The sequence below is a fragment of the Molothrus ater genome, chromosome 2 (genome assembly GCF_012460135.2).
Source record: "Molothrus ater isolate BHLD 08-10-18 breed brown headed cowbird chromosome 2, BPBGC_Mater_1.1, whole genome shotgun sequence".
In the NCBI taxonomy this organism is placed as follows: Eukaryota; Metazoa; Chordata; class Aves; order Passeriformes; family Icteridae; genus Molothrus; species Molothrus ater.
The window spans coordinates 72,962,109-73,106,287 of record NC_050479.2 but is presented as its reverse complement, the minus strand read 5'-3'; the positions used below and the strand labels follow the sequence as shown (position 1 = coordinate 73,106,287).

The window sequence follows — 144,179 nt, the reverse complement described above, 5'->3', positions numbered from 1 at the left end:
CAGTGGCCTTACTGTTCTCCCTGGACTGCATTACTACACAGGAAACCTCTGAGCAAACATCTGTCTTTGGTGGGTCTTCAGTGTCAATTCACTAAAATTACATTTACCAAGGAAACAAAAACAATCACAGGAAGAGTAAATATTGGAAAAGACAAGCTAATTCCAGCATTACCTGAAATAACTGGAGCAACAGCAGTAATGGTGGCAAATCTTGGATGGGGCAGGTAAAACCCTTTTCTTGGGGAAATTGTCAGAAAACAGAAAGAGGGATGAACTTGATCCAGCAGCACAGCTGCTGCATTGTTTTATTTTAAAGACAATGTTTATTTTAACAATTTGTGATTAGCACCATCACAGTTACAATGGGACATTTTCTCTAAGAGCTGTAGCAGAAATCTGGGAAACAAAGGAAACATGGGTAGAGAAAAGGAGCTCCTGAAGTTGAAGTTTGTTTCCCGTTACGAACGTCTAAAATATTGTACACTAGCATATTGTTATTCTAATTTTTGCAGACTATTTTGTCTCTTCTCTGACTTCTCTAAGTGTTCTTCTTTGCCACTGCAGGGAATATTGTGCTAATAAAAGAGATTGCCATTCTTGGTGGAGTCCTTGAGTGGGAGATTTCTGTTTCTAATTGTTTTCTTATTGTTGGCTTTGAACTTCACATCTTTTGTGCTGATGTGTGCCTTGAAAGCCCTTCTTGGGGAATATAGTATTACTAATGTGAGATGTTGATCAGCCCCCATGGCAGGATGTTTATATACAGAGGAATGTTTTGATCTGTGGCTATAGCTTGGGTCTGGATCTTGCTTGGGTTAATTTGGATGCTGTTTTCTTTGATTCTGGCAGACTTCCTTCACTGTTTCTTGGGTTTACTCCATAGGTTTCATGTCTTTGATTTATCAATGGCCAGAGAATCATATTTGCCCCCATTTTTACAGATTTTATGGTAAGTGCTATGTTGTCAGCAGTTCCTGTTTAATATGTAGAGAGTTTTAAATTTATGAGCAGCATATTACTGTTGCTCTGTTGAATTATTAGCAGATTCCCCCGAATTTGGTGTGTTTATATAGAATTTGTAACTTTTGATTAAATACAGTGCAGTCCTTGGGACATGTACAGTACTTATATTTGAGTGTTACTAAGCAACCGCACATGATTTTTGTATCTGTGATTGTCACAAGGGACTGTGAGGTGCTGGCTCAAAAGCAAACTTGCTGCTGCTCTACTTGGGGGGAAAAAGGAAAAAAAGAAAAAAGATAACTTATTCCAGATTTGCCATGCTGGCTGAAATCCATGGTTGGGCTGGTCTAATCCAGTCTCCCTTGTCCAGCACCAGCTGAGAGCTGCAGAGGAAAACTGAAACAAATAAACTAACAAAATCTGAGAGATGTGTAAGCAATTTACAGTGTGATTTACAAGATCAGAGCACTCTTTGCTGACCTACAGGGATGGCCTGGGGCGGACAAGTGTCATTACCTTTATTACACCCCCAGGGCAGCAGATTGAAAGGAGTTCAAGCGAGGTGTGTGGTGGTTTGAGGGGGGTTGACACAACACTGGCAGGGGATGTGGCATTCCCCTCCTTGGAAGAGGAGGGGAGGAAGGGCTGGGAAAGGACACGTGGGCAGCACTTCCACCACTGGAAGATGTAAGGGGAGCTGGTGGATGCTGATCCTCCTGTGGCTTGGCATGTACCTGGACATGCTGTCCTCAGAGAGGTGATTCTCCCAGCTGGGGTTAATCATCACTTTGATGGAGAAGAATGTACCATAAGAACTGCTACTACTGCTGGTCTCAGAAAAGGACCAGGTGAAACCTGTTCAGAGTATTCATCTTGCTCAACCTAGACATGCAAGAGGACAAAGGATGAGATTCAGGAAAGTGCTTTAGAACCTTCTCCTCAAGCAAGGCTGTAAAGAGTGATCAGGAAAACCTGGCCTATGTCCCTGGGACCTGCCCCTCTGCCAGGTGCCCTAATGACAACCTTATTTCTCATGGGCCCCTGGCTGTGGAGGATGGCCCACTAAGGTGATTACTGCCCAGCAATCTGACCTCTCTTGAGAAGAATTCTCAATTCACCTTCCCTCTTAAGCTTAGGAGGACCTAGAATTCACATCCTTTTCACCTCACTGTCCTGTTTCCCCATGTCCTGCCCCCATCTCTTACAAAATCTCCCCCCATATATGCTGCAGCAGCAAAACCACAACTATTTCAGGGGCATGTATAAGATCCTTCCTGTAAGATCTTTGGGGTGGGGGATGCCCAAAGAAGGGTACACTGTCTTAGTCCAGAAAGAGGTCTGATTGTGGGTTTAAACAGTTGAGTAATTTTGCTAAAGGAACCAGTTCTGTCCTTACTCCACACTGCTGGAGTAACCACAACCATTCATTTCTGACTCCCTCCAGAATGTTCAGTGCCTGGCAAGATCAGCTCTACACACTCGTCACAATTATCTCAGCAACCCAAAGTCAGAGTCTGCCTCCAGACATCTAAGAAGAGAGTTTGAGCCATCAGGGACTTGTCATGGTCCCCTGAGTTGCTCTGAAATGATATGGAACAAGCAGGATGCAGAGATCTTCTTCAGTGAGTACTTCTGGAGCATCTATAAGAATCAGCAGGCTCTCATAAAACCCTCGTGAAGACGAAGACATGGTCCCAGAAAGTTCTTCATCACAATTCCCATCCCAAAGACAGATTCCATCCTTTATACCAGCAGTGGAGCAACTCCTTTTGCATATGAATTAATGGTGGGGTTTTTTTCACAGAATATTTGGAGCCCTTCTAAGTTGTCTTTATGCTAGTGCTGATAGTGTGATTTTACAAATGGCCTCTGCTGCTGTGAAGATAAGCCAGGCTCTGCATTAATGCTGTTGCTGCACATTCTAATCCAGCAAACCACCCCCAGCTCTCTCAGCTTCCAAAATAGGAACTGTCAAACAGTTTTCTGTTCTGTCAAGATTTTCGGAGTCTTCTGGACAAGAAGAGTGTCTTCTAAATACATTCCAACATTTTCTAAGTTTCTACTGGTTTTCTACAAATTTTGTCCAGGTCTCCCAACAGTATATGGAGGTTTATAGCAGCTAAACACCTAATTTTGACAGAATGTCTTCATTCCATTTTCTTTCTTCTTCTCAATCATTAAGGCATCCTGGACAAAGAGCCATAAAGATAACATTTGCAATGTAGTGTTTTCTAATATCAATTTAATAATCCTCAGATCAAGATATGAAAAGAAAAAAAATACAACATATATATAAGTTTAGCAGATTGAAAGGCACACATTTATCTGCTGTAAATCCATCTGACCCCACATCTGGCCCAGCAAATATCTATGTGCAACAATTTACACTCAGAAACAGACACGAAAGTCACAGTGGAAGAACTTAGATCAAGCCACTAGTGCCTGCATTTTTCTCTAGAGGAAAATCACCTAAAGCCTCCAGTTAGAGGTTTCCAGAAGAGCTGAATTACACAATCCATGCTGAGTTGGGAAGACTGGGAAGTGTCTCTGTTAAGAACTTTCATACATTAGTGCTGCACATACAGCAATGAAGTGCAAATAACATCTGGTTCTCAACACTGTTACATCAAGGGCATCCCCCAGCCATTAGTCCAGGTGTTAATCCTTCTTCCAGTAGAAATCAGAGAACACCTGGAATGGGAGAAATCCTTTGGGAACAACAAATCGGAAAAACAGCTTTAACTTCAAAATGTGTTTTAAGGCAAGATTTTCAAATGTACCTAATGTCAGAAGCAAGTACCAACCATGAAATTTAAAACACTCAGCAGGTACATTTGTGGGAGGTGAGTGCCAGGTCAGCTTTGGGATTTGTACAGATGAAGACAAATGATGCCTTGAAGAGTACCCATTGAGGTGGATAGGATGGAAGGAGAGAGAGGGAGTCAAACAGGCTGCTAAGGCAGGAGTTCCAGGTGGTGAAAGCAGCTCTCTGTGTTACACCTGGACAAAATGGTTTCCACTCACAAGCCTGATCTCCACAGGTACTCCCACATGCTGCCTGGAAGCAATCTGCCCCAGGGCATTCCTGGGATAGAAGAGTAGCAGGATGGATTAGAGCACAGGCTTCACAGGACACAGCAGAGATGAAGCCAAGACAGGGAAGGAAGGGACATAGTGGGATAAAGCCAAACATCCTTTTCTGCTGCATTTCCTTTTTTTGTGAAGACAAAGTCCTGGTAGAGAAAAGTTTTGTTCAACACAAAAGACTGAAGGATATTTCACTCTGTTGGCTGTGTGCTATCTGTAATCCCAGCTGATGTTTTATGATGCCAGCATGGGGTCTACAATGATGTTTTCATTGAGGGCTTCAGGTGTCAGACATGTACCTGAGGAGTAGTTAGATTTACTCCAGATTTCCCCCATTTTCACTTGTTTTCATTTATATATGATTGGCATGCCTCCTTTCATTAAAAACATAAACTCCTCTCCTCATAGCCCACTCAGTTCTTGCGTGAGATTAGGTACGCAAGTATTTTTCACAAGCTATATTTCTTTCTCAGAATTCTGACTTTTTCTAGGGAAAGACCACAACAACAGCAATAGAAGCTATTTCAAGAGCACTGACACCTGAACACTTTCTATGGTCCTCTCCCATCCTACTTCCCCATTATCTGCTATCAATTCCTAATCTAGATAAGGGATGTCAAAGGGTAAATACCTGTCTTTTCCCTTTAGTACTTGTTTTGAACCCATTGTCTATAAATCTGCTTCATTTCTATTTGAATCTCTAGTTAAGCAGCTCTGCAACCTACTGGGACAACTAAGTAATAAAAAAGAAAAATGACTACTCACTTAGAATCATAAAATCATATAAGTTGGATAAGACATTCAAGATCATTGCATCTGGCCATTAATCCAGCACTGCCACTAAACCATATCCCCCAGTGCCACACCTCCGTGTCTTTTAAATACTTCCAGGGATGGTGACTCCACCACTTCCCTGGGCAGCCTTTTCCAGGGCTCAACAACCCTTTCCATTAAGAAATTTTTCCTACCTTGTAAAGAAATACTTTCTGTTTTGAAAAATCCTGGTATTTAGAATTTGGAAAGCTACCATTAGGAATTATGGTTTGTTTCCGATCCTTCAACCAGCTCTCAGTCCAAAAAGGACCTATTTCTAGTCCCATAGCAACATAACTTCTTTCACAACCTTCAGTGTGGAACTCTGTCACAAGCTTTTTGCAAATCTACACTTGCTGTATACAACTAAGAATGCACCCTTTATCAGCATGGTCCCTTTACCACCCTCCCAGAGCACCACTGGGTGTTCCTCTCCTCACAGAGGCTCCATTGAGTTTCCTCAAAAATTAATGCTCTCCCATGTGGTGAAACAATCCTGTTCTGCATCAGGGCTTGCCATCTTACCATGGCTGGAAGTCAGAGGCACTGACTGATAGTGCCCTTTTGGAGCCCTTTTGTGGATAGAAGTTCCACTGAAAATCCACAAGGTCTCTAGCAAGCAGCACAGTTTGTAATGACAACAGATACACCTTGGCCCACAGCCCCCTAATTGTGCATAGGGCTCTTCAGGACTCCCAAATCAGTGCTATCCCAATCTCACTATTGGATAGGATGTGGTTTTCTTGTTTAGACTGCTATACCCTGTCTCTTCATCTCAACCTGATCTAGCTTTGCTCACCTATTTGCAAAGAATCTGCTCATTGTCTTCTGTGTTAAGACTGATGCAAAAAATTCACTGATCTTTGTCACTCTGGCTTCATCATCTGTAAATGACCTTTTGACATGTTGGTCACCAAGTGCCCCTACTAGTTTCCTGACTGTATTCTTGCTTTTCAGCTTTTTGTTATCCCCTTTTCCAGGCACACGTATTTCTTCTGTAGCTCTCTTATTTTTTCTGTTTGCATTTGAACTGCCATGTTTTATGGCTGCTCTGCTCCCTCTTTTGGGTAATCTTTTCTAGTCTTTTCCCTTTCTGATTCTGTTGGGCCACACACAGTTTTCATTGCATGACTTTCTTATGTTTTTGCTAGCAGGTTTAGGAGTACAGACCACATGCAGGATGGGCTGGCCATTTGCTTTTTAATAATCAAGTTATTTTCTTGAGGCCCCACACCTTTTATATTGTTGTGCTGTATCCTCAGTGAACAGTGTGTTACAAATCCACATCCTCAGCCCTGCTCCTTGGCTCACTGGGGCTTGTGCAGAGGAACACATTCACCTGGCAGTGGTGCTGCACAGAAAACTGAGACAGGCACATGGGCTTGAATACCTCCATCTGAAACCTGTGCAATTCTGATCATTTTTGATGGTTTTCTTTCCTAAAATGAGCTTTTGTGTCTGTTTCAGGTACATGTACAATAAAAACAATTACAAATCTTACAAACCAGACCACTGAAAAATTAGGAAGACTACAAGATGAGTTATTCCATCATTCCTTGGCCCTCCTCAGCACTTTGTTCTAGGAAGGTGACATCATCGGTCAAAAGAAAAATTGGTTTTCCATATGTATGAATGATAGTGAGGACTTTTTTCTTCTCTTATTACTATTCCCTGGCTGTGTGGCTTTTCCTATTGCAGATATATGCAGGTATTAAAAGAGGTGTGTCAATGTATGCTCATAGTTTTAACATTCTAAGGATTTTTTTTTTAAACTGCACTTTAGAAACTCAGTTACGGTGCTTGATTTGCTGCTGCGTCTGTACAATTGGAAAAGAATTGCTGGAAAAGGTTGGTATGTTGAGGAAACTGAACTCAAAAAATACATGTGGTTTACAGGCAAAATTCAATGAAGAGTCTGATTAGTTCATGATTTATTTTATGCTTTTAAAGGCAAATGAATTCAAAGTATTTAGAGTGTTTTGTGTCCCAGAGGTCCTGTTAGGACTTAATATGGTCTTCTACTTGCTGGAATGGTCTTAAAGAAATAAGTGATATGTCACAACTGTAAGTGAAGGAATGCTGTGTAATATAAACAAATTATCAGCAAAACTGAACCAGCATTACTTGCCTAATAAATTAATTTTTGGCATATATTTCACAACATTAATTTTAATGTCTACATCCTCTGTTTTTATTTCCTAGTGATATAGTTTTATGATTATGACCTCAACAAGGATCTATATTGATTGTTACCCACAATTGTTTGGCTCCAGTCTCTAACCTGTCAAAACTAAGCCTGTGCTTGGATGTGGGAAGAATAAAGGAATAAGCCAGACCACTTAGTGAAAAGTTGTACAAAGAAACAGCCATGGCTTTTTACCTGGACAGAATTTTAAGAGAATTTTTAATGTTATTTCAGTTCAAACCCCAGAAGTGAGGTCTAGTGGACCCAACTTCAGATTAGATATTGAAGAATTTTTTAAAAAAAACCTCAAAAGAACCCCAACAAACAGGTTCAGGTTTAGATTAAACATTAGAAAAACATTTTCACTGTAAGGGTGGTTACACACTGGAATAAATTGTTCGAGGAGATGGTGGGGTGGAGGGAAAGTGGTCTCTGGATATGGCTTGGGCATGATAATGATGGTGCTGGATTGGTGGCTGGACTAAATGATCCTGAAGGTCCCTTGCAACCTTGATGCTTCTGTGATAACATAACTTGAGCCCTGTCATTCAGCTGTCAGCCTCAGAGAGCTAGAGAGCTCCCTGTGAGTCAGTCAGGAGCAACAGGCAAAACAGGGCGGGTGATTCATCCTCCAAAGGTGCCCATTTCTGCCCCAGGACTACGAAAGGGAGTTAACATCATGAACTTCAGATACAGCCAGCTCTCAGACTTCCAGCTTTACTTGACATGGATTCCCCCCAGCAGTTATCTGCAGTGCACATATATATGCTGGCACATTTTACATCATGAGGAAAGAATCTGATGCCACAGAGATGACAAAACTACCCAGACCCCACAAATCACATGGTGTAGTGCAGGACTGGGGTTTTGTACCCACAGTAGTGTCCTGGCAGGTGAAAAGATGGATATATGCAGGTGGGCTGCTGGAAAAGTACAGAGCTGCCCTTGGTCACATCTGGCCACAACCACAGGAATTGGTATGAATAGTCCACGGAGTGTGCAACAGAGCTGAGGGAGAAGTCAGCATCCTCCTAATAAAACCCATAAGCAAAGGCCAGACATGGTGTCAGATCCCTCAGTTTTCCTTTCCCATTTCAGTTTTTTTCCTCAGATGTTGTAAAGTTTCTCAGAGCTGCCAGCTAGAGTATGCCAGAAAATCCTAATTTTGTTAAAAGAAAATGTCTTTATTTGTGCCAAGAAAACTGCATTTACAGCAGCACTGAAGAACTTGGCCTTGGGACCAAATGATGGAAATACCTTCTTCTTATTCTTACCACATCTGTCCAAGTTCTAGCAAATCATTTCAGGGCTCCACAGGTTTCAATGTTCACGGATGAGTGATACAGAAAAACTAATTAACACACATATTTTAAACAATTCTTTTCAGTCCTCTTTGAAATTGCAGCAGGATTATATTTTTTTGAAAGACAGGTCTTTTGTGACAGGGTCACAATTTATTATTTTTTTTAATAGCATACAGCATAAAGAAACAATACATTTAAGAAACTAATCAGGCTTAGCTGCGCAAAACTTAGAGACTTTTAAAAGGATTGCCATAAAAATATTATTTAGTGCTTGAATGAAAGAAATCTGTTGGTCTGCCTATCTTTTTGCAGAAAAGGCAATCTTAAAACTTTTGCTCATCAGTGGAGTTCACAGTAATGCAGCCAGCTCATGTATGTCAGCTGTAATCTACAACCAATGCATTTCTTTAACTGGGCTCCTTTCCCATTCTCCAGGATGTTCCAGATGCATCTGTTGAGACTGTGCTTCAGCACCATCCTAACCTTCAAGGCCCTGAGCAGTATCTGCCTGATGCACAACCAATGTGCATGTGTACAGAATGCTTCTACATTGCAAACACCTCAAAATTTTGTGGCGTTGGTGATGCCTGAGAACTCATACCAGAATCTGGGGCATCAATAAATCCTCTGCAGTAAACAAGATTAGACTTGTTGCACTTTTGAACCAATTTTGTAGCCCCAGTTAAAGAAAGATATTGCAAAACTGCCGCCAAGATGATCAAGGAGCCAGAACTTACGAGATGCAGAGAAAGTTGAGCATTTTGGGCTGGCTTTGTCTGGTAAAGGGGAGGCTAAGAGGGGTCTAACAGCCCCCTTTGAAAAGGCCAGGTGCAAAGAACAAACAGTTTTTGGTAGTGGCAAATGACTAAAAGAGATAAGGGCCCAGATCGTGGCTTAGCAACCTCAGGCTGAACATCAGGAAAAATTTATCCCCCTTGAGGGTAGTGCAAAACTGGAACCAGATAACGGGAGACAGGGGATCCCCATCTTTGGAGTTGTAGCAGACTTTGCTAGACAAAGCTACAGGCAAATTGAGCTGGTGTTGTTGATGGCACCACTTTGAGTGGGAGGCTTGGAGTGGAAGCCTCCTGGAGTCCCTTCCCACCAGTATGTCTATGAAATAAGCTGCACAGGGTAGATCCTGGTAGATCTTCTTTTAGCCTGGGGCTCAGGGTCAAGGCTGCAGGATATCATTGCTCTGCTCACACCTGGGGCTGTCTTCAGCCCTGGTTTAAGCCTCTTTGGCTTGCAAGGGCCACCACTCAAATCACTCCTGAGACTGGCACTCAGTCCTTACCTCCTGTAAATGTCCTTGGCAGCCTAGGAAAGTTCTGCATGAGTTTACACATGGGTACATTCATGGTAAGGATCTGCTGCAATCTCCTGGCAGCTCCTGGCTTGGCTGCCACAGAGATCTGACTGTCCCCATTGCTCTTCTTATGACTGGCTCACAAAGAATACATTTGGGATGAGGTGTCAGGTTGGGATTTTAGCTTTTCTTTGGAGAGGGCTAGAAATCTGGATCTTCAACCATGCACAGAAACCACCTGCCATCCATATTTTATAATCTGGTTATATTTACCAAAGCATTTTCAGCTCAGACAAGCTTCTCCAGGGAACCTCAATCCCCAAGCAAATTAAGAAAAAAAAAAGTATATCTCTCAATATTTTCTAGCCAGGTCTGCCAGTTAGTAAGCATGCTGGCATCTGCAAGCTTGCAGGATCTATGAGGGCAGATTATCTCCACATGCTCCAGTGGGAACAGTGGCCATAAATCCCTTCACACCATTAATACACCACACTGTGCTATCTGCAGTTCAGCACGCCCAGCAGAGCACTGGGGGAAGATGAACATTAGAAGCATTGCTTTCCACTCATCACTGGCAAATTACCATAAAGAACTACCCTTACAGCAACAACAGCCAAAGTAGATGATTAAGTATTCGCCTGGAGACATATATACAGTCTGATTATTTACCTTAATTATCTCAGAAAAGTGGTAAGTAAAAAGTATTTTCTCAGCAACAGCTGCTATGAGATTTCCCTTTCTTATTATAAAGATTTTTACAAGTTTGAATTATTTTCTCTAATATGTTTTAATAATTTTGAACAAAATATGCAAAGAGAAAAAAGCTCTTTTACCTTTTAAAGTTGATTGTATTTGTTTTACACAGGGGGCTGGAATCCTGACTACATTCCAGTTAAATATTTAACTTCTGTCTACTTAAAATTTACCCTAAAGACAGACTTGATGAATGTATCCATCTTCCTTTCCTGATCTGTTCCCCCATGCTGCAACCATCTTGGAGGCAGCTGCATTTCCCTCGGACTGCAAAGCTGGTCCAAGAACACCTCACACAGAGCTTGTCAGAAACACAGAGGGCATGAAACAGACTCTTGTTTTGACAGGCAGCACAGATAGCAACAGATGCAGTTAAAAATACCTTGAGATTTGCTGCTTCAAGGTTTTATTTTCAGTTGTTGATGATTTTGTCCAACTGTACAACTATTTTTTCACCCTTGAGTCTTTCTATCCTTGGTTGATTTTCATTGGAAACTCCCAGCCAAAACATGCTGTTCAAAAAGAGGCTAAAAGGCTAAATATTAATATATTTCACATTGCAGCTTTAGCAGTCTCCCATGCTGCAGCGTACCCCTGATGTTTGGAAAGGTGGTCACCCTGTGCTGTGACTAAAAAAACCTCCCATAGCTGATGGCGTCAGGGGCCTCTGAAAAACACCATCCACTCTGGCAGAATTTAGCAGCTAAATTCCCCAAAGCTCCAAAATTACTGTAATTGTAAATGATGCTGGCAGAGCAGGACCTCTGGTCACCTCAGCCCCCACAAGAGGCCAGTTTGCCATGGCAGCCACTCCAAACAGGGAATGAAATGCACCCTTTCTACCACAGCTGGAGTACAGCTCGGGCACCCAGCTCCCCACACTGGGGTCCTGGTGTCAAACCTGGGGCGACATCTGGGGCTTCTCTCCTTCCAGGGCCGGGCTCCTCCTGCAGATTCCCGTTTCCAACCTTACCTTAGAGGTAACTCACTGGTAAACTGTGCCCAACACTGCACCACTCAGATGCCGTTAGAAAAAAATGTACAAATCCATTTGATTTGAATGATGTATTTTGTTCAACCTGAAATATGTTTCTTTGGTTTAGTTTGGGTAATTTTTAATGAATGTAGAGGTACAGACCCTGTAGGGCAGTGAGGAGATGGAGGGGGCCAGGGTGTAAGCACTAGCCTCAAATCAAACCTCATCCCTAGTGCTGTGCTCCAAGCTGAGTCTGACTTACTGCCTACCACTTTCCCTGGGGACCTTGAGAAACTCTGCCAGGGTATTTTCTTCCTCTACTCTTGCAAGTTTTTTGTGTACAAAATAGTCAATTTGTTGGATAAGCCAAGTGGGTACTCTGAACATGAGACTGTCTCTCCCACAGTGGATATTCAGTATTCTAGTACAATAGTGACTAAACTCCAAAAGGGGTGGCAAAGGGTCTTGCAGTGTGTAAAAGGCCAAAGGGTAGCTAAAGGCCAATGAGCAGAACCTCCTGAGTGGTTTGTACACGGAGGCTGGATGTCCTTACAAGACCTGCACTAGCTGAACATCTCCTGGAGAGAATTTAGCAGCACTTGTCTGGGCATCCCCCACACAGCAGGCAAAGGCAGTCTAAAGGCTCTAAACCCCTCTTCCTGCCAGTAAAGGTCTGGATGGACTCGTATCCCATAAAACTGAAATAACACCAGACTAAATGAGATACAAAGACTATGTGCAGAGTCAAAACAAGCAGAGTATTGGATACCTGTCCCATGAGGCAGGCCCTCAAGGCCCCCAAAGATTCTAGATGCTGCAGGGAAGCCTTTTGACCTCTGGACATGGGTCTTTGCTGGCTGAAGGACATTGCTGCTCACAGTAAGGAGGGTGACACAGCTTGTGGTCCTAGCTGGGATACTGTTGTCCTCAGCTTGACATGCTGGTCCTGAAGGGGCTGGGTTGCCATGTCATGCCAGAGGTGTAGACACAGGGAGCAAGTGCCATTTCCACAAGAGGGGCTGGAAACACCAGCAAAACAGCAGGGTACAGAGTGTGAAGCATCTAACTTTAGATGCAAAGGTAAATCTCCCAGGGCCAGTGACTTAAGCTATGGGAGAGTTATGCTAACAGTGACAGATGGTTTGGTCAAGGCACTTCAGCATCACAAGGTTCCCTGTTGGGCACAGTCATTCACCAGGACCTGTCAAATACTACTGCTACTAGAGAGCTCCATCATATAATGAAATGGCCCTGCCTTTGTTTCTGCCTTGCCTTCAACCACCAAACCCTCTCAGTCATCATTAGCTGAGGCAGCTCTGCACAGTATTTTGCTGATCCCTGGAGATGTACCTTGAATTCCATTAAAGTCCAACTGTAGATTCCTAACTGCTTTATTACTGAGTTCACCTTAAATCTTTAGGCAGCCTTCAGACACTAAGGCAGCCAGGCAGTAACAGTTAAACAAGCTTTTAAATATATAAATAAAAATTACTCCAAAGACTGCATATGCTTGTTATTTTGCTGAGACTAAACTAAATTTTCAGCTCCAGGATAATGGATTTGTTTAAATTAAAGAACTCTGGTCTTTCCGGTTTGTGATTGTTTTCTTCTAAGATACAAGCCAAGTGAGTATTAAATGAGCCCAGAGCAGAGAGGAGAGGACAAAGTGAAAATATAATTTATTTACATAGTGAATGCTCCACACAAGGTTCATAAAAACAAACGATATTATGAAAAGTGAATTAAAGCCCAATTGCTTCCAGGTCCAAAGAGTTTGATGAGCTAATTAAGCCATGCTTTCTCAAATCCAACCTCTGAAGTCTCCAGGGAAGGTGAATAGCTGAGGGACACACTTTGAGACCACCTGTTCATTAATTCATTCCCTTTCACAGCATGGCTCTGCAGCCTGAAGCAGAGCAGTGAGAGCCACGTTCCCTCCTTGAGCTCCTCCCAGGAAAGGTGATCTGCCTTGCAATGGTCTGGCGTGTCTTGCAGCGATCTGCTGCCATCACTGTCCACAGCATGAGGCCAGGGCTGTGTCACAGGCTGAGCAGCAGATTAAATTCTCAGTGTCCTATGTACAATCTGTAAATGTCTGCTGGGTGATATTTGATGTCTCCTTACTAAAAACATTATTTTAAAATCCTGCTGACTTCCAACAATGACTGCCACAGGAACAAGGTCCTCTGGCAGCACAAACTGGGACAATTCCCAGACAAACTTGATTCCAGGACTTCAGAAGTGACAAGTTTTGGATGCTACATGTCGTTATCTGAGACTGTCCCTACTGTACCCAGTTCTGTAAATTTCTTTATAATATGTGTTTATCCAGCCTCATGTTTTGCAAATCCACATGTCAGACCTTGAGCTACTTAGATTTTTTGCTTCACTCTTTTACTCTGTCAATTTCACACCAAGAAAAGTCCAGAGTGTATACAAATTGTATGTTCAGCTTAGTCCTCTTCCATTGGTTTTTCCAAGTATTTTATTATAAAAGCTTCCAATTTTGGTGGATCAAACTATTTAAGTCCTAATTTCATCATTTCTTCAAAATACAGGTTTGATTTCAACCATAAACCCTTTGCATGAGAGGATGCACTGTATTTCATGATGTTGGTCAAATTCCCACCTGATTTTCAAACCCTGTTACAGGAAACAAAATGTCTAAATTCATTGAAGTAGAATCTGTTATGGGGTGACTTCAGACTGAGGGTACATATTGGGATTTGGTCCATTTTTAAGTGACCTTTGGCAATAATTCAGGAAACAATTATCAGTAAATGAAAGTAGATTATGCACTTCCCAGAACTGTAATTCTGAGATTTTTGACGTACTAAACAGTTTTGATCATTCTACAGCAATATGCAGGAGTGGCTTTAGCCTGAAAACTCTGGAAAGCCACATTTTCTTTGTACACATAAAGTATCCACAGTCAGAGGGAAGCTGGTGACCTATGGTCCTCTGAAACAAAACAAACCACACTGGCTGTGTCACAATCTGAAATGTTTATAAAGGTCAAGGGACTCTGACTTTTTGTCTGTGTGCCTTTGTTAGGCCACTGTCAAGACAAATACAATCATTGTTTCAAAGCTCTGTAATTCATATTTGTACTTTGAAAGCAAGAAATATTCCTTAAATGGTAGGGGTAATATAACCTCACATAACACATACTGGTATTTCCACAAATTATGGGCCAAGTATGCTTCCACACAGAGAATGATTTTATATTCCAATGGGTACACTTTTCATTCTGTTGTATGTCGAAAGTTGTTGGTCTCTAAGGTCCAAAGCCCTCTAACACACTCTCTCCAACCATGTGCAAAATGGAATATCAGAAACTATTGTGAAATTAACTGTTTCAAGAAAAATTAGTCTCCAGTTACCCAAACTTTTCAGATTGCAAATAAATCCAGCCTCGTTCTAATACAATTAAATTGATTTCCTTTTATAAAGGCTTCTAGGAAAGGATCTGGTATGTCAGTGGTTGGATATACTCAATTCAATAAATGTAAATATGAAAAGAATTTTTATGGAAAGCTTTTGTTGGCTTGTCGCACTGGTGCATTAAAAATTGGCAGTAGCACCACTTTCCTCTTTGAGAGCTATTTTCTCAATTTAGATGTGATTTTACAGTCCTGTAAGATGCTAGAAAATAAAAGGAATCATACATCCTTTTCTATCCTAACATGGAACTCCTGGTGGAAAATAATCTCTTGCCTATACTTAGGTATTAGGAAAAAACAGGCTGAATTCAGATATGAGAAAAAATCTTCAAAAGCTACAAATTCTCTCCTAAACACTTCTGGTTTTATTAATTCCCAGTGTTGTCACAGAAACACCACCAAACTGCTTTTTTCATGAGCTTTCTTGTAATTTCTGCTCTTGGACTGAAAATAGAGGTGGGGGGAGAAATCTGTTCTAATTCTCTACTAAAACTCCTTATACAGAACTTCAGCTGTCTTGGTAATATGCCATAAGAGAAAACATTTGAGCTTTCTTGTATCTATCCCAAAAGCACCCAGGAAATGAAAAGAAATGAGAGGATGTAATGAAGATGGACACAGTGTTTCCCACAGTAGTGCCCAGTGAGAGGACAGGAGGCAATAGGCCCAAACTAAAATATTGGACACTACACTTACAAAAGCATTTTTTACCATGAAGATGGGAAACAAAAGATGGCATAAGTTGCCCAAGAAGTTTATTTAGTCTCTGGACTGGACACAGTCCTGGGGAACTTGCTTTCAGCAACAGACTGGACTAGGCAATCTCCTAAGGTGCCTTCCAGGCTCAGCCACCCTGTGATTCTCCTGTATGTTGATTTCCTCCCAGAGAGTACGAATCCATTACTCCAGGAAATGTTCTCAGGGACAACTCAACATGCTTTTGGACAAACAGAAGAGCACAGCTCTGGACAAACCACAAAGAGAGTCTGCTGATGGTGTACATGTACCATAATTGAAATCCATATAAAGCATAGGCCACAGTCCAACGAAGCCCAGCACATTGATCTCTGCACCTTAGACTGCAAAGAAATTAGGAATAAATAAATTTAAAAGGGTCCTGGAGGCATTTAATCTTCTGTTTTGTAGAGCTGCACACCCTCTATGCTCAAGTGCAATTTCTTGGCATGTACTAGGAGAGCATCTATCTCCTACCAAAGCTCCTCTACAAATCAGATGCAAGGCAGAGGCACCTTATTCCAATCTGATCTCCAGGGCAGTTCACTCCCTCAGGAAGTCCTCAGAAAAGTCTATTGTGTCTACACTGACTGTCCTGAGAGCAGAGAATCCTGAGAGCTCTGATAGAGGTGCCCACACAGGTGGTGTCTGCACAGATGAACTTCACCTGTACTGACAATAACCTGAGACCTCACTCCTCAAGGAAGTTCCTGCCTAGACATCTCCCAGCACAGCTTTGAGCATTCATGCAGGTTTGTGCCACAGAACAGCTTTGAACTCCAGAAGGAAGCAAGGACCATACAAGAGATGTTCATCTAGAAATTCCCCTTAGGAAGGGTGTCAGTGTGTCTAGTAGGTAGACAAACATATTCTGGTAATAAGGGGGAAGATTTCAAGTTAAATTTCCACTTACATACTGACCTAACTTTTGATCCACAAAAAAGTCTACTTCAGTTTCACAACATGCTGAATCTCCTTCAATTAAAACAATTACTGAAGCATATGGGCTCTCCAAGCTTACAAACATTAGATCCTAGTAATTAAATCCAACAAGATCCATAGGCCAACAAGGCTATACTAAGACTGTAAAGACAACAAAACCATCAAAATCTGGAAAAGGCTGAGCAAAATGCAAAACTTTCCCAGCTGTCATGATCTTTAAAATATCTCCATTCTGTAACACTTGGTTGGCTTTTCATTTTCAGGGGAGAGTCAGCATGAAATCACATTTCATACTGAGCCTAGCAAGTGACAGTGCCTCCTATATTCCTGTCAACAAGGAATAAATTGGATTAGTCTCAGACAGCGTATGGTGTTCTGAAGATGTAAACATATGCCAATAAGAAGTAACATAACTCTCCAATTTAAACAAAGTAATGCACAAAGGAAGCCAGCAAGAGCCATACCAAACTTGTGTTAGTCATAATAGGCAGCTGCAGAACATGGGATGCCAGAAGATTTACCCAACCCCTAGTGACCATTAAAAGTGGTGTAAATAAGAAGAGCAAACTTGTTTTGCTGAACTTATAAATGACATAAAATATCATATGCTGGAACATGGAAGGAAGATTCTGGGGAGGAAAATATGAATTCACATCACCACTTTGAATCTGATCTGCAGTGACTGCAACTTGTGTTACTGTCTGGTCATGACGCAGTGCCCAGGCAGTAACCCAGGAGTAACTGTCTTCACTTTGTTTTTCAGCTGCTACAGGCATGCAGAAGAGAAACAGCCATCCTGGTTAGTGTGGTTAGTGGTAGCTGTTATTGTGAACTGGGAAAAGGGGATGACACTGGAAAACTGATCTGCACTCTCACCTCTCACCAGCCCCCCAAGGTCAAAATTGGTCAAAATTGGTCAAAATTGGATTACACTGGACAAGGAGGGGAGGACTAAGATAATCTATTCCTGCTGCTCACAGTGGACTAAGGAGCCTGTTTTTCAGCAACAAACACACAACTCTTCCTGCCATCCATAATCAGGTGAAAGGTAAAAATAGATGCTACAGAATCAACAGTTTCTCCACATTCACACCAGGGTAAACAGGCAGTCCTGACATGCAACTACTTGTATGCTCCTTTACAAAGATTTAATTTATTTTAATCTTGTTACCTACTGCAAATGGACAGGTTTTTCACCCCTTATGGGTGAGCTTTATGGAAAATTGACTCTGAAGAGTCTGAAGAATCTGTTGGAGCAGTCCTGGAGGATACAACAGCTGGGTGATGTGATCTGCTGCTAGCTGTGGACCATATGCTGAGCAGAGTCTGTGCACACAAACACAGTTCCCTCCTCCCATTAACAGCTGGGAAGAAACTGAATTATATAGAAATGAACCAAACCTTCATTAATCTGCATGAAATATACAATATTTACGTGCCTAGATGACATTCAAGGGAAACTATTTTGCACAAAGGCAAAAAAATCTGTCAGAGAACAGATGCATAAAACTTAGTATTTGATTCTATTCTCACTTGCTGCAATCAATTTTTTAATGTTCTGTAATGATAATGCAGGTCTAACACATTTGAGTTTGGTTACCTTTACCAATTAAGCAGTTTTTGGACTATTAAAGAGACAGTGCTGTTCCTGTGTGAGCCAGCACAACAGATGTTACAATCTCTGGAATGGCCTGTACCTCACATTTTACATTAGAGCCTCTGAAGCACAGAAAATGCTGCCCAGGACATCAGCAGCATCCTTAGACCTTCAGAACAAAAAGCTCCATAGAACAAGCTGCTAAATAAAAGAGCCACTAACCTGAAATATACATTTAGAGCAAGAGCAATATTACCAGGTAGGAGGCTGTGTCTACAGCACAGCCAAATAAATCAATACCCAAGTCTTTCCTAACCTTTCTTCTCCATCTCTCCTAGTGTTCCTCTGAATAGTGCATCTTTTGAAGTAGGAGTCTTATAGCAAAATGGATGTGGAGTAATGGTCCCCACAGATCTCTGTCAGATGTTGCAATGCACTTTTCTTTAGCAAACCTGGCCTTTTTCAGCAAGCATCTTTCCCTGGCAGCCCAATGATGTTTTAAGACACTGTATTCAACTCTGCTTGAGGTGGTAAACAATAGTCCGCATCAATAAGAGCACCTGATTAACATATATTGTAATCTTAAAAAAAAAACCTATCCATATATGTATATGATAAAGAGGGTATAACAGAGTCAAAGAGAAGGATGTATCACAAGCAGTCTTCCCCAGGCTCAACACTGGAGCCAGTTCTCTTTAATATCTTGAAATGACATCTTCCCAGCATGTCAAGAGCATCTTCAGACATTGCAAACAAAAAGCTCCATGAAACAAGCTGCTGAATAGAAGAGTTTCTGGTTTTGTCCACCAACGATCTGGACAAGGGGTTCGAGAGCCCCTCAGCCTCAGTTTGCTGGTGACACCAAGTTGGGCGGGAATGTTGATCAGCTGGAGGGCAGGAAGGCTCTGCAGAGGGATCTGGACAGGCTGGATCACAGGACAGAGGTGCCAGTCACATGAGGTTCAGCAAGGCCAAGTGCCAGGTCCTGCCCTTGGGGTCACAACAACCACATGTAGCGCTACAGGCTCGGGGAAAGCTGTCTGGGAAGCTGCCTGGTGGAAAAGGACCTGGGGCTGCTGGTCAGCAGCAGCTGAACACGATCCAGAGTGTGCCCAGGTGGCCAAGAAGGCCGATGGCATCCTGGCCTGGATCAGCCAGGTGTGGCCAGCAGGAGCAGGGCAGTGACCGTCCCCCTGTAGCCAGCACTGCTGAGGCCACAGCTCCAATGCTGTGCTCAGTTCTGGGCCCCTCAGTGCAAGAGAGACATTGAGGGGCTGGAGCGTGTCCAGGGAAGGGCAGCGGAGCTGGGGAAGGCTCTGGAGCACAAGTGCTGTGAGGAGCAGCTGAGGGAGCTGGGGGTGTTCAGCCTGGAGAAAAGGAGGCTCAGGGGGACCTCATCACTCTCTGCAGCTGCCTGACAGGAGGGTGCAGCCAGGTGGGGTCAGCCTCTTCTGCCAGGCAACAAGTGACAGGATGAGAGGAAACAGCCTCAAGTTGCACCAGGCGAAGCCTAGATTAGGTATTAGGGAAATTTTCTACACCCGAAGGGTTGACAAGCACTGGAACAGGTTGTCCAGGGAAGTGGTGGAGTCACCATCCCAAGAGATATTTAAAAGATATTTAGGTGTGGCACTGAGGACATGGTTCAGTGGTGGACTTGGCAGTGCTGGGCTAATGCTGGGCTTAATGATCTTAAAGGTCTTTTCTAACCAATGTGTTTTTATGATTCTGTGATACTGTGTTTGGAGATAGGGGCAGGGGGAGGAGAGAGGGAGAGAAGAAAAACTTATCTGTGGACCCCCAGACTAAAGAGCAAACAGCAGCAGCCGTATCCCTGCTGAGAACAAATGAGGAGTTGTCAGCAGTTAGTAGACACCCACGGTATGTTTTTCAGCTGCTGCTCTGGATAGAATCATACATCAAGGAAAGACATTCCAGTGCTGGCTGATGGAAACTGACAACAGAAATCTCAGTGTACCAGCTCTGGCACAGCTATGTTTTGAACTGTTCAGGTAGGATTCAGCTCAAAGACAAGCATGGCTAAATTTAGCAGTGTGCATGCGCAGTCGGTATCTCTGCTCCCTTTGTTGTCAGTGGAGATACAATCAAGTCTCTCACAGAACTTAGAGAGATTTTCAACTCACCATAAAACAGACAGGGACAGGTATAGCTATCTGAACTGCACTGACTCTATTGTCAGGGTGTGACTCCACAGAAAAGCATCTTCAGCTGCCCTAATTATCCCATCTCCAGCAGCAAAACCAGCAGAGAAGTGTTTTTCACAGGTCCTCTCTAATATCTACCAGGCCCATGAAACTCTCTTAGATATAGGCACACTAACATAATAGACTGAATTCCATGCTAAAGCTCCACTGCTGAGATTTAAGGGTCAGATCCAGAATCCTGCAGACAGAAAGGCAAATAATCCTTTACAAATTGTGAAAAACAAGTGTTTTCCTACTCTTACTCTGCCTTCTCTGTTTCTGCATTCTACCTTTGTGTTTTTCAAGCATTCCACACAGCTTTAATTCTAAGAGCCATATTAAAAACAACTCAATGTTTAGTAAAGCCTCAAGTATCTCCTATAGAAGAGGTTAATAACCAACAAGGCATTTCTATTTCTGCTTCATATATAGTTATATTTGTTCTGTAAATAAGAAAATGCAAATGTACTTTCATGCAAATGTAACCTTTCTACTTGTAAAAGCTGAATGAAAAAGGTGTCAGCATCAGTTGGCTTTATAATAAATTTTACAACATCTAGAAGTTGGGCAGAAGGAAAGCTGAAGAGTTTTGTTCCAAAATTACTATGGAGAGAAAAAAAAAAACAAAATATATTTCTACCTCTCATCATGCAAGTTTTTAGTAAGTGCTGGTAGGCTTCATAGTGGTGGTATAGAAACATTTTCAAGGACCTACAAAAAATAGCAGATATGACAAAGATAGTGACATCTTTCTTCTGTTCCACTCAGACAAGAAAAAGATTGACAATTGGCACCTTCTTAATGTCATTTGGTATGCCAACACTTAAACCGTAACCTATATTCCATCAAAAGCTCCAGCTATTTTGAAAGATCTCTGGAACTAGCCCCAAGAATATAAATGAACCAAAACTAATAGATAAATTCAGTATGATTAAATCAATACAATTTTTTATTGCAACATCATAGCAGTTTATTGTGCTTGACACAGTACTGCCCTGCAAACCTTCATGTCAGTGAGTAGGTAAGCAGGGTCCCCAGGCATTTTCCCCAGATAAGTAAAAGAGCAGCTGTGGATAGCTTGGCTGTAGCTCAGCTGCAGGTGGAAGCTGAGGAGAAAGAGAGGCCTAGGCTTTTAGCATCTGGTCAAAGTACAGAGTTACAGAACAATACTCTGAGCTAGAAGGGACCCACAAGGATCATTGAGTCCAACTCTTAAGTGAATGGCTCATACTGGGATAAAACACACAGCCCTGGTGTTATTAGCACTATCCTTTGAGGAAGAAACACTGCAAAAAGAATGCCCAAGTGAAGCAAAATTAAAGGAAACCTGCATAAGGGTATTGGTCACTTACTGGAGTTGGTAAGTCCTGGTTGGATTTAATGCAGGGCTCACCTTAGGGAAATGGCCCACAAATTCACTTCAGACCTTTGGCTGATTTGGTATCCCATCAGAGGTGGTGAAGAGTACTGAGAGAGATCCACAGTCATTCTATTTTAAGCCTACATTTGAGTGGCAGCAGAAATCCAGAACAGCTCAATCAGAGTTTGAGCTACAAGAGCCTGCACGGAGAACAGAAGGTCAGCAATAGCTGATGAAATGCCAGCTACATGTGAGGTGCGTCATTGATTTTAAGGTCAGAAATAAATTTATAGTCCCTACTGATTCAGAATTTTAACAAACAACTTCCACTGGGAACAATTATTTACAAGTGTACTGAATTCAATTTATGTGGCCACGGAAAGGATATGTGAGTCACCAAAAAAAGAGGTAATAACTGAAGTTGTGTGTGCAAATTATGTCATCTAGGATTAGTTGGAACATAAGAAAGAATGGACTGGAAATACAGACCAGATATGATTGATAGAAAGTATAAATAAACATTAAAATAATTAAGCAACTTCTTTATCATAGATCTGTTCTACCAGGGACACTAACAAAGACAGAATTGCTAGCATTTGTACACTTATAATTTGGCAAAAAAACACTCTTTGAACAGAATGCAGAAATACATAATGAACAGCAAATTATTTCATTTACTAGGGAGCCTTGAAGACACAACACATTGTTTTTCAAATCACACGCTTACATGTAAATTGATGTACCAAAAGAGAGCAGGGGTTCCTCAGGTTCAGCTGCTTTCCTCTGGCATCAGGAGGCATAAAGACACACCTCACAGTGCACCTGGACTTCTGTGCCAAGCTGTGTCACAGGGAGAAAATCTCAGCCCCGGCCTGAGCTGGCAAATGCATTTTCCCTTCAAGTAGGAGTCCAGTTCCATTTCTCCAGCACTCTTTATTTCACTTGTTGCCTTACATTTAATTAAGTACAAACTGGAATCTCTTAAAATCTGAAATCTCTTCTCACCTAATTTCAGTCTGTCCATGGAGGGTTTCCAGTTGCCTCTGGGACACAGCAGGACAAACAAAGCCATTGTTTGTCACTGTGCACAGCATTTCACCTCCATTTCACTGCCTGACTTGGAAGGCCATTTCCCATCATGGAATTAGACAAACCTATATCTGTTAGGACAGTGTATGTGGTCTCTTATTTCAGTTCTATATAAGGCCAGACCTTTTCAATGGTGGCTAGCACCTGGGTTTTTAACCCAGGTTCCACTGTACATGTCAGCAAGGGCCTCTAATATTTCATGAGAACCTGCTCAAACCATTTTTGATTGGTTTTAGATTGTGCTCTTTTGAAAGCAGCACCTGGAAGTGAGGCATTACAATAAAATATGTCTATTCCCATGAGATCCTTCAACAGAAAAATGGCCTGCAGGTTTTGTTTAGACAAAGGCTGCAGGATTTTTCTGCCACATGAGTTTTGATACATTTCAGTATTTGAGTTTGATTATTTTCTGTTACATATCAGTGAGCTAACAGTGGGCTCTACAGTAGATGGTGTTTAATGCTAAATAAGCTGCACTGTGTTTAATATTGAAAAGCAATAATAAGGTCAAACCATAGCATCATAGAATCATTAATGTTGGAAGAGACCTCTAAGACCATCAAGTTCAACCATTAACCTAACACTTCCATGTCCACCAATAAACCATGTCCCTAAGAACCACATCCACATATCTTTTGAATACTTCCAAGGACAGTGATTCTACCACTTCCCTGAGCAGCCTGTTCCAATGCTTGACCAACCTCTCAGTGAAGAAATTTTTCCTAATATCCAATCTAAACCCACCCTGATGAAACTTGAGGCTATTTCCTCTTGTCCTAAAATGTGTACAGATATGAGATTACATTCCGAGTTACAGAAGCATAAATAGTAATGGTAAATAGTTTAAGACATTGGAGCAAAATGTGCTTGGCTGGGCTCCATAGAAAACAGAACAAAGCAAAGAGCCAAAGATATTAGAGTTGTTGTTGTGCAGGGCTCATCCATCCATGGGGTAGGACTTGGCACTATTTCCTGTTGAATTTCATGAAGTATCTGTCATTCCATTCCTCCAGCCTGGCTAGGTCTTTCTGAGTTACATGCTAATTTGCCAATGAACCAACAGGTCCCCCAATTGTTGTCATCGGGAAATGTGAAAAAAAGGCACATCCAAGCAGCCTCTGCAGGCATGGCTACCTGCTTTTTCAAGAGACAGGTATTATTTTATAGATGTTTTTTATTTAGGAGCCTATTCATCCAAAATCCTCTTTCTGACTGGACTGTGGCTGCACTCTGACATGCTGATTTCATATCTGTTTTGTCCCAGATGTGTTTATTCTGATGCTCCCTCCATGTGGTGTTTTCTGCCATATGTTGCTGTGCAGTGTGAGCCGTGCCTGCTCTGTGGATGCCAGTGGTGCCAGAGGCACACTTCCACACTTCCACATTCATGCCCCAGGAGAAGCTCACGCACCACAAGTTGTGGCCACATTTCTCTTCACAGAGAAAAGCAAGGCACAACTTGCCAAGGATATTTTCTGGGAATCACAGCGAAGAACCTCAGAGAAAGAAGAAACAATTCTTATCTCATTTGCTGTGCCTGTGTTTGTGCAAAAGTAGAATGCAATACGGAGATTGTTTACCCAAAGTTTTGGTGTTTTGTTTCCTTGGCCTATCAGGGCCAAGTGCATGTGCTTGTGCAGTCAGCAGACAGTCACAGAGATTCTCTTCAGTTGAGTTGAGTGCTTGTGCAGGTTCAGTTTAGATGGAGTGTAATATAATATAGAATTATATAGTATAATAAAGTCATTAATTAGCCTTCTGATATCAATGGAGTCAGATGCATCATTTCTCCCAGACGCTGGGGTCGCTTGCTTTTACTGTAACAAGTGTCAGAGGCAGCTGCCTGTCACTGTCATATTTTCTGGAAAAATCCCTTTGCCAGGATTTCTTCTCCTGGGAAGCTGAGAAGCCTCAGAGAGAAATGAAAACAATAATTATCTGATTGCTTCTCCTGTGTCTGCTGCTTTGGAATGTGGTCTGGATATTGTTTACCAACTGGTCATTGTTTGATTGGTTTCATGTGAATTGGAGGTGCCAGAGATCATACTCCTGGAAGCACAATGCAAATGGAACCCCTCTCCAGGACCACCCTCTCCAGCCAGGCTGAGCATAGGAGCACCATGTGTGCAGACAGCGAACAGAGAATCAACAATACAAGGGGTGTGTGCTGGGATGGGATCTGCTGGCCATTCCCAACAGGATCACTTCTAGCCTCTGCTTCAGAGTCATTTAAACACACACAGCAGCAACTGGACTGAGCAAGAGGATCCTGCTCACAGGATGAGGTTTCAGGGTAGGGCTTGTTTCATCCAGTGTCAGCCATATGAAAGTTGGGAGTTTAATTTAAGCCATTAGGATCCTGCCATGCTAATGGGGAGAGAAGACGACAGAAGGAACCTGAACTTACCCTTCCTGCCCTTCTTCAGGATAGGATGGATCATCCCTTGCAAGTGCCTGTCTCTCTCTGGTAATTAGAGGAGACCAAACATCCTTAGGTTTTCATTCAAGTGACTAAATTTCGATGAGGATGAGAATTCTTCAGCCTGTGTAGGGGTAGTATATTTTCAATGAATGAGATCTTTTATTAGCACTGCAAAATCCAGAACTCTGATGGGATCAAGGGAAACTCTTTGTCTCAACAGCACTGGTCCCTTTCATTCCCCTTCCTCCCCCTTAGTGCTCAAGCAGTCTATTCAGTTTGCAAACTTTTTGAAGCCAGGACCTGGCTCCTCTCTGCTGGTAAAGCAGCTGGCACATGGTTAGTCCTGTACAAACAAACAATAATAATACTCTCTAGAAGCAGATGTTTGGAACCTGTTCTCAGATGGAAGTGGCTCTGTCTAATTTGATGGAACACAAGTAATGTGTTACATGCAATTACCTCCATATGAATGCTGAACTCATTAATTAAAAGGGGACTTGGAGAATTTATTGCACACTATGTCAGCCTGGCCTTGCAGGTAGATGTTTTCCATACAAATGACTACGGTAGTCAATCCTGGTCTTACTAACATCCATTGAGAAAATGTCACTGAATGCTGTGGGGGACAGACTTGGTTCTCTCCTCAGAGGAATGACTGTGAGTATTCCCTTTTCCCTTCATATGAGCATAACTACAGAAATATTTTTAGGCCAGTGAGGTTATCAAGGATACTGATAATTTTCTTTGAAATTTTAAAAATCTTAGAAGATAGTGTACCATACTTGAACTCTGATACTGCTTCTCTGATTTCATAGACAGATTATGCAGCTTCTGGGCTGCTACACCGACCATCAGTGGGTAGCTCTCAGACAACAGAAAAGCAAAGGTGTGAGATAGGTGATATTCATTCTGCTCATCCCATATTTCGTTGTGGATTTTAGAATGCTCACTAATCTGCTAGGTGCTGAGCTGGAAATGATTCTCCCTTTGGTCACCCATCTGGACCAATCAGGCTTTTACTGTAATCAGACACTCTAGAGACAATGTTAGCAGATAGTTTAACCTACTGGAATTTAGTGAAAAGGTATGAACTATGTGCTTTCAAGATATCAGAAGATACCTGAGAAAAAAAGACAGTATATCTTTATGTACACACTAGAACATATAAACACAGAATTTCAATGTAACAGTGTTTTCCTTTCAGCTGAAATTGACAGGCTTCCATCAACCCCAGCAGTCTTTCACAGATGCAGATATCAGACCTCTGTGTCCTTAACTTGGCTTCTGGCTTTCAGAACCCAGACCTCACTTCACCAATCGCTTCTGTTTATAACTGTATCAATTCAGGTTATTACTCATTATCAGCAGCATGAGCCAGAGAGGGATCACAGCTAGTTTCAATTTTCTGCTATGACTACTGACAGATTCAGAGCTACAGACAGAAAAATAAGTGCAGAATGAGTGCTTCTGAGGTGTCTTCAAATTCACAATTTCTGGTGAAGAAACATGGAAAATGGTTCTTTAGCCTCGCAGGTTACACTCACTTTGCTTAGTGGAGAGATCTGAATTCTAATTCTGACCGTGATAAGTTCTGATCAAAACCTCATGGGACAAACTTCTCCCAGAAAAAAAACATGCTTTGAAGCAACAAAATTTGTTAGCAATCACATTCATTTAGCACCACACTAGGATCAAATGTTTTCAACATAAAGGAAAATGCTGGTAGAAATCGTTACTGTAAACAGCTGCACCTTTTGATATTACACAGTCCTTGTCTTTTTTTTTTTTTCATTCAGGATATAGCACCATTTCATTAAAACATGAAGGGAAAATCATGTGATTTACAGAAAAAAAAAAAGAGATGTTTCAAAATGGTGCAGAATTATTTTAATATATTATGTTCCGTATAATAGGGAATGTTCAAAATTTCTGCAGTTCCAAGCTGAGAACAAAAACAAGCACTACAGTGAGAAAAAGCCCCATGGGAGGTAATTGTGCATTTTGACCAGCTCTATTAATAGCCCAGAAATTCTGATTAAGTTTGGGCTGCAGGCCATAAAGTTAGGATTATCTTCATATGGAATTTGAAAGAAAAATGGAGCCTGAAAATTAGTAACTATTAACTAATTAGAAAGCTCATTACACTGGAACAGCATGTCAGAGGAATTCATGGAAGAGCTTTCTCTTGTAGCACTGAATACACAGACAAAAACACTTAGAAAGTTCTGCTATGGACAAGAAAAGAACCTGATAGATTGATCCATCCCAGCAAAATATTTCCATCTCTGCTATCTGTCCCTGTCAGTGAACAGTAGTTGCTGAGTTTATCAAGAAGACTGAGTTTGATCTAACTGCTGCTGAGCCTTTTGGAGTTTCATCATTTCAGCTTTCAAAAATACTTTAGCTAATTCAAGAAATTTCTCAAACCTGAACGTTTTCTTTCATCTTTCAGAGGAAATGATTCTGAGCACTGTATGAGGAGTATTTTCAGCTCTGAGATTTGAACTCACTGTAGTAATTGGAAATGTGAAATTTTTTAAGTAAGCTAAGTTTGCTCCTTGAAACTTCACTCTCTGAGGCATATTTCCAGATATGCTCTTTCACAGACACAGCATGTTCCAAATTGTCCAGTCCTCCCATGCACTGGAAATGTAGCACTTGTACCAGCAAGAACAGCATGACTGCTTTTCTGGATTTTTGCTTTCTAACATTTCTTTAAGCGATTGTTTACCTCCATCCAAGTAGCAAAGTTATTTGATACACATAAAGTACTTTCATGATGAAATTTTAAGGATAATCATTCATTGTTTTGTTCCATCCAGTTCATTTTTTCCAGTTTCTATGGTGAAAACCATATGATATCCATAGTAAATTCCTTGCTAGTTAAAATATATTCCACTCTCAATTTTCCAGGAACTCAATATGATCACATTGTACTTCAAGAAATGAAAAATTGACTTTCTGAAAACAAGAAAGTGTCCAAGGCCCCAAATAGCTTAATTTTCTGTGGTTGGTTAGAAGTTTCCATTCCCTGAAATCTGTGGTCTGGTCATTGCCTCCCACAGCTTTGTTATTTCCTTGTTGCACTGTGAGGTAATACAAATAATGTCAGCAACATTGCTAATAAGCAGGTTAAATAAATAATGCACTTGATGTGGCCCTTTCAGGACCTGGAAGATTCCAATTAGCACACAATCTACACATCCAAGATATCTTCAGCCATGCTAGCTCTAAGAAACAAATCCAAATTACTTCATTCTTACACAGTACCTCTGCCAGTGTTCCCCAGCAATAAATCATAAATCAAGATCCCACACAGGTCACGAAGGCACACTGCAGCCTGCACCTACTTCTACATGAAGTCCTCAGCTGACAATTCATGTCTTCAACACAATAAAACTCATTAAGGCAAGAATAAAAACTTCTCTCTACAGGGGAGAAAGGCTCCCAGACCTTCTGGGAAGGCAGCATTGAACATTGAGGTGTGCTTGCATTGAAAGCAGAGACAGTCCCCAGCCTCCCTGCCTGCTGCTCCCAGGGCAGAGCACACTTCTTTGACCCTGTCTCCTCTAAAAAGAGCCACACCTATGCATATTGATACATCTTCTTCAGGCTTTCAAAATTAAAAAAACACCTGGAAAATCTTCAACAGAAAGGAACAAAAAAAAAAAGCATACTACATATTAGTCACATTAAAGGTTTCACTGCCATAAGGTTTTGGGATGTTGAGAAATAAGCACAGCAAGCATTGCATAGCATAGCAAAGAAGGCAAAGCAAGTTAGTTTGGCCAATTTCCACTCAAATCAGGGAAATTATCCAGCTCAAACCCTCCCTACATATATTTTCTTCCTTATTTTCACTTCTTATCTTAAACTGTGATTCACTAGTTGCAACAGGAGAGTTCTACCTGAAAAGTGACTTCACTAAGGAGAGAACATGCTTTTCTTACTATGCCTTGCCTATGCCAGGGGCAATGCATGAGTTTAATGCTTTATTAATGAAGTACTGACCATTTTTAAAAATCCAAGAGCTGGTAAAATACAAATACACCTACAGTAAGAACTTATTCCTTGCTTATATGAGGGAAAGTTTTCATTTTATCTGTCCAACTGCATCAACCTTGAGTTCTAGGAAAATTAAGGCTTTCAGATGAAATCTGAAACCAGTTATCACTGCAGCTACTACATTTGTAAAATGTCATTTTGCACTGGCCAGGTTAGTTTCATGCCAGCTGAGATATTTGCTTTAAGCAGCAATACTCTTAGAGAAATCACAGCACTGAGCATTTCCCTGTATGTTGGCTGGTGTAAGAAGCCTGTTACCATAGACAGCTCAGTGGTGCTCCTGACATTTTTCAATAGCTGCTAAGAAAAGGACATCTAAAGCCATTTCCTCCAGTTCCCTATCTCAGAATGCAGAAAAGTGATAACAATTATCCAGAAAGCCACAAGAAGTTGCTTTCAACTCTGTTTTAATTGGATTCTATGGGCAGCAATAAAGAAAAGGCATGAAAAAAAACCAAAAACCAGTATTTATGGTAATGTGAAGGAAAATGTCTGCTATGATTGCCACAGAAATAAAGACGAGCTGCAGGGGAGAGGGAAACATGAGCAGGATGCTGGGCTGAGAGCCTAAAGATGGGTCAGCTTGTGGACTCAGAAAGTCCCTTCACTCCCTGGTGTCATGGACCTCTTCTCTGTAAATGGCTTCAAGTGACCATTTCTGTAAAACACTTTCAACCCAATACATAACTAAATGATGTAAGAACTAGACATTAGTAAGTTATACTCATCCACAGCAAATTTCTGATCCAATCTCCATGTGTTTCTTGAGACAATACTGGCACTTGCTGCCAAGCTGACCATGAAAGCAGGCAAAAAATCATTTTTCTTTATCAAACAAATAGGCTGGATTGGCCATGTAAAGCTGTTCCCAGGAACATCCTAATGACTGATTCCTGCACATCAAGCTCTCTTATTCCCACCAGCACAACTGAGCAGATGAGAGATGCACGTTGTGTGCTCTTCAGCTCTTCCTGTATTGCAGTGTCACACTTTTCTTCAGAGCTTACACAGCTGCTGAGTGAAACATTTACCTGCCAGGTCCAATTTTAAGAGTTACATGCTCACATCTTAGATGTGTCACTTTCCTTCAGTTCTTCTTGTCCCCTTTGGCCCTGCTCTGCATCCCAGTCACGTAATGTGGCTCTCCCAGCTCCATTACAAGTGGCAGAAGGTGCACAAGGCAAGGAGAGGAAGATATCTGTCTGACCATCACAGCAAGGGCTCCAGCAGGAAAATTCAAATTATGGGCCACAGAGGAAAGGAAGGAAAAATAAATAAGGCAGTAATTACAGCACAGGACATGAGGAACATACTATAAGGACCTGGATCAGAAGAAGCCATCTGGAAATGGAGACTAGGAACATGGCAGGGCAGACATTTATTCAAGAGGAAGCTACACTTCTTCAATTTAAAGGTCACCATGGTTGACCAAAGGAAGCAAACTTTCCTCCAGTCAGCAGCCCCACTAATTTCAGTGGGATGTATAAAGTTGGTCTAGCTGTAGGCCCTGAGCTCTCCTTGGGTTATTTATTGTCTCTAATAGTCTGTAAGGAACAGACTGTACCATCTCATAGTGGTGCTCCACAAAGATCAAACTCTTTAGAAAGAATCCACCTACAGGGTTGAGGATTTTGGAAGGCAAGTGTAACCCAGTTACTGCTCTGGGTGTTACATGAAAGCCTGCTTTTGTCAGAGTAGGTGAAAGGAACAAGAGGGATTTTATTGTCTGGTAAAAACCAATATGGGAAGCTGAAATATTAAGATTAACTTTGGTTTTAACAATTGACAGCAGGGCTTTTTCACTTGTATGGCTTCTGTGCTTTGAAGCAAGAGCACTACAGATAGCAACACAATGCATTGAAAAGAGCAACACACAAAAGAATTTGGGAAAGAAAATGCCCTTTGAGCAAAGGAAAGGCTCAGAAGTTACTTGGGAAGCAAAATCACAGCCTTGTACTATTGGATAGCCCATTGAGCAGAAGGAAAGCAATGGGTATGAAAACAAGTACAGATTTTAGCCCCGCCAAATGCAGCATTGTGTAAAAGGTACTGTGTGTCTCTGGAGAGTAGATTTACTCAGATACAGAGAACAGAAAATCACTCAAAACCTCTCAATAATAGGAAGTCAAGATACAGATTTTGGGGGCCTTTCAAACCCTACAATGTTCATCAAGTGAAAGGGTCCTCTGTCAGTTTTACTTGCTGCCTTAAGATTTTAGCTTTTATATTTTTCATATATTTGCAATCCTGCAATTCTTTAGTGTAAAAACTCCATGTAGAGTGTTAGCTACTGTTCTGCCATTTTATTCAGACAAACCAATTCCTCTCTAGGCTTGAAACTCAAGGACAACTCACTGTCTACCTGAGAGAAGTAAACAACAGTGAATTGGGGGTGCAAACTTGGAGTAAATTACTTCATTATCTGAAGCAGTAATTGGAGGATTAACCCCTGCTATGTAAATGGACCAAACTTTGTAACTGTGTGACTGTCATCTGTCTTGGGGCAGTGCCTGAGAGGCTTTTGACTGCCCAAGGTGTACCTATTGAAGGCCTTCAAAAAATACCCACTTTTATTCTCTTAATGTTGTCTGTCTTCTCTTTTAGGTAGCCACTCCAAGGCATCATACTGACACCTTATACCCAGAGCAGGGCTTTTGTTCCTGATGATAGTGACATCTCCTTGTCACTATTTTTGGTGGAGAAAGCAGACACATCCCCCCCCAGCTCTCTGCTCTGCAAACCAGCTCGCTGCACACAGGGACCCTGCCTAAAGAAGTAATTACCTTCACCACAGAGCACAATTAGAAGAGGTAAACTCTTAGTCTCAACTTGGTTAACAAAGAAAACCTGCAAATTGACTTCTCTGCACAGAAATTTCAGATAGAGCTAGTAAATTAATTCTAGATAAAAACATTTCCCAGAAATTAGGGTAGGGGCTGAGGATTCAACTATTACTGTCAAGAACAAGAGCTGATAACTTGCTACATAGCAGCTCCTTAAAAAATATTACCATTCATATAACAGGAAGAAAAGTGTTCTGATAGACCCTTTGATTTAAGTGACATGCACTCAATTTTTTGTCAGTACTAAGTGATGCCTAAAACTTTTTAAAGTAGTCTCTCACTTTCCTAACTTGTGGGAAAAAAAATCTATATTAGGCTTTGTCTTGACACAGAAAATACAACTGATTATAGAAGGGGCTGCTTCACTTGTAGTGGCTGCTCCAGAAGTGCTTGTGCATTGATTACAGGTCATGTTGCAAATGCCTTGACCACTAAATGTGGCACAAAGCCAAAGATTGTTATTCACTAAATCAGTTATGACAATGAAGTAAAAAGACATAAACAAATGATCATTGAGAGAAGTTTAGAACACTTCCCAAGGTGCCCAAAAGGCCTAATGAAAAGTAGGGCTAATTAACAAATCAGCTGGAGAAAGAAAGAGAAAGTAACACAGAAATAATGGTAATGCAAATAAGCGTACTCACATCAAGCCCCAGAAATTTAAGAAGAATGAAAAGGAAAACAAAGCCACAAAAACAATTACATGACCTTCAGACTTATGAATAACATGCTGTATTTTGAGCATCTCAGGTATAATACCAATTTTAGTAACAATTAAATTCCTGTGCTATAGATAAACTTTAGTCTTGGGCAATTATGAAAAGTAGGCAGAAATGTTCAAGAAATAATATGATTCTTCTTTGGTTAAAAAAATATATTGCTATCAAATTTATGTCAAAATCATTTTATATCAATAGAGAAACAAGTGGCAATGTCAATGAGTTATAAATAAATAAAGTTGATAACTAAATATGTTGTTTATTTATTTAACAAGTGAATAAAATAATTATTAATTTTCTTTAGTTAATTTTAATTAGTTTTAATTAGTCAGTTAATTAATTATCTAATAAATAAAGATAAACATTTAAGCATGTCTGGCTAAATGGCATGTGAGAGTTTGAAGCAGCCAGCCCAGGACTTTTCTGGCTTATTTGTGCTGATCTTATTTGTTTAGTCCATAAGGAATGTGGATCTTAAAACACCGAGGGCCATTTACAATGTGTTTGCATTAAGAGGAATAGTGTTTGGCTACTGTGACCTGTGCACTTACAAGCTTGTTGGCTTGGCACTGATCCCCAGAAAGTAAGAATGCATGTGACATACAGTCAGTTAACACAGAACAACAGAATTTAGTGCAATCTTTGAATATCAATGTGCATTTATAGAAAACAGATTTGGCGAAGCAGCTGAGTGAATTTTTTTTCATAGCTTTCTATATTTGGATGATAAAATGACTAGTGTTGATATAATAACAGCAGACCTAAGTAAGCAAGTTTGCTTAAGACTGCATGACATTTTAAACGAAATATAACCACACAATATCAACATGGCCTGTATTATGTGGACTAAAAGCTGCCAAACTGATAAAATCTCTCAATTTTCCAAGAAGGATGTTTTAGAGAGATTTGATCATCACTTTTTAATATCTCAGATAATGTCATAATGGGGTCCTTTTGACAGTTACTTCTATTTTTTTTCATTAGGCTGAAAAACTACAAGTAATATGGATCCACTGGGTAGAAGCTGAAGTTAAATGGGTGAGCAATTACCCACAGGAAAGTCTTCCTGGGGGTCACACTCGAGTCGTCCTCTATGTATATTTGAAAATTCAAAAATGTTGCTCTAGATCAGACATACATGAAGTCAGCAAAATCCTATGACTTGTGGTATGAAAAGTTGAACTAAAGGATGGCCCCATCTGGCCTTAATTTTGGCCATTGTTGATACCAGAACATGTGCCTGGGTGAACCTGAACAGTCTGTGTGGATTCCCAGGCAGAAACACAGAAAAGGGAAAAGTCATTTGTGTATATATGAATTTTGGTTCTGGCTTCAGAGGCAAGATTAAGCAACTGAGAATCCATCTGCTCTGGCTGCCAGGTTTGCTGCATTGACATTTGTTCCAGCAAGCAAAGGTGTGGTGGATCCATCAGACAGCTTCATGCACTGGCACAGAGTCCCTGCTGTTCACTGGGCTCTCTGAGAGGGCAGAGACACTTTCAGAGAAATAGGTTGGATCAGACAGCAGAAATTAGTAGCAATTACTAGAACAGGCTGCCCAGAGAAGCTGTGGATGCCCCATCCCTGGAAGTGTTCAAGGCCAGGTTGGATGGGGCCCTGAGCTAACCTGTCTAGAGAGAGCTGTCCCTGCCCATGGCAGGGGGTTGAAACTAGATAATCTTTAAGGTTCCTTCCATCCCAAACCATCCTATGATTCTATGAATCATAGTTTTTTGTTAGTTTTATCTTTCTTTCATTTGCAACACAACTATGGGACTGGCTTGCAATTTTGAAGGCATAAAATGTAGATGCAGATAAATACATGCATTTTTACACAAACAGAGCATTAAGGGAGCATGAACAAAGTCAGTGTCAAAAGGGCACATCCTCACTTACAAGGCAGGTCATGATATTAACTGAGAGGATTCTCAGAAAGGCGTGAAGACAAATGACTTCTGCTTAAATAAAGGAATCATACAGGACAAGCTGATTTTAAAGACCACGTTAAATTTACCCTTGTGTCCAAAGTTATGCAAAAATCTATTCTTTCTTTAAGTTTATTTGAACTCCAGATGGGATTTAAGAAATGCTAAGACCAGCGTTAAAATGAATTCAAAATAAATCCTTGCTTCACTTAAAAACATTCTCAGAAGTATTTCCTCTTGCAGCAGGTGGCATGTTACTGTGAAAAAGAAAAGACATGTAATCTCCTAGTGGCAGAACACTCCTTGAGCTGAATTATATGTGACTGAAAGCCCTGTCATTGCAGCAAGAGCTGCAATGAAACAAAGCACAGGTTTTTGACTCCTGAAGAGAAATTAAATATCTCTTAAAGCTGAAATGAAGAACAGTTTCATGAGTATTGTCTGATGTTCAGAAGGGGGGCCTATCCTTCCTTTTGTCTTTATGAATCCATATTAGCAGTGGAATTATTCCAAGTGTGAAGCAGCGATGAAAAGCAGTGAGACCCACGTGTGAGAAGACAAAATTAGCCTGTTTTAATGAGGTAATCATGTACAAGACAAGTGAAAGATGAGAAAAAGAATTAATAAATTATTATCTCCAAGGCACTGTGCTAACACTGACGTCTGTTCTTACAGCTAGAGGTTATGTTCATGGCTTCTCTTCTAGTAAGGGAATTCCATCACCAATTGGGTTTTTATTTGCTTCACAGACTTAATGGGAGCAGGCAATATTAACTACAAATAAATAATCAGATTTCATTTCTTCTGCCTGTCCATTTTTGGTTGTTACTGAGCCTTAGCCTGGAAAAAACCCCTCAAAATAAAATCTTCTGAAAAGTATTCTGTTACTGAACTAAAAACAATGTGGGCAGATACTTTAGGATTCTTATGCTTAGGTTTAGGTAAAATACCTAAAATACTTTAGGATTCTTATGCTTAGGTTTAGGTAAAATACCCCGAGGCAAACACAACAACCATAGAATAATGCTTGCCCACCATTTTTATGCTGCATTTATAGTGGATGAGTTGCTAAGACTCACAGAATAGCTGAGGCTGGAAGGGACATGTGAAGATCACCTAGCTCAAGCCCCTGCTCAGAGCAGGGTCAGCTACAGCAGGTGGCTCAGATCCATGGCCAGTCCAAGTTCCCTGCCAAGCTGCTTTCCAGCCAGCTGGCCACTGAGTTAATTCTTTGTCTGCTGTTAATAAATAAAAACGGTTCCACTCACCTGATTGGCACCTACAGTGCTTTAGAGTTTAGTCCTCTCTAAATTTTTAATTTTGAGAGAATGCATAATCATGTCTAGGTATTGTAAATGTTGCTCATGCAAATGCACATCTCCTGCAGGAAAAGCAAGACTGGATTAAGTATTCAGACATCATCAACGCTGATCAGACAAAAAGGACAGATTTTCTTTAATGAAGAAATAATGTGTTGAATTACACTCAAGTTTATTTTAAATGAATACTTCATTAAGTGTGAAATGGAGATGTATTTATCAGCCTGCATAACAAATGATACAATGCAGAAGCAGAGTGGCTTATTAAATGCATATTATTACTGGTCTTACTGTGATGGTACCTCATGGAAGTACAGTGAAGGAGAGAAGGACAACAAATAAAGAACTGAATGATCAGCGTTATTCATCCACAGCCACAAAACTGGAAGCTCAGTCCAGATCTCCCAAATTTCAATCTATTCATGTCTTGGAAGCTAGGCATTAAAAAAACTTGGTGGAAAAATTTCCTTCAGATTTTTTTCAGTGTGTTGAACTAAAAACAACCCCAAGGATGGCTGGATTTCTGTTCTGTTCTGTTCCAAGCTAGATACCTATTTAAATTTGACACAGTTCATCTGTCTCACTCCAAAGGTAGACTCTGATTCAGGGTCCCACAAAACTGGCATCCATGACCTTAACACAGCCTCCTGCATTTTGAGGTAGGAGCTCTTCTAAGACCACTGACCTGATACATCTGCTGAAGCCATTACCATCTGCGGAAAACTAAAGGGAAAATGAGAGCAGGTAAAATCACAGGCCTGCCTTAAAATGGGATGATTCATGCCTTGGAGGACCCTACTTCTCTCCAAAACAGAGAATGAGGAAGCCTTGATGACTTGCTTAATCCTTATCACACCTTTAGATGGCTAGATGGTCGCAGAGATGTACCCAACAGGATCTATCCAATAGAGAAGTCTACTCTCCTCATGATTGCCAGCTTTCAGCCCCAAGTGAAAAGAGAAGTTAGCAGTGAATATTCTCAAAAAATAATGCAATCAAAGGCAGAATTGTTCACTGTTGTAAACAGAACAAAATAACCATGTCTGTGCCAGCAGGTATGCGAACCAATATCACCGGGATTTGATAGGATAAGAGCGGGACATGTGGAACAGTCTGGTGGGGAGATGGGAAAAGCAAACTGAGAAATGCACAGGGGCAGACAGCACAGCCTGAGCTCTGCTGCTGCACACCCTGCCCATGCCCTCTGAATGCCACAGCACTAGGAGGGACCAGCAAGAAGCAGTCCTTGTGCCTGGCAAGGCAGAGCACAAAGAAAGGTCAGGATGAGTGGAGCTGGAGCCAGGCTCACCACTGCAACCGCAGCACCTGATCTGCAGCTGTGCTCCTGAGACACGGCACATCCCTGAGCCAGAGCACTGAAACACATCTCTGGGGGGACTAGGTCATGGGGAAAATCCTGGGCACTGCTTGACATTGTTAAGAGAATCATGAGAGGATAGAAGAGACTAAAAGGTGAAAATAATTTATTTTAAATTGTGAATTAAATTGTGAATAATTTATTTTAAATTGTGATTTTTAAATGCATGATTTGCTGTGCATAGTCTTTATCTGTCACATGAACATGGAGATTGACACAGTGGAACAAATCAGTCCAATTTAATTAATTACTTGATGCTTCATAGAAAACAGAATGGTGAAGTAGTCTTCTTATGCCCTGTCACTGGCCTATGCATCGAAGCATAAAGATTGCTAGATTTTTTTTTCATTCATTCAGTTTACTTGTGGATGACCTAATTTTCCATATTATTCTTGATCTCTTGTTCTCTCTTGGCTCTAAAAAAATTTAAAGAAATAAACAAAATTCACTCTCTTTCAAAATCTAATCCATGTTTTGCCTTTTACTTCAGTTCAAAACCATTGCTATCATGTTTGCCTCTTTGGTGACAAAGAAAACTCGGCAAAGTGATGCCAAAATATCAGTGAGGACTACTCAAGTCTTTCTCTGCAAATTACAGATAACTACTTTATCTTTCTGATGACTGCAATCCAGTATCAGAAGAAATCCCCCATTAATCTTCAAATTATATATAAAATGTTTCCAAATTGTATGGCATCCCATAAGCATGCTTTTCCAGATTTTTTTAGAGTTGGTTTAAACAGGCTCAATTAATGCCTCATTTTGGAGAAAGCTGAAGTTCCCTCCTTTTCAGAAAGCAATGACCTCTGCCCTCTATAAACTAGGTGCTGTCTGAACACCAAAAAAAGATTTAAAATCATTGAGAACTTTGAAATAAAATATTTTTTTTAAAAACACCCAACAAAATTTACCACTATAATTCTAATTTACTGAAGCAAATTATTTCTCTCCAGTGTTTCCTGGGTGTCACTTACTAACAGATCTGCTTGTAGGAGATCTGAAAAATACTCCTTAAAACAAGCACTGTCATGTGCTTCAGCACAAAGCATCACCCAGCATCCTCTGGAAATTATTCTTCCCAGGAAAGCCTGCTGCTGTGCTGGGCTCTTCTGAAACAGCTTATCTATCTGCTGAGATCACCTAGGAATATGGATGGGGAATTGAAAATTTGATTCATAGCCTATTCAAATAAATAGCAATTCCAACTTACTCCTACAGGCTCTGCCTCAGGATATTTAGCAAACAGCTTTTAGTTATTAGCTTTGCTTGTAGCTAAATCATTTACTTGACAGAATTCCTACACACTGAATCCTTCTGCAGCCTGTATCCCATCTTGCAGGCCTTGGTCTTGCTGGGCATCACTTGTGTGTAACAGGAATGGAAATAATTTTCAGAGTACTTTGAATAAATTAACCTGCCACGAGAAATCTGGCATTTCCTTTGCTCTTGTCAGTCTTCTTGATCCCATCATAAAAGATCAACTGTTGATACCATTGACAGCTTTATTATTACTAAGTGACAGCATGTGTCAGAAAATCAAAAGAAAGTGCAGCAAGAATATGAAAAGGTTAAAAGCAATAGAGACAACATTACTATTGCCATGGTACAGATCAGCATCTAGCAAAGCCAGCAGGGCAGTAGCAGTGACAGCCAGTGCTCAGGCAGTTTCCTTTCCTCAGATAATTCCAATAAAGTGTCTGGAAAGAGGCAGAGATCATCCTGCAGAATCCTAGTCTGAGTGAGGACTCAGTGAGAACCATGCTGACAGCTTATTCTGAAAAGTCAAAGCTGATGAGGATGGAATGCCCCATTCTCCCCAAGCTGCAGGGACAGCCACTTAGTCATTTACCTCAAGGGCTGCCAGTCATATGTTTTGGCAGTGGCTCTGATAAGCCACCGAATAACATTTTATCACTTGCCAATTCTTGACCAGTTCATGGAGCAGATTGAAAGAACGGGCCATTAATCACATCAAAAGAAACAAACACACTAGGTATTTGTGACTCTGAAGTCTATGGGGGAAAAGCAAGTCAAAAGCATCTTGTTTTCCAGTTTGGAGCTTCCCAACGTTCTTTTTTTTTATCAAAAAATAATTTTGATTATTCTAAACATTTTGCGTGCTTTAAGACATAAATATGGTAGAAAGCAAAATAAGTAGCTGATTTAATGTTGGTGGTAAATTAAACCTGGATAAAATATTGTATTGTGCTATTCCCTATAAATAATTTATTTCCTAATTTTCTGTTTATTTTTGGATAGCCTGTCTCAGAATTATTTCTTTCAATGGAGGGACATAGTAGAGTTATGTATGTGCAATTGCCTCAACAGCTAAACAAGGAAGAAGGATTATAGGAAGAGGTAAATCTTTTTATGCTCATTACTGAGCCTCCCTGCACCCAAGACCATGACAGAACACCAACCTTCCTGCAAACAAAGCTGTACTCAGAGTGACTCTCTTTGAAGAACTGAGTATACAGCTTCAACCAAAGCATTTGGCTCTAACACAGTAATAGTCTTTAATCATTCCTTTGGGAACAACACCTATCAATGTTTTATGTGTTTCAAGTATAAGTTTTTTATAAAAGCTTTTACCAGAACAAACACATCAGCTCACTGGCAGAAGCAGCCTAAGCAACTTCCCAATGTTTTTGAAGGCACAGAGGGCAAACCCAGTCAGGTTCACGGCAGCTGTGTTCATTCAGACCCATGGCAAGGGACCAGACAGACTGTTACAGAAGAGGACCCTTGTATTTCTTCCTCCTCATCTTTGACCTCACCTACCTTTTCCTGCTATTCCTATCACACTGGTGTGTCATGAGGAGTCACAACACTGAAGCAGATCAGTCAGAAAACTGACCTGCTGGGCAAGTCTCCAGTTTTAGAAATGCAGACGTTAGATCAGCCCAATCCACCTGAAGACCATCTCCAGCCTCTGCCTGCCAAGGTGATGATGAGACACTGCTGGCAAGGCCAAAGAACATTAAATCCTCCACAGAGCACCCCACATTCTCAGTGTGGGCAAGGGGTAACAAGACTTTTTAGCTTCCCACCTCAGTGCTGGGGGCAGTGTGTAGGGCAGCCTTGTACATCTGTACATCACATGGCAGGGTGTACCAAATGTCTTCCTTCAGCCTGCTGTTTGGTAGTGCACAGATGTTCAACCACTGCTGCCCTTTAGTCTGACATTCTTGTATCTTCTCTTAATATTTTCCTAACACTTCAAATATTGGGCCAAAACAAATTCTATTATGCAGGGAATGATACTTCTTTGATATAAAATTAAGTTATATATGGTAAAATGATGCAGAAACTGATCATTTGTCTGTAGTCTGTCCCCATATGAAAGTTTCTCCCCACATTATTTTTTTTTTATTTATAATATTATTTGAAGAGTAAAAATCAGTAAATTTCCCATAAAATCCCAAGTAATGCAACTCAGAGAAGGTCCTAAAAAAGTACACATCCTTCATGTCTTGTTTGCAAATCCTGTCTCAGCTCCCACTGCTCTGCAATACTATCAGGAACACAAATGAGACTCTTGGTATCTACATTATTGCAAAGTCATTAATCTGCTTAGGGACCACATAAGTTCTGATTCTCACAGAGAAGGAAGGAAACTTTTGTAACAGGAGAAATTTAGGATCATCACATTTACAGAAGCATCACACAGAAATACACACAGAGCAGTTTTGACAGACAGCTCAGTGTGTTTCTTCCATATTCTCTTTAGAGCTTTTCATAGGGTTTGCAATCAAATGAATGGAGATCTTATTTCTATTATGTTCTTAGAGCTTCCACAGAGGAAGAGCCAGCTTTTAGAACTCAGGCCAAACTAAGAGAATTATTTGGATTCAAATCCTTCCCCTCACAAGGATTTCCTTATCTTCAACTCAGGAAAGATTTTTCAACCTGCCTGCCACAGTGCTACTATCAAAACTTCCCAGCTTTGAAAATATCCCTTGGGGTTAGCCTGTTGGAGGCATCATGTGCTGAACACTTCTCAGAATCTGCTAAATATAAATCCAGTGTTTGACTGAGTATTTAACCCAGTGACTTGATTTCATCCTAGAAGGATGAAATATTCTTTTCAATCTGAAGTGCAAAGAAAACATATAAATATGTTGTTTTTTCAAACAGTGGACATTGGCTGCCCAGGGAAGTGGTGAACTCACTATCCCCAAAGGTGTTCAACTTGTCAAGGTGGTGATCAGTCAAAGATTGGACTCGATGATCCTGGAGGTCTTTTCCAACCTAAATGATTCTGTGATTCTGTGAAATGCAACTTCTGATATACCAAAAGGTTTGATTGGAGCACCAGGTCCAGGTTTGGACACTGTACATGAAGAAATAGTCATCACTGGGAATCTAGACAAGAGCAGGCTGGAATAAACTCCAAACTTACGGGCACAGTGAGGCACTGGAAGAGGACAGATGAGAAGACTGTGTAGTCAGAGCTTTTAAGAAAATGTTGAATAATTAAGAATCATTAATTATATAGACACAAATTAATCCTGGCTTAGTAAGGAAAGACAAGCTAAACAGAATCTCAAGGTCTGGGTTTTTTTGTTTCCCTAAATGCTTTGTTTTTATGACAATCCGCATTCAGGTTATGAGAAAGTCCTGCAGCATTTTACTCAGACAGGTTGCATAATGTAGGAATGAAAAGCTATTTAAATCAGCTTGCTTTTCTGTGCAAAGAAACCAAGAAAATGGCATATTCAACATTTCCAGGTGCTAATCCAAAGCAGTTTGTAACTGGCATCTTTAAGGGGTGTGTAAGAAAATTGTCTGGACTTCAGGGACACAGCCAGCCTCACTTAGCTCCTTCTCTAATCCAAGTGTTTCTGCTGAGAAGTAGGGTGAAGGGGGTCATCTTCATCTTCAATCTTAACAATGTCTCTTTAAAGCTTTTTTACTATTTCACCTAAAGTAAGACTAATTCAGACAGCTCAGTGGTGGGTCTTCAGTTTCTTCCAGCTTCCTTTATGCAGATGGACACAAATGCCACACCTGGTTCACAGGATAATTTCTATCTATCTTCCTCATCAAATAAAAGCTATCTTTCTTTTCACTCTTAACTCTTTAATTAATAGCTTTCTAAAAAATTAAATTAATTAATAGATTTCTAGACATCAGTATCTAACTCCTCTGTACTAGACATGCCATTATTAGACCAGCTGATTGCTGTCTCAAGGGATTAAGGCACTATTGCAAGCAGGAGACAAAGGGAGGCAATTGACTGGCCTAGGAGCACACATACTTCAAGCCTCTAAGGGAAAAGGTTTGTTACAAATTACAGACATTCATCTGCCCTGGGACAAATCAAGGACTAGATTTCCTAGAAGCTGTTCTCCCAGAAACACTCTCAGAATCTGACCCAGCAATCAATTAAGCTAAAGAGCAAGCAAGCCAGCAACAGGCAGCTGAGCCATCTCTCAGACTCAATTCAAGATTATTTATGCCAAATACAAATAACATCAGCATATCCTCAGGAAAATCAAATCCCCATTAATCTGGGGAAAAGGATTCCAAGCAGGGTTTTTTAATGACATAAGTTTGCTAACACCAGAGAGAAAAATTTACAAACCTTGCTCAAGATATTGTTTCTACTAGTGTGTAACAGAAGTCTTCTAAAATAAGTGGATCAAGCATTGATCTCACACATTACAGGACTTAAGCACCTACAGGAAAATGTATTTTTGATGTCCAGAAATCCATCCTTACTGATCCTATTAATTTCAGATGGCATGCTTGGGTTTATTCTTTGCAGTATGAGCTCACTCATCCTGGGGAGATACATGGCACCAGTCTTTGACTGCTCAGAACCTTTCCAAGCCCTTATTTTAGATAGGAGTCCACAATGGAAATTCTATCTAGTCTTTTAGGCAGCTCACCTTATAAATCTCCTGCTTGGCAAAAATGGCAGCTCTGACTTTAACCTTGACAACTGGAAAAGCTGGCAGGAGGCAGCAGGCTTCTGGAGATAGGGATGATGCCTCCTGCAGGCTGGATCCAGCCTGTAACTTCCTGGGGACCTCTGCTTTCTCTTGAACCCCTCCCTCACTGGGCACCTCCAGGCCATCAGTCCCCCTTCTGCAATGGTGTTCACTGTGACTTCCCAGGGAAAGTGCCTTGCCATTACAGTCCCTGACTTAGCCCTGAGCATTGAGAACCTGTCCTGCAGAGCATTTACAGACTGCTGGCTCACAGCCCCACCTCTTGTCACACCAACAAAAGACTCGAGCCTAACAGTTTAGCTAAACCATAACATTAAAAGTATCTCCATGTACTGACATTTCATGTCCTTCCCTAACTGATGTCAAAACTGATGGGATACCTAATACAAAAATTAGAATCAAACTAAAGAAAAAAAAAGCTGCAAATCTCAGAACCAAATAAATTGTCTCAAAATAAATTTTAAAAAATAAATAAAATTAAGCTACCTTCAGTAGAAAGCAGTCTCCATATTTCTGTCCTAGGCATTTCCAAAAGAACTGAACTGAGGAGAACTTATGATAGAGTTAAACCATGCTTGGGTAACAGGAGATATAATAAAGAACAGACATGGTAGCAGAAGCAATAATGTTTTTATACTGCCGTCTGGAAAAGCTTATTAGTATTTTTTCCATTTTGCAATTTTTCCCCATAGCAGCGTTAAAGAATGACACATATTCTACCTGTAGGGTTTATGAGAAAGGGACTGCATGCTTTCTACATGAGAAGATATTCACAGTCTTTGCACCATCAAATCAGCAGTTTCCTAACCCCATATAACTTGTTGACCCAGCAAATACGTGTTCTGGACAGCGTACTTGCCAAATGCTGCTCACTGGGCTGTTAGTGCCCATTGTTTCCTGCCAAACAAAACTTAAGTATGTGCCTTTTTAATGAAATTGCATAGAAAGACATGTTAGAGCTTTCTAATAAAAAAAAAAAAAAAAGGAGACTTTAGATGAAATCACAGCTCTTTATTCAAGCAGTATCACAATCAACTTGATGTTTCAGTTTTTCTATTACTAACAGCTGTGGATGCAGAGCAAACCCAAGTTTCATGCAATATGGTCTCTTTTGTCTAACATTTTATATGTAAATTGTGTCCAAAAGGCTTTACAGAAGTAAAAACTCAGCTACAGGGGAAAATAGCAGAGTCTGAGAGAAGTGAAGAAGAAGAGTACAGAACTGGAGACTGAAGAGGCAAATAGATACAGGTATCCTTGGAGGCAGTCACTGCAGAGGATGACAGTCAGAAGGACAAGGTTAGGAAGAGCCTCTGCATAGAAGTGAAGGAAAAGGTTCATGGAAGTTTAGCAGGAACCCTAAATCTGACCTCACATCATACCAATCACTTCATGAAGGGGTTTCACTGGGAACATGGGCTGCCCTGAAGCTCTCAGCAGATCAAGATAGCAGGACATCTTTGAGGACAAGGTTTCATATGAAGCAGAGCAAAATTAAAGGGAAATAAAGCAATCAATCTAACATAAACTAATAGAGGCAGGTGAACCATACAGGCATTTTTTCAGCAACAAAGAAATTAATTATGCAGCTGTGAAGCCAGAACTGCATTTTGAGTTTAGTACTAACTGTGGGTTCTGTTCTCTGCCATATGCTTAAACTAATTAGATGAGATACTAAGAGAAAAAAACAGTTTAAATTTACTCTGACTGCCATTAGGAATGTCTGACAAACGGCTAGTAAACAGGTATTTCAAAAACAGCAGAGCAACACTAAATAACTATATTCAGCTATTGTGCAGTTTTACATATCTTTTAAGCATAAAAGGATAATTCCTTAGCTAATCTTTATTATTTATAGATTTTGGTACATTATACAAAATATTGGCTACTATTAACTGCTGCGCATTTATATAGAAGTTGTTCCTATCTTCCTTTTAACACAAAAGAAATTAGAGGAATTTACCATAGACATTTAAATGTACCTGTGTTCAAAATCTCAAAAAAAGAAAGGAAAATTCTTATTTTTGAAAAGGGATTACTTTAATTTATTTATACATTGTAAAGATACCTGCTTTCACTGCAAAGCAAATGTTCTAGAAAAAAATCTTCCCACATCTACTCCTTAAAAAGACTATGCATTGCAGCAATAATACAGATGCTACAAAGCTTTGGCCTTACATACATTTAGATTTCTGGATCTTAAAATTAATACATTCTGAGTATTCATAATGCAATTACTTAAACCAGATTACTTGATTAGAATGGCATGTTAATATAAGAATCTTGCTGTTTAGATTTTGCTCTTATCTCCCCTTTTTCCCTGGGTAATCATCATCACAGTAATGACAACAATAAAGGCCCATATGTTTCTTTGTCTCACACGCTGCTGATTGAGGGAGCGTGGTGCAAGTTAATGCAGAATGAGCTTCACAGCTCCCTGTGCCAGATAAAGATGCCTACACAGAATTACATCAGAGCAGCCGTGGCCCCAAGGAGCAGAGCATCCTGGAAGGCTGACTGCAGAGATGGGGGCATGGTTCAGTGGGGGTTGAAAAATCAGCAGGGAGAAGGAGACAACACACTTAACACAGGCTCTGCCATGTGATTGCTTGATCATAACCACAGATACCTACATTTGTTAAGATGAAAGAAGCTAATGCTGTCTGATGGGGTATTAATGTTGGATGTGCAGGAAGCACATGGGACAGATGTCCCAGCCAGCACAAAACCCACGTTTTGAAAGCTGAAAGCAGCCCCTCCAGTTGAGGTCATTCATGTCTGTAACCCACCTCTTGTCTGGAGGCACATTTGCCACTGGTGCAGCTGTGCTGGTGCAGCTCTGTCAGGTGAGCATGGTTCACATGCAGCAGTACAGCAAGCTGGGTCTGCACCAGGACTTTGCACCAGGAAAGTCTGAACCCCAGGTGCAGTTCAGTTGCCAGAGTATGAAAAATCAGTACACATCCCTGACCTGCTGCTGTGGCTGCTGTAGTACAGACCACAGTGAGGAGCAGACTGAGAGCAAGGCTTATGAGAAAATCTGGTGCCACATAATAGGAAGATCTTTGCAATAGTTTTTCCTGTCCAGAAAGGTAAGGATTTTTTCATGGCTCTATTTCAGTTTTTCTGCAGCTATGCAAAGAAACAGTTACCTTTTTGTTCCACCCACAGACAACAGTGAGCCCTGTCATATAGGAGCACAATCTGTTCTCCCAGTTTTGCTTTTTCCCACTTAACCTGAACACTTTTTGCAAGACAGGAGAGCACCTACGTTCATCCTCTTGCTGTGAACTTGTAACGTAAGAAAACAGAAGGTGGCTGTCTTTTTCTTTTAAAGGCTAATCTTGATGTGTCATTCCTTGATGCTGGATGCCCATTGTGTTGCACACTGTAATTTTCCCCTTAGCAATATCAATTTAATCTAGACTGTGACTGTTTAGCAGAAAAATCCTGTGCATGGCTGGCAATGGTCATGTGAGTGTACACACATCCTATGCTGTCCTGTGTGCTTAAACAGCTACTCAGTATCCTCTGCTAATATGTACAAAGATGCCTTCAAAGCAAAAATACCTTTCTGGCACTGCCTTTGTGTTTAAATTTTTCTCATGAGTAATGATTAAAATTTGTGCCCATGAGAAACAGAGACAAAATAAAGAGAGAGAAAGGGAGAAAGAACCACTACCATGTTAGATGAACTAAATTGCTACTGCCATTTCAAATACTTTATGAGGTTCAATGTGTATATGGGGAAATCACTGGCATGCACATTTTCAGACTAAACACTACTTTTCAAGAACTTCATTCATGCAAAGAGACACTCAGTTTAAAATAACTTGGCCTTGGTTTCTTTAGAGGTGCTGAGCATTATTGTTTCATACTGACCAGTGTCTGCTATGGATGCTTCACTTTTCTGAAAACCAGTCCCATACTGGCCATACAACATTTCTATTTGCATCCAAATATGTGTGCCTTGATGTTTAGCATGTAATAAAATAGTTTTTTCCAGTGTTCAAAAAAAGAAAGGTAAAGAATGTTACTGGGGTTCAAAGTATCATTGATTTGATTCACATCTCAGTTGATTTGGGAGAAACTTTCTCTTCCAAAGAGAAGCTGGCCTCATTAACACTGATGTTAATGCTTGACAGCAGAAAGGAGGGACTGGTTCCTTAATTTAAAGCAGCTCTATTGATTGCTTTTAAAGAGAAGAAGGAAGAGCAGCAATTTGTGTATAACCTTTGTCCTCCCTCTTCATACTAAAAAAAAAAAATAAAATTAACAATTCTGTTGACCTCAGCAGTGCAACATTTGTGGGTTGGGGTGATGACTGTAACCATCCCAGCCCATCTTCCTTCTGCAAAATCTACTATTGATTGCTAATGGTATTGATGGATTGATCTTAATTTTCTTTTTCCAAGTGAAACCTTATATTTTGCCTCAAAAACAGTCCAACATCTTGTTTAACTGTCCAAGGAATAGCTTTGGGGTGGAGGCTGCATTCCTTGCCAACACCAATTGCCTTGTGGAAAGCTTTCTGGCTTAGGAAGCACTAAATGCTTCAACACCCATCACAGCTTTTCCTCTTCTTTCTTAAAAGATGTTTCATCTCCATTTGGGCAGATACTTTAAATGGAGTGCAAAGTCTTGCTGGGAAATGGGAGAAGACCTTCTTGTGAAAAATAACCTTAAGAAGTCTCTAACAGCCTTTCCTGAAGGCTGCAGACAATAAACCACTAATTTTGGCATGACAGAGGGAAGTCAAGCCCAGCATTAGCAGACTTTTCTAGTTCACATCACAGCTGACCTCTCTCCACAATACATACTCAAAGCATATTTGTTGTTTCTGGAAGAATTATGTCTGACAGAAGAGCTGTATCTTGAAAATTCAGGGTAGCTATTCATCAGAATAGATGTCAAAAGCTTTGGGCACGACCACTCAGCCAAAGCTTTCTTTCTGACAAAAAAGATTTTCCTTATTGATGCAGATAAAGATGACAGGCTTGGCTGATCATTGTTCAGTTTCCTGCTGTTAACATTTACCTGTGTTTTACAAAATAATCCTGCGTTTGCAGCACTTCACAGTTTTGGAAAATTACAGAGATTTGAATTTAAAGACTTTTTTTTTCAATATCTCCTCATCTTAAAGGGAATAAAATCTAGTGATATTTTGAAGTGATTTGGTGAAGGCTACAGTGTGAACAGAAAACCTAGCTTGAGGAAGCATCACTTCATTGTTTTGTCCCTCTGTTCCTGCTTAAACTTAGAGAGAGAGGGTCCAGTATGGTATAAGTCAGATCTGTAGTAAAGCAAGATAGAAGAGAGGGTCATTGAATGGGTCAGATATTCTCATAAAAGTGCTTTAATTTCTAGGGCACCCCTTTGGCTGTCCAAGCCTTATGACTTTTCTGTAGAAACCACTGATGTGTATGGACATTAGTAGTGCTTTCATTGTCCTGTTTCTTTGAGCATAAAAGATTTCTTCAAGGCAACAGAAGACAAAACTTAAGAGTATTTTTTCAGTAGAAGTACATCACTGAAAAGGATGTCCAGGGTCACTGGGTCTCGCCTTGCTCTGCAGTAATGTTCCATAAAGACCTTTAGTTTCACCTCAAAATTTCCTATTTATTTTGGTTCCAGTGTTCTTGTTTCAGAGCCTCCTTTCCATGATGGCAAAAAATATTCTTCTCATTTCCCAAATAAATGTATTCTTTCAGCAGGATAAGGAGTAGGCTGGCAACTGAAGAGGTAGGGGAGGGTCTGTCAAACCTTGGTAAGGAGGTGGGCTAAGGCTTTCCGTTCTCCTGAAGAGCACAGGAGGAAAACAATGAAAAACTCCCCACATACAAAGAGAGCCTTCCCCAGCCCACAGAAATTGGTGTCTCCCATCACCTTACCCATATCCAAAGTTTCCCATCAACCTATGACCAGCCCTCCCAATTGACCAACTTAAATTCCTAGAAAGATACCGGCCTGTTGTCTGACTGAAAGCATTCCCTTAAACTTTTTCTAGCCCTACCTCCCACAGCCCCACAAGAACTGATCAGCCCTTCCCAGCCTCTCCCTGATGCACCCACAAAACCCCAGAGCCACCTAGGAAGACTCCTGGTGCCCATCCCTTCCTCTTCTTTTATGGCATCTACTCTGCCCTTGGTGCAAAACTGAATTACTGCCTGAAGGGCCCTATTTCCAGCAAAATAATTTCATCTGTGTGACTGGGAATTTTCAAGACAATACTAGGTTTTGTGACAAAATTGTCCATATAGTTTAAACAACGCTATTTCTTCTGGAGTATTACGTTTCTCTTTCATGTCCTACTCTCCTTTCTGCCACCTCCAGTTAAATTATGGAAAGCAATAATGTCTACTCTCTAAAATCAGTTCAGTTGAAGAAGCTAAGTTCTTTAGTTCTTTTTTATTTCTCTCAAAGAAGAACCCCTCTATTTCCTCCATCATGCAAACAGCCCTTTTTAAACAGCGTCTACTCCTCTGCAATTAACTCCTCCTTGAGCATTCCCAGCTTAAGCAGAGAGTTACACTCCATGGGCACACTTGTTGGTGAGATTATATCCAGTGGAAATATCTTGCCTTGATCATTGTTTGGACAAATTTGTGTGTTTCACAGCTGTAATGCAGTTGCTCCTCACGCTGGTCCCATGGTGGCTACTAATTTCATCCAGCCCTTAACAACACATCTCTTTCTCTCCAGTTAGGTCTTTCTTAGTGTTGAATTCCTACATTACTGCCCAAGATACTTTTCTATTACTTCTGCTTTGCATTGTTTCCCTCTGGGTTTTTTCCCCATTTCTATTACTGCACTTTTGAAGACTGTCCTCTTTTCCTTGTGTGACATATCAAGGTCTGTTTGAAGCCAGTGCCTACCAGCTTGCCTTTTGGTGGCTTCCAGCCACTCTGACAGCCACCCCTCAGGGTCCTGCAGACCACAGACCTGCAGGCTTTGTGCACAGAGGCTGCTGCAGACTTGGAGGTGAGAGATACGAGCAGATCTCTCTCTCACATGCTTTCTTACTTGGCACTTTCACATTTCTAATTTAAATTCTATCATCTGTTCTCTTCTCTGCTGAGTGAGAAAGGTGATTGCATTGACACAGGCCATCTGTATACTGGAAGGTGTAAGAATGAAAAATGTTCTGCTGCCACCATAGAAAACAGTCCAAGAGTGTTGTGCTTTAGGTATTACAGTAAAATATGTCTTTGGATAAGAATAATTTTGGAGTTTCTGTTACCTCACAGAAGTTCCCTTCAATTTTGTCTTAATGCTGTGCAACTACATTTTAAAAAAGGCTTTGGAATAATAGGTCTATTTCTCCCAATCCTAATAATAAACACAATAAAAACATTTTTTCAGCTTACAAATATTTCCCCTCTGAAATTACTGAAAGTCTCTTGCTGACATCAGCTCTGAGGAATTCCTCCTGCTTGTTAGTTAAATTTACATCATTCACTATTTAATGCAGGAGAATTTAGCTAGCATTACATCAGTATAACAACCCAAAAACTTACAGGGTTATTATTTGCATGTTCAGTACCATATATTTAATTACAGGAACTTTGCTCAATCTGTATTTATTTGCATTCTGATTTACCTCTTTATACTTACCTAAAGACTTTAGTTTTGTAAAGATGAACAAATAAAAAGAAAATGGTTGTTATTAATGTTTTACTCAAATGACCTGAAGAGCTTATTTTGAGTTAGATGGTTGGGGAAGAGGACTGTGGACCTAGGATGAGGTCTAAGGTGGCGTAGAGGTGAGAAATGTTCAAAAGATGGAATGAACACCACCAGAAATTAAATGGAAAACAAGAACCCAAGAGGTTATAAAGAAAATGAGGCAGATGGAACTGAAATAAACTTGAGAGGACAGGGGAGCTTCTGTTCATCTCCTTCAGACACCTCACTCCAGAGCTACAAAAGCCCAAGGAGTGTCTCCCCTGCAGATGCCATTGAAGCCAGAAGGAATTAAACACGAGCACCACTGGCCCTGCAAGAGTTTGGGTGGGCACCAGTAACAATGCTTACAGCACATCTGATTATCAAAATATTCATTTCATTTCTTTCACATCCATACAAAGCTTTCCTAACCACAAACTTTTGAGAAGAAGGAATGAAGAATCTGCTAGAATGGCATGACATGTACGTACACCATGATCTTTAAGTTGTTTGGCTTCATAAGGGTGAAGCCTAGAGATAAAGGAAAACCATGTGCTGGTAGAAGTTTTCAAAGATGATAAATACTCAAGGACATAGTGATTGAATGAAAGAACAAACCATTATTTAAAAAATGCTGAGTGCTTATTGTTAAATGCCATTTTGAAAGGTGTCAGAAAAAATTATTTTCAAAATGGAAGAAAGAAGAATTTTTATTACTTGAGCAGCAGGCTGGGGAAATTACTTGTTTGACTGAAATAATGTGATATTACAGTATTTTGAGAAGAAGAACAAGTAAATTTTTGTAGTGAACTCAAAATGCACAATTCTTTCCAAAGATTCTAACTCACTTTAATGTGATGTACAACAAGGACTAGACTGACTTTGCTATTTAATAAATTAGCAGATCCCATGTTCTATTGTTCAATATGGAAAGCTCCTATCTGACAAGGACTGCGTAATAGAAACTATATTGCTTTCTGCTATGTCATTCTTGAAAATACAGATGTAAGAGTATTAATGCATTAAAATATGGTGCAGGATGCAGCTAAAGATGAATGAGCTCATTTAGATATGATATTAAAATCCACTGAAAAATAATTTGGGCAAAGAAAAATACTTTTTACTTTGTTTATTGGCAGAGGTCTGAGCCAATATTGACAATTACAAACAATATCCCTATCACACTGTATGAAAAGAGTTCCTAAGCTCCACAAGCAACAAAATCAAGTATGTTTGTTGACTCCATGCCTGAAAATGATTTTGTTATATCAAACCCCACATATTTCCTTAAAAATGGTGAACCAAGTCCGAGATATTTGTGGACTCTGATGCCTATGGAACAGTAACTGGGCATTCAAGTGGCATTTCACTGCCATATGTGAAACAGTTCAGGGTAAACAAAACACTTAAAAACAAAATTATAAAAACCAATAAATGGCTGAAAATTGTAAAGTAAATGTAAAGGGGAATTGTTTTACAAGCACTGAAAATCACTAGTTTAATATAGTTCTGGAAAAGGGAGTTCATAGTATTCAGTGTTGTTGGTAAATGAAAGTATGAGACAACTTAGTCGTTTGCACATGTTTACACAGATTTTGGAAAAGGTAACATGATGGCAAGCCTTCACTGGCCAGAATTATCCATAACTGTTATCAACAGTAACCAATGGGCTTCATGTGTTCTGCTATTTTCAATCTCGATCTCAAAAGATTAAATTATTTCAAGATCATGAAAAAAAATGTGCAAAGTATGCTCACACTTCAAGAGAAACTATTTTCAAGGATTACATTTGAAAATTAAAATGTTTCCTGCTGCTGAAGATGCTTTTATAAGAAGAGAGAATTTTCCCAACAGTGCTGACAGTAATTCTGGAACATGTAGGTACTAAGCAATTTTTTTTCAATTTAATTATTTAATGAGAAGTTTAACCATATTTTTATTTGGGAAAAAAACCCAAACCAAACAAAGACAAAATGAGAAAAAATATTAGAATGATCTAGTTCATGAATCTAAAAAAAGCTAAATTTAAAGTATTACAAATACAGAATTTTGTCTCTTTGTCTATAACAAAATATACACTTGGAGGAGATGAATTATTCGCTGCATTCATTTTGTAACAATTTTACAGGATAGATATGGGAGAACAGTGAAAAACTCTTCATTGTGAAACACCAAGTGGCAACATCAAAAATTAAATCCTAAGAGCCTAGAAATTCTTAGAAATTTTTACCACTGGCAACATGACATTTTTTGAATCAATGTATTTCCCTGAGGAGCTGCTCTCATTTAATACAAGTAAATATCTTAAAGAGTAATATTGAGACACCTGTAACTCCCAAAGCAGCCCCACTCAGGTACAGGATTATGTAGGTCCACAGAAGAAGATTTTTCCTTTTTCATTTGTAGATAATGAAGTCAGTTTCATAGAACTATTCATCACTACATTTCAATCTGTGGTTCCTTCATATTTATAGAATTTATTTCTCTGGTGATCTGAATGTGCAGGTTCCTGTACCTTCTGGAAAGCTACTCCCAAAATTTAAACAAGCTCTCAAATGATTTTTGTTTGAACTATTCCTGTTATACCTGGTCATGAATCACTCTACAGTCCCAATTTGGATTTTAAAACAACTTTTTCATTCCGTTGCTAAATGAAGTGAGTGAAGCAGATGGCACACTATATGAGGAAAATACTAAAATAGCAGAATGCAGAAGTGTTCACACTGGGATTGTGGAGGAAATTTATGTCTCCAAATCCAACAACCAAGTCAGAAGGTTCTACCCTATCACTGCCAAAACTTCCCAGTTGGATGGGTGGAACCACAAGTCCTCTTTGCTTTACCCTGTGCTTTGGTGCACACTCAGAGTAGCACAGTCCAAGATTTCAGTATCTTCCTAAAACCTATTTCAGAACAGACATTAGGCCCCTCATGCTGCCATTTCTACTTCAGTTTAAACCCTAGTAGACAGAGCTGTAACTGGAAGGTCACAGATGAGCAACTTTTGCAGGCATGTCAGAGCCTGAAACTGAGGCAAGTCTTACTCCAGCTTCCTAACAAGACTGCAAAATAGGCAAAGCTTTTCATGTGGATGTGAAAACAGGAAAGCATCTGCCTTGGTCCAAAGCTAGAGAAAGTCCATGAGAAAGCCCCATAAAGCCCATGGATAGCCACTTGCGAATTTCAGTGAGATTTAGATCAAGTTTTTATTGCATTACTTATAGCTCTGGAATCTACAGGGGTAAAGAAGCCTTGAACACAAATCCTTAGGAAAGGAAATAGAAAGGGAACACCCTGTGATTTCTCATTCCAATTACAAATTTTGAAGCTAAGGCAAATAGTTAAAATAAACAAGTGTTTTCACAGCTGCTCATAATAGCTTAAAATATATAAAGCTTGAGTTATAAGTTATTTTCCTATTTTAGAAATGCATCATAACTTCCACCCCCTCGTGCATTTGCTCAGAGAGCCTGCTAAAAGAATTTGCTGAGAAGTGGAGTGCATTGCCATCTGCTAACAGTCGAAAGAGACCCACTTTTTAAAAAAAATCTTGTCTTCATATTGCTATCAATTTATCTTCATCCTCTGTCTTGATGCAACCTGTTTTCAGATTCTGAACAAATCCTGAGGTCATGAATATCAGGCAAGAATATTTGGATTGGCTAAGGCTGGCTCAAAGGAGAAAGGTGTGGATGAAGCCATGCTGTGGCATTTCTGTGTTCCCCTTGGCATGCCTTTTGCAGCTGCAGTGTGCCTGGAGCTCTGGGCTCTGTGGTTTTTGGAACCCAACCCTAGGCAGAACCCTAACCCCAGGCAGAGCAGTAAAAGCAGCCTTGGGCTAAGGCTGGCTCAAAGGAGAAAGGTGTGGATGAAGCCATGCTGTGGCAGTTCTGTGTTCCCCTTGGCATGCCTTTTGCAGCTGCAGTGTGCCTGGAGCTCTGGGCTTTGTGGTTTTCTGAACCCTAACCCTAGGTGGAACCCTAACCCTAGGCAAAGCAGTACAAGCAGCCTTGGAAGAGCTAGGTAAATGTTTGGACTAAATGATTCTATGAAGTCAGGGTGGAAGAACACCAAGTGAACAACAAAATCTGCCTCCTTATAACTAGATAATTGCATACACATTTTCTTGCTTTAAGTACATTTTATCGCCTGCCAGTTGTCAGTGTTGCAAGTCTCAGTGTTCCTCCTGCTTCTTCAGAAGTGATTCTGTAACTTATCAGATCTAATTCCCACAGAGCATTTCTTCATGTCATGTGAGCATTGAGGATGACACTTGACATACATGTCTCACTTATTGCTTACTTCAGGGAAGTTTTGGCTATTCTGACTCTCAGAGGAAGGAAAGCTGTACCCCTCCCTCGTTGCCAAAGTTTTTAAGATGCTGGGCTCTTGCAGCTGCCTCTCTAGCATTTTTAAACAAGGTTCCAGTACAGTGCTACACTGAAAATGGGGATCTTTCTTTCTCATAGTGGGAATGTCTCACCCATCATGGATAACATCCCAACTGTTCTGAGTACTCTTGATTGAAGGGTTCTTCTGGTTAGTGAGGAAAAGCCATGGGACTTCTGCTGCATAAAGAGGTGACTCCAGCAAGCCACACAATCAAAGGCCACAATGAGTTTCTGTTAGGGAAGGAGATATTCCTGTAGTTTTCAGCTAAATAACAGAAATAGGAAAGGTCTCCATTGTGTTTTGTTGAAGAAGAGTCAGAAGAGAAAGTGGGAACAAAGCCAAACTCCTGGATATACAGATGAGATCATGTATCTCCAGAACATCATGCAAACCAGCAGGATGCCTCTTCTTGGGGCCAAAATTAAATACATCACCTTCTGCATCTTTTATAGGTATGTAATTCTGAAGAACTTAATCAAAGGCAGTGTGTCCTATAAGCAGGTGCTGAATTAGTACAATGTGTGGCAATTACTGTTCCTACAAATTGATATTATGATAGTACATTTTAATAAAGCCATACGTCAGGTATCCTCTTCTTACCTCTTACTCAAATGACTTCCTTTCTATGGTGCAAAGGCTGTAAATTTTCCCAAATTAATTTTAACTGGAGAAGAGAGAGGAATACCTTTTTTTTCTATTTGTTTTCACGGTAGCTCAGACATCAGAACTCCCTGTCACTCATCTGAGACAATCTGTGAAGCCAGTCTGTTCAAAACTGACCTGCTTTTACTCCTTGCAAAAGAGGTAAGATTTTGATTGCTTTGCCTCACTCTTTGTAAAATTTGCCAGTGATATGGCCTGAAAAGTTTCATAAACTTAATTTCTGAACCATTTATCCACACATCTTATATTCTCACATTTTCCTCATTAAATGATTTCATCTGTAATCCAGAATAGATGGAATTGTGCCAGAGGTCTGAAAGGTAAGGCAGGGAACAAAAAGACTCCTCAAATCTTTCCATTTTGATATTTTAAGATTAACATACTCTGTTCAGCTGCTGGGCTTCCAGTAAAAGCTCATAAGCAAAGAATGGGTGTTTCAGCCTTTCAAACTTGATTAGCCAGCTCAATATCATGTTCATGAATGAGCCTTAGAAAGGGAAAGCCTGAAATGCCAGTTTTGCCTGAAGACATTTCACTATGTACACGTGATGTATTGGGCTATGTTTGTGTTACTTTCAGTAATATTATTCTTTACAGTATTCCTCTAGCTGAAGGCTAGAATGACAAGCCTGAAATCTCAAATGCTCCTGCTGATTTTGGGCCCCATATTTTGGAAGTCATCTGGATGGTCTTAGCAAAACCAACACACTCAAAAAGTGAAGAGCAGTTTTTTTCATAAAATTGCAGGTTTAGAGCAACAGAACTGATTGGACTGTAGCTGGTACAAGTAGCTACTTGGATTGGAGTTTCTCTGCCAAAGGATTCATGGTCCCCTCACTTGGCTTCAGGGGTGGTGGGGAGGGGCAAGTAAGCATTTAGATACAAAGACTTAGAGATGCCAAGTCTTGTAGTGCATCTTTGAACACGTGTCAGACATTTGTTACGTTCTGAATCAAAAAGGGGATTAAAAAAGAGCATGAGGCTGAAATGTTATGTATCATTATTTCTGTATCAGAGATTGAGGTACGACTACATCCTGGGGTTACTAGACCAACAGATATGAGATTCTTGTATCTAGAGGTCACAGGAATTCTTTGGCAAATTCAAGGTTTCTAAATCTTCTTTTCCTTTGAAGAGATCACTGAACAGCTCTACTGATTTTAGTGTTGTTCTTAGCTTGACTTGTTGTAAACAAGAAAAGAATAAAAAGCAGACATGTACACAAGCAACAATTCTTGTGATGATAGCTGCAATATTTGGTAGAGTTCAGGTACACAGAGAGAATAAATCAAATAATTGGAACTGAAACGTGGCAAGAAACAAAAACACCATAAATTTTCAAACACAATAATAAGGGCAAAAATATATCAGACACTCTGCAGAGACAATAGGTGATGAAGCTACAACAGAAAGACACAGAAACATAATGAAACCACAGCCAAAAACCAAGTCTATTTTGTAACTGCACATGTTGGGAAAGGATGGGGGTAGGGAGAGGATATGCTGGCACCCATCAGAAACTTTTTTTATGGTAAGCATGTGGAAAATGTGTCTCAAGCCAAGGTGTCAGAAGCAGTAGTTATGAAGTGAAGAAAAAGAAAGAGCAGCAACAACCTAGATGGGACAGGACAATAGGAACTTGCAATTGCTAAGGATACTCTCAAGGATAAAAAAGCCAAACCACTAATCCTTTAAAGCTGCTTCATGTGCAGAACAGTGGCAATGGTTTTTTATAAAGGTTTTCAAAAGAGATTTGAGGAACTCTAAGCAAGTAACCTCAACATTTCACTGAGCAAATTGGTAGCAATTCTTCCCAGGAATAGAATTAGCAGGTACAAAGTAGGGAAGATCAACAGTCTTTACAGAGATCAAGCCTCAGAAATCTGCCAGAATTCTCTGATTATATTTTAATAAACATGTGGACAAAAAAGATGCATTTAATATAATCTACTTTCATTTCCAAAACAAATTTGGCAGGGCTTACTATGAGACACTTTTATAGAAACAAGGTAAAATGGACAAGAGAAAAGGTCTTTGCATGGCTACATGACTAGAAAACAAAGGGTAAGAATATTTACTTAGTTTTTATGACTGGGAAGTTGCTATGAAGCCCTGTCTGGGGCTTCACCATATCTTTAAAGAGATAGAAAATATGCATAAGGGTTGTCTATGTTTGTTAAGAATACCAAGGTGTGCAAGGTAATACAAATGCCAGCTGACTGCAGAAATGCAGAAGGGTTTTATTGTTAAGTGATCAAGGGAGAAAATGAAAGGTGAAGTTCGGTACAGGTAAACCTAAAATTACAGAAAGGAGGGAAATCATAACTGTCTAATTCCTAAGAAATATTTTTCTATGGTTAATGTAGCTCATGTCATTTCCCAGAGATTGTGTCACTGTAATTTTCAACCCCTGTATGTGGGTTATAATATCTGTTATAATTATAAACACCAACCCTGAAATGGCAATCTGAAGTCAAGCAAAATTACCTTCTGGATAAATGGGAATGACACTTTTGAAAATAAGCCAGAGGCCTGTAGATGCAAATAGAGGAAGAACCTGAATTGCTTTAGAAAATAATGAAGTAAGAGGAAGTGCTTTCCAGCATACTAGGTACCAGAGCTGCAATCTGATCATTATATCCACTCAGTCCCCTGGAACACAGTATATTCTATGACTTCACAAATAATCAGGTCATGGCATTCTAACCATGTGATTTCTCCTAAATACTCTTAGAAGGTTTCATAATGAACTCTATGATTTTCTCTGGTGTCTCTCTAATGCAAACCGAATACATTTTCCCTTTGCTATCAAATAGGCACACAAAAATCTGACTTTATATGGATTTATTGTACAGGCCGCCAGAACCCTGACTAGGGAAGATCCTCTTAACACCAGATCTTGATGACGGACAGAAAGGACCACTAGAGCACCACAGAGCTGCTGCAGAAGCCAGTGCTTTCAGGTGATGTAACAGCAATTGACTCTCCCAAGGGAGAAAGGAGTCTGCTGATAGAGTGAAGAGAGCCTCCAAGCTTTTATTTCCCTGGACACCTCAGGAAAGTCTTCATATGATATGTGCTGAAGAACTAGGGGATGCTACATACTGGTTAGAAGATCTGTGAGACATGTAATTTGCACTGGAGGGGGGAAGTGGTTTATCACCTGACAGTCATGCTAGGGAGAATTTAAATAAGTTCAACAACAGAAGGAAAGTGTTAAGGCCATCAGTAAGCATATAAAAATTTAAATGAACACCTTTTTTTCTTGATTTCATGTTCTATTCCAGCTTTTAGACACATTTGTCTGTCCCTTTGAAAAGGCTGCCTCATGGAGAGAAGGCTGCCACCCTGCATCTCAGACCCTCCAGAATCCTTTGATAGACTTCATAAAGAACAGATATGACCAAAAAGCTGCTTGCTAGAGTCAGTCCCAAGGCCATCTCAGAACTGCACTAGTGGGAAGATGGTTTTGTAGATACAGTCTTTGTTTGAGAGGGAATTAGTAATTTTTTTCTTCAATCTGACAAAGTGCCCCAAAAACATTATTAGTTCCTTCTCCTCAAGAGCACAGTGGCAGAAGTAATGTGAGTTCCCATTCCTTTAAGGTTTTGACCTGAAGAATGCCCACACTGGGCTTTTTTTCTCACCGCAGCACAGAAACCCAAGTGTGAATGTAAAAGGACCCAGGACAGGGTATTTAGGGTTCCATATTGTTACTGATGATGAGAGGAGCTGGACCAGCCCTGGGAGCTCTGACTCCCATGGTGTCCATTCCCAAAAATAACTCTGTCAATCGAGGGCACACTGTACTTAGACCCCACAACACCTTCTCCCAGGCCAAAGGGTAGGACCTCCCATTGGCCTGGGTGGGTGACACAGGGCCGTGCACTGTCCTTGCCTTCAATAGCATCTGGAAATGCAGCTCAGGTAGCAGAAGAGGCAGGGCTGCAGCAATGGGGAAGAATGAGAACACCCTGTGTCCAGAGGAAAACAGCTCCTCTGGCTCCTCTTCCTGACATGCTGTCTGAGTGTTTATACACGTCCATGGAGCAAAGCATGCTGCTGGTGTCTCTTTGCAACTCAGCAGCTGTGGACAACTTTTGCTGTCTGGGAAAGGGACAAAAAGACCTAAGCACACACACTGGCTGCAAGTACATACAGTAGAAGCTGAAAGACGAAACTACTTCATCTAAATATGTACAATACTGGCAAAGGCTATCCAAACATCCTGGTACCACTCTGGGCTCCAGCATGGCTCAGATATCCCACTGTGATCTCAGAGCAGGGGAATATGTCCTACATCCATCCATCCATCCATCCATCCATCCATCCATCCATCCATCCATCCATCCATCATCCATCCATCCACACTGGATGAAGGTTGTGTTCACAGCCGAAGGGCAACTCTGGGTGTTTTGAATCTGTTGTTTAAAGTAAACAGCTCATGATCACAGCATCACAGAATGGGTCAGGTGGGAAGGGGCACTGGTAGGATCATCTGGTCCAACCTCCCTGCTCAGGAAGAGTCTTCTTAGAGCACATGGCATAGGATTGTGTCCAGACAGTTTTTGAAGATCTCCACAACCTCTCTGGGCAACCTGTTCCAGAGCTTGGTCACCCACACTTGACAAAAATGTTGTCGAGAACACTTGGAGAGGAGAGCAGGCACTATGGACACTCGAGGAGTGGGACCATGTGAGCACATAAGTAACATGGTTTGTTGAAAAAAAGGCCTCTTTTCATCACTTTGCTCTTTTTACTTTTTTACAGCTTTATTTCCAAAAAATACACATTTCCAGTAATCTTAATTCTCAATCTCTCATATCCGTAATTGAAACACGAAGCTGAAGTAATAGGTGTTTCTGGGAGAAATTCAGAGCAGACTCCACACAATCTGAAATCCTTTGTGCAGTTCTTTATTCTTTACTTTGGACCTTTTTAATCTCATTACAGATTGCATTTCAGTCTTTAGAGGGTTGACAGGTAATATGTGCTTTTATTATGTGTCTATGGCAACATTTATTTTGTTAAAATATTGTATATGCCACACACATTTGGCAACAAATTGACAGTATCTAAACTAATTCCAGAAATAATAATTACACCTTTCCATATTGTCAGCAAAGAGATCACTATCAACATCCTCAGCCTCAGCTGATTACTCAGTCCACTCCTGAACTTAATTTTGGTCTAAAACTAACCTTTTCCAGGAAACATTTGAGCGAATGTAAAGCCTTGTAACACTAGAGAGGCACCAAAATTAGTCTGTAGTGAAGTAAAGAATGAAGGCACTATGAGACTAGAGGACTCTACCAAGGATCTCAGATCCACATTTCAAAAAGAACATCAAATTACCTTTAAGAAAAGGAGTGGGTCTGCATTCAGCCTTCTCACATATTTATATAGTTGCAATAAGGTCCTCTTCATTGCTTTACAGGTTAATATTTACTTTCTTGGGCTATTTCTATACCAGTTGGATTTGCAATGCCTCTAGCATTGGCCTCATTCTCATCTAAATGAAGGATAAATTCCATATGCTGATCATAGATTGTGTTTCCTTCATTTACTGCCTTATTTTTTTTTTTATTCTGCTGAATCCTTGCATGGCCTAATGCTCTCCTCCAGGCTAACTCTGCCACAGAAGGATTTTGTTGTGCATGGTACACAGAGTTCTAAAACACCCCTAATGCCTCTAAGTACTGCCTAAACACATGCCATCTACCACATTCAAGTGTTACCTTTTTCCTAGAAAGCACTGTTCCCAACAGCAGTGACTTCCTCACCAGGTGAACAGAGTCAATATTCTGCTTCTTGTTAGGAAGATTCAACACAAGGTAGCAGATCATTAGAGATCATTACCAGAACAGTTCAACAAAAATTAATTAATTCGTGTCCTGCTCTAAGTGGACACTGTTGCCAATGTGACTCCTAAATCTGGACAACTCTAGAAAATACTCTGCAATGATAATCCTTCATCCTCACTGGAAACTGGATCTCTTAATATCCTACCTGTGTTAGTCTTCATGTGTGTTAGAATTCACTACCTTTGGTCTCTCAGGCATCAGGCCAGGTAGAAAGGTGCTTAGCATCATCCTAAAAATGTATTAGCCTTCTGGGATACCAGTAACATTGTAGAGATCTTATATATAATGTCAGCCCATGCCTCCAAGATTAACATGTGTAAAAGAGTTCAGTCATCAAGAAGAGATGATTAAATATCCTGGCTTATTCTATCTGCCTCACATCCATCACACAAGTCCCATTTCCTACACTTTATTAATGAGTGCACCATTGGAAAATCTGTTATCAGTGTTCTTATCATGCAAAGGTCACAGACTGCATTAGCATTTGCAATACACCAGGTTTTTTCTAGAGGCTGTGCAAGTCAGTCATTTGCCAGACAAGCTACCATGTACAAAACCCATCATCTTTCTCACATTCCCTCCTGCCCAGACTCAGAGCAGAATCTATGAGAAGTCAAGAAATTCATGAGCATCAAGAAGTCAGTATTATCCATATTGTTCGCATCTCTTCTGTGACATCAATTTTCTACAAAACATCTGTCTACAGAAATCTTAGAAGTAGCACAGCTGAAAGTATCTAGCTGTCAGCATGTTTCAACAAATTTCTGTTTGTTTTCAGGATGTGATTTTGTGCCTGCCACCAAGTTCTCAAGCAAATGTCAGTGCTGTTCCCAAAGCAGCAGGAACTGTACTCAGAAGACAAATAGGGAAGGAAAACACAACAGCTTTCTTTTTTTAGTTAACAAACTTTACAGAACTCTGAGGTCAAAGGATGATGACATTCAGATCTTGATAATGAACATGACATTTTCACAGTTACATTATCTTCTCTAAATGTCAGAACACAGGAGTCCAGTCACAATACATCAGTGCACTCAGGGAGGATCTGGTCTTCCATTCCTTCACATCAGTTTTGTACCAGTTTGACTTCATTTACATTCACAGAATTGTTAATTTTGAAAAATGTTTAAAAGAGGAATACAGCACAAGGATGGAGCCAATAAAGATTTCTGAAATTCTGCAGGGAACATTTCCCTATATAAGATATCTTAGACTTTGTAACAGTTGTAAAGTCGATTATACTTGAGGAAGAAATCAACTCAGCCATTCTCTAATATTTCAGACAGTACAATATCTGGGGCTGTTCTCAGATGTAAACCAAAACTGACACTTTCCCTGGTGTCTGGTGCCTCCGTAAGTGACCCCGAAAATCTGAACTAGACTTGCAGAAGGACAGTTACAAACTGGTAAGCAGAAAATGAAAAGAACAAACCAAAAAAAGGAATCGACCCCCAAATATCAATTCAGCACCCTTCAGCACAATCAATTCAGAAACTTCAGCTTTTTGCTCAGAATGCTTGGTTGAAAATCTCAGGCAGCTGTGGGTACATGGACAGTCAGAGGAACTATATTGCTAAGACCATTTGTCATTACACTTCTTTTGGTACACATGCAAAGCTTCTTAGTGAAGCTAACACAGCCTCTGGCTCCTTATCTCTATTTCTCTTTGGTACATCACAATTTAGATTCAGAACCTGTAGTACAAGAACAAGGAATAAGAAGGGAGCACCTGAATTTTAGATCTCTGCCTGTTTCCCCCACATACTGTCATGAAAATCTTCATACACTTATAATGATATTTTAAGTACCTTTTAAAAGGTGTAACTAACTAAACAAATACATAACTTGGACAAACCCGTGTCTGCAAACTTGAGTGGGAAAACAAATTTGTTTAATTTGGCTGATGAAAGCTTCATAAAGCAGAGAAAATGGCATGGATGTGACAGAGTAACCAACTGAGTATGAGCTGAGAGTGATTTCATTTTAGTTGAGAGCAACATAATTTTGGCTGAGAGCAAAAAGGCAACCTCACAGTGCATTAACAGACACTACACAGTTGAAGTGGTGAAGTGGTAATAATTCAGTACATAGCATTTTTCTGATACTCATGTCAGACAAACATTCAGAAAGCTGTTCAAATTACAGTGGCACATCCAGATACAGCTTTTCTATCAAAGAATTAAAAGCAGTTTCTCTAGTGGAAGGCAAACAGAGCATGATCAGTCTCTAGATATCTAAACAATGAGAGATATTTCTGAAAGTAGATTAATCTCTAAGCTAGCAAAGACATTATGAGATTCAATATCTAGATATGGAAACTGGAGAGTTTGGCCTAAAAATAGGTGAAAACTGTTAACAAGGAATTAAAAACCTTTCTTATAAATGTGATTTATTTTTTAAATTTACAGTATTAAAAGCAAACCTAAATGCAGTTCTAAAGGTTATTAACACTCATAGTCAATAGCAACTAGAACAAAAGACAGTGAGGACTACTAAGAACAATTTTTTTAAAAATAATTTTTATTTAATTCAGCATGCTTAAATCATGACTACCATAACTGATAACAAAAGTTACAAGATGTAAAAATTATTGCAAGGATTTTCAAAACTATAGCATTAGACCTAAATGTGTTGACCTAGAACATACTTGGGACAGCTTGACTTCCAGCTGACTACTCTCCCAAAGCCACTGGCTTCTTACCACTTAAGAAAATCACACATTGCAAGTGTATTTCCCACATGCCACTGCTCAAACATGTTTTTTCTGTTGCTGTTAATCACTAGCAGTAGAATATAAGCAGTCACATGATGTACAGAGAACAAGTCATGAGAAAATGTCCATTTTCAGATGAGACAAATGGAGCAAAGTAGAACAGGAAGAAACTCTAACCGAGTTAATCCTGGTCCAGTACAAAACTTCACCCATCCAACAGCTGGACACAGCTCAGCAGGATGCAAGGATATCAGGGTTCAGGCACCTGAGATCTCACTACCAGAACAGTAAAACCTGTGAGTAGTAACATCTCCTTGCTTCCTTGAAAAACATGCATTTTTCTTGGACAACGAGTTTTACCTGCTCAATTTAGTTCTGCTTCCAAAAAATTGTGGTTCTGATAGATGATGCCTTATGTTAGCATAGTATCAAGATACAAGCATTACCTTGTATCATCATATTTGACCTTCAAGTTCTTTTGTTTACAAATATTAAGTTACTCATATCTGCAATTCAACTGTGATGGACACAGGAATAAAAATAAAAAGATCTGAAGAGTACAATATTTATTAAAATGCTTTAATAGAGGTTCTCTAAAATAGCCATTACATCTCAATGACATTATATTGAAGTGTTTGGATCACTGCAAGTAAGGATCCTCATACAGTTCTAGCATTCTCTTCAGAAACCTCTTCTTCATCTCTTGGTAATATAAAGGAGACAGGAACATAAAATGCCTTCCAAGCACAACTTTTAAAATATTTTAAATTATAAAGAGAACAGCTCTGCACAAAGATTTTCTTTTCCCCGTGCACTTTCTATTTCCCACACTTTTCATTTCTCTCATATTTTTTAAGATATCTGTTCCAGCAGTTTGGGAGGAGCCATCATTCACACTGACTGGCAAATCTGCAGATCCAGTTTAGTGTCTGACCATCACACAGCTAACAATAAACTCTTGACTATGTGTAATTGTGTAGGTATTCAGTAAAACTCACTTGTTAGACTGTCTTTGTTGTTGATGCTGACACTCAACCTGCTGATTACCAAACATCACTTTGATCAAAGGTTTTGTTTTAAATCACAAGTGTATGGGGAGCACTTTCAAGATGCTACCTATTAAGACTGTAGGAGTAGTGAGACCAGCAGACAGTAGCTCACTGAGAAGGCTGCTGTAAGATACCCAACCACACACACAAATCCAGTGCTCCTCACAAGTCTGCTGGGGACAGCTATAGCTAAGCTGCTGGAGGCAAATCCCCTGCTGGCTTATAGACTGGCAGTTCTACATCAACAGGACAAGAATCTGCTCCCAATGGATTGCCTGTGCTAGAGGCTTGATCTGACAACATTTTGTATATCTTTCTGCATTGCTCACATTTCTAAATGGCAGTTGTTAGTTCCTGACTGGCTGGTAGCCTGTGGCAGACTCAATATTTTGAGACCTTTTTCACCTTCATGCAATAAGAAGTATGCTACTCCATTTGGAATTAATTTCTTTATGCTTCCATATTTACTACTCAATGTGGCCAGCCTGATATTACAAGGATTTATACTGAATCTTTTATTTATTTACTTTTCTTCCAGAACCTTCTTTTCTCATCCTTGTATTCATTTTTCACCAGTTTCAGAAGAGTTATGTAAGATGAAAAAAGGATATCAGAGATATAAAAATCTAGGCAACCTCTTAATAGAACAAGATAAAGCAATTGGGCAGTAACTGTGATAGTCTCCTTATCCCATTCAAATCTGCATGCTTGATATTTCAAATTAAAGGTAATTTTCTTCTTCCTATTTTTGAAATGAAAAATCCATGCAAAACATTATATTAGATGTTATTTGAATTTGCTAGCTGCTATGCTAAATTTTTATGTCTATTTGTAAGTGGGAGAATGCATTTATGAAAATCCATCCCCTTCTGCATTGGTTCCCTCTCCTGCAATGAGCTGAGTGCTGGAAGCCCTCTGCCACAGTGTACAGCAACTCAACAGAGTTTAAACTGAGAGGAAAGGCTGTCAAAGGGGCACACATTTCAAAAGATTCTGACTTTTGTTTCTCCACAGAAATGTAGTGAAATGCTTTTTCTCAGTTTGTAAAAATAAAGCTATTAAATAAAAAAAAGTGGTTTAATTATCAATGTTTGTCCTTACTAACCTGTTTTACCTCCCTGTTTCTTCACAAATGTCTTCTCCAGGGCCTTGTGCACAGTAATATTCTTGGGGTATGCAGGGCACTGGTCTGAACTCTAGGAGCATTCCCTCTACCTCCTGAGCAAGCCTTAGCAGCTCTGACAGCCAGTGCTAGAGTGTTGTTGGACCTGTGCATTCTCCCCCACCCCTCCAGCACAGCAGGCCAGTCCTCACGCTCAGTTGGGAAGGCTGTCCTGGTGGAGATGCTGAGAGATGCTTTTTGACCTTCTCCATACAGACACAGCAGATTCCAGCCCTCCTGTATCTCTTAGGCTGAAAATATCCATCTGCTTGGACTCTGTCACACATGGGAAAGCTCTGCTCCCTGCACGCTTGTCATCCTGTAATTTACAGATCAGCAGACTCACAGAGGGCCAGGGGAAGCAGAAAGGTGTGTGAAGGTAATGCTGTTAATGCTCTGTGGCTCTGCAGGATGCTGGGTTATATCCCCTTTGGGTCTAGTTTTGGCTGCTGTGCATGCACCTCACCCCCTTGTCAGTGCAATGCAGGGGAGAATTTTCACAGGAAATATTCCTAATCCCAGTCTCTCTTTTGTAGTTTATCCTAGTTAAACTTTTTTCTCCAAAGCTGCCTCCATGGACATTTTGGTTTCATTGAATGGGCTATATTAATGTTGAAGTGCAATCTTTGAAACACATGCTCCATCACAGGCTCTCACATTCATCACATGAATTCTCACACCTGGGCCCTTCTGCCTTTCTCTCCACTGGCCTCAGTGTGAGCAGAACGAGCAGACCTGGGTGCAACAAGGATGGGAGTGAACCAGATTGGGCAGCACACCTGCAGCACAGCTTGTGGCACCACAGACAGCCAGCTATGACAATCATGTGGGGACAGGCAGGGAAACCTACCATTTGATACAGAGCTGAATTCCTTGAACTACATAGGCCCACAAAAGCTGTGGCTATAAAGGCATGCCCAAGCTAAAGGCCAAGTGAGTAAATTTACCTTCCATAGCTCCTCCCACATAATGCATGGAATTTACAAATAATCCAGCCTCTCTAATACAATTTCTCTGTCTTGTTCTATTTCACACCTTTGTTTCTTATTTTTCTAATTTTTTCCTAAAATTCAAGTAATTTTAAAAATTGCATGAAAAGAGCTGGAGTACTTTCTAGTACATAAAGTTAAAACAAAACTATAATGTTCCAAAATAAAGAAGAGAAATGCAAGAAATTAAAGTCCATAATGATAGCTAGTTTTAAAAAACAATACGGATTTCATCCAATATAACTCCAGTTAATCCTTAACCAGGTTCTTTCACACAAAAACAATCTTTACTTCAACTGGATCAGGACCAGTTACAAAGCTTTGTTATTTTTGGTAGTGATTGTAGTAACTGTAGCAGTAAAAAAACAGCTTTAGTAATTTAAATGGCATTTCAAGCATTTTTAAAAGCAGAGTTTATTCTTTACATTATTGAAAATTCATTAGTTATTCATCTTGTATTGCTTGAGGAAAGCTTTAAGAGTAGTTTTCTAAGACTTTAACTCAATACATGAATTAGATGGTGTTGTCCACATATAAACATACTCTAGTACTAGACTTTGCACTGTATTCTTTTAAACTCACATGGCTTTACAGAAAGGCTTTCAAACACGTGAGATGGCATAATACATTTAAATAGTCATAGATAAGTGTATATAAGGATCTCTAGAAATTCACCTATTAACTTATTTTAGATGTAAGCCTTTATCTTATCTTTGCAGAGAGGCAAGTTCATCTAACATTATTTTCCCACAGCCCTAGCTCCTCCTTTGCTGGACTATATTCTTTAAAGCACATGAAAGTCATCTGGAGTCAAAACTCCTTCATCAAGAAACAGTCCTGTTAGTGCTTCAGACAGGGTGGGCACTGAGTGAAAATGGCTCCATTAGAAGCTGCAAATTACACAAATGAGAGAGAAGCCTTTCAAAGACAGAGAAGGGAAAAAAGATCAGAGAGATCAAAGTGAAGAAAACACAGCAGCAGACTAGATTTTTTCGGTGATCTGCAACTGTAAACAAAAGGCACTGAATATTATAGAGATGTAAGTGTTTAGTTTGTACAGAGAGTGACACACTCCCTCTGACTCCCCTGCAACCTTCCTACCAATATCAATGGCTAAGAACTTTGTGCTTTGGGGAATTCACTGGCCTGATTTAATAGTTCTGGCTGCATGAATTATGTTTTGCACAATCAAATTGTGGCATTCATTATCACAACACGCCACAGACATCATGTGCATAAATAGATTTAAAATAATTAAACAAATTGCAGAGAGGATCTATCTATGACTATTACACATGACTAATACTTGATCTACTGATTGCAGAAGCTAAACTGACAAACCAGGAAAAGGAGCAATGTGTACCTGCAATGTTGCCCCATGCACCACTATTTACCACTACTTGATAGAGTCCCAGATTCAGAAAGGTTAGAAGGGACTTGTGGAGATAATCTACGCCAATATATCTGCTCCAAGCAGAGTGAACAGGTTGTTCTCAGGTGGGTTTTTAATATCTTCAAGAAAGATGACTCTAAAGTCTCTGGGCAACCTTTTCCAATGTTTGATCACCTTTCACAGTTAGAAATCTTTTTCTTATGTTTAAACAGAATTCTCCACTATTCCACTTGTGCCACTGCCTCTTGTCCTCTCACTGGATACCACTGAGAAGACTCTGGCTCCATCTTCTTTCTTTCCTCCTGTAAGGTATAAACACTGATTAGAACCTGAGTCTTCTCCAGGATAAAGAGTTTTAACTCTCTAATCCTTTCCTCATAAGGAAGATGCTTCAAGTGCATCATCTACATGCCCCTTAGTGGACTTGTTCTGGTTTGTGCATCATATTCTTACACTCGTCCTTCTTATCTTCCTAGCTTGCTCTTCCAACACATCTATCTCACCATGTTGCTGTGATCACCATGAGATTTAACCCTGCAGTTAGATGCAGTGCTATAACTCCTCCTTTTTGCTCCCCATGGAGCATGCAGCTGCATAGAGGCACTCCAGAGAGGTATTTGGTCATGCTGATTTAGTGGCTTAGTTCAGTCTTTGGTCTGATCCTGTAAGGATGCTGATGTGGATTAACCCAGATGCTCTCTCATTCTGCCCTGCAGGTGGAATAGGGGAGAGAATCAGAAGGGTAAAAGTGAGAAAATGTGTGAGTTGAGATAAAGACAGCTTAATAGTTAAGAAGAAGAAGAAGAAGAAATAATAATAATAATAATAATAATAATAATAATAATAATAATAATAATAATAATAATAATAATAATAGTATAACAAAGAAAAAAGTGAATCCGAAGAAAGAAAACTGATGCAAATGAAAAGAGATTCTCACCACCCACTGACCATTGCCCTGCCAGTTCCTGAGAAGCAGCTGCCCCCTGGCCAACCTTGCCCCCCAACTTTATTGCTGAGCCTGACACCACATGGTCTGGGACATCCTTTTGGTCAGCTGGAGTCAATTGTCCTGGCTATTCTTTGCCTCACTGGTAGGTGGGGCAAGGAACAGAAAAGGCTTTGGCTCTGTGTAAGCCCTGCTCAGCAATAACAAAAACATCTCTGTGTTATCAACACTGTGTCCAGCATAAATCCAAAACACAGCCCCACACCAGATACTGTGAAGAAATTTAACTCTATCCCAGCCAAGATCAGCACAGCTACTCTTATAAACTGGCACTCTTGAGTTTTTGCCTTTTCCAGGTAAATGTTGCAGGTAGTTACCAAAAATCATTGTCAATAGGTAGAGAACAAATGTTGAAAGGTCATGGTGCAATACCTTGCTCTCAACTAGGGTCAAATATTGCTAGTGAGAGACTTTTTTTTAATATATTCTTAAGGTGTACAGTAGTTTCAAATATCAATTATCCCACTAAGTGTTTATCTCTCCTTAACATTTGAACTTCTCCATAGTATTTACCATAATTAGTCTTTGCTTCAGCAAAAGTACAAATTCTCACCATTACTCTCATTCCTTTAATTTTCTTTTCATTAGCTGTGCTTTCCTGTCTCCTGACAAGTCTGGCTGCTTTCCCTGGGACTCTATCCAACCAGGCTATGTTTTTCTTCATGTGCTTCCCCAAAAACTGACATAATAGAGCAGTGAGGCCTGCCAAACGGAGAAAGTACCTTAAGGATCTTTCAGATGTCACTTGCCCTGTTCACAGTAACATACCATTATGTACTCCCATTTACTCTGTGACTTCTAAACCACATGATTGTAAAATCTTTCATAGAATATTTACAGGCCAGTTTATATCTTACTTGAAGACATCCACAATGCAATGTCTGATGGAAGAAAACAGTACTAATGGTCTTAGAACAGAAAAACATCTGACAAAGTCTGTCACTCAGAAAACAGGTGGATCACAGAGACAATATGGCACAGGCAGGAGAGGACATGTTCCTTCTACACAGCAAAACATTTCTCTTTCCCAAAAACATATTGCACCATGAAGCACTCCACCCCAAAGAATTCCTGCCTTTCTCTGAAGTGAATCTAACTGTATCATCTTGCATGAACATAGTGTACAATACCTGTTTATCTTTTGTGGTATTGTTGAAGATAAAGCCCACAAGATCCACCCCATAAATAAAATCTGTATGTCACAAATTAGAGCAAGCAATTTTTCATTATGAATAACCTGTGTTTTTTTCCATTACTCCTTTCTGACAGAACTTACAGTTCTGTTTTTTTCAAAGAGAAAATGTGTTCAGTCAGTCTATTTTCACTGGCCTGAAGTCCCACTAATTCAGGGTAAAAGCAGTGTGAAGCAGAGATCCTGTATCACTCATTCAGTAGTAGGCAGTTCCCAAATGGAAGAAGCCAAGGTGTATTAAAACAGGTTCTAGTAAAACAGGTTCACACTAGAAAATGGATGGAAGTTGCTCTCCTGACTCCAAGGGTTTCCAAGCATAAAGGCTGATAAAAGTCAAAGATGTAACAACATTTCTTGAACATTGTTTAAAAAGGTGTACAAGTTGCAGTTTTTATTAAGTAGATCCAGTTTGTAAGATCAGAGGTCAAGATAAATATTTAAGATTATAGATAAATATATAGCTCAATATGACTTCCTAAAAAACTTCTGTTTCCATATGTATATGGGCATAGGAATTGTTTCATGAGCATGCTAATGCCACTGTCTTCTACCACTCTTCGGGAAGTGTAATACTTCTGAAAGCCAGACATATCTAGGCTATTTTAAACACAGTAGATTAATTACATTCAGTTAGGTCACCTTGTCTTTTAATGATCAATTTCACTTTCTCCTTTGATGCAGCACATAAGTAAAACTTGCCTTCTGAGCAGCAGCTGAGTATTAGAATTACAGTAAGAGCAAGCATAAAAGGCATAAATAAAGGGGAATAACAGATATATTTGGATTCTGAAGAGAATGATGAATATTACAAAGACATTCTACTACTCAAGCCTCGAATCTGAAACTGAGCAGCTCTGTTCCTCCTGATGATTAGGTAGGTGAGCAAGGTAAGATGTTTACAGATTCAGGTTATCTTGAAGGGAAATCCTTCCATGGAATTAGGTCCTCTGTTCCAATAACAGCTATTACAGATTGCCAAAGCCATAGTATTTATCAGACACCTGCAGATTTCTCTGTCATGGAGAAAAGGGAAAAGGAAAAAGAAAAGTAATTTTGAAGTATTACAGTTGATACTTTACCCTAGGGAGAGAACAGACAGTGATATCCATCAGTCTTTAACTCCCCTTGTTTACTGTACCACTAGACTTTATGTAATGCTGTTTTTCTTCCTGAAATGGGTCTGCCAGTGACATGAAATGATCAAAATGCAATATCCTAAATGTTTTCATCGTGTGTAATTATTTATTTTCATGCCATTTTGAAATCCTAGGCAGATTGCCGACTTGATGATCATGTTTTCCCCCACAAAATACTTAACAGACAAGAGACAAAAGCCTTAGAAGGATCAGAAATAGAAATGTTTGCATAACCTGCCACTTGAATCATGAGAAAGCAAATGCTATATCTTATTAGAAAAACACAAACAAGCTTTTCTTGTGCATAGCTTTTAATTAATTCTTTGCCATAAATCTTTATCAACTAATTAGAATAATAATTACAAACAGAAAACACAATTAGACAAAGAAACAAAGAAAATAAGGAAAAGCCAAGCTGACTGAATTAATTTTTATTATCTTTGAAAAACCTGGCAAAAAGTTAACATGTAATTTCAGATAATGTTATTAATTTAATTGAATTATTCTAGAATAGTGGTTATATTAATCCAATTTACAGCAAATTGCAAATAAATTTACAGTATAGGATTTTAGACTCTAAAGAATAGAAATCAGTAATAGCATCACAATCCCATCTTTTTTTTCTAATAAAGCTATAATGTGAATACATAAAAAATAATGTTCTGTAAATTTTCATACCAGAAAGATAACTCTGAAATCTGCCATCAGGGTAGATAAAATCACATGACTTGTGGAGCATAAAGATGGTCTCTTTAATACCGCAGCATGAAAAATGCTCTTTTATCTACTCTGCAAAAAGAAAGACACTCTAGAAGTGTGCTCCTTGTGGTCAGATTATTTTACCATCTGGGTTGAATTAATTTGACTTTGAAAAGTCAGGTGTGGATAGGCATAAAATGAAATCTTTGCGCTTTTTTCCTGAGATTTCAGGTATGTTCAGCACCTTCTGCATACTCCTTCAAAATTTCATTTGTAGTAACCAATTGCACTTTGGTCTTTTCTCAGTCATGCTTGAAAGCACCAGTAACTCCCAAACCCAGGACATGGCTAATGTTCACAGACAGAATGCAAAAGAACTTGTACAGGTTGGAGAGAAGAGAAAACTCTTCTAGGCATATTATTACATAGCTAAATCATCTGGGCAGAATTCGTGTCAATGACAGGTTGTAAGGCAGATGTCCCAATCTCAGCTGGTCTCTCTAAGTTACCTCTGTGAAGTCATACTGACATTTTGCCAACTTCATTTCTTCCCAGCCTTACCAAAATAACTATTGTAATGAAGAGCAACCTTAGCTTAACAGTATTCTGTATATGCTTTGGAACTCCTTTTGAAGCTGTACCTTTAAATAATATCACAGGAAGCCTGAAAAACACCATGCTGTTATGAGCCTCAAGAACTCCTGCAGCTTAGGGGGTTTTATCAGTCCTAGGAAGAGCTTCTATGGCTACATCAGCAAAACACAAAAAACAAGGTAAGTACAACCACATAATAGTTTCAGAAGACTATTTTGGGCAGGGATGAATACACTTTTTGTAAAGCCTTCTCTCTTTAAGTCCCTTCTTCGCACCTACACTTTCACAAAGACCATATCTCTTTTCCACATTCTCAAGTAATCTGCCTCAAGCCTAAATCCAGAAGCTGCTGAAACAACCTGTCTTACTTAATGGCATTCCTCAACTGCAAACTCCATGCAGAACCACATCTGAGATGGATGGTTTTAAAAAGCACCTGGAAAAAAAAATCAACAATCCCACACACGAAACTACACTTTCAAACCAATGTGTAGGCCCTTTCCTGGACTTATCAGCAACTCCAGGAAAACAACTTGATTAGAATTTCTAAACATGTGTCCAGGACTCTTAGACCTATGACCTGCTCGGAAGGACTGAAAACAACTAACCAGGGATGAACTGATCAACTTTGCCTGGAATGTAACTAAGCACTTCTTTGTAAATACATGGAAATATACTCTGAAGAATTTCCAGCATTTCTGCTTATATTCTAGTATTTACCATTATTTTAATTGAAGTCTGCTTGAAAACTTTGGATTTATTTTTCTCCTCATTCCAGCCACTGCTCTACCACTCCAATCTGGCGGTGTATGTTGTTCAGTTTAGAAGAACAGGTTTCACATTTTCCATTTAGAACTCCAGTGATTCCTGGAACATAGGCGAGTTACAGCGAAGAGCTTCCACACATTGTTTCAGCCTGACAAATGGGACTGGAAAAATGGAGAAAATAACACAGAAAGAAAATCCAGCAAAGCGTTTCCTTCACAGAAAACAGGCACTGGAAAATACTCAAATATCCTTTTTGATTAAGGATATGTAATAAATTTTCTCTGTATATTCTCTAAAATACTACAAACCTGAGGCACATTATAAGTATTCAAAAAAAAAAAGATCTTGTCTAAATGAAATAAGGTGCTAAAACAACTACCATAAGAAATGCAATCCTGGGCTTTAACTGCTCTTAATAATTCCCCACTGCATTCCAAGTGGTCAGCCTATATTGAAAGGATTATATCTTCATGTGAAGAAACCTTTTTCCCATTCTCAACTCACAGTGTCATTTTTGCTAAAGTCAATGTATTAGCCAATATGTTAATTGGAATGTTTACCCAACCATGGAATACACTAAAGCTCAAAATGTATTTCAGTGATGATAACAAAGAGATGATGTAACTACTTTATTACTGCTAATACAAATGTACAAATGCACTTGTTAAATGTACATTTTGACCATGTATAAAAAAACTAATCACACACCTGAAATAAGTTTATGTGTTTTAAAATTTTATTGTATCTATACTTAATAATCTTGTGCTATGGTTGAATCTAGTTCTCCTAAATCACGGTACCACTCAGTAATATTAACTTTTTGTATTAGACCTTTATTAGATTCTTGGGATCATAACTTATTAGCATGGAAATACAAGCAAATTGGTGCATACAAAGAGAAAATTAAAGAAAAGTGGCCTTATGTCTGACTGTGGCTGTAAGTGGGTGTTTAGAGCAAACACATAAAAAAAGACCATTATGGAATGGTGCTTCCCCCAGTAAACTCTTTTGCTGTGAGCACTGAGAGACTAACAGAATTACAATCTATCCTGTGTGCACCATTCATTCTAACAGTTCTAATTCATGGACCATGAAATTGACTGATCATATCTTAATACATTTATAATTCTGTATGAAGTCATTTTTAATGTTTAATTATAAATTGTTTTCAAATGTGATTTTTGCTTAAGATCTGTCATTTTATCATTTCTTCAGATGCCTTCTAGTTCTTATATAACTTAGAAGAAATGAACAACCATGCCTGCCCAAGTTCTTACAAAATACTCTATCCTATACTCCATTCTTCAGCAATAGCCATCCTAAGAGTTACAGCCCATGGAAGCTTTTTTCTACAGAAATCTCTGTGTATCATTCACAGTAATTCTTACCTTCAAATACAAAGGATAAAAATGAATACTCCTGTGATTTGGAGTAATTTTAGCTTGTGTATAATTATCAACTTCAATTTTATGCTCAGCATCATATGAATGTACTAAAAGATAGCTTTTACACCAATTGAAGTTATTAACCACACATTTCAATTATTATTCCAGAAAAAAATAATGAAAGATGAAGCAAACAGCTACACCAGCCAAAATAAACAAAAAAGACTTTCTGTTCCTGATATTTTCTTGCATTTTTAAAGGAAGTGAAATTTAAAATACATCTCTTCTTTTTTTTCTTTTTTTTTTTTAATTCCACAAAAGTTCTGAGCATGTGCTTCATAAATAACAGCAATGCTTTATACTCTGTCAAATGGCAGATGTGCACCCCAAAAAATGAACAATACAAAGATAATTTCTGGGAACATAAGACACATATACATAAGAGGCATATAATCTTGTTTCTCTGGGACCACAAACATATTGTTTCTTGGATATTTAATATTCTGCCTTGTGTAGATTGAAAAGTAAAACACTCACAGTCCTGAGGATGTGCTCCACTTGCTTAGCAGTCATTTTAAATTCAGATTCTCCATTTGTCATTGATTTCATTCCTTTTTATTATGCATGAATAACACAAAAACCTTAAGACACAGAGTACCTTCTAGTAAAATATTTTATCTTTCCTAGAATAACCAGAATTAATTTGATAGTAATTACAATGACAGGGATTGGAATGGATGTGCCACAGGGCGGTAATCCTGTTCTTTCTAAACGACATCACTTTCATCAGTAAAGCAACAGAATTCAGAACCAGTGGTATGTGGTATTTGTCATCCTAACAGCCATCCAACTCCTTTGTCTATACTTTCAGAGGAACATCACAAAGAAACCAAAATAAACAAGGTGATCAACTAACTAACTAGCTCAAGGTCCAGCAAGGAGTTAGTGGAGGAATATGGTATTAAACTGTCATTTCAATGATTTCAGTAGTCAAGCTCTGAGACCATCAGATAAAGCCTTAACCATAAAAATAATCCATCCTCTTCCCTCATCACTACCCGTTTTCAGTGCACTATGAAGAATTTTAACTAGTAAATCTTCTAAATGCCTTCTTAAGACATCAACAATTTTCTATGTGTTGATTATAAAAGACAAAAAAACTAATGTTTTTGTCTTATGGGGAAATCTAGTAAGGGACATCACACATGAGCAGCTCAGGGGGATGCTGAGAAATTTGTACAGATGCACGTGGTAAATATTTGCAACAATTTGCTGTGAAGGGAATATCATTGCATATTTACACCTTGAACTGCTGAAACCTTGTGTACAGGCATTGAAAAAATACCAATGATCCTTTCACTTTCATTTTGCATAGGTAATTCCAAAAGATCTTCTAATAAATTTGTTTAACAAGAGAATATAACTTGTTAGGAGTACTCTTTATCATACGACCAGATGGCATTTTTGCTGTGAAACCAAGTTTCTTAAAAATTTTATGAACAAAAGAGAAAGCTTGGTTTGCCTAGAGACAGAATTTCATCTCCAATGAGCCTAACAAAGGCTGATCTGCAGGAAGATTTGAACATCTTTTATACCTTTCCATACAAACAAATGCAATTGAAAGACCCCCAAACCAACCTCAGTGCCCACACAGAGACTTCCATCAGATCCCACAGGATACAGCAATCTCTCTACTTGATATTCATTTGTGTAATGCCAGCCAAATCTGTGCCTTGCTACAGACATACTGAGTTTCAGAGATGCAAAGCTGAGGTCAGAAAAAGACTTTTTGCTTGTTTAACAAGTCTTTATTTCCAGATATCCCTACTTATACTGTGTGGTCAAGGTGCATTGTAGTCTTTTCAATAATAAATCAAAATTGGGAATACACACTCAAACCTCACTACTGGCTGGACCTAGAGAGATGGAGCTTCAACAGCCTCAGCTCTGTCAGGCTACGAGACCCAGCAGCTGAGTAGAATGAACCAGGCTAACTCACCATTCCATGTCTGGAATGCTTGATTCAAGCACTAATAGTGTGGTAAAAATCACAGTAACATTTTAAATTAAACACTCTATCCCTCTGAATTTTGTCATATTTTTACTATAAATATATCTGAAGACAGATTCAGCAGATTTCCTCCCCTGTGTTTCAGACACAATAAGATTCTCTAGAGAAAAGGGGCAGTGTGATTTCAGCACCAATGCCACGGAAGTACTTGGGACCAAACTGTCCACTGTTACACTTGCAGACAGTTTGTTAGCTTTAACCAACAGGGTGGATGAGAAAAACCTATCTGGCATACCCTGCAATTAATTTAATTCACAGAAAATTAGATAAAAAATAGCTACTGAATATAAGCACCACTACTAAGTGGTTTTTGGGTAGTGGTACTACTAAGCCCAAGTAAGAACAGCCACTGACTGCATTGTTAAATGCAAGGCTCCAAGGCTCTTGGTATGAATTATAAGGGAACTAAATGGTTACTCAACAACAACCTATACAACCAGCTCACTAATCCATCTGGGTATGGTGCCAGAAACACTAGTAGTAACACTAGGAAAGGTGAACACACAGCTGGAATGAGAAAATGCAAGACCAACCCTTTCAGCAACAGCACAGGGTTAGATCAACACTAACTGGTCATAAAAAGTAATTTTAGGCAGTGATAATAGCAATGTAGTAAATGAACATAAGTAAGTCATAACTCTTAAATTTTATTTGAGTGACTGCTGCCAGATACTAGAGCTGTAAAAATTAACTATTTATTATCCTATAAACATCACAGAAGAAAATACCAGCTGTACTGTTAGAGCAGAAATTTTGCACATTGAGTAGATCTAGAAATCACAAATGTACATATAGCTAACAAAAAAATCAAATTATCTTGAAAAGTCAGATCTCTTTCACAGTATAAATTACTTCAATTTGTGATACTTCAAAAGGCAATTATAAGTACTATGAGCCAAGAGTTAACATTAAGTGCATTTCCCTCAGCTATCAGTGTCTCTGTTAGGCCAGCACAACATTTTTAAGTTACTTGTCTAATGTGTAAACCTTCAATTGTTAATGCTACACAATTAAAGAAACCATACTTCCAATACACCTGCACAACCCCTACCTACAAACTTTACTGAATTGTGTCATTTGGCCCTGCCTGCAGTAATGTAACAGGTATCCTTCCTTTTGCAAACACACATGGAACCTGTCACACAGCATCTAGGGAAAGACTTTGTTTCTGCTTAGCACTTAATCACACAGCCACAGTACAGGAAAAAATCTAATAGCAATTACATACCAAATAACCAAGATAGAGATTTGCAGAATTTGTCATCTAAATCACAACATAAAAAAATTTAAAACTGGGCAGTTTTAGTGCATTTAGTAATTAAATGTTGAAAGCAGAAATTATTGCTGAGAAAAGGCAAGATACAGACAATGAAAAGGAAGATGCAATTATGGATTTGAAGAAATAACAGATGGCTGGAAAGATTATAAAGAAAACATAGAACCAGAATAGAATCATAGAATCATTTAGGTTGGAAAGGACATCATTGACTTCAACATCAGACTAATCACCACCTTGTCAACAAGACCACAGCACTATGCCACATCCAGTCTCCGCTTCTAGGAATGGTGACTCCACCACTTCCTTGGGGGGCAGTTTGTTCTAATGTTTGACGACCCTTTCAATGCAGAAATGCTTCCTGATGTCCAACCTCAACCTCCCCAGTGCAACTTAAAGCTGTGTTCTTGTCATGGTTTGATGCTGGCACAATGCCACGACACTTCTCTTGTCCCTGTCACTTGCTGCCTGGCAGAAGAGGCTGGCCCCACCTGGCTGCACCCTCCTGTCAGGCAGCTGCAGAGAGTGATGAGGTCCCCCTGAGCCTCCTTTTCTCCAGGCTGAACACCCCCAGCTCCCTCAGCTGCTCCTCACAGCACTTGTGCTCCAGAGCCTTCCCCAGCTCCGCTGCCCTTCCCTGGACACGCTCCAGCCCCTCAATGTCTCTCTTGCACTGAGGGGCCCAGAACTGAGCACAGCATTGGAGCTGTGGCCTCAGCAGTGCTGGCTACAGGGGGACGGTCACTGCCCTGCTCCTGCTGGCCACACCTGGCTGATCCAGGCCAGGATGCCATCGGCCTTCTTGGCCACCTGGGCACACTCTGGATCGTGTTCAGCTGCTGCTGACCAGCACCCCAGGTCCTTTTCCACCAGGCAGCTTCCCAGACAGCTTTCCCCGAGCCTGAAGCGCTACATGTGGTCGTCGTGACCTATGTTTTCAAATTGCATTTGACTATGACTTGAGAACACAACAGCAGCGCTCGCCCCCAGGCCGTCAGTCTGTCCAGCAGCACCCTTCAATGGCAGCGCGCTGCTCCCCGCACGGCAGCCGAGGGAGAGGCAGGGCGCGGCCGGCGTTAGCCCATGCTGCCACCTCGTGGGGACCCGCCCGCGACACACCGGGCCTCCCGCTCCAACTGCACCGCCAAAAGCTAGGGGACATCGGTAGTGCCCTCTGCGCACAGGCACAAGGTGCGCCTTCCTTCCAGGATAATTACCTGGATAATCATTCCTTTTTTAGGAATGATTTACCGAACTGCCCGTTTTGTCTTCAGATTTTCAGAGTGGTCTGAGCGCAAAACTGAAGAGACGATGTGTATATTCACTTATTCTTTCAGATACAGGCTGACAGAGCTATAAAAACCCACAATATATACATGATACATAACCTGTATGCACGTCTTTATAATTCTTTGTAAAGACATGGAGAGCAGAATGTGAAGCTGTATTTTTTTTAATTTTTACACAATTAATAATAAGAAAACTATTACTTCGGAATGTGTTGCTATTGTTCACTTAACTAAAATATAAGCAAGAATAAGCTGTCTTCCCACCAAAGAGCTAATTAGGCTAATTAGGCTTCTTATAGCTAGTTACACTGTTTTTCAGATTATCGTGTTCTGCTGCTTTAACATTGCATTCAGACCTCTAATCAAGCCAACCTTCCTATCATTTCCCTTTCTCTGCTACATCCACAGCAGGTCTGCCATCACCAATCCTACATTTTACTCCTCAGCTGTTACTCATTATGATCTTAAGAAACTGTTTGTGAGTTAGGTTTTAAATGGGAATTATCACATCATAAGAAAGATGAAAACAAAATTTTGGGTGTGCAAGTCTGCCCTCACCTTGGAAGCAGAGGAAGCAATTTCCAAATCTAAATACATGTTGAGAAAACACCTGAGATTTTAGCTTCATTGCAAAAAGTGATGGGAGAATCAGAATGACTGGTATTCACAGAGCAGGAGAAGGGGGTTTAGTTCTTATGGGTAACATAGAGAGAGATGATTAATTTCTTCCCATCTGAGGGAAATCAGTTTGAGGATAACTTCTGGAAAGTTCCACCCCTCGCACAGCAGGGTTTACACAGATCAGGCTCATTCAAGTGTAGAGTAAAAAAACCCCATGCAAACTTGTTTGATTTGGGTGTTTTACCAAGAATGGGTGAGGCCCTACTCCATAAAATTGTGTAATTTTTGAACTTCATTGCTCCTCTCTTCATGCTTTCTTCCTCATTACTCCTGAAATTCTTCTCCTGTCCTTTCAGCACACAGGACTGTAGTCTCTCATTTTTTGACTCTTTTCAGCACAAATACTGTTTGCCTTGGCCCCACCAACTGCAGTACATCCTGTTATTACAAAAACCTTGAGTAAGGTTTGTGTTTCAGCATTCCCTGTGCCCACTATCAGTAGTATATCCTTCTTGATAAGTTTTGGTAGCCTTGATAAGCTTTTAGTAACCTTTCCCTGAGCATGTCAAGCCCAAAACCTTAACAGGGCAATTCTAACAAGAAACTTATCTTGTTAACACCTGGACATCAGCAGAGGAAAATCAATGTATCTATAATTTTAAAATTTAACTGTATTGCACAAGAGGTGATTAAACAGATAGCTGCAGAGTATCAGGCTACGTTTGTCACAGCCAAAACATGAGTGGCAAAACACTGCAAAAATTCTCTTGCTTCTTCTGCAAGAGAATGCATGTAGCATAAAGAAACCCCAAAGCCTGGACGTAAGGGCTTCTAATCCAGTGCTCTGGTTTTGCCTGGGGTAGTGACAGTGGTATGGAGCTGTGTTTTGGATTTTTCAGAGCACTGATAATAAAGAGATGTTTTTATTGTTGTTGAGCAGGGTTTACACAGAGCCAGGGCCTTTTCTACTTTTATATTGTCAGGTTTTGAACTGGTGAGGAAGCTGTAGGTGCATCAGAGGCTGGGAGGGGACACAGCCAGGACAGGTGACCCCGACTGACCAAAGGGACATTCCAGACCATCTGACATCATGCTGTGTGTAGAAAGAGGGGAAAGAAAGGAACGTGGGACGTTTGCAGTGATGGCTTTTGTCATCTCAAGTTAACATTGTACGTGATGGGTCCCTGCTCTCCCGAGGATGGCTGAACACCTGCCTGCCCATTGGAAGCTGTGAATTAATCCCTCGGAGTTTTTTGCTTTGCCTATGCGCGTAGCTTTTTCTTTCTCTATTAAACTACCTTAACCTCAACCCACGGGTTTTCTACCTTCCACTCTCCCGATTCTGTCCCTACTCTCGCTGCTGAAATAGCGAGCGAACAGCAGGCGGTGTCCTATCCTGGCCCGCAGGTGCCACGCTCCCCCCGGAGCAGGGCCTCCGCCATGGGGCACGATGGCGGATCCACGCTCCCCCCAGAGCAGGCCCTCCGCCATGAGGCACGATGGCGGATCCACGCTCCCCCCAGAGCAGGGCCTCCGCCATGAGGCACGATGGCGGATCCACGCTCCCCCCAGAGCAGGGCCCTCCGCCATGGGGCACGATGGCGGAGCCACCCGGCCGCGGACGGCCGCCCCGCCCCTCGCGCCCGCCCGCGATTGGCTGCGGCCGCCTCGAGAGGCGCCCCGGGCCGGTCGCCATCTTAGCGCGCGAGGGGCTCGGCGCGGCAGCGCGGGGAGTGGGCGCGGTGCGCGAGCGGCGGCCGCGCGTCCCTGAGCCCGCCCGCAGCGCCGCGGGAGAGAGCGAGCGAGCGAGCGAGCGAGCGCTCCTCTGGGGCAGGGACCGAAAACAACAGCCTGAGAAACCGCGGAAGGTGCGAGGCGGCAGCAGTCCCCAGGGATGGGAGATTGTGGGCTGGATTGCAGGCGGGGAGTGAGTATGGGGATAATTGCAGTAGGGAGAAACCATCCTTTGAGGGTACGCGCTCAGGAGGGAGGTGGGAGAGCAGCAGTGGTGGGAGCTGAGAGCTTCCTGCGGTGCCCAGCAGTGGTGGGAGCTTGGGAGCTTCTTATGGTATCCAACAGTAGTGGGAGCTTGGGAGCTTCTTGCGGTGCTCAGCTGTGGTTGGTGGGTCGGGGTGGAGCAGCTGAGCAGTGCAGGGCAGGCTGCTTTTCAAGGAAGAAATAGGTGTGTAAGAATCCAGTACAACATAGGTGTATATGATATGATTTCTGTGTCTATCACTTCCATTTTGCTCCATGCAAAATGATGCAATCCTCTAGTATTGGCTCAAGTGATGAACTGGGCTGCGTTGAAAGGTTGAAAGTAATTTGGCTCCTTTTTTTTTTCTTTTTTTTTTTCCTTTTTTTTTTTTTAATATTAGGCACCATGAGTGGAATGGGAGAGTTCTCTTTGTTGGGTGATAGTAATAGAGAGCTTCCCAGAAGTCGAATGAAAGGTGTGAGGTATGTCGATTTCGAGATGGTGGCTATTATTATTATTATTATCAAGCTCTGACAGCGCAATTACCAGGAAATAGAATTGAGAAAATGTAGGAAGTAATGTTTGTGTTCTGCAGTGTTGTGAGACCGTTGTGTATGTGAGTAAAATAGTCAGTTTATGTAAAGTTCCAGTATTTGGAGTAGGTTCATGGAAAGAGCCTTTTTTTAATGCAATTTGTTATGCTGTTAGATAGTGAATCATACTGATCTGTATGTATTTTGTACAAATTAGCTCTGTTGATTTATTCAGTATGTTTCAAACAACTATAATGAATGTGATTAAAACTGATTACATAACAATTTATTTGTGCCGGTTCTAGTTACCTGAAATACTGCATGCCTAGCAGATGTAGTATCACCTTTATGTATGATGATATACTTCCCCAGTTAAGAGAGGGTGACAGATTTTTTTGTGGTGTGTTTTGTTAACTGCAGCTTCTTTGTGAAGTCATTTGGTAAAAGCTTAGCTCTGGAACAGCTGGAAGTCAGAATTAGTTTCTTACTAATATTCTTGATGTTCCTAAATCTTTACTTTTACCTCTGAAGGCAGTGTGCTAAGCTACTAGAAGAGCATTTTACAGAGCCATATCAGAGAAATGGTGATTTGTGTCATATGTCTAAAGCTCTCAGTGCAGAAGGTAAGTCTTTGGGATCCTTTTATTTCCAGCAGTTTTATAGTATGCACTACTCACTATTAATTTTCATTTTATATGATCTGTTAAGGACAGTAGATGAGCTGCTGGATTTGATTAACACATTGTTTATTTTGCTACTTACCAGTAGTTAGCAAGAACAATTAATTCCTTTTGATTCCTCTCCGGCTTCTTTTCTTGATGAAGTGATTGTCAAGTTTGCTCTAAAAGAAACCTCATTTTTCTGGGTTTTTCTGCATGAGTAACTTTTTTCCAATAGTTGAAAAATTGTATGGGATGCGTAGTATTTATGGGTGTTAATTAAGCCAATTTCTTTCCTGTACTTAACTGTGCTTTTTGAAGGTCCAGGATTTTTTGCCTTTTTTCCTTTTGTATGGTTATCCTGTACTGAATGTAGTAACAATATATATATAGCTAAACATAACAGATAATGCCCTAATCAGTACATGCAAGTCAGTCCTTGTAATTCTCAGCTAAGTTTTATATCTATCCATCTGGATTTCTATTACTAGCTCTTAAATTCCCTTATTTAAAAAAGTCAGGTTCTAATTCCTGTTGACTTGCTGAATACTATTTAGAAGACTACATTGGTGATGGTGTATTCCTTTTGTTTTATGGATTAGGATGCCCTTCAGGGGTGGGTTTTTCTGTGCTTGCTTTTACAGTGTTGCATGGTGATGGGAAGGATGAAGACACTGATTTGTTTTGTTTCTCTTCTGCAGAAGTAAGTTGATCTAAAGCTTTCAGTTCAGTAGTCACTGGGGTGGTGTGAAGTAGCAATTTTATAGGAGCTTGTGAGTTTTCATGAGAGCGATTAAAGCAGGCTCAGATCCCCTCTGTGTTCAGGGTCTGTGCTTTATGACCACCTACATCCCCAGCAGGTGCTTGCTTGCATTTCTCATTACACAGTGTTGCTGTGTAGTGCACATTAGCTGTTCAGAGCTTGGGTTTAGGAGGGTGTGCTTTTACAATTCTCATTAGTGCCCCTTGTTGCCAGATCTGTTCCACCCTCTTGTGTGCACACAGTGTGCAAGAAAGCTACTCATTAATATGTACATTTTCTGTACATAAAGATTTAAAAGATACTAAAAAAAAAAAACAACTTCACTTTGCCCGGTAGTGCGTCAGTGTTGAGGTTTTCTGCTTCTGCATCTTAAAAAACAAATTGCCTTAAAAAACAATGACTCTTCTGTGTTGTGGCATGTTAATGCCATTGTTTCATTGAAATTTACATTTTGGACAAACATGAAATGCCTTTTTTTCCTCTTATGAAATTCAAGTTTAGCATTTATTGCAAAATACAAGTGAGTCAGATCTTTGGCATTTAAGCCCTGAAATTAAGTCTTATTGAAAAAGGACATTGTAGAATCTGTTTCAGGAATCAAGTATGTTATGAGTTTTGCATAATATAATGGGGAAAATACTGAGTGCAAACATGAAGTCAGGATTCCTTTTACTAGAAACACTTTTATTTATTACAAAGGTGCACTGATGGCTACAGATGTTCCACTTTGGAGCTCTTTCCTTAGACCTCCCCTTGTACAATTCAGCAGCACTTACTTTGACGCTCTGTCTAATTGAAATGGTGGGCAGGGGTGGATACTGAAGGTGAAAACAGGTTTATAGAATACCTTTCCCTGGGATTTGGCTGTAAGCCTGTGGTTTAACTTGTTTTCCTTTTCCCCTCTAAATTTAGAACAGAACGGACTTTAAATTTGGGCTGTGTGGCAGCAGCTCGGAAAGACAAGCAAGGTAAACCTTTAATAAATCTTTTCATGTCTTTAAATGCCAGCCTGGGGGAAGACTTGACCAAGTAAGTGATTCCAGACATTTTCCTTGGGCTGATTTTTCTATGTGTCCTTTAAACTTCACTAATGTGTTGTTGGTATGAGTGTCTGATACTGTGGGAACACATTGACTACAAGTATCATTTCATTGAGAGGCAGCAAAAACCAAATTGGTTTGGCTTGAAAATGTGTGAAACTGAAAGTTTAAACACTGTGGTAGATGGCTGATAAGGGTTCAGAGGGAGAGAGATCTGCTGAACTGCCAGGCTGTGGTGGGAAGGACTCACCTGCTGATCCTATTGCTCCTTCTGTTTCGATAACCAGTCACAGCTATATGAAGACTATGCCAGCAATATTCTGTGGTCTTGTCAAATCTAAAGTACATTCACTTGTTTATTTGCCCAGTCAGTGTGAACCTGAAGGAAGTCTTGAAGTGGTTATCTTCCCTTTGCAGTGTTACTGCTGTGGAGATTGACGTTCATGCAAACAAGGATAGTCCCACAAAATTCTTTCAGGTCTGCTGCATAAGGGACCTGTTCTGAAAGGAAGATGTAGGAAATTTATCTTCTGAGTTTGGTGCATGTAACATGCACTGCTAACCTTGCCCAAAGTGAAAGATTTCATGTCTGGCTGTCAGTCTCTGCAGCAGTGTTCTCCCAACGCTCTCACCGTTGGCCAGACGCAACAAACTGAGCCCCAGAAGAACAACACAAGGCTTCCTCCCTGGAATAAGGCTGGTTTATGCACACTGCTTTTGTGGGAGTCTTGTTAGCTGTTGCAGCAGAGCAGCTGGAGGTCATCATATGATAACACTTAAGAGCCTTCCTAACAGGTTGCCAGTAAATGGTTTTGGTGTCATTGGTCATGTGTTCTAAAGATTTTAACAGTAACAAATGAAAAATGAATCCTGGAATATTCATAGTCATGCATTTACTCTCACTGAGGATAAGAAACACTACCAGCTGCTAAGGTTTCGTTCAGCCTTGCCAAAATTGTCAAGGCTACTTTTAAGGGGGTTATAGTAAAAAGGAGATATTTTTTAATGGGGTATCTGCTATATGTGTGAATTTATTTGTTACATAAATAGGTCTGTATATGTATTTAATGATAGATTTTGAAATACTCTTGTGATGTATTTGCAGGAAGTTTGGTACTTTATTTAAAATGCACAGGTCTTTTCTTTACAATTTTTTTGTTTGCAGGCCCTTCAGTCACAGTATCAAAGAGAAAAATGTTCAGTACCCATTTTCTTCCAATGGTGGGCTGAGTGATGGATCAGCTCTAGCTCCATCATCTGACATGGTGCGTTAACATGGAATTTCCTTATATTCTCACTTGGTTTGGTATATGCATAGTTAATAGTGCACTTTGTAAAACAAAACTCTGCAGCCTTAACAGTTTCTTGCTACTGTTCTGTCTTACCATAGGGACGTGCAGCTACACTGTTCATAAGATAACTTGACAAAATGAGTGCAGCTCAGACTCCTCAGTGAGATCATAGCTGAAGACACTTAAGTCTGTCCAGCTGCTGTGAAATTACGTATTTTGAATTTAGCTTTTCTTAAAAGATACCCCAGGCTTCACAACATTTGAGTTGGGGACTTCTTTATTTGTTTCTAAATTTGGGGCATCTGCAAGGCTTATGTTCACATCCTTAAAACAGTAATTTAGGACAACAAGGTTGGTGGACAAATGGACCTCTTTACGTTCTGTTAAATTTCCTAACCTCATCTTTCTAAATAGGTTTGTGAGGTTTTAGACCAGAAAACATAGGTTGTGGATATTTTAAAGTGACCATAAAGGAACTGTATATCCAGTGCCAGTCATGTTTTCTTCTGTGGGGATTGTCCTGTACACTGACCTTACAAATGTCTGATGTGATTTCTTAGGTAGTTTTGTTACAGTGCCTGTTATAGTTTGAAAATGGTTTCCTTGTATTGGCAAACTACTGGAAACTAGCTACGTTTTTTGAGGGGTTTTCCCCAAGTGATATTCCTAATTATTTTTTGTTCTAGGCTGCAGTATTCCCATTCTTCAATCTTCCATGTTTTCTTTTCTCTGTATTAGTAACTTTCTTTTGCCTTTTTTTTCATTTACTGTTTTAATTTGGTTTTTGTATGTGAGTATGCAACTAAATTGTTTGAAGAAATAAATTTAGCTGTGTTTCAGAAATACTGCAGTGGAAATGTTCTCAGTGAAATTCAGGTGAGCCAAGTGTTTTGTGCCTGATGGCCATTATGGAGCTGCTCAGAGTCTTCACATAGCTCATCAGTCATCCACATCAAATGCCTCTGTCAAAATGGCAAATGGTTGTAGACCCTCTTGCCTTTTAGTTGTGCAAGCAACTTTTATGTTCATTGGCAAACTTTTCCTTTAGGAGAACAACACTGGGCAAGATATTGATGAAGCTTTGGGCATAGCTGTTAGTAATCTTGGCCACTTCCGTGATGCAAGCAAGGTGGGTGAAATTTAGTTAAATAACTCACTAAATAATCAGTCCTCTCCTAGACTGGAGGTTTTTGTTGTGGGTAGTCACACATTAATGCACTATTTAAATTTGTTTTTCCTGTCTTTGTTTTGTCTTTCAACTGTTCATGTTCTTTCCGTGAGTACACACTTAAAGCCCAGGCTACAGTCTGAGAAGTAGTCTGCAAAGGAGTACACAAGCCTGTGCATAATTTAAAGTTAATAGGTCAATACATACATTTAGCAGAACCATATGCAAGCCAGTCTTTAAGTACTAAGTTTGTGTTTCCTTGGATCAGGGAAAAATTCAGCTTTTGTTTTTACTCTAGCAGCTAGTCTAACTTTTAAATTCTAGTGTGCCTCTTTCTGCATTTAAAGGTGGAAAAGATGTTATGAAGGCAGCAGAAGTAAAAAATGCAACAAAATGTGCAGAAAAATGTAAATCAAGTAATTTATATGCACAGTATAAAACACAGGAAGAATCCTAAAATGCCAGCTAATGCTGTTAATAGGTTTTATTAATTACCTTTTTAACTTTATCAATGATAATTAATTTAAACAAACTTTAGCTCTTCTTAAATGTGCTGTAGAAAAGCTTGCAGTTCTGTCTTTGCCATCTATTTGTATTTTACTTGTAAGACACACAGTATAGAAGTATTTAATGTTTCAAAACTTAGTTCTGGTAAATGTGGTGGAAAGTGTCAGTGAGGCCTGTTCTCCGTTACTTTCTAGTGGCCAATCTTTATGTTAAGCAAAGCTATGTTGAATTCCTAATTCATTTACTAATAGCATATTGTAAAAACTTCCCCTTTCAGCAGCTATACAATAATAACCCAGGGGTATTATATTATAATAGCAATCTGTTGTGGTTTGCAACAGATTTTTAACAAAGACTGAGAAATTTCCAAAGCAGTATTGCACTATTGAGGTTGCTTTTCCCATGGTCTCTTCACTAAATGTAACTGTAGTGACAAAACTGATGTTTAGCCAGAGGAAGATTTTTTTAAATGTTCCCTTTATGCTCACAATGAGTTTTTAAAATCAGTAGAAATCTCAGCATGCTGTTATCTGTGTATGGTGCAGGTTTGAAGGTCAGGTAAGGAAAGTGAGACATTGGGCCCAAGATCTGTGTGTTTCTTCATAGACCTAAAAGCTTCAGTGGGGGATTCAAACAGTGCCAGCTGACTCCAGGTTAGAGAAAACAGAGGGTTGCAATGAGCTATAAGTGGTTTAATGTAACTCTATCTGCTGGGGTATCCATCACTGTCTTACTGTTCATTGCTTCTGTTCTGAATTTTAAAAGTAGTAGTAATAGTATTGTGAGAGTAATAAAATAATAATGAAATAATGCATGTTTATTTGTACTGAACAAAATAGGTGCTGGAATACTTGGAGTTGAAAGTAAAGCATAAAAAAGACAAAGTTACCGAAGCTGCAGATAGAACACTTGATGAACTTATTACACTTCTGTCAAGGTAGTAATCTAGTTTTGTAGTATGGCACGGGTGAGTTACTTTTCCAACAAACCTTGTCCTAATTCAGGTGAAAGAGTAAAATTTTGTTTCGAACTTTCTTGTAGCAGTATTTCGTAGTACCTGTCTTTTATTTTTACCCTTTCATTGTAGCATCTTGGAGCTGGTTTAGCTTATGCTGCCTCTGCTCTTAAAAGGATAAGAAAAACTACTCATAATGTTAATTTTCTGAAAAAGCTCAGTTTTGAGGTTTTGCAATACTCTTATTAGTGGATGATAAATTTTAACAGCAGGGATAGCAGGGTTTTTTTAATTTACTTCCTGCACGCTTTCAAGCTGATAAAAGCACAGGGACACTTCATTTCTCGATTTTCACAAATATTTGTCTTCAGACTGGGGGCAGAGAGGTGTTAAAGCTCAGGTTTCCAGAAGAGCCCCTGAGGGGGATGGTCTTTAATTCTGCCTTAGTAGAATTAATTGTAAGATTCAACTGTTTATTTTTCAGTTGGATGTGTTTGGAAATATCAGGAGGCTGAAATGGAAGAGTGCTCCAAATAGTTAATTAATAAATATCTTCTCAGTGTGACCTCCTTAACTTTCATGGTTCCTCCAATTACAGAGTGCATTTCCCATGCCTGTACTTCTCACTGTTTGGGGGAGATGATCCTTGTGTGTGAGATGTATCCACTTTGTATTGTGTGGCTGGCAGAGCTGTGTGTAACAGTTCAGATTTGAGTCTGTGCAGCTGAGTGCGTTTTAAATTCTATGAAAAGTAATGTCTTTAACACAGGAAAAGGAAATCATTCGCAGAATTAAAGGAGAACATCAACAACTACGTTTCTAGTATTGCAAAAACAAAGGAAATCATTGAAGAGAAGAAGAAGCACTTGATTGGTGCCATTAAGACGGCAAAGGAATTAAAATTTTCACATGCCCTGAGAAACTGTTGTGATCTCGCTCAGGTAGTAACATTCTTGCACTGTGAAATAATTTATTTTTAAGGAATATATTAAAATTTGGATTAGAAGTTTGTGGTCCCAGTTTGCCGATTTCAGTGCTGACGTTTTGGGGCTGTTATATTCTTAACCTGCTTCTTCACAGACACAGAATTTTTATTTGGTCTTAGTCACAAGTTACAGTCGGGTGACTGATAGGAAGCAAAAAAAGGTGGTTCTTACCTTGAAGAGTTTGGCATCTGAAACAGGAAGTGGAGGGGGAGGATAGGAAAACTGGCACAGTGCTGATCAGTGAAAAGGTGATGTTTGGATCAGTTCAGTTTCTTAAGCCTTTTTTTATTCCAGAGCTCTTCATCCTTCTCACTGAACTACTCCAGTATTCATAGCCACGCTCACTTGATCCTCTTGGTCCCAGGCCTTTACTTTTGTTCTTTCTCCCCATCATATCTGCTGTTCATAGAAATCCATGCTACCTGCCTTGCTGTATCAGAGCAGAGGTCCATCTTCTGAAGTCTCAGGCAACAGAGAGGAGAGATGCTTGGAGGAAGCATCCAAGAAACTGGGGAAGTTGAAGGTTGAGGGTTTTAGTATCAATAGGATGCATCAGGGTCATTACACTGAATAAACATTACCTTATTTTGTCATAAGATTGTGGAGCATCTTCTTTAATGCCATTGTAAAGCTTGTGGCAATGTGTGTGGGTGTGTACATATGTGCATTGTATGTACATAGGCATAGGTTGTGGCAGTGAGTTCCACCTTTTACTGTTTAAAGTGAGGTTTATGTAAAAAAGCTTCCTCTGTGATTTCAAAATGTGCCACTCTCTTTCATTTGGAGCCTTTGTAGTCCTTGTGTTGAGAAAAGGAATGAATAATTGGTCTTGTCATTCTTTGAAGAAATGTGCTTTTCAGAATCGCCTACCCTGCATCTATTTGTCACTTTCCTGCTGAAGAAACTGGGTCTTCTGACTCAGAAAAGACATCTAGTTGTTCCTTTTTTTCTAGCATTTACTTCTGTCTCACCACTGTGAGTTTTTTGGGAACTGGCAGCCACCACTCTCCTCTCATAGGCCTGCCTTTTTACTTAGAGATTACTTTCTCATTAGATATTGAAATAAAAGGAGTATCTGACTTTTGCTTCTGTTAGCATGCTTAGATTACAAAATCCCAACCATTAAGTGTTAATAAGGCAAGAGGCATATTTGAGAATTGGCTGTTGGCTAAACTCTTGGGGTTTTTACCATAAAATTTAAGGTGTCATGCTATAGATAATAGATGGTTGTATAACTTCCTGTTTAATGGAAGCTAAGATTGTACTTCTTCATTTCAGATTATTTATGACTTGAAATTGCCAGTGGAGGCTGAGCTCTCAAGAGTGAAGAATTTAAAGGACAAAATACTTTCAAGGTAAATGACTGGAGTGGGAGATAACCTGTGCCTCTTTTTATCTCCCTGTGTATCTTAATTACAAAAACTGTTCATGGGACAATTAAACAGCAGAAGTTGAGCTTCTTCACTTGCAGTTGACTGAAAAACTACTTCAGGCATAAGTATGAACTCTTCACTAAAAGTAGGCAATAGCCTTTATGTGAGGCATGGGGGAGAAAACACATACAATTTGCTGAAATATAGGCAAATACATGTGCACTTTAAAAACCCTTGACAGACTTCTGCCACTTCTTACAAATAGAAATAAATTGGGAGAATAAGGGCTTAATTACTTTTTTAGTGAGTCAGTTTCTGACCTTCAGGAAACATTAAATGCTTTTTGGACTGCTGGTGTCTAAAGAAAGTTGTGGAAAATCCCAGTTGCCGTGCTGTCCTCACTGAAGCCACTGATGATTTCTGTAGCAGAAGTGAGTAAGAAAGTTGGTCACAGCTGAGGTACACCTGACCCTGTGCAACTTGGTCATTAGGCTGGCCAAGAGTGCTGCAGTTCCTGGTGCCTAAAGGCCACACTGGAAAATGATGGAGGGACAGGACAAAGATGGTGCTCCTTTGGAACATCTTGGGGTGGGCTCCTGTTGTATTTCAGGATGTGGAACCTCTCAGGGAATAGAGTGGGGGGTGTGATTCTGACTGGCGCAGAGAAATGAAGCTGAGCAAGTTGATTATTTACATGCTAAATGCAAACAATTTTTGTAGGATCACAGAATCATTTAGGTTGGAAAAGGCTATTAGGATCACTGAATCCAACCATTAACCTAACACTACCAGTTCTACCTTTGCCATGTGTTTAAGTGTAGTGTCTACATGTCTTAAATCACAGCCATAGAATGGTTTGGTTTGAGTGGGACCTTCAAAGGTTGTATAGCCCAAGTGTCCTCCAGTGAGCAAAGGCATCCTCAGCTAGATCAGGTTCCTCAGAGCCCCATCCAGTCTGACCTTAAACCTTTCCAGGGACGGGGCATTTACCACCTCTCCAAGCCACTTGTTCTGCTGTTTCACCACTCTTACTGTAAGAAATTCCTTTTATCTACTCTGAATCAACATTCCCTTAGGTCAAGGGGTAATGGTTTTAAACTATTGCAGGAGGCTCTAGAAAATTTGTGTGTGCCTGTCTTTCTGGAGGGTGCTGTAAGATCTCCCTGGTGCCTTGCCTACTCCAGGCAGTGCAGCCCCAGCTCTGTTAGCCCCATGCCTCCAGGGATGGTGACCCTGGGTGTGTTGTTCCAACATGAGACAAAAATTAGGACCCCTCTTGTCTTGTTAGTTGCATTCTTGAGTTAGAATATGGATAAAGCAATCTATAAAATCCTCTTTTAGAAAACTTAGGCCCTACCTACCGAGTCACTGTTTTGAAGATACTGTCAGTGATGAATGGCAATTTCAGAGATACCTGTTTAAATGCATGGTAAACTCTCCCAATTTAAAAGAAAGCTGAAGCATAACAAAATCCAATTTTTTTTTCATTGGGAAGCTTTTTGAGAACTTCAGCTGAACAGAGGACAAAGGAGGCCTGATAACTCTAAAGGCATTATGTACCTTGTGCCACTCCAAAATTACACCAAAAGTGAAAAAAACCACAAGTAGGAGGTGCATAGAAGTTGTGACACATGCTGTAGACATAAAATGTGTAGAAAAAAGAGTGATACTTTCCTGAAGGAGCAGTGGGAGAGAAGCCCAGACAACTGTTCAATACTACTTACATGTTGGTTTTCGTTAATTAAAACTGGATAGAAAAGCTAAGACATTTATTTAAGTTACATTCACAGTTCCGTTAGTTTAAATGTAAAAGTGCTTAAAAGATTTTGCTGGTTTTCATTGGTAAAGAAAATAGTTAATAATGTAGCAATGAACAGTAGCATATATTTTGGACTTGAGTTACAGTTTTGTTCTTTACAAAGGAAAGAAAATTCTTTGTGCAGAATAATATATTGAACTAAACTGAGTGTAGATGAGAAAACTGGGTGAATGCTGCAGCACTCCGTGCATGAGAGAGAAAGCATAAGACAAGAGGTTTTAAATATGAACATGAAGATAAATGAGCAGCCATATCTGGTTTTTGTAGGAACAAATAAACTGGAGTAGGTAATTAATCTTACTTTGCCCCTCCATGAATATTGTGCTGAAAAACACCATAGGTCTCAAACTGTCAAAGTGATTTAGGTATTCTTGTAACTCTCTATAATATTTGTTCTCTTCTCTTGAGATTGTTCCTGAACGCTTTTGAGATTACATCTTCATTAGAAAATTTGGAAGACATTAAACAGGGAATGACAAGGAAGTAAGTATTTTTTAATGAAAGAGAATAGATGTAGTAATTTACCTGCTCTAGTAGTTACGTACTTATTGGAGACCAAATCATAAAAACTGTAGGTGCTTATAGAATTCAAAGAGTTTATTGAAGCAAAGCAAATTTTTATATGCTGGTATTTCAATCACCATTCCAGTCAGTCCAGTTTGTGTTTCAGTTCTGACATTTTGGTTTTGCTTGTGTTTTGCCCTAGTATATTTTGCTGAATCACCTAAGTTATCCAGATTTCATTTATGCTGTTTACTTTTCAACTTTGATTGGCACTTAATGATTCGACCATGGAACCAGTTAGGCTGGAAAAGGTCATTGAGTCCAACTGTAAACCTAACACTGCCAAGGCAACCACAAAACTGTCTCCCTGGGTGCTGTGCCTGCTGTGTTTGTACTGCATGTAATAGAGATGTTAATCATTTCAGCACATGAGAATGCATGTAAATGAATCTAATGAACAGCAAGTACTGAAATTGGTAGTATTTCCAGTTCACAGTCTAAATACAGATTGTGTCAAATGCCAAAAGAAATTTAAGATTAACAAAGAAAACCCTTTTATTTTTAAAATTGCAATTGCTTTTAATTTATTTGGGGACTTTGTTTGTTTTTTGTTGTTGTTTGTTTGGTCTTTGACTAATACTTGAAAAAATAGGATGGAGTTGCTGTTAGGGCTGTTGTAGTTAACAATTAATATGCTAAAAAAGATTTATTGCATACTGTAATACTTGAAAATCCTCCACATGAGAGTGAGTAGTATCTGTTAGTACAAAAGCATCTGATATGCCTTTTGTTTTCAACTTTGAGCTATCTTATCATATTATGAACATTGTTTTCAAATAGTTAGTATTTGTACTTGTGGTCTCTGATCATCTAGGTGGGGGTAGCTCTTGCAGTAAGCTGTGCCCAAGTATATGTACTGTGTCTGTGACAATTCTTCCTAGGATTCAGAGTTATAGTACTGGTTATTTGTTGTCTTGGTACTAAAAAGTGCAATTCAGTTTATTTCTAGCAGGTCTTATGAGGCATTTTTTGACATAGTGATGCATTCTTAATCAAAGCTCTGCTTTGACTTGTGCTTTTCTAGAAACAGACTGAATTATGTTAATTTGTTTCCAAATAAAATTTTTCCCAAATACAGTGAAGATAATGGGCAAGACACTCTTATCCTTGGTGAGCAGGAAGAAACACCTGATGTCATAATAGAAGAAATTCTTGAAGATGACATGGAAGGCAAGTGTCTTAGTACCTCATGCTTTCAGTGTTCCATTGCTGAGTGTGATCCAGTTTTTGAGTCTTGTATTATGCTGTGTTTGGCTCATGCAAGTTCTTTAATGGTGTCTGTTTCAATTCTTTTGAGGGTTTTTTTGTTCTCCTGTTTAGCTTACTGAAAACTCTATCACAAGCTCTCCAAAGAGGGTCAAAAGCACTATCTGCTATACGATGATTTACTTTGACTTGTAAGAGTTTCTGTCATTGGCTCCTGGAGAATTCTTTTCTGTCAGTTACCTCAGCTTCTTGAATCTTCTCTCAGGCCATTGTCCTATGATAGTTGGCAGGAGCAGCTAGGTTCCTCAGCTTGTCAGGTTCTCCCTGGATCGTACTAGTAAGAGTGTAGCTGACAAGTCCATGAAGGGATCCTTCCCCTCTGTCAGAAGACTGAATCTGGAGTACTGTTTTCAGTATTGGACCTTGTGGTACTGAAAGTCACTGTCACACAGAGGAGGGAGTCCAGCAGAGCTGCCAGGCTGGTGGGCAGGAGGTGCCCGGGGTCTTAGAGGTGTTTTCCAGCCTTTATAGTTCCATAGTTCTGTATGTAAGACAAGATAGCTGACTCATCACTCTTGGAGATGATGACCAGGGGTGATCCAAAAGAGGCTGTGTCCCTAGAGGGGAAATCTTCCAAGTCATTCAGACTTCTTGTTCAGGTGCCATCTTTTACACTGGAAATGGCCAAGAGAAATCTTGCATCTCTTCTGGATGCAGCATTTCCTAAATTTGGAAGTGCAGTCCTGGATACCTGCTCAGATTGTTTCAGATGCCAGATTCTGTGTAGTCTTTCACCCATGATGTGTTGCAGTTCAGAGGTGGCAGTGCTCCAGGATGTTGCAAGTTTGTCTGGTTGGTGTGCCCTGATCAGTCATGCAGGTGACATTCAGTCTAGATGATGTTGTCCACTCTTTGCAGGTATAAAATACTCCTGTAAGAATTGGGTTGTGGGGCTTCCAAAACCCTCTGATCCATTAACAACCTTTGTTGAGTGGCTTCAGAAAGAGAAACCTGTCTTTTGCATCCCTAATGGAGGGAGGTGCCTGCAGTGCAGAGGATTTGGATGTTTAGTCACAAATCCTGTCTTACATAGGGTCATCTCTTGGCTAGTTCCTTGGTCTTTGTGCACTAACACTAACTATAGGAAAGTGCTTAGCATACCTGTTCTTAAAAGTAGAAGTCTTAATCTCTAATTTGCTTTCTATGTCCTTGTTAGAGGGAATAAAAACTCTGAATTACCCACTTAAATTCAGGCTACCACTTTGTGAGTCAGCATTTTGTTTTGGAGGGTAGCATAAGGGAGGTAGTTCAGAAGAAAAAAATTCCATCAGGAAGCAAACATGGTAATAGTTTGAAACAAGTATGAACAGACTTGTCAGATTAAAATCTGTTAGAGGTAATATTATCATGATTAATGCAACATAAACTCAATCATATGCCTGATAATATCTGTTGGAGTCACTTGGAGGGTATTTGATAATTTGTTATGTCTTACTCAGGTTTGACAGAATTGGTGTTGGTAAGCCATGTTATAAATCCATGCCATTTCTATATTCGGAGATATTCACAGAAGAAAGAAGCATTTGCTTTGCAGACAAAATTAGAAAACTTCTGCTGTAGTAAGAGTTCCTATCTCTTGCCTTCAGACATTTTGGAACTAGGTAAATTGTTAATTTCTAAAGGTCTACACAGCTTAAAAATACTACCTTGCAATATACCTTCCTTAGTATCATATTCTTTCTTGTTTCTCTCCTCCCTCCCACTCCTTTATGTGGTAAAGCAGTCCTTATAAAGTTCACTGACTGAATAGAAACCATTCTAGAAAGGAAAATGAAAGACAATAATACATTCTTAAATCATTAAAATTATTTCCTAGCCAACATGTTGATGATGTTACCCACTTCCATAATGTGTTCAGAAGACTGATAAAAAGTATGTATTATGTCAGTGGGGTTTTTGCCACTTTTCTCAGAACTATAGAAAGTTTACCAGAAATTACTTTTTGATACAAGCCAAGCACCTGTTAGCCTTAAAGACACTGTGTAAATGAATGTGAGGGGAACTTCTGGTGGCTACAGAGACAAGATTTACGGTCTTTGTGTCTTCATTGTAGCAGTAGCCTTTTTATTACCTGTGTGGAGGATGGGAATAGGGGAGCGTTATGCAGAACTGTAACAATAGTTTTGGTGTGAAATACTCTAAAATACTGAATTTAGTCCTTTTGTATTTGCTTCCATATAGGTGCTAGAACTTTCATTAAGAGTAAGGAAACTGGAATGTGGTGCCGTGGAACTATCACTGAACTAATTCCTGTAGAAAGTAAAAATCAGAGGAAGAAGCTTTGTGGTCCAATAAGACACAAAGTGTGTGATATTGCATTGCTGAAAGTATTCCTGATTGATTTTGGAAGCTCTGTAGTTCTGATTTTCTCAGGGTATGTTTATGGAAAGAAGGGGTTTTGTCTGCAGTTGCTGTCTTTACTGTTGTTATTCAAGGTCTCTTCTGAGAAACAAGTCCTTCCTCAACTTCACACAGGTGGAAAACCAGATACCCAAATGGCTCTGGTATTCTCTGCATACATATTCCCTTCAAAAAAAAAAAGTGGCACTGTATTTAAGTGCACAAGTGTACAAGCCTGCATTCATTAAAATATTTAACTGAGACATGAATTGCAAAAGCAAACTCATGAGCATGTAAGTACTAAATGTTTTAAAAAAATGCATTTCACTGAGACTTTAAAATTCTGTTTTATGGACATGACATTACGCCAATTACTGCAATAATAATTTACAATAAAAGTTTGGGGTTTGGTTTGGGGGCTTTTAGGCATTGGATTTGCAGTATTTTGCTTTAAAGCTAGTGCTGCATTTATTCCCATTGACATTAGATGTGATCCCACTGAAAGGCCTGATCCTGCTACTCTGCAAATTATTGAAACCCATGACATTTGTCTGTTTGTGAGGAAGCCTGACCAGCACATTGAGGCAGAGCTTGCAGCCATTCCTCCTTTAGCAGTACGGTGTTCACTGAAGGATGTTGTTCCCAAAAATGAAGTAAGTACAAACTGCTTGAAGTATTTCAGGACCTTCTTAATAAGATTTCTGTTAAAGAATGTAAATATGGAATTTAAAATTATTTTATTCCAATATAAACAGAAGGAAACTCAAGAGTACAGGGTTTATTTTTTTAAGTTAAATTCTCTTGTAAAAAGATGTGTTGCATTGCTCTCATTGGAAAAGAAATGAAAGTCTTAAAAAGCCTGTGAGACTACAGTTGTATATTTCAGGCTTAAATCTCACTGTTCATACTTTAGACATGTTCTTTTGTGAAGTTTAAAAAGTAATTGCAAAATTGATCCTCTTCTTTTGTGTCTGTCTGGTAACTATGCAAGCAGTAACTTTCAAAAGTCATCCAAACAAAGAATAAATGGCTTCTTAAAAAAAATTTAAGGTAATCCCTTCAGGGATTGTACTTGTTACTTAAAAAATTTTGCCACTATTGTAAAGTGTTATTTATTCTCTTTCAGTATAATCACAAATAAAGTACTGCCAACCTTTATTCTATTACCAAAAAAGGAATATATATATAACAGTATTATTTCCTTCAGTATTCACTTTTTATTGGGCTTGCTTTATTCTTGCTACATTCACGTGGAAGTGAGCTAAGTCCAGTACACCTGTGCATTTCTGACAGTATTAACTGTTGATCAGTTTTGAGGAGTTTTTACCAGTCTGATGTTGACTGAAGTAACTTTAAATAGGAAAGTTCTGGAACAATTTTCTCAAGTGTAGATAAAACACCTTCCTTATATGTACTTTCAATTTTTTCTGTGCATAAGAGGCACAGATTTGCAGTATCAAATGAGAAATGCATTAACTTGATCCCAGAGAACAATTAAGACAGGCTTTTCCAAGGTAGGTAAAACGTTACACAGGATGCTGTGGAGAGCAGCAATGTGTAAATTGATCAAATCAGGTTGTGCATTTGTGTGAAGACGCAAGAAGACAAACTGACATTTCTGTTCTCTCAATTCATGGGAAAGTCATGAAATGAAAGTAAGGTCAGATGATTCTGGTTGATGTATCAAAACAATCTGAGGGGGTCTTCAGAAGAAACATGGTAGAAACTGCAGTCCTTTGGCCTGACTCAGTTTTATACAGTTTAATACACATATACTAATCCATAATGAATTCCATTCAGTGCTGTCCTGGCTATGGACTAGACAAGTCTGACCATGTTCAGTATTTAATCTGTTCAGATGCATCTGTGCTTTCTTCTTTGCATTTACTTTATCTATCTTTTAATTATTTTGTTTGTATTTTTTGTTTTAACATTCTCTGACAACCCCAGTAACTTTTTGTTTCTAATACAGGATGAAGGTTGGGAAGAGGAGGCAAAGACAAAATTTTTAGAAATGGTAAATAATAAAGTTGTTTCAATGATGGTGTTTAGAGAAGAGGATGGTGTTCTCATTGTGGATCTGAGAAAACCTCCATTTAATGAAGTAAGCAGTAATACACCACTGTCTCTCAAGGATGCATTGGTTTTCTTAGATTTGGCAAGGTATGTGTCTTCTTTCCTTCCATCCTGCTCCTCATGCCATAAGAGATAACAGAATAATGCTTACCAAGTGAAGTTTACTAAGCTGGTTGCTTTTGCAGTGTTCCATATATTAATGTGTGATGTATTAACCTTCAGCAGTGTCTGCTGATTTCCTTTTTTCACCTTCACCAATGAGCACCATGCTATACTCATTTGCACTAGTCAGGCTTCATTTAGATAGGGAACTTTATTTTAGAAAATGGCAAAATATATATTCTGTACAAATTTTAAGTAACGGGGAGGCTCTCTAAATGAAAAGCCCTTGATGTCCATCACAGACAGAAAACCACACAGAAATGAGCCTGGGATCTGTTTGATTGGCTGGTAGGCAGTGGGAGAAGCACTACAGATAATTGGCTGCACCACCTGCAAGAGGGAAAGTTTAAGCTATACATTTAAGTATCAATCAGGTAATTTTTATAAGATAATTTTGTGTATTTTAATGGGAAATTTGACATTTGAATATAAAAGGGTTTGTTTGCAGTTCATTTTGACTGACTTTATTCAAAATTTCTCTTTGTTTATCTTAGGTTTAAATTACAGCTTCCCAGCCAGTTGGAAAACTGCACTGTCTTGCAGTACAGTCCACCAAATATTCCACAGGAAGGAGAAGAGGTCTTTGTTGTGGTTTGTCACATTAATAGTCCAAGTGATTTCTATCTTCGCTTGGTAAGTTTAGAAATAAAACCTGTTCAGATTAAGCTATGAGTAAACATTTTAATGTTGACCTATTTGTAGCCCACACTAAATAAGCTACAACTTCTATTAAGTTCTGTCACTTGTTACCAGTGGTTGGATTCCTAGAATTAGTAGGTGAGATTAATTCCAGCAGTCATTGATTCAGCCTAGTTAAACTTCAGGAACTCTTAAAATCCGGAAAGGTTTTGTCAGTTCTGTAACATGATTCATTCTTTTGTGGGTGTGCAGTATTTTACTGGTTAGAATTGATTGAATAGGGCACTATTCAATAATTGTCAGGCTCTTTAATTCACTTTATGTATTCATGACCACTTTAATTTTGGAGGGAAGACTGGAAAGTACAGTACTATTAAAAGAATTATTCCTTAAAAGAGTAAAATGCCATTAAAAAGAACATCTGCTGTGTATGTGTGGTTTGTTGTTTTTATTTCAGAGAGAGAGTGTGGAATCTTTAGCTCTTCCAGAGAAAATTCAGGAGATATATAAACAAGAGAATGGTAAAAACTTTGAAATTTTTTGCCCAGTTGAAGGCCAAGCATGCATTGCAAAGCAGGAGGATGGGAATTGGTACAGAGCACAGATTATAGGTGAAGTATTGATTCTTTTACTCTAATGCTAGGTTGCAAAATCAGATGTGCTAGTAGGTCAGAGTCACATGCTGGATATGAGCAGTAACATCCAGCCGGTATTTTACAGGGAATTATGGTGCTACCAGGTAGCTTCATAGAGTCAGTAGTACTAATTCATATTCTTTTGCTATTAACAGACTGATTTATACACCTGTGCTTTCTAACAGAGATGCAACATATTCCATTCTCTAGAGACTATTGAAATTCTATTACATAATTATTTCAAGTAGCATTTCTCTTGCTGTTACAGTGTGAACCCCAGCTTTGGCTATTCCAGCCAGCCTGTGAGTGTATCTGGTGTTGGTTCATAGTCCTCCATAGTCATTCCAAAGGGAGTGGGGGGCTGTGCTTGTGCTGAGTCTGTGTTGCCTGTAGGTGGGCAGTGTAGCATGTCTGCTTATGTGTTTACTTGGCATGTCTTCAGTGTGCCACTGTCTCACAAAAAGGGCCCAGATGCCAGGGCTGGCGTTTCAAGGACCTGAAAGAGCTGGCTCCTAAAGAATACTCATTTTGGTGGGGGTATAAAATTTAAAAAAAAATTATACTAGGTGGTCATACAGCATGAATGTGGGGTCTGCTCTGAAATTCTGGTGCTTTAACCTGTATCAGATACTAATTTTTTGTTAAAATATCTTGGGTTGTTTTCCTTGGAGGGCTGCCAAGTTGTCGGGAAGTTCTGGTAAAATATGTTGACTACGGCAACATTGCAAACCTAACTCATGAAGACATACGCAGAGTGAAACAGGAACTCCTGAGCTTTCCAGAAAAGGTAAATGCCTGGATTAAACACTCAAAATTAACAGCATCTCAGTGAATGAGAGGGGAAAGGGAGAATTGTGCACCTTCTGAAATACATTAAATAAATAAAATGTTAAGGAACTTCGTTTTTGCCCACCATTATGAAGTGTCTCACTTATGTTTGGGTGCATATTGAAAAATCAATTTTTTTTGTATCTTTCAGGTGTTAATTAAATCTAATGTTGCCCTGCAATTTACATACTGCAGGAGAGGTATATATACAATGTGTATATACATGCTTATTTAATTCACCTAAATTTATTTCCATAATAAGTCAAATGAAATTTTGTGTTCTTTCCTTTTTAAATTATAATCTCGTAATAAGAGGGGGGTTTTATATGTATTTTTGTTTGCATTTAAAATTTGGTGTTTTTCTAACTTGAGGAATGGATGGAGTGTCCCCCTTTTGACAAGGAGGAAAACTGACTGGGAAAGAAAATGGCAAAGTATTTCTGCCAAATAAAAAAAGTCCATAAATGGAAATTATTTTTTTCTTTGCTATTCATTTGATAGTTTTGGTTACCAATCACAATTATGCTGAACTTTGCGACTCATCTGTTGGTAGGGGTTTTTCTTAACTCCTTGAAGGCACTTTTTTTATCACATCTGTGCAATAATCTTTACTGATCTCTGTACTAGTTCTATGCCTTACCATAAAGGGAGAAAAAGAGATTTAGGCTCTTTGTATTTCAGCAAGAAGGTCTCTGAATGTGAGGTTCATGCTCAGCTACTGGGAAGGGAGGGATCATTTTGAACTAAATCAGATTGTGGTAATGTGGAACCAGAAGCCAAGGTTGTGCTGTTGTGCATGAGTGCAAAGAAAGCCTGTGATTCAGTCATAATGAGATGATACTGATCTGTATGTGATGTTGGTTGCACAATCTTGGGTTTTTCTTCAGGCAATCAGGTGTAGGCTGGCTTGCATTGAGCCATTCAAAGGGGCAGATGAGTGGAACAGAGAAGCCAAGGCAAGATTTGAAGAAATGACTGAAGATAAGCTTATGTTGTGTTCAGTTATTGGTAAGTTATCAGGAGTGTATTAATTTCTATTTCTGTATTGTTAGGTTGTCTCAAATGTAGAAACAATCACTTTGAAATTTAAAATAGTATTTATTTTAAATGCTTGTGTTCATACCTGCTAGAGATAGTCTCACTCCAGGCTATCTAAATTCTCTCCTCTGATTGGAGGAGGCATAACAGATAAAACTTGCAACAAAAGTTCTGTTCATGTCTTATCTTACAGACCACACCAGTGTTACATAAGTATTCTGATTATTCAGGTGGGCTTGTTTCCCAAAGTACTAGCTGTCCATGACATTTCCTGACTTTATTGGTGTCTGTGACTGTGATTGCTGCTGCTCTAAAATATTGCCAAAAAAGAAAAATAATTTCAGATAACACATATATGCCTTAGTAGGATTTTTCTCAATACCATATATTGTTCATATGTAGCTACTTACTTCTCAGCCCTTGTGGAATGATGATTTGGAGGCCATTTGATAAATGGAACTAAGCGTAGCAGTTGGAGTTTTTCTACAAAAGCATTTTGTGATTATTGGTGTATTTTAGGTTAATTTTATGGATATGTGCAAAGCTAAGCATCTGCATATTGTTAATGTTCAGAATCAGTTATTTTGTACATCAGACGTAATTTTGGAGAATTCTGTCTTTTGCCATTATTGTCATTGCTCTAAAACCAGAATCTTCATACTGTCATTGATTGGCACTAATTATGTTGATATTATTCATTCACAGAAATTTTAGATAATAACATCTTATCTATTGAGCTCTTCAATGCCTCTGCTGATAATGGGAAAAAATTCAGTATTAACTGCCAGCTAGTTGAGGAAGACTTAGCATCCTACATACCTGGGTAAATACATTGTGCATTTCTTTCAAAGTTTTCGGAAATACAGAATTTGTGTATTGAAACTGCTGGTGTTGGTGTGTCACCTCCAGTGGCTGGAATTTACCACATCTGTGATAAATTGATTTTAAGATCTCATCCATCAGCTGGTGTAATTTAGAGTGTAACTGCAATTCACTAGTTTAATTCTCAAACTAAATCTTAACTAATGTATTGAAGTTGTACCTGTGAAAAAATTTGAAACCAAATGTTTGCCTTGTACTTGTAGTGCCCCTGAGTGCCAGATCTTCCCAAAGTGTTCACTGTTAAGGTTCCCATTCCCATGTAATAAGAAAAAGAATTTGTGTCTTAAACCTGCACATATGGTGAGTCATCCCTTTGGGAGGTCTGTTACTAGAAAACACTTGGGTAACCAGCTATGGCAGCAACAGAAGGGTTGGGAAGACAGCAGAGTTGGGAAGTATAATAGATAATCCATGAGCTATATAATTCATGAAAATCTGTACTTACTCTTCAATTAATCATTTTTGAATACTGATGGAAATACATCATTAAATGGGAAGTTTTCATTCCAAAAGGAAATTCCTGAATTTGCCTTTTTTAGGAGGAAGCATGTAAGTGGATTTTCTCTCCTAGCTCAGAAATGTTACTAAATCTTAGTAACACTCTAATACTGTCATAGTCACAATTTTTAGTAAGATTTTTGTAAGTTATGCAGCCTGAACAGCTGAGTTGTTTTTTCTCTGTCACAAAGGTATTTTGTGGTGTCCCATCTGTACTTAGATGCCTGCTTCCAGCCTTCAGTCAATGGGATATATTCCTTTAGTATAAGTTGTTGTGTAACACACTGATCCCTTGAATAAGGTGGATTTTATGATCCCTTGCTCACTCTCCCTTCTTTAGTTGGACTGGGGAGAAAAAAAGAAATTTAAAAACTCATGGGTGAAAATAAAGGCAAAGAAATCACTTGCCAAGTACTGTTGCAGGAAAACACACTTGATTTTACTTAGTTATTACTAATTAGCATAAACACTGAATTACTAATTCAGGCATTGGTACACAGAAGACAAAGATTTATAGCACCTACCCTCCCCCTTTCCCAGGGTCAAGTTTATTCCAAGTAGCTCTCATTCCTCCCCTGCCCTTGAGTTCCACTCAGCATTCAGGGAGGCAGTGAGTAGTGCAGGCAGTTGGGGTCAGGACACAGCAATTTATCCATGTTGCCCCTTCCTCCTTTTCTTCCTGTCCTTTAGCATGGACCCCCCACAGGCCTTTGTCCCTTATATTGTGGGGCAAGAGGCCCACTCCAGATGTTCTGTTCTTATGATCTTGGTGTTCCCTGTGCTACCTCTTCTCTTCCCTGAATGTGCAAGGATACCTTCTGGAGGAGAATAAAAATGTTACTATCGTTCATGTTTAGAAGTAGCACTTATGAATGCTTTTGTCTAAGCTACAGCTCACTTTTTTCATGTTGAATAATTCCCTGTTATTTTGGTATTGAGCCTTTTTCACTTCATATAAAATCGGTTTAAACTTTCTATTCTAACTATTTTGTCCTCTTTACAGGTACACTGAAAGAACTGAAGTAAAGCCTAATGAAATATGGGATGATCCTCTAGAAGAAATTTCTAAAGCCTCAGAAGCTTTTATTCCTACAGACATGGAATCTGTTGATGAAGGAGATTTCAGAGCACTTTGCAACAAGGAGTTACATGGAAGGATTAGTCATGTTGTGTCTCCTAGTAAAATTTTTGTACAATTGCTGGCATCAGAAGGTATACTGAAAAGGTACTGAAATTCAAAGAACTTCTCTTTAATTAAAGTGTCCTTATGACAAAATGGTGAAGTATAGTTAGAACAAACTCTGATGAGAGTTGCTTTGATACTGTGTACTTCTTGAAGGCTGCTGACTTACTTGCCTTTGTTGAGGAAAGTATAGGAGCAGAAGAGAGGTTGGCACTATATTGTGGCTTATTAAATAGTTCTGATTCCAAATTAAGTATATGATCTCACTCGTATTTCAAATCAGTTTTATCGTAGTACATACTGGAGCCTGATGAATGCAACAGTGTCCAAAAAGATTAAATCTTCCTGCTCTTTCTTCTCTCCTTCCCATTCCCTCATTAGAAATCTAGTTAAATAAAACCTGTGTCCCAAGTCTTAGAATTTACTCTTAGTGGTAGTAGCAGGGTTTTTTTTCAAAGTGTTTCCAGTACCCTGTTAGGAAGTTTGAACACAATTTCTAGACACAGTGTATATCAGCTGCCTTTGGTAGATATTTAGGTAACATTTAGGTAGTCATGCCTACTCTTTGGAAATAGTTAGAAGAGTGTGTCAAGGTTTAGTGCAAGTTGCTTATGCATTCATTTATCTTTTAATCTTCTTGGCTGTGACTGCCTAGAGTTCCATTTATGTAGTCATGACATTGAGGACCACACTCTCAAACTGTTGTCAAGAGAACACGGTGTAGTTTTCAAATAGTGCCATACAAAGCACGCAGGATTGCTCAGATTAATTCCAGTGTCTAAGTTAACATGATAGGTTTACAGACTTTTAATCAGTGTGCATGTGTTTTGTAACTCCCATTTCATGTATTTCTGACATGTCAGAAAGGAAAGCTGCAGCACTGTACATCTGTTAAAACCATACAGCTTCACTATATGCTAGTTAAACAATGACTGAGTAAGCCTTTTATTTACTGCATTACATTTTATCAGTAGAAAAGCGTTTTTTTGAATGTCAGATTACAGGAGGAGATGGCTTCCATCTACAGAGAATCCCAGCCACAGTCTGTGAAGTGGGAGAGGGAAATGCACTGTGCTGTTTATGTACACGATGTGGGACAGTGGCAGAGAGGTCAGATAAGCAGGATTGTCTCTGAAACAAGTGCAGAGGTAAAGCTCTTATCTTAACAGGGTTCCTACTTTTATTTCTAAACTTGAAAGCATTCACTGATTAAAATAAGGTCAAATCTTTGTTTCTTTTTTCTGTGTTCATATTTTCTCACAGTCTTTTGCTTTTGTTGAGAGTTTAAGTAATGCTGTACATAGCTGCAAATCAGTTGATGGACTCGTCCAAGCTCAGGTGCCTTTAGCAGGGAATCTGGTCGTTGAGGAAGGCTCATGAGGTTGACTCTTTATTTACACTGCTGTTTGGAACACGGCAGAGATTCCCAAGCTATAGTCTAACAATTCATTTTAGATTCCAGCAGGTGTGTGAAACTGAGGGTTACACTAATTCAAACTTAATGATCCTTGTTAAAAGAGGGAGCCAGTTGAACCAAATGCAACACCACAGGATCACATGTAGTCAGGCAGTTGCATGAACCCTAAACTGATCCTGATGCACTGTGTCATGTAGCTGTAACACTTTCCACAGTAACCTCACACAGCACTGCTTGAAATGTGTTCTGTTGTATCAGTTTGAAAATAATGAGCACCAGAAAAAACATTTTGTGATTGAATACTTAGGTTTCTCTAAAGGAAGAATGGCTTTTTGATCATACAGGTAATCAGCACTGAAGTGCTATTACTTTCTTTTCATCCATCATCAGGTTGTGCCCAGGGGTCTTTTTAGTAGAAGCAGAGATGGGACTTTGTGTACTTCAGTTTGCATCATCTGCTTTCTGAGCCCAGGAGCCTTCAAACAGCTATTTAACCCCATCAGAATAAAAAGCAAGGGGGGGAGGAGAGCTATTTCAGTGTTTCTTGGTTTACCAAAAAGTCAGTAAAGTTGTTTAACCTCCTTTGAGCAGATTTGTATGGTTTGTCCCTTTGCTGTGCTGTGGTAGTTTCTTGAGTTGTGGTGAAGTATTTCAGTGCAAAAGGCATTTATTAAATCCCAGTTATGTTTGAACTTCTTTTAACCTCCTCAGGGATGCTTCGAATTGCCATTTCTTACAGATAACAGCATGAGAGGGGTTTTTTTTCTGTTTTGTGGTTTCTTGCCTGTAACAGGTACTACTTTATGATTCTGGATCTGAAAAAACGGTGGAGGTCAGCTGTCTAAGAAAACTTGAGGAAAACATGAAGACCATCAGGATGTTAGCAATGGAATGTTCACTGACAGAAATAAGGTAGCCTTTCCCTTACACTGAGTGGCAGCGATAGAAACTAGCAATGATGTACCTTTGTTAGCACTGATTATGTAAGATTTGGATGTGGTTTGCTTTTTGAATAAAGAAATAAAGAAATGGGGTGCTGGCTGTGATTTATTTAATTAAGGTTTGGAGGGTTTTTTTCTAAGGGTTCTACTGTATTGTAGTAAAGCAGAAACTGTTCTGTAGAAATAAATAATATTTATAGGTTGAGTTACAAAATAGTGAACAGATTTATTTCACTGAAGACTTTCTTTCCTTGGCTCAGAATTTGAGATGAATTGGATCTCATGAAGCTGTACAGAAGGTCTCTTTTCTAGACTGTTTTGACAGGTGTCATAACTTCCAGAACTCATGATCCTCCTCATTTTGAAATTCTGAGTTTGTATTTTTTAATTTTTCTGGTTGTAGAGATCCAGAAATTAGTAATGATTTTGTTACACTTGACTGTAGTAGAGATTCTTTTTTTTTTCTGTAACAGTTTAGGCAGTTTAGAAAAAAAGCCAAGTTTTTGGTAGAGGGAAGAGTTGGTGGTTATACTCAGGAGATGCCAACTTCTTTTGTACCTAGAGGTTATCATTTGCTCTATGTTAGACCCACAGGTGGAAGCACACAGTGGACAGCGACAGTGTGTGAATGCTTGTCCTATTACCTAACTGGAGCACAAGTGAAGATAGTCATACAGGTTTGTAATCAAAACCAGTGGTATTTACAAAATTCCTGTCAGACTGTCTCTTAATTTGGATTTTTTTCTGAATATTTTACCTTTCAAAAAGTCATTAGTAGAACTTGTATAGCTGTTTGCTCTAGGGCAAAAGGTGCTTTCTTCTTTCTGCTTTACTTTTGTTATTCACTGTAGCAGTAGAGCAGTTGGCTACCCAGTGTGGAGAGAACTTCATCTTTTATATAGTTGTTACTGGGGAACAGTAGATGTATCTTTGGGATCACTGGGTGCTGACAGCCTTTATGGACAGATAAGCAAGCAGCTCAGGTTTTTTATGAGAATTATTTCAGAAGCTACTTTATTAGTTTTCAAGCCTCAGAGACTGGAAGAATTAATCCAGTGCTGTATGAATATCATTAGTAATTTATCTCTTCCACGGTTTAAAAAAAAATGATTATTGAAAGGATTTGATTTGTTCAGTGTCAGTTGTCAGCTGCCAGTGATATTTTACAGTGTGTGTGGCAATAAAAGCAGTGATGAGTGGAGTTATTTATGCATGGATTTAAATCTCCTGCTGGAAAACAAGTGTTTGGCACTAGATTTTATTAAAAAAGCTGAGGGGGAAAGCAAGATTTACTCTACAACTCTTTTTTAATGCTGTGTGTAGCATAGAACAGTTGGTAAAATGATTCATATGGATTAAATAAATTTGTGTTTTCTCATGTGGGTACCAGTTGTTCAAGGATGTCTGATTGACAGTCAGTACCAATAAAATGAACAATATGCCTGTAGTTTGGAGGAAATGCATATTTGTAGTATGTTGTCCGACTCTCCCGTTTTTTCCAGGAAAATGTTGTGGGTTGTGCATTGCCCGTGAAAATTCTTTGCAAAGATGAAACAGGAAAAATGACTGATACTTCTGAATACCTTATTGAACAGGGTTTGGCTCTTAGAAACAGAAGGTTTGGATACTTTTCTGTTATATTCTCTCATACTCTGATGTTCATATTTGGCAAAACTAATAAAATAAAAAAATTTGGATTGTGTTCTACAGTTCTAGCAACAGAACTCCATCTTCAGTGGACTTACTTATAATGTTTTATAATGAGTATAATGTTATTTAAGTATCCATGGCACGTTGCAGTTCTCTAAGTTTTTAGATGACAGTACTTTGAGATACCTTTGCCACTTCTCTGTGTTACTTGTATTATTTTGTAGTTTTGCACTTTTGAAGTTCTCTGTCAGTTAATACATTGATATTTGATTGAATCTTCTAGAACTGGTAAAGCCAATGGGGCTTGTTTAGTCTCCAAGGAACATCTTGAAGGACATTTTGAGCAGGAGAACACACAGCTGGATGGTTGTAATTCCAAAATTGCATATGAAAGAAACAGGACTGTTCCAGAGGAAAACACCACTATTTCAGAGAGTGAGCAAAAGTCACTCAAAATACCCAAGCCACTGCCTCATCCAGAAATGGATGAAGTATATAAATCTCCCATTGTTCCTGAAGCAAAAGTTTTCCAGGCTGTAGTGAGTTGTATTGGAGGTGATGGAACTATTTATATAATACCAAAATCATTTGGTGAGTTTACATAGAAGAAAATACATTTATGAATCTAAGTGCTCTTGGGTATCAGAATGTATACTAGAACACCTCTTTGGTACATGTTTCACTGGTTTGGAATATTCCTCTTGAGAGGTGATGTCCTTTGGTGTGAGGGGCAGGGATTCTCTCTCTCCTTAAATCAGCTTTCCTGTCCTCCCACCCTCCCAAGAAATCCAAAAACCCGAAGTACTTGGATAGGCAGGTTACTTGCCTTTCTTCTCTAGGCTGTAATGGGTAAAGCAGCAAGTGCTTTATTTTGTAATGTTGACTGATCAAGTAAATGTAGTAATCTTCTTCAAAGTGATGCAGATGCAGTCATAAAGATTCTTGGACGTTAGCTTGGTTCTCAGATACTGTTGTATTTTTTTTCCAGCAGTTTAAGCTCAGTAGTTTCTTCAGGCTCTTTATTTGCATTGTGATGCATTCTATATCTCACAATGTTTCCTGTTTGTGTTGCTTGAAAGAGTTTCATTTTCTTCTGACTGATGCAGTGTCACTCCTCAGTTCCATGTTAGTATATTGTGCTTTAGAGATATATTTATGTATGAGAACATTAATTCTATCTTTTTTGCTCCACGAATGCATTTAACTACTACATTATGTGACTATTTTTATTCCTAAAACTTTGAAATTCAAAGTACAGTAACCCCACTTGCACAGGACTGTGTTCTTCCTGCAGTTCTTGCTGTAGGCTGTACCATAACAGGAGAGGTTCTTCTGGACACCTCTTCTGTGATGTTTCATGGTGTCCTACCACTAAAACAGTGTTTTGAGAGTTGTTGTCTTGTTCATGCTTTGTTTTGCTCTGATACAGTGGTGCCTAGGTGTCACTTCCAAAATTTATAACTCTTCTACAAGTTCTTCTGAGATTAGAATTCAGAATTTCTAATGGCTTCAGAATTGGAAATGCAGTTTACTGTTAGTAACTCTTCTGCATATACTAGATATTGAACATACATACTGTATCACTGTTGGGAAGTATATTTTAAAGTTGCACATGTGTTTGTTTATACATGTCATCTGCATCTGATGGGGTTTAGTGATGGAAATATTTTGCACGAATGTTAGAGACTATTCTTAATTTTTTTTATTATTTCACCTCCTCTCCCAAGAAACTGCACTAAACAAATTGATGGCTGAAATACAAAATACCTTCAAAGGCCTTGGTCTCCTGATACCGTACTGCTGGAAGAAGGGAGAAGCCTGTGTTGTAAGAGGATCAGATACTGTGTGGTATCGAGCTAAAATTGTAGAAGTCAGCGGTAGTACTCTGCAGGTAAGTTTGATTGGATGGGGTAAGGGGAGCGGGTGTATGTATCTGCATATGTGTGTTCAAAAAAGGTATGTAATCCATTCCTGTAAAATAAATAATGGATTTAACATTTTTTCATTCAGCTGACCTGTGCAGTTGTTCATTCTGCTTAAAAGTGTGGATTACTGTCCTCATTTTTACATTTATTTTAAAAATCATTTTTACCTCTTTCAGTTGTCACAATTTTTCCTGTTTCCCTAGTAATGATTAATTTTCTTAAGTAAAAAGCTGTTCTTGATTTCCTGTAAGTAATCCCTTTTAGGATTTTTATTTTGCTGTTCTTACCATATGTGGAATGCTTTGAAAACAATTAGGTTTAGAATCCCACACCTGCCCTAATCCTCACCCAAAAAGTATTGGCTGTCTGTTTTGAATTCTTTCTGCTGCAAAGGTGTAGAACCTTCTCATTAGCAGTTCATCTTACCTGAGCTGTTGAGTCTGCTCATGACTTTTGAATGCAGATTGAAAAATCTATCCTAGTTCACAAATTTTTTTTCCTTTATATTTTAAACTGGTTATTCCACAAAAGGTAGGAATTCTTGCAAGAGAAGTTTATAAACTGAATTTCTAATCTGCCACAGCACTTTTTTTAATCTTTTCTTGCTTTTTCCCAATGGTACTTACCATTGAACCATTATTCTTTTTCCTCCATAAAAGTAATGCTGTAAACAAATGCATTCCCTTACTAAACTTAAGTATTTCAGGAATTATTTCAGGAAATCTTTGCATTTCCTGTAGGTACAGTACATAGACCGTGGTTACATAGAGAGCATTCCTCAGTGTCACCTGTATCCAACCACATTCTACACTGGCATTCCTCCATTTTGCATCCCGTGCCAGCTCTACAAGACGCTGCCGGTGAGTAGTGGCACATCCGTGTGTTGGTGGGTGGTTACTCAAATCAATACCCTGCCTGGTCAGGCTGAGAGTAGTGCTGGTGTCTTCTCTTGCCTGCAAGGATTCAGAGAAGAGATGATGAGGATTGTTTCAGCAGGTCCTTGTCAGGGCCCAGCAGGTTTGCTTTATGAGGGGACCATGCTTGAAGGGTAGCTGTCAGTGGGGTTAGACCTTCGTGAGACAGGCACTGCAGGCTTGGCAGGGGATACTCAGAAATGAAAATTCACTTTGCAATAGCACCAACAAAAAGTAAGTCCTGGATTTCTTAATGCAGAATGGCCAGACAATCTGAAATTGTCAAGTCCTGCAAAACTGTGTTTCTAACATTCTGATCTTGGCTGTGTAGGAAGCAATCCAAACTGATACAGCTGAATTGTTTTAGGGGTTTTTGTCAGTAAGTAATTGGTATGTAAATAACATCTTCACATACCATCACACCTTGCTTACTCTGAATGGTGAACTTAGTAAAAGTGAAATACTGAAGTTACCAGCTTACTTTTATTGCTGGAAATGGTTAAACTGATAGAGTAAGTAAGGGGTGGTGGGGCAGGGACAGGCAGCAGACCTGCCAGGGAAAGGTAGCATGCCCAGGTAGGAAAGCTCCTGCAGCGGGTGGTGAGAGGGCTGTGCAGCATCAGGGAGGCTGAGGAGGGGTTGGATAGCTGATTCCAAGTGCAGTCTGCAGTGAACCCACAGCCAAACAGCCAGAAACCCTCCCAGCAGCACATGTGGAAGAGAGAAGGGACAATCATGCAGAAGAATGGAAGCTTGCAATGGCAAGGGCCTGCAAGAAGAAGAGATTTTCTCCAGAGTGTGAGGTGTTCCTGTAGCACTGCTTCCTCACTCTGCAGGCCGGTGAGGACAGAGCCCTCACATCAGGAGGGATGCCAGGGCTGAGGAGGGCAGCACCCTCTGCTCCCTGTGTAACCCCCAGTGCAGCTGACAAAAGGCAGGGGGAGATGGGAGACAGGAGCAGGTGCTCCCTTCAGAGAGGTTCAGAGGAGCCCATGTGCTGACCCAACATTCTCTAGAGAGGGATGGTGCTCCTGCCTGTTTGTACTGGGACATCACTGAGAGGCTGCCAGGCCCTATACAGTCCTCTCCCTGTTTCCCAGTGCCATGAGTTAGTTATCTGCTCCTGTTGACACCAGTGATAACCCTCAGACTGCTCCTGGCTGTGTCTGCAGGGGTTATCTGCAGATCCCAAGAGTGCTTGTAAGGATCTGTGGCCTCCCAGTAGTTTTTTCATCAGTCCTGTCTGGCAGAGGGAAGGGCTTTGAACGATTCGCTCCAGTCTGGTGAGTTATGAAATGATAACTGTTGCCACAGGACTGTTGCACAGCCAGTGGTTGGGCTGCTTGGATGATGGCACTCACTTTGAGGAGCCTGCTCAGGTGGGGCCCGTGTCCCAGAGAAGAAGAGCCTCTTTGGTCTGTAGGCATGCCAAGCCTGGAGAGGGATCACAGGTCAGGAGAGCACCTGAAGAGCAGCACCAGTGGGACCAAGTCCAGGGAAGGGCAATGGAGATCAGAGGGCTGGAGAACCTCTCCTATGACAGGCTGAGAGAGTTGGGGCTGTTTGTCCTGGAGAAGAGGAGGCTCCAGGGAGATATTCAGCACCTTCCAGTACCTAAAGGGGGCTACAGGAGAACTGGGGAGAGACTTCTTACAAGCTCATGGAGTGATAGGACCAGGGGGAATATCTTCAAATTGACAGAGGGCAGGTTTAGATTTGGTACTAGGAAGAAAGTCTTCACTACAAGGATAGTGAGACATGGGAACAGGCTGCCTAGGGATGTTGTTGATGCCCCATCCCTAAAGTGTTCAAGGCCAGGTTGGAGGGGGCTTGGAGCAACCTGGTCTGGTGGAAGGTGCCCCTGCCCACAGCAGAGGGTTCAAATTCAATCCTTAAGTTTCTTTCCAACCCAAACCAGTCTATGATTCTGTGAAAGACAGGCTTGTAAGCGTACAGGTTGGACAGCAAACAGATACAGGAGAGAATAAAAGTATTTAAGTTTTGTTGAGTGTTATCTTAGATTCTGTAAGTATTTGGATTATGCTTCAGACAATTTTGCACACATACATTATTGCATACATAGTATTGGTTAGATTTGGCAAGCAGCATCTCTTTCTAAGCCATTTCAGGATCTGAAAATTGTGGGTTGCATTGTCACTTGAACTATAATGCATCAAATAGTAGATAATATTTAAATGATTGTAGACAAATCAAACTAATGTGTCTTCTAGTCAGATTTCTTTTTTAATGGTAGTTGTGTATTTCCAACTACCCTAAGAATTGGAAGAATATTACTTGTTAGCATCTTAATGTGTTGGTTTCTGCTTTTCTCCAAATAGATTGGAAATTTTTGGCAGCAGGAGGCAGTAGAATACCTTCAAGAACTTCTCAAAAATGAAGAGGTTGAAATTCATGTTAAGGTAGCCTAATTTATTCATAGATGTGGAATGAAATGAAGTTTTGTTGTCTTTTTCCTTTTAACTAGCATTAAGAATTGTACATGAGGAAGTATAGCAGTAAATGCATTTCTTAGACAAAAGAAAAACTACAACTAAACTTAGTTCTCCTGTGACTTTATTATAGTTTTCAGGCCTTAAATATGTCCATTAGAGTTAGTGCTGGTTTTTCACCCTGCTCATGTTGAATTGTCATTTTGACAAGTAACCTACCTATTGGCAGCATAAATTGTTCTAAATTCTATTCTAAGTGATAAAATTCTAACATAATTTATTAAAATTATAAGGAAGCACATCATCTGCATTGTCTGAAAACAAGTCATTTCAGGCAGCTTAATGATAAATTGTGAAGGGGGAAGGGTTTGAGTGAGCAAACATGGGATAGTTTAGGATGAGCAATTGGTGCTCCCATATCAGAAAGAGGGATACTCCCATTTGTGTTACAACGGATGTTAATAGGCATCTTGGTCTTGTGGCTTTGAGTGTTATGCTTATCAACATGAGAGGTTTGAATTTCTTGGTCACTGTTTCTAAAACTTTAGCCAATATTACTGTTACAGTCCTGTTTTGTCCTGTGTAAATAGGAGCTACCAGATAACCCATGGGGCAAGCTGTCCATCAGCCTGTATTTTGGGGGGATGTCGCTTTCATCCTTCATGGCATACCAGAGGTACTGTGTTGCTGAAGATTGCCAGGACATACAAAAGGTGGTGAGACTTGTGTGTGTGTTTGTCCTCCTTTTGCTGTTCTACCTTTGGAAAGATTATTCAGTTGCTTGTTGTGACCTAGGAGGATTTGTTACTTTTTTTAATATTTCTATGTGGTTTTGTGCTGTAAGCAGCAGTAGGACTGAGCACATAGGTCTGCAGCACAACATGGCGAGCTACAATGTGCTGATAAGACTCTGTGGAATAAAAAATTGCCAAGAGTTTGTTCATGGATTCTGTAATGAAAAGAGATTTTTGTGCTTCTGTTTAAAGTCCAGCTAGCATTCCTCTAGAACACTATGAATAGGGTAATACTTTTAGCACTTGAAGGGATTAGTTATTCATAGAAATATATCCAAGGATGGAGTAAATTAAATCGAGTATTTCATCATAAAGCCAGTGATTTATAGGGGAGTTACCTAGGTTCTTTATTCCAAGAGTCTGGGACATCTCCCCTAAAGATCATCAGGTAAGATTGAAGTTTCCACCTAACTTCATTTTCTTAACACAAAAAACCCGTGCATAAATAATTTCTCTGTATTTGTTTTCATTTTTTTGTTCCTTGAAATTTGAGGATCAGGTTTATTTAAATTGCTAAGACTTTGTTACTGCATTTTTCTCTTAATTCTGTTTAAGTCTGCCAATGTACTTTTCATTCCAATGAACATCTTTGCTTCAGAAAATAATTTTCCAGTACAGAGTCTGCTGCTGTCACTGCTGGTGCTAAGCTCGAGTTGTCTACCACTGGGCTCATGATGCAGTTAGAAAAATCCCTCAGTGTATATTAGAGCTGAGTAACCATGGAAAACCTCATTGTAAATCAATCCCTTGTTGCATTTTCATAAAGTCAGCACGACACACAGCTTCAGCAAATTAAATATGGATCTGGAAATGAGATTGGTACCTTTAACACAAAAATTAAATTTGGAAAACAAAAATAAAGCTGTGTAAGAAGGTTGCAGGCAAAAAGCATTCAGAAAGCCTGAAGTGCTTTCCTCAAGGAATAATAGCATTAAGCAGATCCATTCCAGGAATAAGTGACTCAGAACAATTTGTAAGAAAACAGACATCAGAAGTGTTCAGTTGTAGACCAGAAAAGAAGCAAGGTATCCAGAACTCGAGCTGAATCTCAGGAACAGCAGAAGTGGGAAGCAAACAGCTCTGAACACATTCAAACATAATCAGCTCTGGTTTTAGCTGTAGAGACTCGGCAGCCATGCTCACAAGACAACTGAAGTGCATTCGTTTTATATAGGGTGTAACCATTATCTATTATTTTATTCTATTGCTTTGTAACTTCATTTCACAGCTTCAAATCTGTGATGTGGGGTGAGTTAAGCTAATAAGGACTTCATTCTGTGTTGTGAGCCTTGCAGCTGCTAACAGTGGCTTATGCAGGGCTCAGTGCACCATTGCTGCAGTGTCTGTCTTAGAGATGAGTTTGCCTTGCACTGCACTGATGAGCTTAGGAGCTGGTGTTTGTTACCATATGACAGTCCTAGCTTAGGCATTAGCCTGAGATTCCTGGTAGGGCAGTAGGATGTTGGAGAATGCATCAGAATCTCCAGGTGGGCTGAGCTTTACAGCAGTGATTCTTACTCCAGGTGTGTGTGTCCAAGTGTAGTCAGGTGGCTCCTGACTCACACTGCTCCTGATAGTTTTGCAGAAATCTGCCATTCAGTTTGTGTATCTGTGATTTAGTTAGACATCCTTTCTTTACCTTTTGGAGTATGTACTTTGAATGGAAAAAATTTTTTTTCCTAGCTAAATTTGAGGAACATAATGATTTTTTGTACTGCATCCTCTGTCAGATCCTGCAAGGGAAACAAAGGGTCATAATTCATTGTTTCATTTTCCAGTTACATATGTTGCTTCTACTTTTCTCTTGGGGCATTAATGAAAAGTGTTCCTCAAGTAAATGTTTAAAATGTATTTTGGAGAAATTGTACATTTTGTAACACGTCATGTTTTAAGTACAAGAGATAATATGAGCTCTTTTCATGACCTATGTTCTAGCTGAGCTGTGTGCCATATATCCTTCTAAAAATATAATTTAATGCTCCAGGGTTTATTTTGTGGTGAACCAAATGCAATAATGACATGTAGAATTCAAACTGTAAAATATATGGTTTTAAAAGAAGATACACTGGACAATGCCATGCTGCTGAGAAAAATCTTTATCTGTACATTGCAATGTTGGTTTTTTTTCATCAAGGACACACTGCTTACTGTTATTATACACCTTTTTAGGTAACTCCTTTGTACCAGAAGTCATACCTAAGTCAGTTTCTGTTTTGTTATTCAGTATGATGCTCAGCTGAAGTCTGTCTTGGTCTAGGGGGTATTTGAAGGAGACCTTTCACCTTCGTACCTGCTGCAACCACTGCCTGTTCCAGGAGAAACCTTTCCTGTCACAGTTACCCACCTGGTGTCCCCCAAGGAGGTCAGTGTGTCTGGTCAACATCTCACATGCTGCACTCCCACTGAGCAGCTGAAAAGGAGAGCACAGATGGCAATCTCGTAGCATTAGAGGCTGCAAAATGGTCCTGAGCTATTGGTGCAGGGGGTTGTGTGGGGCAGCTCTCTGGATGAACACTTAGTTGAAATAACCTCATAGGTGGGGGCAGCGAAACACTAATCGTTTCTCTAGAAAAATTAGTTTAAAGAATTACACTACTGCAGTCTGGTAGTTAGCTTTTTTTAATAAGAAAATAGGTTGTTGGAATTTAATGTGGCAGAACAATAGTGAATTTTGTGTAAGCCCACACAGTTTCCTGGAGTTCTGCCCAATCTCCCAGGCAAAAGGCAGAATGTCATGTGAATTGATCGAATAAAAGATTCCTATGTGGACTTTGAATGTTGAATGATGAAATAGAGAAGAAAGGGGAGCAAGGAGATGCTGAACCTTTCAAAGATGGGATCTGGATTAAAAGTAAACTTAATAATGGTTGGAATTCCTCATTTCTAAATTACCTGCAAAAAATAGTAACATCAGAGCCTTTTCTTTAAATAGGTTTATATTTGTCTTGATTCTTCTGAGAACCTTACAGAGCGCTCTGCCACAGAGAGATCTGCCAGCTGTGACTCAGAGAGCCTTAGGAAAGCCCTGAAGTGGTGCAATAAAATTGTAAAGACACTTCCTCATCTAACAAACTTCAAAAAAGGTACCTTCTGATTATTTTCCCTGTTGTTTTGTGTGGATATTTAGAAAGCCTGAGTTTCCTTTTGTAGTTCTATGTATCTTTAAATAAAAGTTTTGGAGAGTAAGGAGTAAGATCACACTATAATTACATGATACACTGTAATATGTTTTTACTCTTCATTAAATTGAGGCTTTTGTGTCATTCTCCTCCAATGGAAAATGATGAACTCAGACTCCCAGTGCCTGTTAGAGTTATGAACGGACTTTAGATCCTGTTTGGCAGTAATAAAACTTTATCCTAGAGGTACCTGTCACTGAACTGTGACAATTTTATTAAATATTCAAAAGACAAAAGTTATGTACAGAAAATCATGTTATAAATGTTGAGAAGTTGTGTGAGCCCTAAGGATCACCACTTTAATGTCCACAGCTGTTGGGCCTAAATTAACACAAGTATGGCTGTCTAAAACCTGGTGAAGAAAGCAGTTCTCACTCATACTTGATTCTGCCAACTCATAAAAGTCTGGGTGAGGTTTTAGGCATGATCTGCCTCCTGTCTTCCAGACATGTCTTTTCACCTGGAGATCAGTCTATTTACTGACTGGATTGTGCAGATGAGTCCAAGTTGAAAAGCTAGAACGTTAAACTGTTTGGATCACTATCTTTTAACCAAGATATTTGCTGTTATTTCTCACCATTGCCATGTCAGGTAGAGAAACTTGACTTAAATTGCATAGTACTGCTTGGATTGGAATTCAGGTAGAATTGGAGGATGCGTGGAACAAAATAGTGTAGTATCTACAGTAGTAGATAAGGAAGAGGAGACTTAATCTTGGTCACAAAGTAAAGTGGATTTTCAGGGTCAGTTTGTACTGCACTGAGTACTGTGGGGTGTTCTGTGATGGTTTTGGTTTTTTTCTTTCTTTTATAGAACTGCCTTGCCTTGCAGAGTATGTGGATGGTTTATGGTATAGAGCAAAACTCCTCTCTATTACACAGCTTGTGCCTGTTCAGATTCTGGTTCAGTTTGTTGACTATGGTACTTACTTAGTTGCCCCAACCAGCAGGTAAATAAGAAATAACTGCATGTAAAATGTTCTGTGTGTATGTATGTATGCATGTATACACTTAAATCATAAAATATGTACTTATAAATAAATATATGTGTGTTACATTTATTATAATTTTTTCTAGAACTACATATATATTTTTTACCATCATTTACTCTATTGGATTTCAGTTAGAGAGAAGGTGTTTTGGCTGGTTAAATAATTTCTGTCTGGGGGGTGTGGGGTTTGTGCACCTGCTTCTCTGTTCCAGGTTGTTTTGAGAAGCCCATTATTATAATACCAGATTTCTCCATTATCTCCACTTACTTAACCTGTGAGTGGGCTCAGGTTAATCTGCTTCTGCACTTGAGAACCTTACTCAAAACAAGGGCTGAGCCCTCCAGGTGTACAAACAAATCCCAATCCTGTGTGACTGTTTTCTACACAGAAGACAGCTGGGGATTAAACTGAGGGATAAAGGAGTATCTGAGTGGGACACACCCTGCTCTGCCTGTGTGGAACATGGATGTTCAAATCCCTGTTCTGTGCAGTTCTGAGATGCTCTGAATTGTTCCTGTGCTGACACAGATATGTCTCAGACATCCCAAGCTTTGAGGGTTCCATAAGCCTGTCTGAATTCCTCCTACATATACATTTACATGTATGTGGATAGTACATAGCACTACAGTGCATATATAGAACCTGTATATATAGTACATATACACATACACACATAGGTACTGCTTAATCACAACGACTTGCTCTCAAGCTTCTTGTGGAATGTACACATCCTTGCTGAAGATGATGCAGAAATGGGGATTTGAACAGATTTTGTGCTTTGCAAGTCTGTTAAGGTCTTGGGAGACAGTCTCTTCTGTTTCAGAGCTGCATTTCTCTGCTTCCCCTTTCCCTTGCTTCTTTAGAAAGATAAAGAATGGGGAGATGACAATGTAAACCCCAGGTACCTATCTCCAGTAGTGTGTCTAGAGCACATTCAGGTGTGAAGCATTTGGACCACGAAGGTTTGTGGAGCTGCCCTGTGATATTCACACTTGGATTCCTGTGCTGCAATCTGTGTTTGGGGCTCTTGGGACTCTTCCCCGAGCAGGGTTCTGGGGAGGGGTCTGATGCTGCGCTGCTTTCTGACAGCTCCTGTGCCAAGTCCTTCAGAGGGCCTGAGGGAGGCATTGTTGGGTCTGATGTTGGCATGTTTCTGTAGAGCAGGGACTCCAGTCCTGGTTCTTACACCATAAAAGTGCTGTGTGAGCCACTCAGCCATCCTGGTGTCCTTCTTGGCTGGTGGATTGCTGTGGGCAAACGCTTCTCATTTTGCCATGTTGCTTTCAGATTGCGTCACATACCTTGTCACCTGCTGAAGTACCCAGTGCAAGCAATGCGAGTTCTGCTGGCTGGATTTAGACCTGCTTCAGATGACAAAAACGTGGAAAGAATTCCTTATTCCCCAGAATGGAGCCTGAAAGCATTGTGGACCATGGTGGACTGTGTTGAAGGAAAGCGTCTCTCTGCTTCCATACTTGTAAGAAATGCCTTTTTTTTTTCCCTTGGTTCTACCTGAGACTAAAATTCTTACTAGCAGTCTAATTTCTAAGTCTTTGTTTTACTGTGAATCCTCATAGTTTAAAATTGAAAACCATTTACCATGAAGGAAAGCCAAGAGAAAATGGTGTGATGTTCTTCATTCTGCAATCACAAAGTTTCTGAGCATTCCTGTTATTTTAAAACCAGAGGTATTCTTATTATATTCACAGTTCCATTTAGACAGTGAGTGTAGCCAGTAAAATCTTTCAGTATCAGCTTGAGGTTTAAATCTGTAACTGTCAACACTGTAATCTTTCAGACTGTTTCACCAGAGGTTACCATTTCTTTGTATGGAGATGACAAAAATCTGGTTCATCTGAAGCTGATAGAAATGGGTCTTGCAGAGTTGGATCAGTGACACGTAAGTACAGTGACCATGAACTACAAATTCATACCACTGGGGAGGGATGGTTGCAGAAGTTCTAAGAAAAGTATAAACTGCCAGTAATGTGGACAACTAAAGTTTATTTGAGAAAAAATCCCTTCTCTCCACATATTCATTCTATTAGTAAAATATTTAACATAAACCAAAAAGTTGTTAAAAATTTCTTTACATACCATTACTGAAACCCACAATCAAGGCACTGAAACAAAGAACCCTGGGGTGGTATAACATAAAGAGCTTCTGCTGCCAGTAACTGAGAAAGGCACTTTGCAGACGTGGCAGTGTACTCTGCCCAAACAATCAAAACTGATCTTTATTTTCTGCTTTTAATCTGTGTCAGGTGCTGGTGGTTCTCAGTGGTTGCTCAGGCAAGCATCCATGCTAACATGCTGGTGTCCACATGTCTAAACAAACATGCAATATTTTTAATGAAGAGCTTTATACTATACTATGTGTATAAAGCTCTTCATTAGGGTTATGTGTTATCCATGGGAATATGTGTTATTGATGGGGAATACCAGAAACTTGGATTTTTAGATTTCTTGGCCAACCTTGTTATGTCATTTTTCATTCCCATTTATTTATTCCCATTTCCTTCCCACTTGTTAAGCACTCTTCTAGCAAATGTGAAGGTAATGCTCCTAACACTTTCCAATATTGGAATAGTCTTTCCTGTGAATAGTGAAAGTTAATATCCACATTCAATTTTTTCTGGCCTTGGAGCCTTAAGTATTGTTCTGTGATATCCTTCTCATAGGAGTAGATGGAACTGATGCATAGGGGTGAAGAATTAGATCAAAAGCTGATGCTGGGACACTTTTTCTAGTATCTTGTTCAAAGGCTTGGAGGGAAGATGAAGTTTTATTATTGTGACATAACTGTTGTTTGTGTTTCAGGTTTATTTGGTGACAGACATTTCCACCCAGCACGAGATAGGGAGCAAACAGCTGGGGCTGCATTACTGTCTTTGTTCTGGAACACGTTTGCATTGTTGCTGGTTTCTGTTTTCACTTTCAGGTGTTGTTACATCTCTTTTACTTCAGAGTTTTGGAATAAATAGTTTGGTCAGCATGCACCTGAAAGCTTATTTTCCTTTACTGCTGTAGTATGTGAGGTTTCTCTGGGTGTCTCTTCATTGTACTAAATCCTTTACGTGTAAAGCTCAGCCCCTCCCAGTCTCTCCAAGGAGAGCTTTGTCTAGATTATCAAGGGAAACACTTGTGTGATGACTCCATAGCCTCTCCAGGCAGGCTGTTCCAGGGTTCAGTCACCCTCCCACTAAAGCAGCCTCTTGGTGGTCAGAGGGAGCCTGCTGTGCTTCAGTCTGTGCTTATGCACACAGACAGAGCCTTGCACACATCTCTTCCTTCAAGCTCCCATGAAAGCAAGGGTCCAAAGCTGACCTCTCTGCCCAGGCACAATGGGACAGACAGTGGAAGGATCCTGTCACGCTTCCAGTACATATTCTGGTACTAACCAGCCACATCCTAGGTGTTGCAAATACCCCAGAGAGCTCATGCTTATTTTCAAAATGTTTTCATTTAAAGAAGACCAAAACCCCACTGTTTATCACCCATCTTGAAAGCGACTCAGCCCTGAATTATGTAACAGCTGCCGTTTAAACAGTTTGACCCAAAAGTCCAGGACCTGTCTCTGCACCCAGCCAGGGGAACTTCTGGGTGTGAGTGAGCACAGCTCTCATTGCCACCCTGTGAGTAATAAAGGGCATAGACAGAGTAAGGACAGAGCTTTCACTGAGGAGAAAGGGGAGGGGGCAGAGGAGACAAGGAGAAGAAAGTATCTTCTGCCATGTGAGAGAAGGAAACAAATTTTTCAACATGCACAGGAACGGAGACTTAAAAGCAGCCAGCCCAGCAGCAACCTTTTGATGGTAGGTACTGCAGAATTTTGAAAGACAAGTCAGCTTAAAAATACCTGCTAGGTAGGAAAACTGGATGAGATGACTTTTGTTAATTTTCTGGTGTTTCTGAGTAGCTTGGAGAATGAACCTGTCCCCCAGTCTCACCTGTGTTAGCCCTGTGAGTATAGAAGGGCAGTTTGTAGAACAGACACTGCAGTTTGCTAATGCTGTTGCCTCCTAACTCCAAGATGAAGAAAATAAGATGAAGGAATAGTCCAAGACTGCCATTCCTTTGATCTTTCAAGTCAAGCAGTAAGTAAACTGATGTCCAAAATAAGGCATGGTCTGCAGTTGTTTGAGTGTTCACTGACAGCTGATGTAAAAAACACCTTTTTATTGCCATATGGCTGAATACCAAATCAATAAACTCTTTCTTAAACATAGAAATGGGAAAAAAGAATTAGCCAAAGTGCTGATGTAGTAGCACCCACTGAAAAATAAATTTATTTAGAGAAAATTATAAATAATATATACAGAACAAGCTTTAAGATTTTCCACTTGTTTACAGAAATGTACATTATTTTTGCTGATGTGCTAACACTTCAGCAGTTTTGACATGGTCTACAACTTGGTGTCCATGATAATATTACCATCCTTGTCCTTTATTCTGACTCTCCCAGAGACATACTTGGTTTCCTGCTGTCCATTCATGTACACAGTCTTGACAGTCCCATCTGGATACTCCCGTCTCTTAAACTGTGGCGTGTGCAGTTCTCGCTGGCCATTATTGAACTCTATAGTTTTGGTTCCATCTCTGCATTAAAGGGGAAAGAAAACCCCAAGGATTATGCATTGGTGTAAGATTAGTCTCAGAACCAGCATTGGTGGATATGTCAGCCTAAATGAAGGAAAACAGTATTTGTGGAAAAATCTGTTAAGTATTTCAGCTGGTTCATACTCAGAAACCTGTTTCTGCAAAACTGATATTACTTCTTTATACTTGAGAACCTCCACTGCACTTTATCTGCATCAAATCCATCACTGCTGAAGTCCAAGGGAAGTTTAAAACTTGGTATTTTGAGCACTGTCAGTTATCTGCTGTCAGTCACACCTGTTCCCCACACCAGCCAGGTTCCTAGATATTTTTTCCTAGAATTATGTACAAATAAAGAATTGTTGTCATCTTAGTGCAGGGGTTCCATACTTGTCTCCTTATCTCAAAAGTTTCATAACTTCTTGGTGTTTCTCATGGGCAGCTCCTCAGAGCACTGACACTTTCTTCTTCACAAAGCAGCCAACTGACTCCAGTTCCCTTCTCACCCAGCCACCCCATTCTTTTATAGCATCTTCTTCTCATTGGTTACAGCTGTGGCCTGTTAAAGTCAGGCCTGTTCCTAATCCTTGATAATTGGCCCAGCTGCAACTCTTTAGGGGTAAGATTACTTTCTACGCTATCTTTATTTTCTTATATTCTATCCCCCTACAGAGAAGTCTCTTAGGTTAGGGTATGAGATAATACACTGTCTTTATACCTTTTCCATGCTATCAACAAAAAAAACCCCAAAACTCGAGCAGTAACTATGTGTTCACAGTATAGTCGATTGAAATGCAAGCCTGCAGGAGATGCAGAAACACCTATCAGCATATAGTGCTCCTGTCACTGAGCCCCAGGTGCTCCATCCCCTGCCCAGCCCAGGGAACCCCAGAAGGAAAAGCTCACCGCTGCACACGAACAACAGTGCCATCAGGAAAGATACTTTCTTCTTGGCCATCTGTAAATAGACTCTTAATTGTCTGATCAGGGAAGGTTATTTCCTTCTTGCCATCAGGATAATGCTTCTCTGAAACGTATTTTGAGACAATATGCTTATTACATAAATACATACCTACATCTGGGCAATAATTCTGACAGTTGGGTTGGATGATTTCTTTACCTATTTGTCCATTTGAAAACTGCAAGACCTCTAAGCCATCAGTGTATGTAGTGTGAGTAGTCTTGGCATCAGCATAATAATAAATCTGCAGACAACAGTTGAGATTCAGTGTTACTAATGAGAAGTTTTAAATGAGGGTACACATGCAGATAACTATGCAGTTATTGAAAAATGCAGAGCTAGGATACCTACCACTGTTTGATCAGGCATAATCTGTTTCACATCCCCATTGAAGAAGGTTATAGTTATGGTCTTCCCATCAGAGCCCACTTTCTTGCATGTTCCATTTGGGAAAAATATAAGGTGACAGCCATTTTTCAAAACCTTCTCAACCTAATGAAAACACGAGTGAGGTCAGTATTGAGCCCTAACACTCATCTTTCCCAACAGCTGTCTTCCAGAATTTCCAAGTGCTGAGCTCTCATTTTACCTTTCCATCAGGATAAGCAGTTTCTCTCTGTATCTCTTCACTGCCTGTAAATGCAGGAGCAGATGGCGGTGACACATAAGCTTCATTAGGAGAGGTGTCCTGAGATGACAATCAAAAACTCAAATCAAGCTTTGTCTTTATATACTTTCTTCCTAGTCTGACAGGTATTTTAGGAAACAAGGAGCATCACAGACAGAAGATGAGTATGGGGAGGCATAAACACAATCTGGGGTTTAAGCAACTCCAAATGTAATTCAGGTGGTACAATAGATGGAGGGTGAGCAATCATTGGATATCTGTGGCCAGTTGTAGTCTGGACTGAAGTGGAATTCAGTGATGTGCTGTAACATGGAGCTCAATTTCCTTAAGAAATCCACATCATGGTATGAAACGATCAAGTTCTCTAAAGCCTAAGTGTAACCTACAGCAAATAATGTAAGAAATAATTAAACTATTTAAAAGATCCTTGCACATGTTGCCCCACATGGGGCATATGAACGTTCATCCTTCTTTAGCCCTCCAAAAGGTAAAAAATTCAAAAGAGCAGGAGATTATTACTTTGCATTTTTCCTGAGCCAAAGAATAATGCAACTACTAGACAAAGGTAAAACACTCCTCATTGACTGGTACATAGCCATTTTCTGTTACAATAAAGGCTGAAGAACATAAAAAGCTGAGTTAACAGCCTCATCAGTCACCCTCCAGATACTCATTAACTTTTCCATTTCAGGCTTTTTCTTCCCTGCTTTGAAAATCAAATCAACACGCAGGACTTACTACCATAAAAGTCTGAGAAGAATCTTCCAGTGCAGTGATTGCCTCAGAGGTGTTTCTCTCATTACCAGGTCCTGATGCAGGTGTTCTAGGAAGTTTTCCTACTGAGACACACGTAATAGTTATATTGGAGAGAAATTAAAGTGTGGTTTAAGAGTTACAATTATATAGGAGGTCAAGCTGTACAGGACACCCACATTTCTTAACTGCAGTGGAAACTGAAAGCAGGGTATTTACTAAAAGGATAAGCACATGCCCAGAAAAGAATCAATCACTGACATTGTTTTGTGTGTCAGTGAGAAGCTAGAATTGAAGAATCATTACAAGGGACATTTAATGCACTTTCTCTCCTATTTCATCTCTGTAGATTTACAAAGGATTTGCCCCTCCTACAAATTTAGACAACACTGTAAGTGATGCCTTATAATGAACAAAGGAAGATGAATGTCAGCTTTTAACAGGAACTGATCAGCATATTTTTTCCATGTCTCTCCAATCAAACTACCAAAATAAAACTACCTTCAATTCTGGAACATACTCCTGTAACAGATAACATGATGGCTGGATGAGCTGTCAGAGGTGTCAAAAAAGTACCCTGCAGTTACTTTCCATATGTGATTATCCCTTAGGAAGCAGACACTAACTAACTGTGAACAAGGAACACCTGCCACAGCATTGCCCATATGATTACAGATCTGCTGGTGGAAGGTTCTGAAGAGACACAGCAGTTCTGATGTTATCAACACACTCAACTAGACATTAGGAAGACATTTTTCACTGTCAGGGCAGTGGGGCACTGGAACAGGCAGCCCAGAGAAGCTGAGGTTGCTCCTTTCCTGGAATGGTCCAAGGCCAGGCTGGATGGGGCCCTGAGCACCTCTGGTCTAGTGGAAGGTGTCCCTGCCTGTGGCAGGGGGTTGGAACTGGATGACCTTGGAGGTCCCTTCCAACCCAAACCATTCAGTGACTCTGATCTAACCAACACCGGCAGCTTGGAGAACACCAGTGATGAATGTCATTTTTCATTACAGAAAGCAGCTTCTGCAGTGCTGCAGACCATCATGTATAACCAGAAGCATTTTTCACTCCAGAACTGGAGTGAAATGACAGCTTTCTCCAGAATCCCACCCTGTGAGGTATTTATCCATATGCTCAAGCCCATGACAGTTCCCACTCTTACCTCCTTTTGAGGTGGTAATGCACTCCACAAAGCAAAACTTCACATTCATTTTATTTTTAAGACTTAACAGAATTCTCTGCATAGACAAATATTTTTACCTTTTGCTTGTGAATAACTTTTGCCGTTTATCTTGCTGCACTTCTGTACTGGAAGAAGCGGAGATGCACTTTGACTTTTGAGGCCTCTATTTGGTAGACACTAAAAGAAAAAAAGTATTTGTGGCTTATGTGACATGTAATCGTAACTGTTCATACAGAGTCAATAAAATTTATAGACCATCTGACATTAGATTTACTGGAAGTTTCTTCACAAACTATACAGTTTTGAGACTTGATCAGCAGAAGGGCTTGTGTGATGTAGCCCAAGCTGCACTTTGGAACTCTTCCTCCATCAGCTCCTTTGCTATCAACAACTCCAAAATGTTAATTTGATGCAAGCAATCCAGAATAATAGTTATAGTTTCAAAACTTAATATAACTGCTTTAGACAATTGTGAACTGCTTGGTTTGCCTGGTTGATCCCAAAGGGGCAGAGGTTCACAGCTTAGACTCCATCAATTACTTTTCTTTCATACCTGCATCATTTTTTATTTCCAAGTTGAGTTCCTCAACAAAAGGGATACTGCATATTGTGAGCATTGACATTTGCAGAGAATATGGTATTAACAAAATTCTGTGTCTGTCACCACTAGCGTAGTCCCCACAGAAGTAAATTAAAAGAAAACAGCTAAGTTGTAGCTATTAGAGTCCAATTATATAACAGAAAACCCACCAGTACTCACACAAATATATTTAAAGCACCAAGATTAATAACTTACAGATTCTGCTCTATTTAGACTCATCCCAGGATTTTCTACTTTTTTCTTGCTTCTAGCAGCTTCTACTTTCTTCCAGGCTTCTAGACGAAACTTCTCCATAATTTTGATTTCCTCTTTTAGCTCAAAATTCTCATTTACTAAAGCTTCTATTTGATCTTTAAGGCGTCGATGGGTAGTCGACCATTTTGCCTCTTTTCGTTTTAGATCTTCCTGTAACTCTGCAATCTGCTGTTTTAAAGCCTTAGAAAAATGCATGTTTTCATTTTTAATATAATAAAATATATTTTAGTTTCTAATAGAAATACAAACACAAGGAAAAAAGGCATAAGTGGCAAAAAAGTCAAATCAGCTTAATAGTGCAAAGGTGAAAGGTAAGGAAGAGTTTTCTTTCCTGAAAGAGTGTAAACTACCAACTTTATAAGCTCTACTCCAATCACAGGAATTGTTTTTCTTGCTTGCTTGGCATTTTTACACTTCCTAGATTGGCCAGTACAAAAACACTTGAGACAGAAACACAAAATCCTTAATTCTACCCTTGGAGGGCCCTTCAAAAATCTTGGCACAGAAAATAGGAAGGACACAAACACACAAAAACACATGCAAATCTGCCTAGTTTAGCAAATGTCAATTCAGTTTTCTGAAGGGAAATTTGTAGGGAAGGAAGATGGAACTCCCTGTGTGATATGGCTTGTTTGTGCATCTCATATACCATACATCCTGACAATGAAGGAAGAAACAGATCTTGTTCCTTACATCACTGATACCTAAAGACCAATAAGTGATAATAAAATGTAACTTTGAAAATTGTAGAAGATTACTACATAGACTGTACAAGAGTTATAGAGAGAATTAAACCCTTCTGGAGTTCTAGTTGGCACTTTGATCGACTACCATGAATAAAAACTTACAACTTAATATTTTAACGTCAGTAATTTTGTTTCAAAGTTGAAGGTCATTCTATCAGTTACTAGCAGTTTTTAGCATGGAAATGTGACAAAAAGATTTACTCATGAGGAGTTTTTGCCTTAAAACCATCAAACAGCATTGTAAAGACTAGTTCCCTTCCTCAATTAGAATAATTTAGATTGGAAAATAAAAACTTTAAAATCATGGAGTCCAACTGTTAATCCAGCACTGCCAAATTCACCTTACTAACCGACATCTGCTAGCAGTTCCCATCTTGAAATCACCTATAATCTTTGAACTAAGTTAGAATTTAGTTCTTGACTGCCTTTAAGTGAACTTACATGTTCCTATGTGGACTAGAATAATAATATATTTTTATACCTGAATTTCATCCCGTTCCTTTTTATCTGGAATTGCTCTAGCTTCTGTGGTGTATTTTTCAAAAACTTTACGCTCCTTTTGCAGTTTTTTAATTTCCTTTTTTTTATATTCTTCTATTTCAGCCAGTTCTTTGGCTTTCTTCTGTTCAAAGTCTGCAATTTCTTTCCTGTAATTATGAAACAAAGTTGTTGTTTTAGCCCAAATCTCCTTTATATCTGGATTTTACGAAAGTGAAGACTCAGTGTCTTGTGGTAACAGATTGCAGTTCAGCATCTATTACCCTGAGGAAGACTTACTTATAAACTGTATTAGTTATTTAAGGGTAGGAATTGTCACACAGCAGGTGTTTGAAGTCCGATATTATATATTTTTATATCTTCTAGTCACAAATATTATCCTGAATTTAGAAAAGCTTTGGCCAAAATCTTGCCACATTCCTCAAAACATTAGAACACCATCCCCCAAAAACATCAGAGAAAAGAATCTGCTAATAGGAGGTCAAAAATTAAATGTTAGCCAAAGACACAATATTCCCGAACAAAACAAAAGTGGCTGTGGTAGGAACAGATGTACTCCATTTATGTCATCAGAGGTAATTATTCTGTTCTATATGCCACTTAAAAATGCCCCTGTTCAAATTAAAAGATTCTCAGTGTGTACACACCAATATGAAACCCAAAGCAAAAGCATTAAGACCAGTTCTGCAGGGCTAATTCAGGATTGTATTATCCTTTAGAACAAAAGTATACATTCTCCAAAATATAGCCTTTAGGGACATCATTTTAACTGAGCAGGGATTCTTAACACTATTAAATTGTATGTAATAATTACAGTTTAACATACACATAGAGCAACAACTTGTGTATAGACCAATCTCTGCTGTAACTGAAGCACCTGAATTGTTTACTGTGGAGAGCTTTGTGGACAGTTGGCTAGCTGAGAAAGGTCACGTCGACATGATACCGCTGATTAAGACAGAAGGAGGCAAGTCTAGGAGTCAGCAGTCAGTGTCCAATCACTGATGTGACCTTGCTGCAACATTAGGATGGGGGAGGATCTTTTGCCAGAAATATGATGATGGTTTCAGCAAAATAACCACAAGAGTGTAGAAGTAGTAACAAAATAGCCATAAGAATATAGAAGAAGGCGTGGTTGCCCGATGAGTAATTAACCAATAATGAGCTCAGCTTTGCAGTATGTATAAGCTTCATTAACACCAATATAAATATGTGTGAACTATCAATAAACTTGGAGACTTGCTGATCACTCGTATTGAGTGCTGCATTTCTTCCGCCGATCCGACAGTTTACCTGTGCTGCTGGTCACTGGGCTTTGGAAGAGTCTGCAACACACTGTGAAAGTGAATGCACCAAAATATTTTGAGTAAAAGTTACCTGATATTTGCCAGGGCGTGCTCTCTTTCTTCACGGAGTTTACTCAGAGTCGTGTTCTCAGCTCGGAATCTCTCAATTTCCTTCTCCAACTCAGCCAGTCTCTCTCTCAATAGCTGGGATGGAACAGTGTTGCCTGTCAAAGCACAGTCACATGCACATTATCCAAATGGCACTCCTAAGACTGAAGTGAACAAGTATCACACACCAGCTTAAAAATTGTTAAAAAAAAAAAACAAAAATAAGTAAATACTATTTTTAGAGACCTAGTAAATACCATTTAGAGATAGCAGTAATTTTGAAAAAAAATTTCTACTATCCAAATAACGCAGAAGTTATGTTTGAAAACACGGCACTATTTACAAATATGGAGTAGATCCATTACTTCTGTAGTACTTTAAGTACTGATGTACCTTTCATCTTGGTAGAACTAAAGCTATATTTGGAACTGGAATTTGAAGGGCTTCACATCAAGCCAGAGAAATAAAATGAAGGTATGAGGGTGTAATGAGTGTATATGGCACATGTGTAGGTACATACCACATATATGTGCCAGGTACATACACACAGCATGATGGTATAGGGTATGTTAAACAGCAAAGTTTATGGTTTTAAGTTTTTTCAAGTTTTAGTCACTACAAAGTCTGTTCACACCCATCTGTTCACACCCATTACCCTACTGTGGTATAAATCCACTGTGGTGGAAAGGAAGGTACCACTTCATTTTCAGCTTGCCCTTGCTATTTTCCTTCATTCAGAAACAGTGATCAAGCAGCTTCCCATCAAGTTACTTCAATGAGCTGAGGCCTCCAGAGGGAAGGAGAAAAAAGAAACCCACCAATTAAATAAATAAATTTTTTAAAAGAAGTTTTCACCAATCAGAGTCATTCTGCAAGCTGTGTAATTCTTGTATCTAGCATCAGACATGCAGCCAGAGATGCAGGGGGAGGGTTCTCACAGCAGAAGTCTGTACTTAAACCCTCTGGTGTAACTTCAGTTTGGAGCTTCAGCACTAGTAGGGAACACTTGTACAACACACCTTCCTCACCACCTCCTACCCATTGCTGTTCCCTCACCTGCCAGCTCTGGCTCCACATTTGATTTGGTTTCATGCTCTGCATGGCAGCCTGCCTTTGGCTTCGGCTTCAGTGAAGGAAACAGTTTCATCATCAGGTTTGATACTGGAGGTCCATTTGAATCACTGTCCACTGCAAACTCTTTGGACATTTCATCTCCTTTCTTGGAGGCAACTTTCCTCTTTATTGCTTTGTCTGGGACAGTTGTACTATTCTTAAAGGAAAAGTCCATCTGCAAAGGTGTTTCAGTATATTTTTCAGGTAAATCAATGCTAACATAATTTTCATCAAGATCACTCCATGTTCTTTCATCATCAAACTCAAATTTATTCCTACTTATACACAACATGCTTCTGTGATCATCTGTAGCTTTTCTAATCTTTTGCTTTGACAGGGCACCACAATCTTTGTCCGACAACCCAAGGTCAGCATCTCCATTTTTGCTCTCTTTGCTGATGTCTTTAACAGAACTTCCACAATCAAAATATTCTGGATCACTTTCTTCGTGGTTCATGAGGGCTGTCTTAGCATCTTTGTTGTCATGCTTCAATGTGGCCCCAAATTCACTCTCAGAATCTGTAGCAGTATCACTGTTGCCCTCACTCTTATCTCCATTTACAATCCAGTGATTACTTTTTAAAGCAGGAGCTGCTTTCATGGAAGAAGCTGAAAATATTACACCATCTGTTTTACTCAATAGATCCTTCATTCTAAAATCTCTTCCTGAATTTGAGGCTGTATGCATAACTGGGCTATCATTTGTATTTTCCTGTGCCACACAGTCTGCCCTTTTATTTCTCTCATCTGTGAGTTCCACAGCCAGCACCTTGACTTGCTGCTGCTTTGCCTTGATAGGAGTAGAAGACATCCTACGACCTTTCAAAGTTTGCTGGTCTCGTTCCAAGATCCTTTGCACAAATGAGGAATTACTTGAGAAAGATATTTCATCTGCAGCTTGTTCTAGAAACAAAAACTCATCTAATTCTAGATTCTCTTTCTCTTTTTCTTTTTCCCAGTTCTCCAGTTTATTCTGAAATGAAAGTTCAAAAGACAGTTCTGAATCTTTTACAGGGTGACCTATGGGACATTTAGAATTAGAAAAGGCACTGGTCAGTTCTTGAGACAACTGAGACTTTTCAGCACCAGGTAAATTGGTTTTGATTTTGCCAGTGTTAGACTTAGCAAATTCTGCTCTGTTCTCTGTATTTCCTATTTTTTTGTTAATTTCTGGTGGGTAAGAATCTCTCATCTGTCCATCATGACTTTTTCCTGATTGCATTCTTGTTTCTAATGGCAAGATATTTTCTCCATTGTGATTCCTGAGTACCACTGTCGTTTGAATAGGACAATGTTTTACTTTACGGGGGTGGCTGTATTTTTTACATGGTACAAAAGGATTTTCAGAAACCAGTTCTTTGCCAGGAAGTGCAGTTTTCTTCTGTATTTGTAATCTGTCCACTTTAATAGCATTTCTATCATCTAAAGCCCTTTGTTGAAGTTTTGAGGTGTTTTCTCCAAGTTTTGTCATTTTAGACTTGGCATTAGTGAATCTTGTTAAACCTTCCCCTCTTTTCAGGAAGGGTCTTTTGATCACTGGTTTTTGAACAGCTGATCCATTTGTCTCCTGAAAATGAGTAGAGAAAAGCAAACAATAAAATGTTAAAAAGCTTCTTACACAGTTTGAAGATTTCTTCAAATAAATCCCAGATATCAGTAGAAATTTACATGGTACATTTTTACTGGATTTCTGAAGACTTAAGCAAGTGAAGTATTGGGGGCTTATTATTTTTCAGAATGTGAATGCTGCATTCAGTGTTAGCTTTCCCTGCTAGCATCTTCCTTGTACACTTTTAAAGCACCTATCACATCTTGGCACAATATATAAAGAAGAATGAAGGTTTTTAAATAATCAATAACCTGTAAATGCTGGGTTTGCTCCAGGCGCTGTTCTTCTAGTTGTATCTGTTCTTCCAAGAATTCTTCAAAAGTTTGTTTCTTCCCATGTATTGCAGCTTTAATAGGTCTAGAGTAAGTACAAAAACAACTCTTACAATTCTGTATAAAATAACTATGTTTAACACCACTGGTAGTCAAAGACCTATGGTGTAATTGCATAAAAGATGAGAAATTCTGAGGTGCTTTAGGCATTAAGATAATTTCAGAAATGCATTTTAACACTACATGTTTATCCAATCCCTGCAATAGTTAATATACATATCTAAAAGACACTGTGTACAGGTTTTGTTGCTTTTTCTTTCACTGCTTTTCTTAGTGATCCTTTCTTTTGGACAAATCACCAAACTTCCACTCATAATTTAGCCACACTGCCAATTCCTACAGTATCACCTTTCCACTCAGGAATGCTACTGAGATAACGTTCCCTGTCTCCCTCTCCTCCTTCAAAGGAGTGCTGGGCCTGGCTGGCATGGAGTGAGCTTTTTTCATAGCTAACAGCACTGATAACATAATATTTTAGCTATTGCTGAACCCTGCTTGTACAGCATCAGGGCTTTCTTTGCTTTTTCATGCTGCTGCCCACCCCAGGAAGCAGGCTGGGGGTAGGCAAGACCTACCCCAGGGGAGACACAGCCACATTTCACAGAATCACATAATCACTGAATGGTTTGGGTTGGAAAGGACTTTAAAAATCACCTTGTTCCAACCTCCCAACCCTGTCACAGTGGGCAGGGACACCTTCCACTAGACCAGGTTGCTCAGAGCCCTGTCCAGCCTGGTCTTGGACATTTCAAACAATCATAACTCCCCATAATAAACTAAAAAGTCACAGCCCCGCCCTCCTCCCTCACATTACTACTCTCAGACATAACAGTGGATAGGAGGTTGTAATAAATCAAACTGGGAACAGCAATCATAACTGCTTATATACCCAGCTATACTGAAAGGTGCTTCTATGCTGTCATTACCCCAGGCTGCACACACACCTCTCCATCCAACACACAACATTTCATCTTTTACAGCACAAGCAATTCCAAGCAAGAGCCTCTCTTACCACAGGTCTCCACAGTACCTAGGAAAATCAAATCCTTTGTTAAGAAATTGCACAAATTCAGAGCACCAGACTCTTTCCTTCAGGACTCAGAATTCAACCAAACTTGTGTAATTTGATAAAAAATGCATAATCATAGTTGAATTACCTTTCCTCTGCATTAGTCAACAACTGTTCACCTCCACAGGAATTTTCAGAGACATCTGCGCTTCCCACGCCTAATATGTGATCAATGTGATTATCTTCACTCTCCATTAATAATTCCATCTTTTTTTCTGGACACCACAGGTTTTTTCCTGTGAAAGCAACAGAGTTGTTGGGTATTTTTTCATTCCAACAACAAATCAGTTTTCAGCACATACTTGAAACAGCATTCAGGTCAGGTGAAAACCAGAAGGGAGCTTCATTGCCATGTGATCTGAATTGCTACATAAAACAGTTCTAAGATTTCCCCAAATTAATTCTTATTTGAATTTGCACTTTCTTTTTAATGGAATAAGCAATTATGCATTAAAAAATTTCCACAGACCTTAAATAATCTATTCTGATTGTTCATCTGCTTCACTATTGTTAATGTATGGCTTAAAAATATAACTGAACAAATGCTGATGTCTGCTGTACTGATAAGCTCTCTTATCAAGCTTCTTGTCTCCCATACATATATATATATCTCCATATACATATATATGCATAAATTGAGAAGAATTTGATTTTTGGCTCATGCTGCTTTTAACCAAACTCGAATGGACAACAACAGGAACATTCTGAGGTCTGTAAGCCATCAGTAAACAAACCAACATACCAAGTAAACCAACTAAAATTATAAAACCTTCAAAATAAGTAGCAGAAAATTATTCTCAGGAATTTTCAGACAAGGTGCTTTTTTCAGACAAGGGGGAAAAAAAGCACCACACATCAAGTTATGTTTCTATAAATGACTAAGCAGTAATGTATTTGTCTTCTTTGTTTGTCAAACCATTTGGCCTTTTCAGAGGCACACACAGACCTTGCTTTTCACAGGCAGACACTTCTGAAAGATTGTTCTTCAAAGATGAGGTGCATTCTCTGTTGTTCAGCTTTTGTAAAGAATTGTTGTCTTGTGTATGGGAAGAAACATCCAGAGCACGAGCTCTGTCTTCAAAGATATTCTGGTATCCAGATGATGGCAACTGAGGTGGAGGTGCTAAGCCTGTGGAATGCCCAGGTCTCAGCTTTTGACTTTCAGCCATCACAGTAAAACCTTGAAAGGAGAAGGAACAAAATGGCTGTGTCATTCTATTTGTATCACAAAATTACTGCTGCACAGGAGAAAAGAAATGGCACTGAAGGGCAGGATTGATCACCCAGCCTCCACCCTTATGTCACTGACCAAGAATAAGTGATTGGGCAATCCTGATTTTCTTCTCCTAAAATAAGCCCTAATTTAATCTTCTCAGGTAGGCAGAGTGAAAGAAAGACAATCATTTAAGTCAGGTTGGACTGACACTGCCAAGAGCAGAAAGTACCCCTCCTCAGCTCTAAAAGCTTTTCCCAGCCAAGAGCTGTCCCCTCTCCTTGCACCCAGCAAACAAGACTGGAAAACTGATAAAGGTTACAAGTCTCTGTTTTTAAATACAGATCAGCTCTCTATCCTGGTTCAGTTCATCACCTCAATGTGATATGTGTGAGCACCAACAAGGAGGGACCACTCTTCATTTGGCTACATGGAAAGCCTAAAGCAACCAAAAGTACTGTGAGAAGCAGCTAATGAGAAAGGAAAGTAATTGTTTTACACTTCAATACATGTACTTTGAAGCAAAGGCTCCCATCATAGCACATATTGATCAAGCCACAATTACAGCTGGCATTTTATAAAAATAGGACAATATTCCTTCTTCAGTAGCACTCAACTTCCAGGCACTGAAGCAATGCAGCATTTATCTTTGACTAATGAAGTAATCTTAAAATGAGGAACCCAGAAGACACTTTCAGATTTTAACTGGAAAATGAGATTAGATTTTTCAGTTTATACGAAGTACATCATGTACATCAGTACAACTTACCAAGAGCTGCTGGCTGGCCAGATACCATGCTAAGTAGCTTCTGCTGCTCTTCCATTAACCTTTGAAGTTGTTCCATCTGTTGTTTCTTTAACTGTTCCTGTTTCTGCTGTTGCAATTCCTTCAGCTTTTCAAATAAATAAATAAATGTATTAGAGGCTAGGTTTATTTAGAATTTACCACAGAAATATTTTATTATAGATTGTCAATAACTTTCTAAGGACACTTAATAATTTCTCTTAAGGTACCAATAAATCAGCTAATATTTATTTAGCCACTGATTGATATTACTGACAATATTTAAAAGGTGGGTAAGTATTCTCCTGTCATGTAAAATACAGGAAAAAACTTTTATAGCACCTGGTAATTAATGGAATTCTACTCTGGAAACACACACTCTCTCCCTCTCTCCCCTCCAGTGAACAGATATAGAGATTTATGCTGATGTAGATGCTGGCAGAGTGGACAAGGACTTCTTAGTCCTTAACTGCAGGATTTACTAAAGTTCTGCTGAAGACTTCCAGCCAACACAATCTGTATCCAGTATTTGGGAAGAGCTTTAGGGAACAAATAGCAACTTACAGTGGATTGACTGACACACTTGCATTAGGAAAAAAAAAAAAGTAACATAACAGCATTACAATTCCAGGCCTTTTTTTATCCTTATGTCTTGGATACTTTATCACATTCAACACTAACATATCCCCTCATCTAAACAGAGCCAGGTATGTCACACCTACTTTGAGAACTAACAAAAGATGTTGCTATAGATACAGGAACATTCAACTCCACTGTGTTGTCAATACCTGTGGTCAAGCACTATCACTGTAATGACCAGCACCCCATTTCCACAGCCTCAAGGGAAGAAACTTCAACTAGAACTGTGTGCACCTTTCCAGGAAAAATTATTTTTAAGAACAATTTCATTTTAAACTGGAACTTGTGCCACCTGGCAACAACAGCAGTTACACACACTCCCAGTAAATGCACATCATGAGGAACACACCAACTTTCATGTGAGCACAAGTGGAACTCAGGATTTGTTCTTTAAGCTTGCTGTGGCCTATACATTCGTTGCAAGGGGTTTGCTTACTTGCAGGCATAACAAATCATATGCAGGAACAAAATAAATCTTACTGTAAGCTTGTCAAAGAATTCTAGGTATATTTATTACCTGTTCAAGCTTTTGTAAGAGTGGATCACTGTGACTGGATTTCTTCTGACCATCCACTTCACCATGGACTAAGTCTGGTTTAGAGCTTTCCATGTTTCCAGCTGCTGCTGGAAAAGGTGCTCCAGTGGTACACTGCTGAAGTGCCTGAGAGCTGGCAGACTCTTCACACAGGGAGTCATCACTTACAGAACAGCTGTCTGAAAGATGCAGCACTTCTTCAGGTAAAGCTGTGATGTTTTCAGGTCCAGGTAACAAGTTTTCTTTCTTAAAGTTCAAACCAGTAAAGCTAGGACCTAATAAGACTCCAGCACGGGTGCTACTGAGCATCCAATATGCATTGAAGTTTTGCTCACTACTCAGATTTTCAACAGTTGGCATCTTGCAAACTGTATTCCAATTTCTCTGCTGATCAGCATTAACACAATAATATCACGGTCTGTAGATTTAAGACAATATAACTTTCAAAGTTCCAGGCAGTTGGTATGGACAGTTATCTATCTACTTCTAGCACCTAGAAATTAAGCAGATAAACAAAATCAGAAATTTACAATAACAGATTCCCAGTAAAAGAATACAAGCAACTCTGTTATAACCAACCTACTGCATTTACAAAAATAACTCATAGGCAATAGAAACAATTTGGATAATAAGTAACAAACACTTTTGGTGCAGAAAATCAACAAAATCCAACTCTTAATTGTATGATTTGAGTGCAGCCAACATAATCTCAAATACCATAAAGTTGTACATAATATTTTCTTCAGTAGTACTGGGAGAGATTCAGAATTTTTTTAAACACTTGCAACAAAAGAAGTGATTTGATGAGCTGAGAGATCTCCACCACATGACCTCCACATTAATGCAAAGTTTCAGATATGTCCATCTAAATACAAACACTTTACAGCACATATTTCAATGCAACACTTATCATTTTCATATCTTCCTTAGTTTCTCAAGGAAATGCTGCAGCTACGCTGCCTGTTATCCTCCTTCTCCCAAAAAGCTTCTTTACAATCCATCCAGAGGAAATTTTAAATACAGCAACAAATCCTACAAGTGCCATAAAACATGAATAAATTCATGTAGGAAGGAGGCCCAGAGGGATTTCCTCACTTAAGAAGAAAAGACAAAACTGCTGTCGGTGACAGTGTGGCAGCAGGAGCAGGGCTGCTCAGCCGTGCTCCTCAAGGTAATCCCAGGGCAAATGATTCTCTGCCCGCGTATGTGGCGTGTCAGGGGAATACAGAGAGAAGGGGCCATGGCACCAAGGACACACAACCACAGCAGCCCAGGTTCAGGAGTCCTGCTAATCAGGAAATAACTTCTTAAAGCTTCCTCATTCCCAAGAGTTCAGCCCAAGCCAGCTCTCACTTCATTTTCCCGCAGTCAAAATGAGTTTCAACAAGAGTTTGAAACGGCGAATAGGAGAAACATTATACAAATGTTTCATATAGAAACGACTGCCGTGTGTTTCCCAGCGAGGTGCAGATTCCCGCAGTGGCAAATTGAAGTCTGCAAGGTTCACGGGCTGTTTTCCCCGTCCCCTTTGGGAGACCCTCTGGAGACCGCCTGCCAGTCTAAACTTCTCCATGAAATTTACGGCAGCAGCATCCTCGAGCCAGCCGGAGCAGCCAGCACGGATCAGGCTGATTCGTCCCGCGAAGAGCAGGAGGGACAAAGGGATCCCCACTTAGGTCGACAGTGGGGAGATGAGCACAGCCCCGCTCCTCAGCCGAGCCGAGGTGTCGGGCCCGGCGCCCTCCCTCACCGACACCGCCCTCACAGAGCACGCCCCAAGCGCACCCCCGGCCCCGAAGCACCCGCTCCACGACAGCTCCGACCCGTGCCCCCACGCATACAGCGAGGCAGCTGCCCCGGCCCCGCTCCTCAGGCCGCCCACCGCGCCCAGCTCCGACTGCCACAGCCTTCTCCTTCTATTACAAACCTGCCGCCATCGCACAGCCTCCCGGCGCCACAGGCGGGCACCGCCCCGCCGCCGTGCATGCTGGGAGCTGTAGTTCGAGCGCCGCAGGGCCGCCTCGCAGCTGGCCTGGGAACGCTGCAGATTGGGACTACAGCTCCCAAGAGCCTCCGCGGCGGGAAGGCGGTTGATGGGCGTCCACAGTGGCGGCCGTGCCCCGGTTGGTGCCGGGGCTGTCCGGGCGGGAAGCGGCGGCGGGAGCGGCTCCGGAGTTGGGGCTGTCCGGGCTCTCGAATGCGCCCCACAGCTCGGGGTGGCTCCCGGGTGCCCCCGCTGGTTGCCCTTTGCGGAGGCCTCTTGGAGCAGCGTCGCTCTGCTGCTGGGGCGAGGCTGCGGACGTCAGTGTGCTTTAGCTGCGGCTACTCACAGCCTTTTAAACTTTAAACAGCGGCGGGACGGGAGGAACGCAGAGATAAATGGGCGAAATGCACCCCCAGGCCTCCTGACATTTCGTGTTTTAGGCATGCTCTGTCTTACTGAGCTAAATTAGCGTTTTCCTCCGAACTCCAGACAGCGATAGAGCGGCTCGCTGCAGTCTTGGGGAGCGTCTCCGGCTGTGTCCTGGAGCTCCAGGGCCCTCCTTGTGGGCAGGGCCAGCACCGAGCGCTGGGCTGGATAACCCCGGGGCAGCCTCTTCGGGGGCCTTCGATTGGTCTTAATTCTCCCTCATTCTTTCCTGTAGTCCCATAGGGCTCTTTCTGCTATACTGCTGTGAAAAAGGCGTCTTTTATGATTGGCTTTTCGCAAATATTAAGATGAATATTATATGTGTTATGTTAGAAAGTTATGTTGTATTAATTTTTTTAGTAGTGTATTAAATATAGTTTTAGATTATAACAAAATGTTAAAATAGAAACTATGCTATGTAGGGATACATTTTTTTCTAAAGAAAGGACTCGCACTGAGATAGCAGTCACAGGACACCTAAATCTTTCCAAGAAAGAGAATTTATTGCTCCATTATCAGGAGAAACAAACTTCTTCCCGCCTCGCTCAGCTAGGATGACACCGTTCGGCTTATGAGGAAGAAGTTGATGATGATCAGACAGAATCCTGTATTTGAATGGAATTTATGCATCATGTATCAGGTGTAGGAATATGCAACAGGCTATTGCTTTTAAGGGTTAATCCTCTGTGTGTCCTTTTTCGGGCTTATGTTGCCCAGAAAAGGGTACCCAGACATCCGTAACTCTTTGTTTCTATAGTCTTATATTGTCCTAATTCAAATTGTCCAAATTATTATTACTCTAATTGTATTATTATTTTTATAACCATTTTATTGCTATTAAACTTTTAAAATTTTAAAAAGAAGTGATTGGCCTTTTTCACATTGTATGTATTATGTTAGAAAGTTATGTTGTATTAATCTTTTCAGTAGTGTGTTAAATATAGTTTTAGGTTATAACAAAATGTTAAAATAGAAACGATGTATGTGGGATATTTTTGTAAAGAAAGGAATGCACCAGATAGCAGCCACAGGACACCTAAATCTTTCAGAGAAAGAGAATTTATTGCTCCCTTATCAGAAGAAACAAACTTCTTCCCACCTTGCTAAGCCATGACGATGCCGTCAGGATTAGGAAGAAGAAGCTGACACTGACCAGACACAATCCTTTGTCTGAATGGAATTTATGCATCATGTATCAGGTGTATGAATATGCAACAGGCTATTGCTTTTAAGGGTTAATCCTCTGTTAACATGTGTCCTTTTTTGGGCTTATTTTGCCCAGAAAGAGGTACCCAGACTGTCCGTAACTCTTTGTTCTTATTGTCTCATATTGTCCTAATTCAAATTGTCCAAATTTTTATTACTCTAATTATATTACTAATTTTATTATCATTTTATTACTAGTAAACTTTTAAAATTTTAAAAACAAGTGATTGGCATTTTTCACACTGCCACCATTTTTCCTGGACTTTGGTTTAGCAAGTTACAAATATAGTGTCTACATGATTGTTCTAAGACTCAAATCTTCATTAACATTGATAGGCTAATGTGCTGGAATATAGAAGGATCTGTACTTGTGCCTTTCTAAACCACAGCATCACATTCAGCCCCTTTGACATCTTAGTAGGAAAATACTATTAGAGGGGTTTGGGGTTTTTTTCCAGTTTACCTGCACATTTATGGTCTTACAGGACTATAGATTAATGATGGTCTGTTGTTGGATGATGGAAATTTATTTTTGGCTTCTTTTATGTGCTAAAAATATAATCCATTACTGACAGCAGTGTTGAGTTTGTGGTTTGATCATGAAGTACAAGCTTGAGTGCTTGTGTGAAATCCTTTTGAGGCTGTTGGGACCTTAAGGATCTCCACCAATATAAAATTGTAAGAATTAAAACAGGGAAAATTGTCAGCAGTTAGACTTTGCATAACTTCCTTATCAGATGCTGCAACAACACAGTATTCCAGTTATTAAAGTTTGTATTACTGGCTAATTAATCCTGAACACACAGATTAAATATAATAGTTTTAATTCAAATACAAATTCTGGTTTTGAATTTTGTAAATTTTGCCATTCAAAACTAGCAAAGCCAAA

At 39.7% G+C, this 144,179-nt stretch overlaps 2 protein-coding genes across 2 annotated transcripts; one reads left to right on the top strand and one right to left on the bottom strand.

The window, feature by feature from the left end:
- Positions 1–83,700: 83,700 nt before the first annotated feature.
- On the top strand, positions 83,701–123,761 carry RNF17 (ring finger protein 17). The gene is made up of 36 exons (XM_054513999.1): positions 83,701–83,777; positions 84,360–84,451; positions 85,132–85,190; positions 86,163–86,218; positions 87,456–87,555; positions 88,631–88,711; positions 90,097–90,194; positions 90,982–91,153; positions 92,477–92,553; positions 94,799–94,873; positions 96,033–96,124; positions 97,660–97,821; positions 98,402–98,594; positions 99,048–99,213; positions 100,533–100,723; positions 101,293–101,431; positions 101,895–102,048; positions 102,744–102,859; positions 103,788–103,908; positions 104,644–104,761; positions 106,322–106,543; positions 107,499–107,649; positions 108,712–108,830; positions 109,446–109,536; positions 110,362–110,477; positions 110,793–111,100; positions 112,237–112,400; positions 113,175–113,294; positions 115,688–115,768; positions 116,389–116,514; positions 118,850–118,954; positions 119,525–119,675; positions 120,585–120,720; positions 122,050–122,239; positions 122,561–122,662; positions 123,583–123,761. Exons 1-35 carry the CDS (start codon positions 83,701–83,703, stop codon positions 122,657–122,659), a joined length of 4,518 nt encoding a protein of 1,505 aa, XP_054369974.1. The 3' UTR covers positions 122,660–122,662; positions 123,583–123,761.
- Positions 123,762–125,020: 1,259 nt separating this feature from the next.
- CENPJ (centromere protein J) lies at positions 125,021–140,058 on the bottom strand. Its single transcript, XM_054513994.1, has 16 exons — positions 139,657–140,058; positions 138,486–138,609; positions 137,450–137,683; positions 136,592–136,739; positions 135,354–135,459; positions 133,437–135,060; positions 132,364–132,496; positions 130,970–131,135; positions 129,683–129,922; positions 128,964–129,063; positions 127,689–127,786; positions 126,912–127,010; positions 126,674–126,814; positions 126,482–126,566; positions 126,268–126,388; positions 125,021–125,361 (listed from the first exon to the last, which is right to left on the bottom strand). Exons 1-16 carry the CDS (start codon positions 140,032–140,034, stop codon positions 125,169–125,171), a joined length of 3,990 nt encoding a protein of 1,329 aa, XP_054369969.1. The 5' UTR covers positions 140,035–140,058; the 3' UTR covers positions 125,021–125,168.
- Positions 140,059–144,179: the final 4,121 nt, after the last annotated feature.

Excerpts from the sequence above, each read along its gene's own strand:
- RNF17 (XM_054513999.1), top strand. The coding sequence starts at position 83,701 with ATGAGTGGAATGGGAGAGTTCTCTTTGTTGGGTGATAGTAATAGAGAG. Across the intron at positions 101,432-101,894 it reads GTGATTTCTATCTTCGCTTG|AGAGAGAGTGTGGAATCTTT; the intron begins GTAAGTTTAGAA and ends TTTTTATTTCAG. Across the intron at positions 102,860-103,787 it reads TCCTGAGCTTTCCAGAAAAG|GCAATCAGGTGTAGGCTGGC; the intron begins GTAAATGCCTGG and ends GTTTTTCTTCAG.
- CENPJ (XM_054513994.1), bottom strand. The coding sequence starts at position 140,034 with ATGCCAACTGTTGAAAATCTGAGTAGTGAGCAAAACTTCAATGCATAT. Across the intron at positions 132,497-133,436 it reads TGTGGAGCCAGAGCTGGCAG|GCAACACTGTTCCATCCCAG; the intron begins GTGAGGGAACAG and ends GTGCTTTGACAG. Across the intron at positions 126,567-126,673 it reads TTATGCCTGATCAAACAGTG|ATTTATTATTATGCTGATGC; the intron begins GTAGGTATCCTA and ends TGTTGTCTGCAG.